Source organism: Cornus florida, unplaced genomic scaffold (genome assembly GCF_030987335.1).
Source record: "Cornus florida cultivar Cherokee Brave unplaced genomic scaffold, ASM3098733v1 CherokeeBrave_3.0.0_Hap2_Chr04, whole genome shotgun sequence".
NCBI classification, from domain to species: domain Eukaryota; kingdom Viridiplantae; phylum Streptophyta; class Magnoliopsida; order Cornales; family Cornaceae; genus Cornus; species Cornus florida.
In genome coordinates, this window is record NW_026775574.1 from 89,883,248 (window position 1) to 90,027,426 (window position 144,179).

The following is a 144,179-nucleotide window of genomic DNA, read 5'->3' on the forward strand; positions in this document are numbered from 1 at the left end:
CTTTGCTATGGTCTTGGCTTGGGTTATGGGGAATACTATATGAAAAGAGATTAATAATTAATATAATCTTCTGATGGCACATGTGAATTTAACTGGACAAGTTCTCGAGTAGTTCTTAACTAGCTGTCCATTTTTGGAACAATTGTCTGTGCAAGACACTGACTCGTAAATCTGAAAGTTCCTGATGTATCACTCAAATTGAAGCACTTGGAGATAACTAACTGCTTCAATGTTGAAAATATTGAGATTTCTGCAATGAATCTCTGTCACTTAAGTAATTCGGACCAAAAATAAACCTGCCATTTAAGAACATACAGAAGCTTGTTGCACTGTATATCGAGGGTTAGTTTTGCAAATCTCTAATTTTAACTTTTTTGGGGATTTTAAGTAATCTTTCTGAGCTAGAGAGCCTTATATTGCACAGGACCTCCATTGAGGTTATTAAGTGGAACTAATTCATTTTATCTCCTCCCCCTTTAATTTTATTTTATTCAATCTGTGCTGATTTTTTACTTTTTCTTTGGTTTATTCAGAATAGTATTGGGTTTGCTAAATTTCCTATATTTAATAAGCTCAAGTAACTGGAGTTGGGAATTGGTGCAAGTGATGATGAAGACATTATTGTTTTTGCTCCCCTGAGGCATGTACTTTCTTGTATAAATTTGTGTTGGAGGTAATACTTCTTACTTTACAACCTGCATTTCTAAACTGTCACGTTTATTGCTTTCGTAATTGAATTTCCAAATGGAAATTTTGATTCATTTGGACTTCGGCTTAAAAGCTTTCAATTTTCCCGAGCAATTACTTCCTTCTTTATGGCTATTACAAATTACAATATTATCAGTAATAGGAAAAATGATCTTATACTGTTTAGCTTGATCTATTCTCCTGCTTGATTTTGTAAATGAATATATATCATTTTGTTGTTCCCATGTTGATTTAATATTTATTGCCTGAGACTTTAACATGGCCGTTTACTATCTTACGTCTTCTTAGATTGCTTTATTCTTGTGATTTTTTCAAGTATCTTTGCAATTGATACTAAATTACTAATTAATTGCTCACGACTCCTCCCAGAATAGGAACTCTTGGACTGTTGCCTTATTCTGTTAGATTTAGTCATTATTGCTCTTCAGAACAGTGTGAATTCATCTCTAATGCAGTGTTTCTTTTTTCTTTCCCCTTTCTCTCTTCCAACCATGCTAGTATCGAGGATTCTTTGCTCTCATTATAAGTTTAATTCGAAAATGGTTACTTTAATCAGATTGCTGAGTGATGCTCAGCGTTATAGTCCATTTTTGCTTTTTCATGTTGTCTCTGAGTTGTTTTGGTGTAAAGGCAAAAACATCCATTTAGATCAATGATCAAGGATATGACTGATTCCATATTATTTAGGCCCAAGTATACATGCTTAGAATGGACCCACCAATCTATTAGTTCAACTCTTAGAAAGGTGTCACGGTCTGCTGTCCATTACAAGGTAACTTTGATATCTTTTCTCTTTCCTTATAATTCTATTGGTAAGGGAACAATGTTGTGAAGAAGGAGAAATTGATATTGCAGTGGGGAGGAGGAACAGAGGTTATTCAATAAATTAAAAGTTGCGGGCAATTAAAGACTAAAACAAACTAAGAAACCCCGGTAAAAATTTACCACATAATTAGAAGATGAAAAATGCTGAAGAATGCCATTCAAAAAACACAATAGGAATCATTCCCTTTGTTCTACTTCCCGAGAGTACCCTACAGTAGCAGACGTTTAATTTATCTTTCAGGATATTTAGTTATTAATTGTGGGCACTCTGGCGTGTTACTACTGAAAGTTAATCCATCTTTTGTCATTCCTAAGCATTTAACTTGTCTTGATTTTATTTCTTAAATGCTTGAGTATTTTTTCTGTGGATCAATTAAAGGTCTTCTAAATTGCATGTCCACTCAATCTTATGTCTAAAGCAGAATAATATTTATGCGTGCACAATAAGCAGAATGACTAGTGCCATAAAAGAATTTCTTTTTTTATTTTTTATCTTGCTGAGTCATATGATAACAACATGGCATTCAATCTCCATGGATCATGTGGAACATTTCGTTTTGGCTATTCTATTGAATCTAGCTGTGTCATGATTCTAACTTGCCCTGAGCAATTATGATTTGATGCTTGGTATTTTGGTTTTGTATGCTAATGGTCTACTTAAATGTATAAAGCACCGTATGACTCCATTCCTCCTTGTTACAGCTGCAATGGTCCAAGTCCAATCTGAGAAGAAAACAGCTAAGGGTTACATCTTGGCCCCATCAGAACCTTAAGGTGGTGGAATACATTGGGTTTGTTGGGCTTCCCATTAATGTTAAGCTTGCAATGTATCTAATAAAGAGTGTTGTCTTGCTTGAGAAGATTGCTTTTGATCCTTGCTATCCACTTCTTATAGGAAGTCCTTGGGAGTTCATGGAGACCAAGGAGAAAAAAGCAGCGAGAAAGCGTACCAAGTACCTTGGAACCGGACTTCCTGCTGGAGCAGCTTCAGTAATCCTTTTATTCTATAATTATATGTTATATGATTTTTCTTGTCCATCCTTCTGCAATTGCTTGTACATCCTTCTCCTTTTAATTTATTTGGTATTATATATAGGGTAGTTCAATGTTGGGAATGGCTTAAGAGGAAGTATTAATTGCAAAAGGAAGTAGATAGATTTTTTATTTATTTATTTTATCTTGGCAAGAAACTCACACTCTTGTGCCCTTATGAGAACTTGGACCCTGACTTTCCACTTCGGGAGGTAGGGGATACAACTAGGCTACTGGCCTTGGTGGTAAAGTAGAGAGATTACTGACCGAGAAAGATGGATGGGCAGCCGTGTATATAATTTTTTGCAACTGGACATGAAATGTCTTTTTCTTTTTTCTCTCTCCCAAATGACAGAGAGAGGTGTCTCTAACATATATACTCATCAGAACTGAAAATTTTAGATGGTAACTTAGTGCTTGTCAATGAGTCCCAAACTTGGTCCACAAACATAAGCTCTAGCATTTCAATTTCTTCAGTTGCAATTCTTCTTGATGATGGTAATTTTATTTTGGTAGATGGGCCAAATTCAACCCAACCAATTTGGCAGAGTTTTGATCACCCAGCCCATACATGGTTGCCCGGTAGTAAGATACATATACTTGTACCTTCACTAGAACATGCTGAATAAAAGAAGCAATGTTGCTACGAGATTGGGTTTGAAAAATAGCCTGAATTTTAGATTCATCCTCGTGCCATTGCCCACTGAGATCTTCAATTCCAGAAATGTTGTTTCTCCTCCTTCGGCAGATTGTAGGAGGATGAAAAAACTTTGAGTTTCGATCACCAAATTTCATCCATTGGATCTGAGATTTCTGGCCCCAATAAATTTCCTCGTCGCGTCAATAATTCTGGTGGTGCTTTTCTGTTTGGAGAAAGTTGTTAGTGGTTGTAGTTCTGAGAGTCTTCCTTGAGCTGCTTAAGACAAGCCTCAGAGACCTAAATATTTCTTCGTGAATTACAAGACCGAGAGAGTGCCCAGTGCAATAAAGCTAATTTGCAGGCTTTAATTTTTTCAGACCATTTGAACATCTGAGACCCCCTGAATAGCACCTTGCCGGGCAGTACGGATAATATCCGCACATCGCTCGTCCAAAACCCAACGAGCATCAAAATAGAATTGACGATGTTTCTTGCTGAAATTAGGATATAAATTCAATAGAAGAGCGCAATGATCAGAACCTAGAACAGTAAGATGGGTAACTCCACCCGGAAAATATGCTGCCATTCTCCACTAGCCAATGCTCTATCCAATCGTTCCTGGATATATTAGCAGGGATTTTCCTCTGGTATCCAAACCTCCTCTCCCCTCTCTCTCTTTCTTTCTTCTCGGTTGGCATTAATAAATCATTAAAGTCACCTATAATGGGCCATCAATGATTCCAATTATGCTCTCTGTTGTAGATAATCCCGTTGGGCTACCCTAATACAGTCATCAGTGCTTGCATAAATGATAATGAGAACCCAATTACCTTTTTTGGATTGAACAAAATTCAAGTGTAACCTGGAAGTCACATTGATCAATTATACGGAATACGCCATCTTCCTGCCAAAAAAGACCAATACCCCCTGCAGTGCCCATTGGGTCGATACTCCAACTGTTGCTGAGATTCAGTTGACGAATGTGTTGTGGTTGCTTCATGTGTAGTCTTCGCATGGCCCTTAGGCCTTTTACATTGTTAGAGATTGGCATTTGAAGGAGTGAGGTCTATTTAAGTAGCTAGTTGATGTGATTTAATATCATCTAGTATTTAATAATCAATTGGTACATTATTGTCTGTCTAAAATTTGGTGCGCATGAGACATAACTATAGTAAGTATTTTGAGTGGCTGGAGTTGTGGTTTCTTTGCCTTGTATCTACTTTTATGTCACTGGTTTTTTCATTAGAAGAATTACACCTGATAATCCCTTCTTAGGAGGCCCTCTGATGATTAAAAAAATGGATATTTGAATGATGAAGTTTGCATCTTTTGAGACCATTGTGGAGATGCCCTACAAGTATGCTATCCCAACTCCAAAAGACCAGTGCAGCAAAAGCTTGCAGCTTGGGGTGAGCTTTGCTGGTGGATATGTGGCTGGCGTATTCTGTGCGATCGTATCACATCTTGCTGATAATCTGGATGTGAGTTAAAGATGCACATAATATGTAATTTCTATATATATATATATTATCCTGGCAAACTAGGGTGAGGAGGGATTCGAACACGGGCACACCCGCTTGGAGAGCTGGGCTCTCTACTAACTAGGCCACTGAGTAATGCTAATGCCCTTCTATTTTCTTTCTTTAGAGTCACTGTGTATGTTATACTTATTTATATGTGCATGTTACAGGCTGTAGAGAAGCTAAGCTTGTGGGGTTTGTTTACCTGTGGCCTTCCTCTTCGTATTGTCATGATCGGAACCCTTACTGGAGTGCAGTGGGGTATCTATGATGCTTTCAAAGTTTTTGTTGGGTTGTAAGTTTATTCTGTTTAAGTTATGATTTTCGCTGTGCAAATTTATATAATACTTATATGTCCTTATTATCTAATTTTAAACTACATATATGGAGGTTCTTGTTTTCAGCTAGTTCTCAACAGTTTAGTATACTTCTTTACCTTGAAATAACGAGGTTTTGTTTCTCCTTTTAGGCCAACTACTGGTGGCACTGCTGCGATTATGATTGACAAATACAATGTCCTTCGCCTGTAAGACTTTGAGAAAGTGGTACTCTTTTTTTGTTGGATCAATAATGTAGGATTTCCGAAGCCTGGTACGATTGATATTTGATGCTTGCAGGGATTGTATTCGATCCAAGACGTATTAGTATCTGTTTGCATTCTTCATAATTTTTCAGTTTACCCTCTGATTATTTAGAGGATTGTTTTGATTTCATCCTCTCGTCTCTGCTGAGAAAATATCAACTTGATATGATGGATTAATGGTTTCGCCATTTGGAGGAATCTTGTGCCGATAATAATGTGGCAAATTCAGGTTCTTTTGCAGTCTGCCATGTACCATATTGTTTTGATGATAGTTGATGCTTTAAATCAGTTAATGTGACAAATTCCTGTTGATCAAATTTGTTCTAAAATTTCCATGTTGACACGGCATCATTATTGCTAACTATGGGACTAAAAATTTCGGTTTAGTTTTCAGTTTCGTTTCTTCCTACTTCCATTGAATGAAATACTCCTGGTTGTAGGTCATGGAACTATCTGCTACTAATTGTTCCAGCATAAGAACTATTTGCTTCATTATTACAGTTGATTGACAGTGTTTTTTTCAATTGGGCGATGATACTTGGACTCTGCTTTATGCTGTTGCATATTCTATGCTTCCTTTTTTTTTTTTTTTTTTTTTTTTTTGTAGAAAATGAAATGACAATTGTTCGTCAAATGCAGTCACACTGTAGAATTATTTTGATACGATATCGTGTAATGTGAATATCTCATTCCTTCTGATTTTGCTTCCAGATGCATGCAACTAATATTCTGGACTAGTTGAAGTAGAATTAAAAAGAATCATGAGTTTGGTATATATCCAAGTAAATGACAGACAACATTGAAGCCAAAATCATAGCATATAGCATGTAACTAGTAGCATATCAAAGAAAGTAGCAGACAAACCGCGTTCCGGGCGCCGGGCGCATCAAAGCGCAGCTTTGGCGCCTTACATGAACCCAGGCGAGCCCCTTTGCATAGCCGCGCCTCCTTTGCTGAAGGCGATAGGCCCAAGGCGCATGTGGGGCATGCCTCTTTGAAGTACTTTGTTTTTATGTTATTTAAAGAGTTATGTTGGTTTAACTTTTCGTATAATTGGTACGTATATGTTAAGTGGTGAAGCATACCACTTATTATAAATTATATAAAACCAACAAGGTAAAGCAAATAAAAAAATAGGGCTCTGCTGCTTCTTCTTTTTGTTTTTTTTGTTTTTTCAATGCTGCTGCTTCTTTATTTTTCTCTGCGGCATATTTTAAGTGGTGGATCCTACCACTTATTATAAGTTATATGGACAGAAGAGTAAACACAAACACGCTGCTTCTTATTTTCTCTGCTTCTGCATATGTTAAGTGGTGGACCCTATCAATTTTTTTCTTTGTTCTTCTAGACCGCTACTGCTGCATCTTTTCACTTCTCTTTCTCCATCTCTTCTTCTTCTGTCTTTTTCCTCCTCCTATTCTCACTTCTCTCTTCTTCTTTTTTTTCTTTTTTTTTAACTATGAAAAATGAAAATGCATGTTATGTTAACTATTAAAATGCTTGTTATGTTAACTATTAAAATGTTTTTTTTTTTTTAATTATTTTTTTCTCAACTTGTGCTTCACTTCAGTCTGGCGTGCGCCTTAGGCTCCGAGAGGCCTTAGCGCTTTAGTACGCTGTGAGCCTTTAACAATTATGTGTGCTGAACTTCCTTTAGGTTTTCTAGAGCCAACATATCCTCGTCAATGTTACAAGAACTTTAAATACACAATTGAGTTCGTTTTGTATAATCTTAATTTCTACTCTTCTGTTGTAGGTAACCCGCCCCGCCTCTAATGGGACGGGTTTGGAATCATCATAATCGGGTTAGGGGCGGGTTTGGGAAGACAGTTTAAAACTCGCAAATTCCTCCCGATTAATAATTAAATATTCATTTATTAGCTATAATTTTTATTTTTCTTTATTTCTTAGAATGATTTTAGATTTTAACAACTTTTTGTTATTATCATTATTAAATATTTGATTATACTACTAAAAAAATTATAAAATATAAGTTTGAATTGTTTTTCTTAAAATATATGTATATTGGGACGTCTTGACTCAGATGCAGGCAATCGGGTTTGAAAAAAATATTTTCTTGGTGTGGGACGAGTTTGGAAAAGGGGTGCCCTTCTTATTACATAGGGACGGAGCCAGGAAATTGTGTGAGAGGGGGCGATAGTGTAATTTTTTAGTAATTTTAGTGGGGGGCGGTTGTGTAATTTCATAAGTACATATATCGAAATAAATAAAATAGTAGGTGTAATAAATATGTGTTTGTGTGTGTGTGTGTAGAGTAATATTAAATGAGAATAGCTTTTAGAGAGAAAGAGAGGGAATGAAAATAGAGAAAAATGAAAGTAACTTTTCATTCTAGCGTATCAAAGCAGTACATCCATATTGCCTTTTATAGGCTTAGAATCTAGCTTCCCTTGTAAGTTACAAAGGTAGTCTTCCCTTGTACGCCACAAATATGGTCTTGTTCTTCACGCAATATGTGATCTCATTGATGACTTAAACCATTTGGGGAACCCACACAATTATATATATATATAACACTACTCCTTGGAGTCCACAATACTACTCTAAGAATATTCCTCGTTAAAACATTGCTAAGGAAAACCCAGTGGGACAAAATCCTAGTGAAGGAAAAAGAGTACAGTATTCTTATGTATCTGAAAATGGTATTGCATAGATTAAAAACTGCCTCATTAAAACATTGCTAGGAAAACCCAATGGGATAAAACCTAGACGAAGGAAAAAGAGTACAGTTTGCCAATACCTCTTCGATTAATTGCTCACCCTCATTAGTTCAACCCTGAAGATCATTTAGTTGACGCATTCCAATGTTATGCACCAGCTTATTAATTATTGTAGTTGGAAGTGTTTTAGTGAATAGATTTACTAGATTTTCACATGAACGTATATTCTAAATATTAATATCACCCTTTTTTCTGGTGTTCATGTGCATAAAAGAATTTTGGTGAGATGTGCTTGGTCCTGTCACTTTTAATATACCCTTCTTTCATCTGTGCAATGCATGCCGCATATAATACTTTTGGGTTATCTTTTATTGATGAGAGACCACATGTTATTCAAATATGTTGAATTATTGACCTCAACCTAATGTATTTCCTACTTGGCTCATGAATTGCGAGTATCTCAGAATGATTTGAAGAAGTTGCAATCATTTTCTGTTTCATATATCGCCATGATATAGCAGTGCTGCCATAGGTAAATACATATCCTATTTGTGAATAAGCTTTATGTGGGTCAGAGAGATAGCCGGCATCTGCATATCCAATTAATTGAGAATTTGGTGCTTTTAAATAAAACAATCCCATATCAGTTGTGCCATGAAGATATCGAAATATATGTTTGATTCCATTCCAATGTCTGCGAGTTGGTACAAAACCGTACCTTGTTAATAAATTGACTGGAAAAATTATGTCAGGTCTTGTCTAATTTGCAAGATACGAAAGAGCACCAATCGCACTAAGATAGGGCACTTCAGGACTAAGGAGTTCTTCATCATCCTCTCGAGAACGAAAATGATTTTTCTTGATGTCAAGTGATCGGACAACCATTGGAGAGCTCAATGGATGGGCTTTATCCATATGAAAACGTTTCAGAATCTTTTCTATATATATTGATTGATGGATGAGAATACCGCTTGAAAAATGTTCAACCTGCAGCCCAAGGCAGAATTTTGTCTTTCCGAGATCTTTCATTTTGAATTCTTTCTTTAAATAAGTGGCCGTTTTTTCAATACCGTCCAATGTTCCCACAAGATTCAGATCATCAACATATACTGCAACAATAACAAAACCAAATTCTGATTTGTTAATAAAAATGCATGGACAAATATGATTGTTCACATACCCTTCTTTGATTAAGTAATCGCTGAGGCGATTGTACCACATTCGTCCAGATTGCTTCAATCTATATAAGGATCGTTGTAATTTTATCGAGTACATATTACGTGGTTTTGTTTTAGGCATTTTAAATCCTTCTGGAATTTTTATATAAATATCACTATCTAGTGATCCATATAAATATGTTGTAACCACATTCATTAGATGCATATGCAATCTTTCAGTGACTGCCAAATGTATTATGAATCTAAATGTGGGTGCATCAATCACAAGGGAGTATATTTCCTCATAATCAATACTAGGTCTCTGTGAGAAACCTTGAGCTATTAGTCGAGCTTTGTATCTCACAATTTCATTTTTCTCATTACGCTTTCGTATAAATACCCATTTGTACCCAATAGGATTAACACCCTCAGGTGCTTGAACTACAGGTCCAAATACTTCACGTTTAGCTAATGAATTTAGCTCTGCTTGTACCGCTTCTTTCCATTTTGGCTAATCATTTCTTCGTCGACATTCTTTGATGTTTTGAGGTTCTGAATCCTCATTATCAATATCAAGAGTAACGACATATGGGAATATGTTGTCGACAACAATTTCATTTCTATTCCATCCCGTTTCATAATTTAGTGAGATCTCATCATTTTCAGGTACCTTTGCCTTATCAAAGGCATGTGCTTCATCAAGGACCATCATCATCTGTTGCCTTTGCATCATCAATATTTATTATTTCATCATTTTTAGGTACCTGGGCCTCATCAAGAGCCTCTGCCTTATCAAAGGCTATAATCTTAGATTGATCAATAATATTTGTTGCTCCTTTTGTGGCCTCTTCAAGAGTGCTAGCTTTTCTTTGTGATTTCCTCTTACGAGGAACAATATCTTTTGCGCTGACTGGTCTGCCATGCTTCAGGCATGTTTTAAACGCATTTGCTACACTACTGACAGTAGGTCCCTCAGGGACAACAATTAGTGCTGGAATATTTGCAGCTGGTATATGTGATTTTATTACTTTCTTTGTATCAGTAAATGCATTAGGCAATTGATTTGCAACATTTTGCAAGTGAATGATCCTCTGGATTTCTCATTTACATTGATTTGTGCGAGGATCAAAATGAGACAATTCCAGGGCATTCCAAGTTAGATCACGTTGGTGTTGTGCCTTTTCTCCACCTAATGGTGGGAAAACAGTCTCATCAAAATGATAGTCAGCAAATCGTGCTTTAAAGACATCACCTGTCAGAGGTTCACAATTTCTAATAATTGACGGAGAATCAAAACCAACATAAATTCCAAGTCTACGTTGAGTACCTATTTTAATGCGTTTGGGTAACGCAATTGGAACATATACAACACAACAAAAAACTCGTATGTGAGAGATATTTGGTTGTTGACCAAAAACAAGTTACAATAGTGAGTACTTATGATAAGCAGTTGGTCGTATACGAACTAACAATGTAGCATGTAATATGGCATGTCTCTAGGCAGAAACAGGTAATTTTGTTCGCATAAGGAAATGACGACCAATTAACTGAAGTCTTTTAATAAAAGATTCGGCCATACCATTTTGAGTATGAGTGTGTGAAACAGGATGTTCAACATTAATTCCAACTGACATGTAATAATCATCAAAAGCTTGAGAAGAAAATTCAGAGGCATTATCAAAACGGATTGTCTTAATTGGGTAATCAGGAAAGTATTTGAGCAAGAAGTCTAGCAAATGCAACATTACGAGTAGAAAACAGATAAACATGTGACCATTGTGTTGAGACATCAATTAAGACCATAAAATAACGAAATGGTCCACAAGGTGGATGAATTGGTCCACATATATCCCCGTGAATTCGTTATAAAAATGGGGGAGATTTAATAATGACTTTTGAAGGGGATGGTCTAATAATCAACTTACCTTGTGAGCAAGCGGTGCATATATGATTATTTGGTAAGATGATTTTTTGATCCTTTAGTGGGTGTCCATGTGAATTTTCAATAATTCGACGCATCATTGTACTCTCCGGGTGACCAAGTCGATCATGTTAAAGTATAAAAAGTTCTGGGTCACAAAATTTTTTATGTGTCACAACATTTGACTCAATTGTCCTAATGGTTGTATAGTATAACCCAGAAGAGAAAATATGGAGTTTTTCTAATATCCGCTTCTTGCATGAGATAATGGAAATAATATAGAGATATTCCACATTTTTTTCATTTGCGGTCTCAATATGATACCCATTACGACATAAGTCTTTAAAATTTAATAGATTTCTCCGAGATCTTGTAGAATATAAGGCATCATTGATTTGTAATCTTGTTCCACGTGGTAAAATGATGTTGGCTCGTCCAGAGCTTTCAATCAAGTCGGTGGGACCTGATATTGTACTGACACTAGCGTATGTCAAAGTTATGTGAGAAAAATATTTTTGATCTCGAAGGATTGTGTGTGTCATTCCACTATCTGCAAAACATATATCTTCACCATTTATTTTGGAATTAGTTAAATCTATTCCTATTCATGCAAATTTCTTTATTAGAAAAGAAACATTTATAACAAAAGAAACTTTAATACAAACTAGAAAATAAAAACTTTAATACAAGGAAAATAAAAACTTGTTGAAGATAACATAGTAGACAGAACATGAAATGAAAATAAGATTAAATTGTGTGGACATTTCCATCACCAATTAGAAAGTCTATCTTTTCATCACGGTCCTCAAAAAAATTTGATACATCTAGATTTGTGATGTCAACTGGCTCATCATGATCATTGAAATTCATTTCTTTTTGTTTCCCCTTTTATTTCATTGAGGCTTGGTAAAGTTCAGCCAGATGCTTAGGTGTATGACAAATGCTTTGCCAATGTCTTATCATTCCACACTGATAACAAGTATTCTCATATGCCTTGAGAGGTTGAGCCACATCCTTCACTTTTACTTGTTTCATTTCATTATAATATCTTCTCTGGGGATATGGTGTGAATCTCTGATTGCGAAAATTTGAGAATTGATATTCTTCACGGTAATAGGAGTGATTTCTACCACGACCATATTCATTATTGTGGTAGTTATTTTTACCATGACCATATTCATTATTATAGCCATTTCTACCACCACGACCACGTTCACGTCCACGTCCAAGTCCAAGTCCACGACCACGGAATGAGGCAACATATGTTTCAGGGATCGGTGTCGATCTAGTTGGACAAGACTGGTGGTTTCTTAACAAAAGCTCGTTATTTTGCTCTACCACAAGTAAACATGATATCAGCTCTGAATATTTTTCAAATCTACGGTCTCGATATTTTTATTGTAGGAGTACATTCGAGGCGTGAAATGTGATGAATGTTTTTTCCAACAAAAGTTCATCAGTGATGGTATCATCACACAATTTCAATGTAGAGCTAATTTTAAATAAGGCAGAGTTATATTTAGCCACAGTTTTAAAATCTTGCAACCGCAGTTGCTTCCAATCAGCCTGAGCCTTTGGGAGGATAACTGTTTTTTGATAATCATATCTTTCTTTCAAATTTTTCCACAAACACAGTGGATCTCTTTCAGTGAGGTATTTAGTTTTTAGCTCCTCACTAATATGGTGCCGAAGGAAAATCATGGTCTTCGTTTTATCTTGTAATGATGCATCATTCTCTTCTTTAATTATCTTTCCGAGGCCCATGGCATCTAAATGGATCTGAGCATCCAGAATTCAAGATAAATAATTTTTGTCAGAAATGTCCAAGGCCACGAATTTCAGCTTTGTCAAGTCTGACATTTAAAGAATAACTAGATGTGACAACAATATAAAAATACAATTTAGCATAGTATATAAATAAATAAAATGGCATTAAGTGAAATAATAACATAATATGAATTATTTAAATAATAAAGGTGGTAAAACCAACCATAGTAAATAAATTATTAAACAATAAATGAGGTAAAATTGGTCATAAATTATTAGATAATAATGGTGGTAGAACCGATCATAATGTAAGCACATATATCATTTAAGTGAATAAATTTATTTTATGAACAATAATTAATAATTAAAATTTTCTTACCCTTTGGAGTCAGAAATACAATTTTCTTCGATAAAGTAAACAAACCCAATAATCTATCAAAACTAATATCACAAAAGAGATATATAATTGAGATAGAAAGAGAGAGAGAAAGCTTCTCTTTCAAATCTGAGATGGATAGAACTCATACTGATAACATATAATAAATATATATGTGTGTGTGTGTCTATATATATATATATAGTGTAATATTAAATGAGAATAGCTTTCAGAGAGAGAGAGAGAAATGAAAGTAGCTTTTCATTCCAGCGTATCAAAGCAGTGCATCCATATTGTCTTTTGTAGGCTTAGAATCTAGCTTCCCTTGTAAGCCACAAAGGTAGTCTTCCCATGTAAACCACAAATGTAGTCTTGTTCTTCACGCAATATGTGATCTCATTGATGACTTAAATCATTTGGGGACCTCACACAATTTTATATATATATATATATATATATATATATATTACAGTAGGGTATATTCTAAAACTAAAAAAATTCAGTGGGGGCAATTGCCCCACTGACTTGTACATAGATCCGTCCCTGCTTACTGATCAGCAACATGCTACATATTTCAGCCCAATTAGGACCAGCCCAACAATGTAGGTCCCTTATTAATTTCGACATGGGTTTACAAAATTGAGATTGAAAATTTGATTATGAGAAAACTCGACTACAACCGATTATTTTGATTCCAATGGGCAAGTGGACCACACAACAAACAACATAGTCCATCAAAAGAAAGTATAAAAATTGTAATATCTGTTAAATAAATGTATTTTTTTATATATTATAAAATATAATTTGTTGATTACACCAATAACGTATCACATGATAGTCTTTCTCAAAAGGGCTTTTACGAAGATAGAGGGAATTATTCACATGTAACTCGAGGCAACCTTTATAAATGTAAATTGTCATACGTGCAAAATAAGTAATTTTAAAAGTTTAAATAGTTTTAAAATAAATATTTTATTAAATAATAAATAAATAAAAACCGCATAGACTTATAGTAAGTATAAATATGAATATAATTTGTTTCTATATTTATATGTATTTCAACATTTAAAATAATCTGGTTGAGCTTTAAAAGAATTATGTGACTTGTATTTCCATGTGTATCCACACAAATCTGATTTGGGCCCAAATCGGATTTGTGAGAACACGAGCTTTCCAAATTACATTTGTTGTTTTGGGGCGGGTTGATTATAGAAACCTAAATTAGGCCCAACCCTGCATATCAGAATGACATATTACAATAAACATCTTTTCACTCTTAAATGGCCCAATATATTATGTTATTTTCATATTGGACATTTGGAGCATTGTGGATTGGTTTGGGTTGATAATGAGCACCATTACAAAAAAAAAATAATAAAGGCCCAATCATGGACCCTTTTAGGTTCAAGTCCATATTTTCTGTTGTTTATAAGACACATTGTGGTGGTGTTAAAGTTGCTCTTCAAATATAGGTCTATGTAGCAGTAGGTATCCTCACGTCCCATGCCAACAAATTTTATCTCCATTGCCTTTACAATATTGCAATTGAAAGACACAAGATTTACTGCAAATTCTTGATCAATTGTCTTAGACACATGAAGATGTAAGTGGATGGGATGGTGAACTCTCCATTTAGTGATTCCGAGGTATAGAGGCGGAAGAGCAGAGAAAATACCTAGGAAAATGACTCACAGTACAAGAAGTCCAGCTGTTTTCCCAAGGGACAACTGGACAAGATGGATTTTCATATAAGATGATAATGCTGAGAAGCCTGTTCAGTTTTGATGGGTTAGGATGTACAGTGGTGCAGGATTTACTACAGTAACTTTTGGTTGGGGTTTGTGTGATGATTGGTAAAACACTTACTATAGAACTTTTAATCACGTCTATCAGCGCTGGCACTGTGCAATAGCGAGGGCCGAGGCAGTAGTGAAAAAAGAAAAGAAAAAAAAAATAGTATTCCGTAAGTAATTCACTATTTTACCGTTTGATTCAGCTTTTTCTTTGCATGACTTGCGATACATGTGAGGGTCTGACTTTTGATTTACAATTATGCAAAAATAACTTTCTTTTTTAAATGGGAGTACTAATTTTTTTTAAATAAATCCTCAAAACGTCATAGTCTAATGAAAAAAGGTAATCTTTGATTGTATTACAATTTGGACAAGACGTGCCTATTCATCGTTACAAATTGTCTAATTATATATTTATATGTGCTAGAAATATGCACGTGCATTTTACGTGTGTGAAATTTAAAAGGTTTCCTATACGATTGAGCAAAAGATTGAGAAAGTTGAAGAGTATATCTATTGGGCCTGTGTTAAATGGCCTCGAAATATTTCTACCTAAGAATATGAAAACAATGGTTGTTTGCACATGTAAAAAAAAAAAAAAAATTGTTAACAGGTTAGAACAATGCACAGAGTGGGAAAAAACAAAACCCACACCTTCAAGCTGCTTAGATAGATAAACTCAAATATATAGGTTTTGAACTGTTGATTCTTGTAGATTTTGTAGTTTGCAGTTGCAAAGAGAGAGGGGGGTAAGTTCAAAGTTGAGAACGAGAATAAAGAAGGAGGCTGAAATGATTTGCCCTAAAAATATATTTAGTATGCATGTGTGGGGAGTAAAAGTGAATCGTATGGTTGAAAATGGTTATCCGTGTACTTTTCAGGAACAATATTGAACAGTTAAAGATTTGTCTAGTTATATTTTTTTAACTGGTGTGAATGGCTAGGATTGACTCTGGGGGTTATGAGTCGGATTGTGAGGCTTGAATGTTCAATTCTTATTGGTCCAAAATGTTACCATTGTTTATATGTTATTATAGTGCTTTTGTGAAGTTACCATGATTGAGTTATCAATAGATATTATAAAAGTTTGAAGTTAGTAAATATTATATATATCATATTACAAATTACAGCATTATTTAATATATTAACGGATTATTGAATTAAATGTCCCAATTCAAATTCTACGGAATATATGAGACTATAGTAAACTCATTTTTGAGATTTTGCACAAGGTTCAGACATTTTTTATTTTTTATTTTTTATAGTATCACATTATAGAGAGAATCATTTACCTGTAACTCAAGACAACCTTTATGAATGTGAACCCTCATGCAGTGCAAAATAAGTAGTATTTTAAAAGTTAAAATAGTGTAAAAATAAACATTTTATTGAATAAAAATAAAATAAAATTTTCATAGACTTATATCAAATATAAATATAGATATAGATTTGTTTCTATATTCATATGTACTTTAGCATTTGAAATAACCTGGTTGAGCTTTAAAACAATTATGTGACTTATATTCCCATGTGCATATAAAAATTTGGAAGGCTAGCTGTAATATCCCGATATTTTAAAGGATTTATTAATTGAAATTAATTACTTTTATTTTATTTTTAAATGATTTTTATGATTTATTTGAGTTTAATTGATTTTATTTTTATTTTTTAAATAATTTGTTTTATTTAATTAAGTGCTAGATTAATTGTCTTATTTAATTAGGTTATATTTTATGATTATATATGATGATTGATTGTTTGTGTACTTAATTATTGTTTGAATTGTTGGCGTATTGATTTTATTGGTATGGTGTGACTTAGTTATAAATTCTTGTTTATTTATATGTTTTATGTAATTATTTATTTTAATTTAAATATTTATTTAATTATTTTATTTATTTAAATTAATTGGACTGGGCTTAAGGAAAGTTGGACCAAAGGATATGGTATTGGGCTTGAATGAAGCTTTATTAGGTTAATTAATAAAGCCCATGGTTTTGTGATTATTTAAATAATCATTTTTATATAATTATAAGTATATAATTAATTATATATTTAATAAGTGTTATGGAATGACATATATATATATATGTATATATGATTTAATTAACTAATGGGTTAATTATGGAAGGTATATATATATTTTTGTAATATAATATATGTTTAGAGATATATATTATTTAAAGTTTATTATTTTATTTGAGAATCCCAATTGGAATAGGATTTAGATTTTTAATGTGTATAAATATACACATAAGGCTTTAGGGTTAAAAGTTTACACGTTAGAAAATAAGAGAGACATAGAGGAAGAGGAAGGGCTGACAAGGAGAAGGCCGAATCTGAGAATGAGGAAACCGGAGTTAGAAGAGACAATCAAAGATTGAAGCGTCGGTTTCATTTCGAAATCTTTAGGCAAGTTCTTTTCTAATTTTTATCTTAGGACCCAGAAGTTATCACCTTGAGTATCAGAATTTTAGACTAAATTTATTAATTAAATCATGGTTAGATCGGAATAATTAAAATTATAAGTTAATATATTTAATTTTTGGATTATTGGAATTTAATTGATATATATATATATGTGTTACATATATTTTTTAAAAATCAATCTATAAGTAGATCTGTGACCCAAGAGGGTTAATTAGCATTTATAGAATTTTTAGTAATATTCTGGAATTTTTCTAGAATTTTTGGAATTTTCCTGGATTGTTTTATATTTTTCTGATATTTTTTTTTTATAATTACATATATAGTTATTTATGTGTGTGTGTGTATATATATATATATATATACTATACACGAATTGGTGGATGCTGTATATCGGCGCATCAAATTGGGAGTGTAATCCAATGCGACACGGCTTAGAGTAGGATGGTGTGGATGCGCATCTGGGCCACTGATGTATAGAGATGATGATTAGAACCGATCAGGTATGGCGCGGCGTACACATGTTATGGAGCACACGGATCTGGACCATTGAAGATGGTGGATTGATTCAGTGCAGCGCACCCACAGGGACGTGGTGCAACCGGCCAATGGGAGCAAACCGCGTCACTAAGAAGGGTAACCAGCGCATGTGGCAGCGCGTGCGAGCGCGTAGTAGCACGTCCTAGCGCGTGTGTACGTGTGCTCATTCTCCAGCGCGTGGGAGCGTGGAAAAGTGTGTGAAAGCGCGTGCAGTGTGTGTAGGAGAGTGTGGAGGCGCGTGGGGGCTCGTGAGACACTGTTTGGGGTTCTGAAAAGTTCTTGTGGGGTCCGGTGATGTCCCATAATTAGTTTCAAACTTGTTAATGTTTAAATTAATCATTAGATGATGCATTTTAGGTGTTTGAGGGCTGTAGTATGTTACTATGATATTTAGTTACATTTAATTGGCTTAATTATAATTAATTAATAAATTGGTTATGAAAAGAAGTGTATATATATGTATATATGTGTGTGTGTGTGTGTGTGTGTGTGTGTGTGTGTGTGTGTGATTTTAAATAATCAAGGATTATTATGGAAGATGTTGTACATATATTTATATTAAATAATATATGTGGATATATATATCATTTAAGATAATTAATATTATAAATTTTATTTGGTATATCATGGTTGATAGAAAGTGTGATTGATTTAATCATAATAGGCTGGATATTAAATTAATGTTATGCTTTTAGTATGCATGGGATGTCTATGTATAATTTAGTTTATTGTTAAATTTAAAGTTGGTACATGTTTAAATTGTAGGCATGGATGAGTTGCCAAAGGTATAAATATATGGCCTAAATATTTGTATGAATGAAATACGTACATAGCAAACATGGATAAGTTGTTAGTTTAATAGTATAAATTTATATATATATATATATACACTTGTGGAGGCATGGTTGAGTTGGTAATGTATAAATAAATATATTTGTGGAGGCATGGTTGAATTGCCAATGTATAGATAAATATACTTAAAGGAGGCATGGTTGAATTGCCAATATATATATAAATATATTTATAATGGAATGATTTATTTGCCAACGCGTAATTAAATTACTATGTGTTAGATGATTAAAATATCATCTATGGTTATTGTATGTATAGATTGATTAGGGTTAGATATTCTTAAATTAGAATAGTTTAGTACTTACAGGTTAGTGTATTATTTTATACATATTAATAAAATAATACTGATGGAGACATGGATGATTTGTCAAAGCTTGGATTTTGGAAATATGATTTAAATGATTTAAATTCACTATTGGCTTTTGGATTAAATGTAATTTTTCTTTGAATTATATTTTATTATTCAAAGGATTAAATAATTATTTAAAATGGAGTTAAGGTTAAAGGGGTTTCTCTTTAAAAGAGAAGGAGTTTTGAGTTGGTTTAGGTGTGATTATGTTTGATCATAGTTTAATGGTTTTGAAAATTAATGAAACTATTAATGGAAGGGAAGGTTATACTATATACAAGTATTTATGTAATGACCCGTCTTTTCTTCCTTTTCCCTTTTCAGCGATTTTCTTTTTTTGTCTTTTCCCTATTTCGTCTTTTTCCCGTTTTTTATTTTTCCTTGCATAATCTCACTTGTTGTGCTCGGATTTGATTCCAGTTTTGCATGCATTCATGATATTTGATTTTCATGATATTTGTATTTTTACTTTTGTAGAAAATACATTCTAGTTGCTTCCTTTTTCATAAAGGGCATGGATGCATTTATTATTGTAATTATTCATTATTTTTGGGGTTTTGGTGTAATTATGTAAAATAATTATTTTTCATCTTAGGGACCTTTTTGCAATTTAATTTGTAAGATATTTTGAAAAATGATCTTTTTGCAATTTTTTTGAAAAATGTGGCAAGTGTTACATTCTCATGGTGCCACTTGTTGGCAATGGGGTGGAGTGATTTGGATGTGTAATCTTTTGACATTTGGAGGGTGGAGATTCACCCACATGTTGGCCTAAGATTGGTGCACTTGTTGGCTTAGATGGTTGACAAGTGTAGGCTTAAGATTGAGCTTAGGAAGGAGCATTGAATTTATGACAAGTGTAGGATCATGATTTAGTCTTGCATTGTGTGTGTGTGAGAGGTAGTGTAAGAACACATAGTGAGTGGAGGATTTCTAACCCTTCCACTCACCATTTCACACTTTATCTTTTTCATTTCACATGTTCTTCAAAAACCCTAGCCTAGCCACCATTAAAGAAAAGCTTAGTTCATAACTTTGACTTCATTTTTGGCTTCCTTTCATTCACCCTAGACTTAGAACCTTGGAACACAATAGTTTCCCCTCCCTCTCCTCTTCATTTACCCTAAACTTGTTTTCCATTTTGAGCTTGGTTACTTAGATTATAGAGATTCAATTCTCTATTGAGGTAGGGGTGGTAGTATGTTTATATTTTAAGTATTTTATAATCATTGGGGTTTAATATATATTGTATAAATGCTTTTAATATGATAGTCTTGCATATTATAAGAAACCCTCACTTCTTGACTTAGGGTTTATGGATTTAAGCATGCATGATATGTATAAACCTATGTATGATATGTATAAATCATGTGTAGAAGGATTATATAATTTAGTAGTATGTTAAATTCATGTATTTTCACATGTGTTGTGATATAGAACTCTTGTGGAATTATTAATGTTATATGCAATTTCCATTGACTCGAATTGCTATATTTGTTGAGATAATAATTCTATATTCTTATGGATTACAAATTGTAATTATCATAGAAGCTTATTGCTTTAAATGTTGATATTTAGTGTATAAAATTTATTGTTAAGGCATGATTGAAATTGATAAGTTGGTAGTATTGTGTTGTACTTAATATCACGATGATGACTTGTCATTTTGTGTGCCATTCTAGATTTGGAACCCTAAGACATGATTTGTGTGGTTTCAAGTACTTGTGCTTGTAAGGTAGTATATATGCGTTAATATTATGTATAAGTTTTGAACTTGATGTATTTTGGATTCTCTTGGGACATGGTTACAATTGATATGGCTAGAGTTTGGCTCTAGTGCTGGAGGTATGAGTTCTCCCCAATTGAGATAGTGCGCACTTAAAGTGGTTTTCCCTGCGGGTTAATGCCCGGAATAACCGTTGAGGTCCGAGCTTAGGTGTCCAAGGATTCTACTTTTGATTTCGCATTCAATTCCAAGTTGACAATCAATGTTTAAGTTGTAACTTGTAATTTTAGTTTCATGCGATTTGATGTTGTTAAGTACATCTATTTTGCTATTGTGTTGCTAGATTTATTTAAGTTAGCTTAAGATGATCCCTTAGAACACCTTGAACATAGATGTTAAGTGGAATGCTCCCTTGTATTCGTCTATATTGATCTTGCAATGATATTGAAACTTTAGGGTATACGCATATGCTTCTTCTTACGAGTAACTTGATTACTCACCCTAGTGGTTTGGGTTGTTTTTCAGGTAAGGAGACTATGTTCTTGGATGTTCATCATCCTTAGAGGCTAATGAGCAATTTGGAATATTTTTGTATATTAACATGCAAGTGTTTAGCATGCTTAACTTTTGATGTCATATTTTGTATACCATGGGTGTATGGTACTTTAGAAGCGTATGTAGCTTTCTTGACATGTAATGATACTTAAGTAGTCACTTTTGACATTATAAACATGTACGTATGGAGGCCAAGGGCCAAGCATAATTACTTTTGTACTTATACTCTTTTGGTATCAAACTTTTGTTTCAAAAATATATTTTTAACCATTTTGGAGGTTTGCCACATGAATTTCTTGTAAATGATATGTTCATATGTTCAATCTTCCTTAAAATGAATCAATTTTTTATCTATGCATGTGGGTAGAATGAATCCCATAGGTTCCATTGCAATTTCACATGTTTGGAGGAGCTTTCAGCAGCATTTCGAGGACCGAAACTCTAAGTCGGTTAACCGATCCCTTTTTGAAACCAAATGAACAGTAAAAACCATCCTTAAAAAAACATTCTGTGAGTTCAGGTCGACCGAAACTCTAAGTCGATCAACCGATCCCTTTTGTGACCAGTTTCGGTCGACCAAAACTCTAAGTCGGTCGACCGAAATAGCCCCGATTCATTAACACTTCCATATTTCAATACAGCACTGATGGTCCAACTTCGAAAGGCCATAACTTCTTCGTTCCTTATCCAAATGGGGGGATTCTTGAGCCTAAACTCAAGGATTTTGAGTCAGCTTTCCAATGGTACCTATGCCATTCTTAGATTCCAAACACAGTCAGAGATATTCATGTTTTAGTGAAGTAGTGTCAGTTTTCGCTTCAACCGGAATAGGGTATTTGGTAGGATTCTTAGTCAGTGTTCTTGAAACCTCTTAGAATGTCCTGAAATAATTAGATTAGGTTGTGTTAACCTTCTTTGACTTGTTTAGAGTCAAGTTTCTCTCTTTAATTGTGAATTGACCGTTTTGCCCCTTTGATAACGAATTTTGTCCTTTTTGACTTTTGTTTCCGCTTTTACTCTCTTTAGGTCCCGTGATCTCATGAAAGGTCACATTTGTATCTTAGGAGTGATTCCTATCTCTTAAGACCTTGGTTTATCATTTGCTTCCTCATTTCAGATCCGTTTTCAGATTAATTTTCGGTTCATCACTGACGCACCGGGTTGAAAAACTTAGGTCGTCATAATTTACACAAATGCGTATCATTGTTAATTAAACTTAAAACATTGTTAGGTTTGGTTTTGATCAGAGATGATTCACTTATTGGTTTTCAGATGTCTGGTAAAGAGAACTTGCTCATAGGGTTTAACCCATGATTTATTTTTCAGGTTATTAGAGGTTCCAGTCTCGAGGTTGAGGATTCGCAGCTGGGAGACTGTCATTCATCTATTTATCTTATATACTTTTAAGTAGTATTAGATTATTGGATAATGTTTTAAGGGGTCCTTGAGTTATGGGATGCCCAAATTCTAATTATTGGAGAATTATTAATTAATATTTATTTATCTTCAGCGGTTTATTTATTCTTTATTATTCATCTTTGTATTCTGTGCTTGTTTAAATACTTTAATTGTTTCGATATCCCTTAATTTTGTGCGCGGATTTGATCAACCCGTGTTCCGAAATTAAGGGGTATCACACTAGCGTCCGCGCAAAGACCACCAGCCTTCCAAATTACAATTATTGTTTTGCGTCGGGCTGATCACAGAAACCTAAATTAGGCCCGACTCTTCGTATCAGTATTACTTATTGTAACAAACGTCTTTTCACTCTTGAGTAGCCCAATCTACTTTGCTATTTTCAGATTGGACATTTGGGGCATTGGGGATTGGATTGGGTTGATAATGAGCACCATTGCAAAAAAAAATAAAGGCCCAATCATGGACCCTCCTGGGCTCAAGTCCATATTTTTGGAATGTTATGCTTAAATTCTACGTCCCAAGACACACTGTGGTGGTGTTCTTTGTCACTGCTTATTGATATTTAAAACTTCTTGAAATCACAAACCATAAAAACAATTTTAAAAAACAATAGGGTATATATATATATATTAGAAATATGCACGTGCATTGCACGTGCGTGAAATTATCAGCCCCTTCAACTTAAAAAAAAAAAAAAAAAACTCATTCTCGAATTTAATTATGTACGAGTATGAACAAAATTTTATACCATTTGAAACTTGATCTTGAGACTTGGTAAACTTGTTGAGTCATGATAGTAAAATATTCAAGCTTGGAAAATAGCATGGTCTGTACATGATTATTCTAATTTATGGGCATAAAGTTGCTCTTCAAATATGAGTTTATGTAGCAGTAGGTATCCTCTCGTCCCATGCCAACAAATTTTATCTCCATTGTCTTTACAATATTGCATTTGAAAGGCACAAGATTTACTGCAAATTCTTGATCAATTGCCTTAGACACATGAAGATGTAAGTTGACGGGACGGTGAACTCTCCATTTAGTGATTCTGAGGTATGCAGGCGGAAGAGCAGAGGAAATACCTAGGAAAATGACCCACAATATAAGAAGTCCAACTATTTTCCCAATGGACAACTAGACAAGGATTTTCATATAAGATGATCATGCTGAGACGCCTGTTCAGTTCTGATGGGTTAGGATGTACAGTAGTGCAGGATTTGCTATAGTAACTTTTGATTGGGATTTGTGTGTGTCAATCTATGACTGGTGAAACACTTACTATAGAACTTTTAATCATGTCAATCAGTGCTGGCACTGTGCAATAACGAGGGCAAAGACAGTAGTGAAAAAAGAAAAGAAAAGAAAAAGTAGTATTCCGTAAGTAATTCATTATTTTACCCTTTGATTCAGTTTTTTCATTGCACGACTTGCGACACATGTGAGGGTCTGACTTTTGATTTACAGTTATACAAAAATAACTTTCTTTTTGAAATGGGAGTACTAATTTTTTTAAATAAATCCTCAAAACATCATAGTCTAATGAAAAAAGATAATCTTTGATGGTATTACAATTCAGACAAAACGTGTCTATTCATCGTTACAAATTGACTAATTATATATTCATATGTACTAGAAATATGCACATACATTTCATGTGCGTGAAATTTAAAAGGTTTCTTTACGATTGAGCGAAAGATTGAGAAAATTGAAGAGTATATCTATTGGGCCAGTGTTACACGGCCTCGAAACATTTCTACCTAAGAATATGAAAATAATGGTTGTTTGTACATCGGAAAAAGAAAAATTCGATAACAGGCTAGAACAATGCACAGAGTGGGAAAAAACAAAACCCACCTCTTCAAGATGCTTAGATAGATAAACTCAAATATATGGGTTTTGAACTGCTGATTCTTATATATTTTTTAGTTTGCAGTTACAAAGAAAGAGGGGGGGCAAGTTCAGAGTTGAGAACGAGAATAGAGATGGAGGCGATTGGGGAGGCTAAAATAATTTGCCCTAAAAACATATTTAGCATACATGTGTGAAGAGTAAAAGTGAATCATATGGTTGAAAATGGTTATCCGTGTACTTTTTAGGAAAAGTATTGAACAGTTGAAGATCTGTCTAGTTGTGTTTTTTTAACTGGTGTGAATGGCTAAGATTGACTCTGGGGGTTATGAGTCGGATTGTGAGGCTTGAATGTTCAATTCTTATTGGTCCAAAATGTTACTATTGTTTATATGTTATTATGGTACTTTTGTGAAGTTAAAACTATGATTGAGTAATCAATAGATATTATAAAAGTTTGAAATTAGTAAATATTATATATATCATATTACAAATTACAGCATTATTTAATATATTAACGGATTATTGAATTAAATGTCCCAATTCAAATTCTACAAAATATGTTAGACTATAGTAAACTCATTTTTGAGATTTTGAACAAGGCTCAGACAATTTTTATTTTTTAGTTTTTATAGTATCACAATATAGAGAGAATCATTTACCTGTAACTCGAGACAACCTTTATGAATGTGAACCCTCATGCAGTGCAAAATAAGTAGTATTTTAAAAGTTAAAATAGTGTAAAAATAAACATTTTATTAAATAAAAATAAAATAAAATTTTTACAGACTTATAGCAAGTATAAATATAGATATAAATTTATTTCTATATTCATATGTACTTCAACATTTGAAATAACCTGGTTGAGCTTTAAAAGAATTATGTGACTTATATTCCCATATGCATATAAAAATTTGGAAGGCTAGTGTCCTCGCAAAGACCACCAGCCTTCCAAATTACAATTGTTGTTTTGGGTTGGGCTGATTACAGAAACCTAAATTAGGCCTAACTCTTCGTATCAGTATTACTTATTGTAACAAACGTCTTTTCACTCCTGAGTAGCCCAATCTACTCTGTTATTTTGGACATTTGGGACATTGTGGATTGGATTGGGTTAATAATGAACACTATTACAAAAAAAAAAAATAATAATAAAGGCCTTATCATGGACCCTTCTGGGCTCAAGTCCATATTTTCGGAAGGTTAGGCTCAAATCCTACTTTCCAAGACACATTGTGGTGGTGTTCTTTGTCACTTCTTATTGACATTTAAAATATCTTGAAATCATACACCATAAAAACAATTTTAAAAAATAATAGGGTATATGTGTATATATATATATATTAGAAATATGCACGTGCATGAAAATTAAAAGGTTTTTTTACGATTGAGCGAAAGATTGAGAAAGTTGAAGAGTATATCTATTGTGCCTATATTAAACGGCCTTGAAACATTTCTACCTAAGAATATGAAAACAATGGTTGTTTGTACATCGAAAAAAGAAAAATTCGATGACAGGGTAGAACAATGCACAGAGTGGGAAAAAACAAAAACCAACTCTTCAAGCTGCTTAGATAGATAAACTCAAGTATATGGGTTTTGAACTATTGATTCTTGTATATTTTGTAGTTTACAGTTGCAGAGAGAGAGGGGGGCAAGTTCAGAGTTGAGAATGAGAATAAAGATGGAGGCGATTAGGGAGGCTAAAATAATTTGCCCTAAAAACATATTTAGCATGCATGTGTGAGGAATAAAAGTGAATCGTATGGTTGAAAATGGCTATCCGTATACTTTTCAGGAAGAGTATTGAACAGTTGAAGATCTGTTTAGTTGTGTTTTTTTAACTGGTGTGAGTGGCTAGGATTGACTCTGGGGGTTATAAGTCAAATTGTGAGGCTTGAATATTCAATTCTTATTAGTCTAAAATGTAACCATTGTCTATATGGTATTATGGGGCTTTTGTAAAGTTAAAACCATGATTGAGTAATCAATAAATATTATAAAAGTTTAAAGTTAGTAAATATTATAAGGCAAACTACAATGACCTCCCCTGAGGTTTGGCCTAATTACAATTAAACCTAAGATTTGTCATTTCTTTGCAATGTGTCCCGCTGAGGTTTACCCAAATTTGCAAAGACCTCCCCTTTGTACAAAAAGTTCATAAATTTAGTTTGAAGTGACCAAAATACACATAATATTATTAAATAACAAAAAAAAATATAATAATAGACCAAAGTACCCTTTATATCTTTCATTTTTCCATTCTACTTCATCTTTCTCATCATTAAGGATCCATCCACGATCAACCCCTAAGCCCAACCTCCACTCTCAATCTCTCCATCAGCGTCCCTGACCTTTCTGTTCTTCTCTTCCGTGGTATAGTGGGTGTCCAATTCTGCCGGTGGGGTGTGATACCAGGTTCAAGATTCTTCTCCGGCCACGGTTTGTTAGTCTCTGTTTTGCATCGCTTGCGGGTTCGGTGCTGGAATTGTGTTCTTCTCCAGCCGTGGGTTATTGCGCCGTCGACTGTGGGTGCGGTTGTCATCTTATTTTCCTCTGGTGAAGTGGGTGTCAAAATTCGGCGAGTGAGAGGGGAAAATATGCTGGGGAGATCTCCGGGTTGCAGGCGGCCACAAGAGTTTGTTCAAGCTTTGTGGGTCGCGGTCAAATTCCGGCACCATGGTTTGAGTTCGATTCCGGTTGGGATTTGTCTCCGGCGGGGTTTGTTGGGTCTTGCTGGTCTCGGGAAGCAAGAAGGTTTGCAAGCCGAAAAGTTACTGAACTGGTGGGTAATCTGCACATGCGAGTTGCAGTGGTAGGTTTTAGTGGTGGTGGTGAATCAATCATCAAGGGTTTCTTCGAAGAAATCTCACCGGAGGAAGGTTGATCGACAATCGGTGGTTCATTGTGAATAACCAGAGGTCGCGATAGAGACGATCGGGGTTTTTATTATTATTATTATTATTTTCAATTCTGGGTTTGCGTTTATGTTCTTCTATATTCTTTTGGTTAGGATTTGTGTTCCTAATTCTCTGAAGAGTGGTTTGGGTTGTGGTGGTGGTCGTACGATGAACAGTGGTTTGGGTGTATTTCTCTTGGTGGTGGCATTCTTTCTTGTCGTTGATGCTTCTTCCTTGAGAGCTCTGACCAATGGTTTGATCACTCCAGATAATAATATGAGCTATTTGTTATCATTTACAATTGTAGTAACACTGTAGGTCGCCGTCTTGGGTGTCATCGATGGAATTGGGCAGCCACTTGCACCATTCATGAATACCGTTTCGGTGGCCTGTTCATCCTCGCCGTTTAAATAGGTTTTTCACCTGCGAATTTTGGTTTTTTTTCTCAATTTTATTCTTAAAATTGGGGTTTATTTATTTATTTTATTTCATTTAGGGTTTTATCAATTTCAAGTATTGTTTACATCAATGGATTTCGACCATGCACAAAAGAGAACCCAACAAAAGGGTGGGTAGACAATTGTAAAAATATTTAACACCCCACCCAATTTTCACACACACATAAACACACATGCGTATGTGTATATATATAGCTTGTGATAATGAGAGGCACGTGGACTCTCAAGTATTATGGGGTTGCAAGTGTAGGGGGAAAAATAGCCATTTGACATTCCAAGATGTTTTGATATTTTTAATTATACAATAATGAGGGTAGATAAGTAAAATCACAGCAAATTCTGACATAGGGGAGGTCTTTGTAAAAAAATGGCAAACCTCAGGTTTAGTTGCAATTAGGCCAAACCTCAGGAGAGGTCATTATAGTTTGCCCAATATTATATTTATCATATTACAAATTACAGCATTATTTAATATATTAACGGATTATTGAATTAAATGTCCCAATTCAAATTCTATAGAATATGTGAGACTATAGTAAACTCATTTTTGAGATTTTGCATAATGTTCAGACATTTTTTATTTTTTATAGTATCACATTATAGAGAGAATCATTTACCTGTAACTCGAGACAACCTTTATGAACGTGAACCCTCATGCAGTGCAAAATAAGTAGTATTTTAAAAGTTAAAATAGTATAAAAATAAACATTTTATTAAATAAAAATAAAATAAAATTTTGATAGACTTATAGCAAGTATAATTATAGATATAAATTTATTTCTATATTCATATGTACTTCAGCATTTGAAATATCCTTGTCGAGTTTTAAAAGAATTATGTGACTTATATTCCCATATGCATATAAATATTTGGAAGGCTAGTGTCCTCGCAAAGACCACCAGCCTTCCAAATTACAATTGTTGTTTTAGGTCGAGCTGATTACAGAAACCTAAATTAGACTCGATTCTTCATATCAGTATTACTTATTGTAACAAACGTCTTTTCACTCTTGAGTAGCCCAATCTACTCCGTTATTTTCATATTGGACATTTGGGGCATTGTGGATTGGATTGGTTAATAATGAGCACCATTGCAAAAAAATAAAGGCCTAATTACGGACCCTTTTAGGCTCAAGTCCATATTTTCGGAAGGTTAGGCTCAAATCCTACGTCCCAGGACACACTATGGTGGTATTCTTTGTCACTACTTATTGACATTTAAAACTTCTTGAAATCATAAACCATAAAAATAATTTTAAAAAACAATAGGGTTTATGTATATGTGTGTATATATATATATATATATATATATATACTAGAAATACGCCTGTGCATTGCACGTGCGTGAAATTATCAGTCCCTTTTACTTAAAAAAAAATTATAAAATAAAAATAAAATAAAATAAAATAAAATAACTCATTCTCTAGTTTAATTATGTAAGAGTATGAACAAAATTTTATACCACTTGAAACTTGATCTTGAGACTTGGTAAACTTGTTGAGTCATGGTAGCAAAATATTCAAGCTTGGAAAATAGCATGGTCTGTACATGATCATTCTAATTTACGAGAATAAAGTTGCTCTTCAAATATGGGTCTATGTAGCAGTAGGTACCCAAACGTCCCATGCCAACAAATTTTATTTCCATTGTCTTTACAATATTGCAATTGAAAGACACAAGATTTACTGCAAATTCTTGATCTATTGTCTTGGACACATGAAGATGTAAGTTGATGGGACGTTGAACTCTCCATTTAGTGATTCCGAGGTATGCAGGTGGAAGAGCAGAGGAAATACCTAGGAAAATGACCCACAGTACAAGAAGTCTAGCTATTTTCCTAAGGGACAACTGGACAAGATGGATTTTCATATAAGATGATAATGCTGAGACACCTGTTCAGTTTTGATGGGTTAGGATGTACAGTGGTGCAGGATTTGTTACAGTAACTTTTGGTTGGGGTTTGTGTGTGTCAATCTATGACTGGTGAAACACTTACTATAGAACTTTTAATCACGTCTATCAGTGCTGGCACTGTGCAATAACAAAGGCCGAGACAGTAGTGAAAAAAAAAAAGAAAAAAAAAAGTAGTAATTCATTATTTTACCTTTTGATTCAATTTTTTCTTTACACGACTTGCGACACATGTGAGGGTCTGACTTTTGATTTACAGTTATGCAAAAATAACTTTCTTTTTTAAATGGGAGTACTAATTTTTTAAAATAAATCCTCAAAACGTCATAGTCTAATGAAAAAAGATAATCTTTGATGGTATTACAATTCGGACAAAAGGTGCCTATTCATCGTTTCAAATTGTCTAATTATATATTTATATGTACTAGAAATATGCACGTGCATTTCACGTGCGTGAAATTTAAAACGTTTTCTTTATGATTGAGCGAAAGATTGAGAAAGTTGAAGAGTATATCTATTTGGCCTGTGTTAAACGACCTCAAAATATTTTTACCTAAGATTATGAAAACAATGGTTGTTTGTACACCGGAAAAAGAAAAATTCGATGACTGGCTAGGACAATGCACAGAGTGGGAAAAAACAAAACCCACCTCTTCAAACTGCTTAGATAGATAAACACAAATATATGGGTTTTGAACTGTTGATTCTTGTATATTTTGTAGTTTGCAGATGCAGAGAGAAACCGGGGGGGTGGGGGGGCAAGTTCGGAGTTGAGAACGAGAATATAGATGGAGGCGATTGAGGAGGCTGAAATAGTTTGCCCTAAAAACATATTTAGCATGCATGTGTGAGGAGTAAAAGTGAATCGTATGGTTGAAAATGGCTATCCGTATACTTTTCAGGAATAGTATTAAACAGTTGAAGATCTGTCTAGTTGTGTTTTTTTAACTGGTGTGAATGACTAGGATTGACTCTGGGGGTTATGAGTCGGATTGTGAGGCTTGAATGCTCAATTCTTGTTAGTCCAAAATGTTACCATTGTTTATATGTTATTGTGGCGCTTTTATGAAGTTAAAACCATGATTGAGTAATCAATAGATATTATAAAAGTTTGAAGTTAGTAAATATTATATATATCATATTACAAATTACAGCATTATTTAATATATTGTCGGATTATTGAATTAAATGTCCCAATTCAAATTCTACAGAATATGTGAGACTATAGTAAACTCATTTTTAAGATTTTGCACAAGGTTCAGACATTTTTTATTATTTCTATTTTTTATAGTTTCACATTATAAAGAGAATCATTTACCTGTAACTCGAGACAACCTTTATGAATGTGAACTCTCATGCAGTGCAAAACAAGTAGTATTTTAAAAGTTAAAATAGTGTAAAAATAAACATTTTATTAAATAAAAATAAAATAAAATTTTTACAGACTTATAGAAAGTATAAATATAGATATAAATTTGTTTCTATATTCATATGTACTTCAGCATTTGAAATAACCTGATCGAACTTTAAAAGAATTATGTGACTTATATACCCATGTGCATATATAAATTTGAAAGGCCAATGTCCTCGCAAAGACCACCAGCCTTCCAAATTACAGTTGTAGTTTTGTGTCGGGTTGATTACAGAAACCTAAATTAGGCCGACTCTTCGTATCAGTATTAATTATTGTAACAAACGTCTTTTCACTCTTGAGTAGCCCAATCTACTCTGTTATTTTCAGATTGGACATTTGGGCATTGTGGATTGGATTGGGTTAATAATGAGCACCATTGCAAAAAAAAATATAAATGCCCAATCATGGACCCTTCTAGGCTCAAGTCGATCTTTTCGAAAGGTTAGGCTCAAATCCTACGTCCCAAGACACACTGTAGTAGTGTTCTTTGTCACTGCTTATTGACATTTAAAACTTCTTTAAATCACAAATCATAAAAATAATTTTAAAAAACAATAGGGTATATGTATATATATATATACTAGAAATACGCACGTGCATTGCACGTGCGTGAAATTATCAGTTCCTTCTACTTAAAAAAAAAACTCATTCTCGAGTTTAATCATGTACGAGTATGTACAAAATTTTATACCACTTGAAACTTGATCTTGAGACTTGGTAAACTTGTTAAGTCATGGTAACAAAATATTCAAGTTTGAAAAATAGCATGGTTTGTACATGATCATTCTAATTTACGGGCATAAAGTTGTTCTTCAAATATGGGTCTATGTAGCAGTAGGTATCCTCACGTCCCATGCCAACAAATTTCATCTCCATTGTCTTTACAATATTGTAATTAAAAGACACAAGATTTACTGCAAATTATTGATCAATTGTCTTAGACACATGAAGATGTAAGTTGATGGGACGATGAACTCTCCATTTAGTGATTCCGAGGTATGCATGCGAAAGAGCAAAGGAAATACCTAGGAAAATGACCCAGAGTACAAGAAGTCCAGCTATTTTCCCAAGGGACAACTGGACAAAATGGATTTTCAAATAAGATGATAATGCTGAGACGCCTGTTCAGTTCTGATGGGTTAGGATGTACAGTGGTGCGGGATTTGGTACAGTAACTTTTGGTTAGGGTTTTTGTCCGATGAAACACTTACTATAGAACTTTTAATCACGTCTATCAGCGTTGGCACTGTGCAATAACGAGGGCCGAGGCAGTAGTGAAAAAAGAAAAGAAAAAAAAAAGTAGTATTCCGAAAGTAATTCATTATTTTATCCTTTGATTCAGTTTTTTCTTTGCTCGACTTGCGATACATGTGAGGATCTGACTTTCGATTTACAATTATGCAAAAATAACTTTCTTTTTGAAATGGGAGTACTAATTTTTTTAAATAAATCATCAAAACGTCATAGTCTAATGAAAAAAGATAATCTTTGATGTTATTACAATTCGGACAAAACGTGTCTATTCATCGTTACAAATTATTTAATTATATATTTATATGTACTGAAAATATGCACGTGTATTTCACGTGCGTGAAATTTAAAACGTTTTCTTTACGATTGAGCGAAAGATTGAGAAAGTTGAAGAGTATATCTATTGGGCCTGTGTTAAACGGCCTCGAAACATTTCTACCTAAGAATGTGAAAACAATGGTTGTTTGTACATCGGAAAAAGAAAAATTCGATGACAGGCTAGAACAATGCACAGAGTGGGACAAAACAAAACCCACCTCTTCAAGCTGCTTAGATAAATAAACTCAAATATATGGGTTTTGAACTGTTGATTCTTGTATATTTTGTAGTTTGCAGTTGCAGAGAGAAGGGGGGACAAGTTCAGAGTTTAGAACGAGAATAAAGATGGAGGCGATTGGGGAGGCTAAAATAATTTGCCCTAAAAACATAATTAGCATGCATGTGTGAGGAGTAAAAGTGAATCGTATGGTTGAAAATGGCTATCTGCGTACTTTTAAGGAAGAGTATTGAATAGTTGAAGATCTGTCTAGTTGTGTTTTTTTAACTGGTGTGAATGGCTAGAATTGACTTTGGGGGTTATGAGTCGGATTGTGAGGTTTGAATGTTCAATTCTTATTGGTCCAAAATGTTACCATTGTTTATATGTTATTGTGGTGTTTTTGTGAAGTTAAAACCATGATTGAGTAATCAATACATAATTTAAAAGTTTGAAGTTAGTAAATATTATATATATCAAATTACAAATTACAGCATTATTTAATATATTAACGGATTATTGAATTAAATGTCCCAATTCAAATTCTACAGAATATGTGAGACTATAGTAAACTCATTTTTGAGATTTTGCACAAGGTTCAGAGATTGTTTATTTTTTATTTTTTAATGTTTCACATTATATTGAGAATCATTTACCTGTAACTCGGGACAACCTTTATGAATGTGAACCCTCATGCAGTGCAAAATAAGTAGTATTTTAAAAGTTAAAATAATGTAAAAATAGACATTTTATTAAATAAAAATAAAATAAAATTTTCATAGACTTATATCAAGTATAAATATAAATATAAATTTGTTTCTATATTCATATGTACTTCAGCATTTGAAATAACACGGTCAAGCTTTAAAAGAATTATGTGACTTATATTCCCATGTGCATATAAAAATTTGGAAGGCTAGTGTCCTTGCTAAAACCACCAGCCTTCCAAATTACAATTGTTGTTTTGGGTCGGGCTGATTATAGAAACCTAAATTAGGCCCGACTCTTCGTATCAGTATTACTTATTGTAATGAACTTCTTTTCACACTTGAGTAACCCAATCTACTCTGTTATTTTCAGATTGGACATTTGGGGCATTGTGGATTGGATTGGGTTAATAATGAGCACCGTTGCAATAAAAATAAAGGCCCAATCACGGACCCTTCTGGGCTCAAGTCCATATTTTCGGAAGGTTAGGCTCAAATCCTACGTCGCAAGACACACTGTGGTGGTGTTCTTTGTCACTGCTTATTGACATTTAAAACTTCTTAAAATCACAAACCATAAAAACAATTTTTAAAAACAATAGGGTATATATATATATATACACACACACACACACTAGAAATACGCACGTGCATTGCACGTGTGTGAAATTATCAGTCCCTTTTACTTAAAAAAAAAAAAATCTCATTTTTGAGTTTAATCATGTACGAGTATGAACAAAATTTTATACCACTTGAAACTTGATCTTGAGACTTGGTAAACTTGTTGAGTCATGGTAGCAAAATATTCAAGCTTGGAAAATAACATGGTCTGTACATGATCATTCTAATTTATGGGCATAAAGTTGCTCTTCAAATATGGGTCTATGTAGCAGTAGGTATCCTCACGTCCCATGCCAACAAATTTTATCTCCATTGTCTTTACAATATTGCAATTGAAAGATACAAGATTTACTGCAAATTCTTAATCAATTGTCTTAGACACATGAAGATATAAGTTGATGGGACAGTGAACTCTCCATTTAGTGATTCCAATGTTTGCAGGCGGAAGAGCAGAGGAAATACCTAGAAAAATGACCCACAGTACAAGAAGTCCAGCTATTTTCCCAAGGGACAATTGGATAAGATGGATTTTCATATAAGATGATGATAGTGGTATAGGATTTGCTACAGTAACTTTTGGTTGGGGTTTGTGTGTGTCAATCTATGACTGGTGAAACACTTACTATAGAACTTTTAATCACGTCTATCAGCGCTAGCACTGTGCAATAACGAGGGCCGAGGCAGTAGTGAAAAAAGAAAAGAAAAAAAAAATGTAGTATTCCGTAAGTAATTCATTATTTTACCCTTTGATTCAGTTTTTTCTTTGCACGACTTGCGACACATGTGAGGGTCTGACTTTTGATTTACAGTTATGCAAAAATAACTTTCTTTTTGAAATGGGAGTACTAATTTTTTTAAATAAATCCTCAAAACGTCATAGTCTAATGAAAAAAGGTAATCTTTGATGGTATGACAATTCAGACAAAACGTGCTTATTCATCGTTACAAATCATCTAATTATATATTTATATGTACTAGAAATATGCATGTGCATTTCACGTGTGTGAAATTTAAAAGGTTTTCTTTACGATTGAGCAAAAGATTGAGAAAGTTGAAGTGTATATCTATTGGGCCTGTGTTAAATGGCCTCGAAACAATTTTACCTAAGAATATGAAAACAATGGTTGTTTGTACATCGAAAGAAGAAAAATTTGATGACAGGCTAGAACAATGCATAGAGTGGGAAAAAACAAAAGCCACCTCTTCAAACTGCTTAGATAGATAAACTAAAATATATAGGTTTTGAACTGTTGATTCTTGTATGTTTTGTAGTTTGCAGTTAACGAGAGAGAGAGGGGGGCAAGTTCAGAGTTGAGAACGAGAATAAAGATGGAGGCGATTAGGGAGGCTGAAATAATTTGCCCTAAAAACATATTTAGCATGCATTTGTGAGGAGTAAAAGTGAATCGTATGGTTGAAAATGGCTATCCGTGTACTTTTCAGGAAGAGTTTGAACAGTTGAATATTTGTCTAGTTGTATTTTTTTAACTGGTGTGAATGGCTATGATTGACTCTGGGGGTTATGAGTTGGATTGTGAAGCTTGAATGTTCAATTCTTATTAGTCCAAAATGTTACCATTGTTTATATGTTATTGTGGTGCTTTTGTGAAGTTAAAACCTTGATTGAGTAATCAATAGATATTATAAAAAGTTTGAAGTTAGTAAATATTATATATATCATATTACAAATTACAGCATTATTTAATATATTAATGTATTCAATTAAATGTCCCAATTTAAATTCTACAGAATATGTGAAACTATAATAAACTCATTTTTGAGATTTTGCACAAGGTTCAGACATTTTTTATTTTTTATAGTATCACATTACAAAGAGAATCATTTACCTGTAACTCGAGACAACCTTTATGAATGTGAACCCTCATGCAGTGCAAAATAAGTAATATTTTAAAAGTTAAAGTGGTGTAAAAATAAACATTTTATTAAATAAAAATAAAATAAAATTTTCAGAGACTTATAGCAAGTATAAATATAGATATAGATTTGATTCTATATTCATATATACTTCAGTATTTGAAATAACCTAGTCGAGCTTTAAAAGAATTGTTTGACTAATATTCCCATGCGCATATAAAAATTTGGAAGGCTAATGTCCTCGCAAAGACCACCAGCCTTCCAAATTACAATTGTTGTTTTGGGTCGGGCTGGTTACAGAAACCTAAATTAGGCCCGACTCTTCGTATCAGTATTAGTTATTGTAATAAATGTCTTTTCACTCTTGAGTAGCCCAATCTGCTCTGTTATTTTCAGATTGGACATTTGGGGCATTGTGGATTGGATTGGGTTGATAATAAGCACCATTGCAAAAAAAATAAAGGCCCAATCACGGACCTTCTTGTGCTCAAGTCCATATTTTCGGAATGTTAGACTCAAATCTTACGTCCCAAGACACACTGTGGTGGTATTCTTTGCCACTGTTTATTGACATTTATAATTTTTTGAAATCACAAACCATACAAACAATTTTAAAAAAACAATAGGGTATATATATATATATATATATATATATATATTAACTAATTATTACTATCCTAGAGTTCTTGACTGTTTAACCCAGAGGAAAAATAAAATTTTAAAATAATATTGCTAACAAAGTGTGGAATTTTCAGGGGCATGCATGTAGGTCCGTCCTAGTCTGTTATGATCTCGCCTTCTCAAAGTGTAGTTGAATGTTTAAGTCTCGTTAGGAATAATATTGCTAGTGTGTACAAAATTAAAATAAAATTAAATAAAAATACAAGTCAAAAGAAGAATATGATTTACCAAGTAATTTCTCTCGGGTTTTGTGGTTAACAAAGTCAAATTTTGAGAAATGGGCTTTGCTATTTTAGCGTATTCAGATTCAGCGATACTCATAGTGGCATTAGTAAATTTTTTGTAAATATTTCTAGGTCTAAACTTCACTAGTAAACTTTTCTTTTTCTTCTTTCTTTTTTTTTTTTTTTTAAAAAAAAATTTTTAATTCCAATTTTTCTGTTTCTTTTTTAATTACATTTAATACCCTTTCTTATTAGAACAAATTATGAAAAAAAAATTCATACTAAATTTGGTGGTTCTTATCACCTAAGTCGCACAATTCTTCTAAACGAGTGTTGTTCTCGCTTTCGTACTCTGCACGCGCTCTCGCTTTCGTACTCTGCACGCGCTCTCGCTCCCGTTCTCATTATGTATGACTTAGATTTTATCACTTTTACGCTTTCGTACTCGTACTCGTACTTGCACTCCCCTCCTACACCCACTTTATATGACTTAGCTTATAACTAAATGCCCCCATTTTTTTTTTAATGGTATTAATTATTAAAGCTGTGTAAAAGTATAATTAATATTTAAATATAAAAAAGAAAATAAAGATAATTCAATAAAAAGTAAAACTAATTTGTCTTTTATATCAAAATCACTTTTCTTAAGATGTTAAGATGGAGAACTAAACATAAATATTTGTTTGAAAGGTCTAGAGTCCGGAAACACTCGCAGATAAGGATGGCAACGGGGCGGAGTTAGCTAAACCCTACTCTGCCCCGTTAAAAAATCTATCATACCAACTCCGCTCCAATTTCGGGACGGGTTTATAATTGGTATACTATCCCCACCTCTCTTCTGGTAGACAAAATATAGACTCCGCCCCCCATACTCCGTTTAATTACGGTAAAGTTGAAACTGTTGAATTAATTATTGGACTTGGGATAGAATACTAAGATCTTAAATCCTTGATTGATTCTTGAAGATTGAATCACGTGCAAAATTGTGAAATTTTAGTAAGTAGTGATTCTAGCGAATATTTAGTCAAAATATATTAATGGACACTTAACTTATATATATATATATATATAATCGGGGGCTGGGCGAGGCGGGGGCATCACTAAATCCGCCCACGTTCCAAACCCGTTTCGGGTTTTCAATTCTTTAACATATCTGCCCCAAACCCATTTATGGAACTACCAAATCTGTCCCATTAGGAGCGGAGCAGGGCGGAAACCCAGCGAGTTGGAGGAAATTGCCATCCCTACTCACAGATGGAGTTTTAAAAAAATTATATTACCTCCGTCCTATATTAATTGTTCATTTCAAAAACTTTGATTTACAATTTTTGTCAGTCAAAGTTACTAAAGTAGACATCTAATATGTGATAAGTAGTATATAAGTATATAAAAGGAATATGACTTAAAAATAAAAGATGGTAATGAGTTAAATTTTTCAAAATGGATGACTCATTCGCTCTATTTAAAATTATAACCTAAGTCAAATCACAAATGTGAGTTGAGTTTTATTTAAAAACAATCCACTAACAAATTTTTAATTTGATTGAACTTATGTACCATCTGATGACCCGTTGGACTTAGAGGTCCTTTATAATTTAGTCGTTCCCATTGATTTGTTTTCAGGTCCAACATGCAAAAGTCCTATAATGACATTATCTTAAGCATACATCTTCTTTCTGTTATTATTATGGATGGCAACGGGGGGGCGGGTTTGGGCGGGTGTACCTTCCCCCACCCCCGCAACCGTTTAAAAATTCCGTCCCTGTCCCTGCCCAAAATCGCAAAAACGAGGGAACTTTTCATTCCATCCCCGTAACCGTTTAACATTTTTATCCCTGCGGGTACCCGCCCCGCCCCATTTAAGACCATAATTTATTTATTGTTGAAATAGAATTTTTTTCTTTTTTTTTTCTTCAATTCTTTACAATTGCAACTCTCATTTTAATCAAATTCATTTATTAATTTAATATTGTTATATGGGGTACTTAATATACAATGGTAAATATATATACTAATGAATAAGGGTAATTATGTAATTTGCCTATCTAAACGGGGCGGGGTGGTGCGGGGCGACCTTCCCCCGCCCTCGCACCAAACCCGCGAAACCTGCACGGGTTTTTATTATATCAAACCATCCTCGCCCAAATAAGCAAAACAGTCCCCCAAAACCGCCAAAAATGTGTTTTTATTATATCAAACAATCCCCGCCTAAATAAGCAAAATGGTCCCCCAAAATCGCAAAAAATGGGTTTTTATTATATCAAACCATCATCGCCCAAATAAGCAAAACGGTCCTCCAACTCCGCCAAAAATGGGACGGGGCGGGATGGGTAACCGCGTGGACAGGTCAAGTTGCCATCCCTAGTTATATATATATATATATATATATATATATATATATATATATATAACATTATCTTTGTAATTTGAATTTGTGATGTTATATTGTGTAATTTGAATTTGTTACACAAATTACCAAATAAAACCCAAAAAACACTTCAGAATATTATTTTGACTAAGATTTGTGTACTCAACTGTGTCATCACACATGCGTCATAACATTTCTCAATTAAATAATTAGGGCTATACTGTTGTTTTTAGTTTCTGATTGTTTGATAAAACTTGAAAAAAAAAAATAATAATAAAGGAATGCTACAATATCAAGATTGTTGTCTTCCCCATTTCTTAGCCACCGAACATTTGAACAGCTCTCTCGAATCTGAACATAGACTTCTTTTCAAACGGCGACGTACTTGTTTCGTATGGAAAAATTATTTCTTTTTATTTCTTTATTGATTATTTTTCTATTTTTGAATTCCTCCTCTTTTGTACCACCGAATTATATATATATATATACTTTTTACAAAACACACCCAACACACCCAGGGAAGGACCGAAAAATAAAGATGAGGTGGGCAATAATGAATTTTTTACTAATTTCCGGGGACAATAGTAATATTTTATAGGTGTATAATTGAAAAAACCAAATTAACAAAGAGTAAATTACTATAAAAAAATAAAAAAAACACATCAGGGAACACAATTGTCCCCTTAACTACATGTAGGTCCGTCCTTGAGCGCACGGTTTCAACAGTTGACTTTCTATTTTAGAAGAGAAAAATGCCATTGAAATTTCAAAAAATTATTAGATATTCTTGGAACATTTAATATTTAGTGGACTAGTATTTAATTGGTTGAAAAAAAAAAGAACATTACCATGATGCATTGTGTTAGTTATTATTATTACTTTTTCTGCTAATCCCAAATTAAAAAAGAGTAATGTTGCACTGAAAGACTAAAACAGTGATGAAAGGTGTTGACAAAGGAGGAAGGCATATCCAAAAATTTTGAAAATTTTGAAATTTTGGGATATACCATAGGTTTCAATAGTTATTTTGCAAATAAGTTCAGTTTTTGTTCCAAAATTCATAAAAAATTTCAATTGGCCTCCCATTTTTAATTTTTATAACATTTATTGTTGTCTAAATAAATATTGAGTTTCGAGATAGATATAATACGTAATTTTTAAAACTCATAGAAAATTTAACTTTAACCTTTTTAGTCTTTACTTTTGAAGTTGGATCTTATGAAACAAAAATTAAAGCTCCATATTATGGCAGGCCTTAATGTATTACTACATTTAATTAGGTAAAGTGCAAAAATACTCACATGCTATATAAAAAATGTACAAGAAACACCTTTACTTTTTAAAAATTGCATATAAATCTCTATATTTTAAAATTTTGTAACAAAGTGTCCCCGGTCAACAATTTTGACCAAATTTTTTTTAAAAAAATCCCAAAATAACTTTAAGGGATTTTAGGGATTTTTTTTAGTAAATAAAAAATAGAAAAATAAATAAAACAATAAATATATAATTTTTGGGGGGTTTTTATATATTTTTGTAAAATGCCCTTATATATTTAGTATTTTATTTATTTATTTATATTTTTTGTTTATTTTTTGAAATTTAAAGTTTTTAAAATTATTATTATTATTATTATTTTTATATTTTGCCTTAAGGACATTTTAAAAATTTCAGTCTTCATATAGAAGATTTGTCCTTATTTAATATTTACTCAATTTGAAAAATATAAGGTAATTTTTTAAACAAAAAAGATATTTACACATTCTCTGTATAACAAATTTTTTTTTTTTTGCACTTTATCCTTTTTATTTTATTTTACTATTATTTTCTCTGTTGCCTTTTGTTTCTCAGAAAAGTGGGCGACCAGCAACTGCGTACGTTTTCTGCTTCTTCTTCTTTTATTTTTTTTTCTTTTTCTTTTTCTTCTTCTTCTTTTTTTTTTTTTTGGCAGAAAAAAAAAAAATCCTAAACCTAGTAAGACACGAAGAGTACAAACCTTACTCAACCCGGAGTATGAATGTGATGTTGTTTTATAGGCAAAATTGCTACTTTTTTCACTGCGTGGAACAAAGCAAGCAAGTCTCTAATCTGTTCATCTTCTCCTAGCAATCTCTCGAATCTTCAGCTGTTTGTGTTGGATTTTGGACAAAATCAAATCCCATGGAGAAAACCAGGTAAAAATTCAAACCATCTTTTCACTAATGTATGGATTTGTATATCTCTATTTATTTTATTTTTCGATGAACAACTTATGTTACAAAAATTGAGCATTTTTGTGTTGTTTTTGTTATCACAATTTCTTAATAATTTTTATTTTTTTTTTTGTTTATAAAAAAAATGCAATAGTGAGAAGGTTGATAAAGGAGGGTTGTGTTTGGAGGATCACATTAGTGGACTTCCTGATGTTGTCATTGTTTCCATCTTATCACTATTGACAATGAAAGAAGCTGGAAGAACTAGTCTCCTATCAAAGAGATGGAGGTATATGTGGACACACATTACTGGTTTGAACTTTGATGCTTTACATGTTATATATGAAGTGCTACTGGGAAATAAGGAACTTGAAGTAGAAAGGCCTTTGTATTTGAGTTGGGTAAATCAAGTCTTGAAATTGTACAATGGTCCAAGTATAGATCAATTCAGAGTTCAATTTGATCTTGATGAAAGTTGTAGATTTGATATTGACAATTGGGTTAATTTTGCAATAGAAAAGAGAGTTAAAAGGCTTGAGTTAGACTTCCCAGTAAGTTGGGGAAGTACGGGCTACAATTTTCCTGACACGGGTCGGATTACAAATCACTTGCATTCATTGTCTCTTGGGTTTACTATCTGCAACTCCCTAACCAATCTCCTGCTGGCACATGTGAATGTAACTGGACAAGTTCTCGAGTACTTCTTAACTAACTGTCCATTTCTGGAACAATTGTCTGTAGAAGCCTCTGACTGTCTAGTAAATCTGAAAGTTCCTAATGTATCAATCAAATTGAAGTGCTTGGAGATAATTTATTGCCACTACGTGGAAAGTATTGAGATTTCTGCAATGAATCTTGTGTCTTTTAAATACTTCGGACCAAAAATAGGCCTGCCATTTAAGAACCTCCAGGAGCCTGTTGAAATGTATATCGGGGGTGAGTATTGCAAATATCTTATTTATAACTTTTTGGGGATTTCAAGCTATCTTTCCCAGCTAGAGAGCCTTACGTTGCACATGAACTCCATCAAGGTTAGTGAGTGTAACAAATTCATTTGATCTCCCCCCCTTAATTTTTATTTATGTTCTTTTTTACCATAATTAATAATCTATGCTGATTTAGTTTTTCCTTGGTTTATTCAGAATAGTATTGGTTTAGCCAAATTTCCTGTATTTAATAAGCTCAAGCAACTGGAGTTGAGAATTAGTGCAATTGAAAATGAAGACCTTATGGTTTTTGCTCCCCTAATAGAGGCATGTCCTTTCTTGTATAAATTTGTGTTGGAGGTAATGAGTTTTACTTTACAACTTGCATTTATATCATTGTGTTGTTCCCATGTTGATTTAATATTTACTACCTAATAGTTTTACATGGTCATGTAATATGTTACACATTCTAAGATTGCTTTATTCTCATGATTATTCAAGTACCTTTGCCATGGATACTAATGAATTGCTCAAGAACTTCTCCGAGAGTAGGTCCTCTTGAGGTTGTATCCTTATTTGGTTAGATTCAATCTTGTTGCCCTTCAGAACCGTGTGAATTCATCTCTAACACAGTTTTTCTTCTTCTATTTTTGTTTCCCTCTTTTAACCATGCTAGTATCGAGGATTCTTTGCTCTCACAAGTGTAATTCGAATATGGTTTACTTTTGAGTGATTGCTCAGTGTTATAGTCCATTTTTGGTTTATCTTGTTGTGTCTGAGTTGTTTTGGTTTAAAGGCAAAAACATCCATATAGATCAATAATTGAGGATGTGACTGATTCAGTGATTCCATGTTATTTAGGCCCAAGCATGCATGCTTAGAATGAACCCACCAATCTATTAGTTCATCAACTCTTAGAAAGGTGTTAAGAGAACAATGTTGTGAAAAAGGAGTAATTGATATTGCACTAGGGAGAACTGAGAAGGAACAGAGATCCTTCAATAAATTAAAAGGCACAGACAATTAAAGAACAAAACAAACTAAGAAACCCCTTTCAGAAATTTGATCCCATGATTGGAAGATGAAAAATGCAAACCAACGACACAATGGGAATCATCCTCTTTCTGTTACTACTGATAGTTAATCCATTGGTTGTCATTCCTAAGCTTTTAAACTTGTCTTGATTTTATTTCTTGAGTGCTTGAGTAATTTTTTTATGGATCAATTAAAGGTTTTTTAAATTGCCAGAATAATTATTTATGGTTGCAACAATACGCACAGTGAAATCAAAATAGGCGATAACTAGGGAAAAAAAAAACAATAAGCAGAGTGACTAATGTCATAAAAGAAATTTTGTTAATCTTGATTAGTCATATTGGTGTTCAATCTCCATGGAACGTGTGGATCATTTCGTTTTGGCTCTTCCATTGAGTCTAGCAATGTCATGATTCTAACTTGCTCTCAGCAATTAAAATTTAGTGCTTGGTATTTTGGTTTTGTATGTTAATGGTTTACTTAAATGTTTAAAGCACCGTATGACTCCATGCCTCCTTGTTACAGCTGCAATTGTCAAAATTTGTGAGAAGAAAACGGCGACGGTTTACATCTCGGCCCCATCAGTACCTTAAGGTGGTGGAATTCATTGGGTTTGCTGGGCTTGCAATTGATGTTGAGCTTGCAATGTATTTAATTAAGAGTGCTGTCATGCTTGAGAAGATTACTTTTGATCCTCGCAATCCACTTCTTATAGGAAGTCCATGGGAGTTTATGGAGACCAAGGAGAAAAAAACAGCGAGAAAGCGTGCCAAATACCTTGGAACCAAACTTCCTGCTGGAGTAGCTTTAGTAATCCTTTAATACTTTGATTATATGTTATAAGCTATTGCTTGTACATCTTACTCTTGTAAATATATTGGATAGTTCAATGTTGGGAAAAGGCTTAAGTGGAATTATTAATTGCAAAAGGAAGTTGAGAGATTTTTATTTATTTTATTTTACCTTGGCAAAATACTCACACTCTTTTACCCCTATGAAAACTTAAACCCTAACTTTCCACTTTGGGGGGTAGGAGATACCATGTTTGGATGGGCAGCTATGTATATTATTTTTGGCTGGCTACACATGAAATCTGTGTGTGTGTGTGTGTGTGTGTGTCTGAGTTGAATTAGTTATACACGGGGTCATGTTTTTCCATGAAAATTGAGCATGATTAAAGGTCATACACATTTTATTTGGTACAAAAAAAATGATATTTCACACTAATATTTATAATAGGTACAAACATTACAATGCTTAATTTTCACAACACGAGACACAAACTTGGAATATTCATATTATCGTTCTTTCTTTTATCTCATATGAACAAAGTCTTTCATATGAAGTTTTTTATTACTTTTGTTATCAACCATGTACTCTAAAAGCTTAAATTTTTAGAGAGGGTATAACTTTAATGTTTAACTTTCACACTTAAACAACACGTGTTTTAATTTTAATTATGAGGGTGACGGTGAAGTTTGAACACAGAGTTTGCCTGCTCCGATACCATGTTAACAACCATCTACTCTAAAAGCTTAAGTTGTTAGAGAGGTTGTAGCTTTAATATTTAAATCCTTCAACAATTTTAGCTTTCAAATCAATGACTATATCCCTACATCCATTGTTAGCATATATGAAGATACCCAAGACAAGATGGGATAAATAGAGGAGTGCATCTAGTCTATTTTGTGATAGGCGTATCCCCTTAAGATTGAAAGGGAAGTTCTATCGAACCACTATTAGGGTACCCATACTTTATGGCACATAGTGTTGGGCAACTAGGAAACAATATTGGCATAAATTGTTGGGAAACAATATAGGCATAAATTGAGTGTGGCGGAAATATAAATGTTGAGATGGAGTTGCGGTAAGACTAGGAAGGATAGAATTAGAAATGATCACGTTCGGAAGATGGTTGGAATAGCACAAATCAGAGATAAAATGAGAGGAAATCAGTTAAGATGGTTTAGACGTGTGCAAATAAGACCTTAGAAGTGCTAGTTAGGAAGAGTGACATAGTCCACATACTAGGGGAAGAGGAAGATCTAAGTTAATGTAGGTAGAGTTAGTAAAGAAGGATATGATAGCATATGCTTGATTGAGTCTATGACCTTAGATAGAGCGGTATGGAAACATAGGATTCATGTAGCCGTCCCCAAGTAGTTGGGAAAAAGGCTTGGTAGTGGTGGTCGTTGTTTATACAATTTTCACCTTTTTTTAAAACCTTAAAATATGGAATTTGAAGAGGGTGTTTGATATGATATTTGAAGAGGCACACCAAGTGATCTTCCCAATACAATATTTCAGTTTTTATTCATTTGGTAAAGATGACAGATTAAGTGACCTTCCTAATCATTATACTAGTTGTTGCTTGTTTATCCAAATTTCAATTATATTTGAAAAATTAATTAGTTTATTATACCAATTCATGTCCTAAATTTGGCTTCAATCTACCTTCTCACTCTTTCTTTTAGGGCTAAAGTCCATCATACTTCACACTGTAGCTTTTCATCTTTTAAGACTGTTACAACTCTGTGCAACAAGCAAGTTCGAAGGTGACTAAGAAAGTTGATTACTTCAATTTAGGTACTTGATGGTCTCAATCTTGTTTTCGGCTTTCATTTTGTTTTCACAAATTAATTCCTTGAGAGTGTTTTCTCTCATTGATTGTTTGTTTCACAGAAGAAATCTTTATGGGAATGAAGGCAATAGGAATATGCAGATGAGTGCTCTAGAAGAACATAGCAATAGCTTGCTTCATAAAGATGCTCTTCGTTTCCAGATGCTTCAAAAGACAGGATTATTGTTAATAATCCTGTTTACGTAAAAGGTTAGTTTAACAATATGTTTTGTTCTTGTTGTACTTGCATGGAAGCTTTTATATGCTTTAATCAATGGATTCTGCAGTTGCGTTAAACTGCTGTAGAATTGTTTGTTGTGGTCAGAAAATTAATTATAGCTTCTTTCAAGTAAAGAAAGAAGGATTATTATTTACATATCAGTTTTACATTTTGTATTTATACCCAGTCTATTCCTCTTGGTACCCTCCACTAGGGATTTCTTGTATATTTACTGTTATAAAGAAAGAAAGAAATAATTTTTTAGGACCAAAGTCAGGTTAACTCAGTTTTCCTTCAACAAGAGCTGAAGCAGATCTTGTCTTATATATTTACTGCCATATATTTCACTTGGGATTTCTTCTCTAGTTCTTTTTAGTGCTTTGTTTTTATAGGTACGAGGAAGCAAATTTGTTTATATGACAAACTCTATAATGAAAAAATTATCATTCTACTCATCGGTTATTTGGCTGCCTCATATTGCTTCCCTTGGACCACCTGAAAGTGAAATGATTTGTATTGGTCATGATCACATTGGAATCTTTCTTATGAAAATATAACTAAAAGAAACTTAACGAAGCTATATCTATACTTTTGCAGCCACTTTCATAGAACAATCACTATAGTTTTCTTTTCTGATGTAAAAGTTACCATATTTTCCAAGTGTTACTGCGTTTTTAGCGTTTCTGTTATGCCAGAGAATGGAATAAGTAGAGACTTTTTGAGCGTAGCTTTAGATATTCCTTAGCAACCTAATGGGAGGTTAAGTACTTAAGTTTATTTATTATTTTATGGTTGCTAATCCTAATTTTTCCTGGGGTAACTAAATCCTAATTTTTCCTTTGCGTTTTTAGTGGTTCTGTTATGCCATAGAATGGAATAAGTAGAGACTTTTTGAACGTAGCTTTAGATATTCCTTAGTGACCTAATGGGAGGTTAAGTACTTAAGTTTATTTATTACTTTATGGTTGCTAAGCTTATTTATTATTTTATGGTTGCTAATCCTAATTTTTCCTGGGGTAACTAAATCCTAATTTTTCCTTTGCGTTTTTAGTGGTTCTGTTATGCCATAGAATGGAATAAGTAGAGACTTTTTGAACGTAGCTTTAGATATTCCTTAGTGACCTAATGGGAGGTTAAGTACTTAAGTTTATTTATTACTTTATGGTTGCTAAGCCTAATTTTTCCTTGGGTCACTAAATCCTAATTTTTCCTTTTAGACATGTTTCCATGAAAAAAGGATGATTATTTTCTTTTATACTTTCTCACAATGTGAAAATATTGCATTTCCTTCTGTTAATGCAGTCATGCTGAAGTCATATACTTGCTTCAAATGTAGTCGTGATTGCGTATATACTTGTGTACATAAAAGGAATTCGGCCTTGCACATAGGTACCCTCACCTAGGACTTATTATTGAGGCAAACTGTCTTGCGGGATGGTAGCATTGTGGTTTATCTCGAGTTTTCTGGATAGCCGTGAATGACAAGGCAAATGACCCATAGAATATTTACAGAAAGGATGTGGGATAAGATAACTACCAGACCAAGGCGGAATTTTCTCTGATTCACGTGATTATAGGACATACCTCCTTATCTGAATAATGTTCTATAGAAACAAGTTAAGTTTCCGATCATTTCTGAGTAAAATATACAAAAAAGTAGAAAACTTGATAATTTTAAATGTTATCATATATACTGGTCTATATGCGAATGTGAATACATGGTCTTATAGTTGTTCCTTCACTGTGTACTAAAATGTTGTCCAAAATGAGTATGATGATGATGGAAATAAAAAATAGGTTGTTAAACAAAGAAAGGAAGCCTCGTCAGGAGAAGTGAAAGAACTGAGCACCATGAAAGCTAAAGACAATGCTAGGATCCCACTGTGGTGCTAAATTTATAATAAAGACAGTATAGACTATACTTTTAGGGATTGGTGTTTTTGTTATCTCACTTTCTTAATTATTATTTTTTATTTTTCTTTAATTGCAATAATGAGAAGGTTGATAAAGGAGGGTTGTGTTTGGAGAATCACATTAGTGGACTTCTTGATGGAGTCCTTGTTTCAATCTTTTCACTTTTGACAATGAAAGAAGCGGCAAGAACTAGTCTGTTTTTTTTTTGATAAGTAAGAATGGTATAAAAAATGTTCAAAAGGGGAGCGCATTCCAAAGGAACCACAAAAGGCAAAAAACCTCTAAGCCTTCAAAGAGGCCAAAAAAATGACAATGTCCTCAATGGATCTATAATCTCTACCCGAAACCCAACAAAAAAGAGTGGAAACAATGGAGAACTTAAGACAAGAAATAGGCAACTCCTTTCCATCAAATACAAAGAGGCGTAGCCCTCCAAGCATCCCGGATGAGAGCCCCCACAGGACAACCTTTCCAAGCATCCCGGATGTGAGCCCCCATAGAACTAGTCTGTTATCAAAGGAGGTATAGTTTGGTTTGACTTTGATGCCTCACATATAATAAATGAACTAATACTGGGAGATAAGCTACTTGAAGTAGAAAAGCCTTTGTATTTCATCATCATCGTCACGATCCTTGCCTTAATCCCATATGAATGCGGTTGGCCACATGAATTCTCTCTCTCCAAGCTTTTCTATAACATGTTAATTCACCTACTATATTTAACTTTTTAAAATCATTTTTAATAACCTCATCCCATGTAATTTTTGGCCGCCTTCTCCGTCTCTTACCTTCTATTACAACCGCCATGTCACTAGGTCTCCAATGCATATGTCCAAACCATCTATGTCTACTCTCTCGAATTTTCTCACCAATGGGTGCTACACCTAATTTTCCTCTCACACTTTCATTAGTGCCCCTATCTCTTCTAATCACTCCACTCACCCATCTTAACATTCTCAGTTCCGTTACATGAAGGCGTTGTTCTTGTTTTTGTTTTAGGGACAACAGTCCGCTCCATAAAACATAGTAGGTGTAACAAGTAATAACGGTCCTATGGAAATTTTCTTTTAGCCTATATGTTATTCTTTTACCACATAAAATCCCACTAGCTTGCCTCCATTTTGTCCAACCCACTCCAATTCTACTTCAAGTCTTGAAATCGTACAATGGTTGAAGTATAGATGAATTCAGATTTCAATTTAATCTTGATGAAAGTTGTAAATTTGATATTGACAATTGGGTTAACTTTGCAATAGAAAAGAGAATTAAAAGGATTGAGTTGGACTTTCAGAAAGTTGGGGAATGACTAATGAGTGAGGGTTACAGAAAAAATACAAGATAGAAGAAATACAAGAGAAATATGTAAAGGCTTAACTGAGAATGCTCACTCATTCACATCTCTGGTATTTATATACTAAAAGAGCACATGTTAAATATTACATAAAAGGGAAACCAAATAAAATCACAGTAGAGTTTATGCCTAAATATATGCGTAAATAAAGTCAAATTCCATGATACTAGGCTATCATATCTCGGCTAATATAGTAAGTCACATCTCATGATTCTAGGCTATCATATCTTGGCTAACAGTTAAAATTTTCCTGGGTCATATTACAAATCACTTGCATTCATTGTCTCTTAGCTTTACTAGCTGGAACTCCCTAATCATCTCCTGCTAGCACACGTGAATGTAATTTGACAAGTACTCGAGTACTTCTTAACTAACTGTCCATTTTTGGAACAATTGTTTGTGCAAAAATCTGATTGTCTTGTAAATCTGAAAGTTCCCAATCTATCACTCAAATTGAAGGGCTTGGAGACATCTCGCTGCTTTTATGTGGAAAGTGTTGAGATTTCTGCTGTGAATCTCATGTCATTTAAGTACTTCGTACCAAAATAAGCCTGCCATTTAAGAACATCCAGGGGCCTGTTGAAATGTATATTGGGGTGAGTATTGCAATTATCTAATTTATAACTTTTTGGGGATTTCAAGCTATCTTTCTCAGCTAGTAAGCCTTACATTGGACATGACCTCCATCAAGGTTAGAAAGTTCAACTAATTCATTTTATCTCCTCCCTTAATTTTGAATTGGATTGTTACTTGTGTTTCATTTGTCAGATTTTCGGTGCTAGTTAATGGCTCCCCTTCGGGGTTTTTTGGTAGCTCTCGTGGTTTGAGGCAAGGGGACCCCCTCTCCCCCTTCTTGTTTATTATTGTTATGGAGGCTCTTAGCAGGATGATGAGGAGGGCTGTTTCCTTGGGGCTTATTCGGGGTTTCAAGATTGGTCCAGAGGCAGTTCATCAGTTGGAGATTTCTCACTTGCTGTTTGCGGATGATACGTTGGTTTTTTGTGAGGCAGAGGAGTCCCAATTGCGTTACCTGAGATGTGTCCTGGTTTGTTTTCAGGCTATTTCTGGTTTGAGAATTAACGTGGGAAAAAGTGTGCTTGTTCCTGTGGGGGAGGTTCAGGAGCTGAACTCCCTGCAGCTGTCCTTGGATGTAAGACGAGTTCCTTCCCTATTTCTTATCTCGATTTGCCCTTGGGGGTCTCCTCAAGAAGGGTGGGTTGTTAGTACCCAGTTGTTGAGCGCTTCGAGAGAAGGTTGGCTGGATGGAAAAAACAATATTTTTCGAAGGGAGGAAAAGTTACGCTGGTGAAGAGTGTCTTGTCCAGCCTCCCAATTTATTTCCTTTCTCTGTTCCAGATTCCCTCCTCTGTTGTCAGGAGACTTGAGAAGTTTAAGTATCATCCAGATTCAATGTAATTTCCTTTGGGGCGGTAGGGGGGAGAAGTTTAAGTATCATCTTGTTCGGTGGGAGCAGGTCTGTAAGCCTCTTAAGTCAGGAGGCCTTGGGATTCGGAGGTTGGCCCCCTTCAACAGGGCCCTTCTTGGCAAATGGCTTTGGAGGTTTGGCAGTGAAAGACATAGACTTTGGAGGAAGATCGTTGCTTGTCGGTTTGGGGAGGATAGAGGGGGTTGGTCTGCTCGACAAGCTAGATCTGCTATTGGTGTGGGTGTGTGGCAGTCCATTGGGAAGGGTTGTGATGAGTTTTCTAAGTATATTAGATTCAGAGTCTGGGAAGGTCGGAGTGTCTGGTTTTGGGAGGATCCTTGGTGCGAGGAGCGTCCATTGTGTCGTCAGTTTCCAAGGTTGTTCAGGATTGCTGTGGATTGCCATGCTTTGGTTGTTGACTGCTATCGCCTTGATAGTGGTAGGTTTTCATGGGATGTTCGGTTCCGGCGAGCTTTTCAGGATTGGGAGCTGGATGATGACACTGCCTTTTTGGACCTTTTGTATCGATATGAGGTGGCTGGTACTGGGGCGGACCTTTTGACTTGGGTGCCTTCTTCGCAAGGGACTTTTCAGGTCCGGTCTTTTTTCTTTTGTCTGTCGGTTTTCAGACCCCCTCTTATCCATGGAAGACGGTTTGGCATTCGAAGGCTCCTCTTAGGGTGGCTTTTTTTGCTTGGACTGCTGCTCGGGGCAAGATCCTAACTCTGGACAATTTGAGGAAGAGAAGACATGTCATTGTTAATCGGTGTTGTCTGTGTAAGACTGATGGAGAGTGTGTGGATCACCTTCTCTTGCACTGCCCAGTGGCCTATGACTGTTGGAGTCTTATGTTGGGTCTTTTTGGCGTCCAGTGGGTTATGCCTCGGACTTCACGGGGTCTTATTGATATCTGGAGGGGACAAAGGGTGGGGGCTTGAGTTCGCGATTTTTGGAGGGCGACTCCCCTTTGCATTTGGTGGTGTCTCTGGAAAGAACGCAATAGAAGATCTTTTGTTGGGGAGGAGTTATCCATTGGGGCTCTTAAATATTCTATTATTTGTTCTCTTTTTAGTTGGGGTATGGGGAGAGATTGTTCCTCTGTTGAGGAGCTTTTGGACTTTTTGGGATCTTTGGATCCTTAAGCTTTCTTTTTTTTGTTCTTGGTTCTTGTACAGCTCTTGGGATGCGTTCCCCTCTTGAACGCTTTCTAATACATTTTACTTATCAAAAAAAAAAAAAACTTATATGAAAAATACTCTTACAGTATTTAGTTTGCTCTACTCTCCCAATTGTTCAAGTATTTTGTGAATGTATATATATCCAACTGTTTTTCTCATGTTGATTTAATATTTACTGCCTAAGAGTTTTACGTGGTCGATTGATATTTACACGTGCATAGATTGCTTTATGCTTGTGATTGTTCAAGTACCTGCAATTGATACTAATTAATTGCTCAACAAATCCTCCCAGAGTAGGAACTCTTGGAGTCTGTTACCTTATTATGTTAGATTTAGTCTTATTGATCTTCAGAATAATGTGAATTCATCTCTAACACATTCTTTTCTTCTTTTATTTTCTTCTTCTTTTTTTTTTTTTTTTCCTTCTTTTTTCCTTAACTTTTACACGTGCATAGATTGCTTTATTCTTGTGATTGTTCAAGTACCCGCAATTGATACTAATTAATTGCTCCAAGAGTAGGAACTCTTGGAGTCTGTTACCTTATTATGTTAGATTTAGTCTTATTGATCTTCAGAATAGTGTGAATTCATCTCTAACACATTCTTTTCTTCCTTTCTTTTTTCCTTAACTTTTTCAACCATGCTAGTATTGAGGATTCTTTGCTCTCATTGTATGTTTAATTCAAATATGGTTACTTTAATCAGATTGTTGAGTGATTGCTCAGCGCTATAGTCCATTTTTGCCTTTTGTGTTGTATCGGAGTGATTTTGGTTTAAAGGCAAAACCATCCATTTAGATCAATGATCGAGGATGTGACTGATTCCATGTTATTTAGGCCCAAACATAAATGCTTAGAATGAACCCACCAATCTATTAGTTCATCAACTCTTAGAAATGTGTTAAGGTATGCTGTCCATTAGAAGGCAACTTTGGTATCTTTTCTTTTCCTTATAATTCTATTGGTAAGAGAACAACTTTGTGAAAAAGGAGAAATTGAGATTGCAGTAGGGAGAAGTAACAGAGATTGTTCAACAGGCAATTAAAGACAAACAAATTAAGAGGCCCCCAGTTATAAAATTGACCCCATGATTGGATGATGTGAAGTGCTGAATAATGCAATTGATGTTTGTTGGGCATACAATTGATGTTGAGCTTGCGAATATTTAATTAGGAGTGCTGTAATGCTTGAGAAGATTACTTTTGATCCTCACAATGCACTTCTTATAGGAAGTCCACGGGAGTTAATGGAGACGAAGGATAAAAAAACAGCGAGAAAGCGTGCCAAGTACCTTGGAACCAAACTTCCTGCTGGAGCAGCTTTAGTAATCATCTACTTCTTTGATTATATGTTATATGCTATTGATTGTACATCCTTTTCCTATAAATAATTTGGTACTATATATATTTTTTCCCCGAATATTTGGTATTATATATTGGATAGTTCAATGTTGGGAAAAGGCTTAAGAGGAAGTATTAATTCCAAAACGAATTTTTTTTTTGTATTTTTTTTTACCTCGGCAAGAAAGTCACACTCTTTTGCAAAAGGAAGTAGAGAGAACCCCAACTTTCCACTTTGGGAGTTAGGAAATACAACTAGGCTACTGCCCTTGGTGGTGAAGTAGAGAGAAATTACTGACTGTAAAAGATGGATGGGCAGCTGTGTATATGATTTTTGGCTGACTACACATGAAATGTCTTTTATTATTATTATTATTATTATTATTATTATTATTTGTTGAATTAGTTGCGCATAGGGTCAATTTTGTAGATGAAAATTGAGTATGATTAAAGGTCATACACATTCTTATTGGTACAAAAAATGATTTTTCACACTATCATTTATTATAGGTAGGATTACAATGCTTAACTTTTCACACTTATACGACTGCGACAGAATTTAGAATATTCATATCATCATTCTTTCCTTCATCTCTTTTTTTTCATGAATGGTTGTTTTATAAAGCCAAAGATATGCAAAGAGTACAAGGCTTAATAGAGAGGGCATTCCCTCTCACTTACAAATAATGAACAATGGAATACATCCATTTCCAATAACTAAGAACATAAAAAGCAGTAGAATAAAACAGAACTGGAAAAACAGCAAAATAATCTGAAGCACATTGTGGGCGCATCATGAACTGAAAGATGCACAATCCATGACTTTGCAAAAGATCTCTCTGGCTAACTGAGCAGCAGATTTCTTCACATCAGAGTGAACTCGAGCATTCCTTTCTTATAGAAATGCCCCATATAATGGTGGAGAATATCTGATAATAAAACTTTGCTCTCGAGAAATTATTCCAACATAGACTAACGAACCATCTGGCTTACTGATTGAGAGAGTTGTGCACAGGTTTAGACCAATGAATAGAAGACTCAAACCTGTCCTAAATCTAAGAGGCAAAGCTACATGAAGTAAACAAGTGTTTGATCTGATCTGAGTAAGAATATCAATTGTGCAGATAGAGTTAGGCCTCTATTCTGTAATATGGTGAATGTAGGCAACAATAGATGCATGGCAAGAGTAGCAGTAAAAGAACACCTGGGGATCCCCGAATTCCAAACCAGTCTATTCCAAAAATTTTCCTCTTTCCTTTCTCTGCACAGATTCCAAACTGATTTAAAACAGAAGTACCATGTTTCTATATCATTCTATCAGCATCATATCCCACCATGACATCAGAAATGGCTTGCTTAGCATAATTAGGATAACACTAAGCTGCCAATTCATGTTATACAGAATCTGATGCACCTTGGCATTATTTGCAAGACCCATTTCCCTCAAAATTCTGGCTCCCTATTTCTGAAACAAAGATTTTCCACGACACCAAGGATCATGGAGTAAAAGAAAATTACTACCCTCTCCAACCTCAGACACCATATACTGCTGCATGAAAGATCTTGTGTCTGCTTTATGTTTCCAAATAGTAGAAGCATTGAAGTGGATACCACATCTCCAAATATTGACCTTTGAAAAATATTTCTTCTCAAACTGCTTGAACTAAGAAGCACAGACACTTCTAGAAGGTGTCATGTCCGCGTCAGACACTGACACTTTTGGACATTTGTCCGACATTTCATGGCTGTGTCCATAATTTAAAAAGTAATTTTTATTATTTCGGACACTGGGCCGACACATCTTGGATACTTGGTTAAAACATACCGAACACTCGACCAACACATCCTACACTCTTTGTCTTATATAAACAAACAAGATAGTGCTGGAAACAACACTGTGATGACAAGATAGGCGACTAATATCCTATATAATATTATATGTTCTCTTTGATGTCTGAATAGCATCATTTTCTAACTTGTGTAACTTTAGTGTAGTAATTACCAATTAGTTAAACCTCTATAATTTCTTACTCAATAGATATATAAATAGTTTTTTTATTTATCTTGGCCGTGTCCTACTTTTTTAGAATTTGACGTGTTAGCGTATCAATGTCATATCATGTCCATGTCCCACGCTTACTAGCACTTGACCTATATCCTATATTTTTCTATGGAGAATATCTCAAAATACTTCATATATAGCCCAAAATAAAATTCTTTAATTTCGTTTCAATCTGAGTTCTCACAGCAACAGGAATGTCATACTGCTGTCCACAATAGATGGTAGCATAGATAGTAGACCTCGCCATCTCCACTCTGCCAGCTTGAGACAATTGATATTTACTCGAGTGATTTATTCTGGTAGTAATCTTGTCAAGGAGAGAACTACAAGCAGCCTTGGTTAAACCTTGTTGAAGGATTTATATATTTAAGTTACACCCTCTCTAACAGCTTAAGCTTTTGGAGTAAATGGTTGTTAACATGGTATTAGAGCCAAAGGTCTCGAGTTCAAACCTCACCGTCACCCTAATTAAAATATTGAAAAACATGTGTTGGACCAAAAAAAGGCCACACGTGAGGGGGCGTGTTGAAGGATTTATATATTTAAGTTACACCACCCTCTCTAACAGCTCAAGCTTTTGGAGTAGATGGTTGTTAACAAATCTCTATCCTGCAAAGCCAGGCCAAGATAAGTGATAGGAAACGACCCTCTTCTAAAGGATAAACTACGCATAATTCTTCTACATTTTCTGAAAGATAATATAAAAAAATAAACCACTGAACTCTTCTCCTGATTTGCTTTCAGCCCAGAAACCCTCTGAAACTCAGTTAACACCTGAGAAATGGCTGTAGTAGTCTTTAAATCAGCATTGGATATCAAGAACAAATCATCTGCAAACATAAGATGTGAAACATTTAAATTTAACTTGTTAGCAGTGCTGCAAAGCTTAATTTGACTGCTTGAAGTAGCTTTCTCCATCTGATTAGAGAAATATTCCATCACCAAAGCAAAGAGTAGAGGGGACAAGGGGCATCCCTGCCTCTGCCAATTTTCAGAACTATAAAAGCCACATTGGACCGCATTCACCATAACAGAAAATTTAACTGAAGAAATAATTCTTCTATCCATTTGATCCATCTGTCCCCAATTCGAAGAGACTGCAGCAGAGTTGAAAGAAATTTCCAAGAAACACTGTCATAAGCTTTGTGGTGATCTATTTTTAGGGAAATTGAAGGATTAGTAATCCTCCAGTTGAAACCTATGATTAACTTTTGGGCAAGAATCGAATTATCTAGAATTAATCTACCGGTGATAAAAGCAGATTGTTCTAGCCCAATGCTGTTGGGCCTGCTTTCCTGTGGAAGGCTGTTTGGCGCACTAAGGCACCCCTTAATGTGGCCTTTTTTGTTTGGACAGCTGTTGAGAGGAGGATTCTAACGCTGGTCAATTTGAGGAGGAGGAGACAAATTGTTGTTCACCGTGCTGTATCTGCAAAAGTGATGAAGAGTCGGTAGATCACCTCTTGCTGCATTGTCCAGTGGCTCAGGATAGTTGGGGTATGCTTTTGGGGTTGTTTGGGGTTCAGTGGGTTATGCCTCAGTACGCTAGAGGCATGATAGAGGCTGTACGGTGGGTTCCCAAACATGTGACTTTTGGAGGGTGGCACCCTTGTACATTTAGTGGTGTTTGTGGAAGGAACTGAATAGGAGATCTTTTGATAGCGAGGAGACTCCTATTGGAGCGCTGAAGTTCTCCATCATTAGTTCTCTTTTTTGTTGTCGGGTCATTGGGAGGAATTGTAAATCAATGGGGGAGATAGTAGATTTCTTGGATACATTGAGAGTTCAGGGCCTAATACAATCTTACTTATAATAGTAAAATAAAATATTTGTTATTGCCCAACAAACTTCTGTAACACCTTAGATAATCTCTTTGTTTCATGGACTCTTCAGAAGTAGTGAAGTACCTGTGTTGGACACATATCCCTCAGACATGGGTATGGGATATGTGTCCGACACTTTTAGTTAAACGTGTACTTAAAAAACATATCCAATCATTCAACTACATTATATTATTACTTTAAAAAGAGTTAATGCCTATATTGAATATTATATTAGATAAAAACATTACTTTACTCTAGAAAATAAAATAAAATAATTAATACAATGAATATTTAGCCGTGTCCGTGTTTGGAGATTTGACACGTCTGACACGTGGATACATACCCATGTCCGACACCCTTACCCAAGTCCATGTAACATAGGGTAATCTGTTTGCAAGAACCTTTGAAAATGATTTTGTACAAAACATTGAAAGGGCAATAGGCCTAAAATCAGGAGGCTTGATACTCTGATTTTTATTGGGAATAAGAGTAAAATAGTACTATTCAACCCTTGAGGCAACTTGGAATTGTTGAAAAAGAATTTCACAGCATCCACCACATCTATTTCCACTATGTGCCAGTAGTTTTGAAAGAATCTACCCGTAAAACCATCAGGCCTTGGAGCCTTGCATTGAAATTTATAACCCCTTTTATCTCTTCCATTGAGATCTCTACTTCTAAAGCATCAGCCTCTTCACCTGATAAGACACTTCTGGGAGCCATAAGATTTAACTGTTGAGTTTAGTCAGAAGAATTAGTGAACAAAGATTTGAAATAATCCACCAAACATTCCCTAACTTTCTTCTGATCATCAGTCCAAACTCCAGTAGCATCCTCCAAAGCTGTAATAGTGCTGATATTCCAATGATGAGCCACCTTAGAATAAAAGAAGCTGGTATTCCTGTCATTATCCTTTAGCCATTGCATCCTTGACTTTTGAGCCATGAGTATTTCTGCATTTCTCAGAGCACTTTCAAGAGAAATTACAGCCTTCTGTTCCTTGTCAATACCAACCTGATCCATAGGATTTACCAATAAATCAGCCTGAGCGTCCTCCAGAGCTTCATCAGCTTCCTTAATCTTATCAGATATACTTCCAAATTTGGTCTTATTCCACTTATTAACTTCTTTAATAATTCTGAACTTTTTCATTTTTATGAATTGTATTCCCTGTCACCTCAGCATTCCAAGCAGCAGCTATAATAGCTTCCAGGGGCGGAGCCAGAAGTTTTGATCTGGGGGCCGACCTAGTACTATGTAATTAAAAAATTTAAATTAATACATCAATTATGATATAATTTTATTTATAATATAAGTCTTAGTATAAATATATCTATAATACAAAAAATGAGAAAAATGCAACCTAAATAAATAGAGATGAAAAAATATATGAGAAGGTCAAAAAACATAGAGAAGAGGAAACAATGAGTTAAATATAAAATTAGAAGTGGTAAAGGAAAAGAAAAATGATTGGGTGACCGAAAACTAACACCCGAATGGGGAGTCGAACGCTCCCCATTTACTTGATTGTTGAAATGGGACCTATGTTTCGGTCCCATTTCAACCATCAAATAAATGGAGCGTTCGTTCCACACTCAGGTGTTAGTTTTTGTAGAGCATATCACTGCTCAAAGAAAAAACATTGTTAAAGAATTAATTTCTCTTCAATAATTATTTCAATTTAAGTAAGTTAGTTCCAGTTGGGAATAATATATCTTTATTACCTTGATTGAAACTTAAGAAGAAAAAAAATCACCATTTTAACTAAATGAAATAGTGGAAGTAACAAAACATGATTATTAGGAACAAAAAAACTTATACAAGGAGTAAATATAGAACTTGTTATTCAACAAGTGAGAACTAAAAATCTTAGCATTTATGATATAATTGTTGCTGTTGGCATTCTTGTCATTTTGGTTTCATCACTTTAGTTTTTCCTCCTTCCTAGTCTCCTAAGACTAGCCGATGTAGATTAACATATAATTTTATGTATTTTTCTTGTAAACACCATCTTACAAAAATGTCTAACAAAGGTTCATGTTTTTTTTATTAAAAATGACGAGACATTAGTGTAATTTTCCTTCTCTCTATCTCTTGACCTCGTATAATGGAGATTATACATGGGCCGATTTATCAGATTCTGATATTATTGACCGGTTTGGTCATATATGCAGAAATCTCTCATTATTATAGCGGATCCTCGAAAAAAAGAAAAAGAAAAAGAGGTTGTATTGAATAAAGTATATACTTCGACTTTCTTGTGATAGAACTTTAGCTCGTAAACACAAAAGTACTGTACGTGCTTTTTGAAAAAATTAGGCTCCGTAGCAACCCAACAAGTGGGACGAGAAAGAGGAGAGCTAGGGAGACCTTGGAGGTGGATGTCCTCAGCAGAAATTTCCTGGAATTCATAGAACTTCATCAAAGCTCAATCAGCAGTGTCCTTAGGATCCCATCTAATACCATGTATTACCAATCATTGCGACGTTTACATATCTGCTAACAAATGAATGGTCCAAGACTCATATAATCTTTCCCATTAGGGAATTGCTATAGGCAGAGAATGGACGAAGAATGAGTGTTTGGGTTCTTTCAAAAGACATTTTGTTGAAAAGATGACTTCAAGGGCTTCATGGGTGGCCCACTCTCCTGACATGTATTGGGTGAAATTATAGGAGGAACGAAGTACTTAGTTGAAGTAGCTCAGTTCTCTTTTCAACCCATACTTCTGATTGTGGGTCGAGTATAGGGGCGACTTCCATAGTCCCTGTCATGCCTTCCATAGGAACGAGATGCCCCCCTAAAGGAATGATCTCTCCGGGCTACGCTTCTTGGCGGAAGTTCGATACTACATTATTTTTGTCTTATTTGACGTACAAGTGAGCTTTTCTATTTCATAGGAAGATTCTACTCGTCTTTGTTTCTGTCTCGGCCTTGCCTTCTTAGTACGCAAGGCTTTGTATTGGCTTAAGCTAGCCCCACATTCTCGATTCCCCACCACTTGCCCTTTAGCAGTCTTTCAGGGGTATATTTATGCACTTGCTGATGATCATGGTTGACTTTCTGTGTAGGCCCACGTCTTTCTTTCTATACGAAATAAGCTGAATGACCAAAGCAATGGTGACTTCCACTTGTGGCCTTCTTCACTATAAGCCTATAATCCATGGAGCCTTTCCAGCTGTATCACTTCTTTTGCCTCAGGCATTTTCTTAGCTTTGGAAAACATTCCCGTCAGGCCCTCTCAATGACTTTGCGCCACAGCGATGATCTTTATCCCATCTTGGCGCTTATGATAATCAATATTCATTATAAATGTAAACGGAGTAATGACTAATGATATGCTACAGTAAGGAATATTATTTCACAAGATTTAGACTTTAAAAGTAAGGCTAAAAACACTATTTCTATTTTTTTTTTTTTTTATGACTTTCAGTAAGGAATATTGTTTCACTAGCTGTAATATTTTTTTTGAGTTTCAAGGGAACTTTTAAAGATTTCCATACACTATTTATGGGGCAAATGACTTATCAAAAAAAAAAAAAATTATGGGGCAAATGAATAAGTGTTTGAAATTTTTGTTTGGGGGTGGGGGTGGGAATTGAAATTTTTTACTCCCTCCGTCCCATTTTAAATGTCCCTTTTTGGGAACCTAACCTTTAAGATGTGGCTTTTAAGATGTAGGTTCACAGAGATGTGATGATATTTTATTTTCACGAGTACAATGCAAGAAGATTGAGAAAGTTTTAAAATATAGTACATAGACTTGTGAATTGGGTAAATTGTTTTGGGACAGCTAAATATGGAAAGGCGGACGTTTATTTTGGGATGGAGGGACTAAGGGAGTAAAAGTTTTGGGGACTGCAATATAGATATGTTTATAAAAAAACTTTTTTGGGGGAGGGGTATAAGCAAAAGTTTTCAAGGCGGGCCTCTCCCTCTGCCCCTGCCCCTGATAACTTTTTAAATTTGGAAATGTTCTCAGCCAACCATCATTCATCATCAATCCTCTATCCAGTTTTGTGCATGTTCTTCTGTGACATCTGCCCAATACTCCATGTCCAGTTACCATTGATAGGGAAAAATAAACCTAACCTACCTTGACCAGCCACCAAACCTCTTCGACATATTTCGTTATCAAAGATAACAATTTCCATGGGATAAGAATGATGACATTTCTTATCCAGGATAATGAAAGACGACGTGGTTCAACAGGGTAAGGATAACCTTGGCACAATTTGAGAAAGTCAACGGAGTAAATCATATCCCCTACAAATCTGGCAATAAACGGATCTTCTCTGATCTCGCACAAGCGGATGATAAGGGAGACCTCAACCATCGACATAGGCAGACCAATTGGTTCCAATCGATAGCCATAAATAGGACACCAAGCCATTAAAGAAGGTACGAGAAAAAACCCCTAAACAGAATATACATAATTATTATGTGATACAATTACAAGTACTAACTTGATCGTCGGAGGGTCCTCGGCTGGCACCCCACCGGTGCCATTCGAGGTGACGTCCTTTTGTTTTGCAAGTAAACACCGTCGGTCCGAGTCGCAAGGATTTTAGCATCAACAGTTGGCGCCGTCTGTGGGAACAATTAGTTCTTTGAAGAAATAATAATTCTGATGCGACTCGGCTCGGACGGCAAGACGAAAGTTTCTGATCATGGAAATCGTCCCAAAGTCATCAGTTGATAACGGGTTTCTATTTTCTTATATAAGGACGGGTTTCTACTGATTACCCGCCCATCATATTGGGCACAAACCGGTGGGTTGCGTGATGCCACCCAGTGTACGATGACAATAATCAAAATTTGGCACGTCGACCCAGGCAGTCCAATGTGGTGTTTTCCATCTAGCGATGCTTGGTCCCCTCACTACTGAGGTTTGGTCGTCTAAGACCAAACTCTGTCTCATATCTGGCAGCAGCCAACTACCAAGGCCTGATCGTTGAAGACTAAGGCCTAGTCCTTCTGCGCCTACATAAATGAGTAGGTCTCCACCCATCAAGAAGATCACTACCAACAAGGGGGTCTTTACCTACTAGTAAAGCCTCCGCCTACCAAACGACAGTCGTCACCTCTCTTCCTTTGCAGGAATTGCCTATCGACTTCAGATTATGCAGAATTTTGGATTGATCATCCATTGCAGGTTAATTCTCAGTAATCATTTCTAACACAATCTAATATTTTTAGACAACCGCAAATTGTTGTAGCACCAGGCACTCCGTCCGCTGTATAAACGTCTATAGAATGGGTCATCCCCCAAGATCCCACCATCGGGGGCAGAATAGTGGATCACATGATATCAATTGTCGATCTACATATGATGACAAGGTTTAGACGATTGACGCACCAACCTTGGTACATTGAGCTAACCGGGTTTCTAATCTCTCTCCTTTAGCGATTCCTCGAGGGCACTAGTCATCCAAGACCGGTGCCCGATCCTCTGAAACCATAACCTGTCACATGCACTTCAAATGTGATGGGTCACTACCACCATAGCCACAAAGCGAGGCAAGCATAAAAGATAAGTCCACGAAAGTGAAAAACTTTGACTCCCTTATTAAAGGGCAAGCATATAAGAGATCGTTCTTCAGCCAAAGCGATAGGACATATCGTGAGGATGACTCAGATAAGTATATCGACTAACAATTGTCTTACAGTTGGAATTAGCCTTATTCAAAATAAAGACTGGGGGCATCTCAGTTCATCATTTTACATGGAGGGGACAAGAAGCCGACCACTCCTTCTACACAGAAGGGTGAGATAATTAAAGCTTCCTTCAGAGACGAGACGACTACCTCTCGTATTAAAGGGGTCACCCTCTTTCAGACTACACCTCTTTCCCCCATAAAGGAACGAAGGGTCAACTTCATCTTCTTCCCTCGGTAAAGAGACGAAGAGTTAACTACTCCCTATTAAAGGGAGAGCTTGCAAAGCTCGAGTAACTCTACTTCCCTTATTAAAAGGGGCAAGAAAGTAATCATCAAACATGCTTAGCTCAGTAGGACTTGGCATTCCCGACGCTTGACAAAAATCTAATTCCCTTACTAAAGGGATACAAGGGATGATAATGAGTGTCCTGTATTAAAAGGATCCGGGCTGAATGAATCCTGTAATCAATATCCCCGTACTATAAGGGATAGTAAATAAATGTCCTGTACTAAAAGGACCCGGGATGAATGAATCCCTTAATCAATATCGCCGTACTATAAGAGATAGTAAATAAATGTCTTGTACTAAAAGGACCCCGGTTGAATGAATCCCGTAATCAATATCCTCATACTATAAGGGATAGTAAACATAATTCCCTTACTAAAGGGACGAGCTGAGTGAAGCTCATAAAGCCTACTTCCCTTACTAAAGGGACGAGTTGAGTAAAGCTCGTAAAATTTAATTCCCTTATTAAAGAAGTGACGAACTGAGTGAAGCTCGTACAATTTATTCCCTTATCAAGGGAAGATTACCCAAGTTTACCAAAAAGAGTACCCAAGGACAATAGTACCCAAGGGAAGATTACCCAAGGGTACCAAAAATAGTACCCAAGGGAAGATTATCTAAGGGTACCAAAAAGAGTACCCAAGGGTACTAACAATAGTACCAAAGGAAAAATTACCCAATGGTACCAAAAAGAGTACCCTTGACAATAGTACCCAAGGGAATATTATTCAAGGGTACCAAAAATAGTACCCAAGGGAAGATTACCCAAAGGTACCAAAAATAGTACCCAAGGGAAGATCACCTAAGGGACCACTACCCAAGGGAAGAGTACCCACGGGAAAAACTACCTAAGGGAAGATTACCCAACGGAACAGTAAAAAAAAATAATAATAATACTGCTCACATGAACAGTACCCGCGGGCATTGTTACAGTGCCCAGGGAAAAATAAAAATTTATTGTTCACATGAACAGTACCTGCGGGCATTGTGCCTAGGGCAAAAAAAAAAAAAATTCATTCCCAAAGCTAGACGAGCAAGCTTGGGAATGGGGGGCAACTGATAGGGAAAAATAAACCTAACCTACTTTAACCAGCCGCCAGACCTCTTTGACATATTTCGTTATCAAAGATAACAATTTTCATCAGATAAGAAAGATGACATTTCTTATCCAGGATAATGAAAGACGACGTGGTTCAACAGGGTGAGGATAACCTTGGCACAATTTGAGAAAGTCAACGGAGTAAATCATATCCTTTACAAATCTGGCAATAAACGGATCTCCTCTGATCTTGCACAAGTGGATGATAAGGGAGACCTCAACCTTCGACATCGGCGGGACCAATTTGGTTCCAATCGACAGCCATAAATAGGGCACCAAGTTATTAAAGAAGGTACGAGAAAAAACCCCTAAACTGAATATACATAATTATTATGTGATACGATTACAAGTACTAACTTGATCGTCGGAGGGTCCTTGGCTGGCACCCCACCGGTGCCATTCGAGGTGACGTCGCTTTGTTTTTCATGCGAACGCCGTCGTTCCGAGTCGCGAGGATTTTAGCATCAACACCATTACAGGTAGAAATGTCAGAAAGACCAATAGTATTCAACACACCATCAAAAAGATCAAGCATCTTTTGAGGCACCCTTTTTTCACCTATATTATCCCCATGACCTCTTATAGAGTTCCAGTCCCCGATTACAATCCAAGGACCATCCACTATAGAAGCAAATAGGCCCAGTTTCTCCCACAATTTTTCCCTCTCCTTAGCAGTGTTTGCTGCATAAATAGGAGAAGCATTAAAGGTTCGTTGCAATTGAAGATGTTTTATCCTCTAAAACATACATTGGTCAGCAACATCCATTATCTGAACATCCACATCAACTGGGTTCTCCAACCAACCCAAATTCTACCCAACTCACATGTGCTATAATTGTTCCTCCAATTCCATGAGCAATTTATGTTCTTAGACATTCTGCAAAAATGAGCTTCTCTGACCCTTGTTTCTAAAAGAAAGGCTAAGGAGATAGAAGTTGCCTTCATCAATTTTTGTACCTGCCTCTGCATTCTATGCCTATTTAGGCCTCTTACATTCCAGCTCCCTAACGTTTGGAGCTGGAAGAATGAGCCCTTGCTTGTGACCCTTTGAGTCACACTCATATCAGGTTTCTTCTGCTTTTGTTTTTTCACTCAGAACCTTTAGTCTCAATACGATAGTGAATTCTCCACATTAGCAGTGTCTCCATCTATAAGTTTTCCTCATTTCTTCTGTTTTAGATTCCTCTCCCAAACGCACACACCCCTACTGAGTAGCTTCCCCAGCAGAAGCTGTTTTAGCCCTTTTCAACTCTTCATTTCTAACAACTGAGACATCCAAATTACTCCTCTGAATATTAGCAATTTGTTCCATATCAAATAGAGAACCAGCATCCAATACTCCAAATCTATCCCCACATACTGAATTTCTCTCTCATGCTGTGAACTTTGCACCTCTTCCTCCACTGAATGATCATTTCCTCCTTCAACGTGAACATCCTGTTGAACTAAATTAAGCCTTGAACCTCATTCAGTTTTTTGGATTGCCTCTTATTCCTCTTTATCTTGCAAAAAAGCAAATGCATTACCATCCACCAGCCCAGTCTGTTTATCTACTATGGTAATTTGATAATCTTGCTGTTTATCAACACCTTCTTGTACTGGAACCAATCTCCTTGTATTTTGATCACCCATCGAGTAGATATAACAGGTTTTGCCTTGGGCATACTCTTCCTTGGACATTTAGTCACACTATGATCAATACCATGACATATGCTACATAGTTGTGGTTTCCATTCATACTAACTCCACAGAGCAATCTTTACCATGAATGCAAATATGCAATAATTCAGGTAGTTCCTCATGGACATCTACCACCACCATAACTCTCACATACTCTCCTCGTTCTCTCATCATCGATTCATCAAGATATAAAGGTCTCAAAAACTTGGAGCATACCTTTGAAACAACACTTCTATTAGAACAATGGATTAGAAGTCCATGAATATTCAACCACACTGGGATCGACCCCAGTACATCCCCTTTGAGATCAACACATTTATTCCACTTCTTCACTATAATCGACCGACCCTCAAACATATGGACCCTTTGCAATGTTCTGTGAACATCTTGAAAATAATCAAACATTTGTTGGTACAGAACAAGAGGGAACTGTTAGATAGTGATGCTTGTTATCCTTTAGTGCAGGTCAGGTATGATAGCTTCTTTTTTCTTTTACTTTTATCTTATATTTATTTATTGGTAGATCATATCAAGCAAACAAGGCACATCCAAATATTATATGGTAATGTTGCACCAGAAGCTTCTATAGCAAAGGTTACAGAAAAAGAAGGTTCTCTGCACATGTTTGCTACAATAGTGGCAATTTTAAAACAAGTGATTCGTTATGATTAAAGAAGATTGAAAAATTATACAAATCAGGGACACGAGAGATAGAGAGCTACACTGCATTCCTATTTTTTAAATCACGCTTATTATTTTTTTCAGTGGATTTTGCTCTCAAATACATAACAAGTATACTACTATTCAAGCCAGTTTAATTTGTCATGTTAAAACCATTGATCAACACACAAGTTTGACAAGTAATGGCATGTCCACGGTTTAGCATCAATCTCTTCCAACAAATAATAAGATCATTGATAGATTCCATCAAGCAAGCATGAGTTGCATGAAAAGGTTCTGAGTTTACTGGAAAATATGGGCTATACTTCTCTGGTGTTGTCTTCCATTCCACCCTTTTTACTCTTATGACTTTTTTCTTATTATATGCTTCGCATTGTTTTACTCCTTTTTTTTTATCATTCTGAATATTTGACGTATTGAAGAGCTAATGATTCTAAATTATTATACACTAGGTCCTGTTCTTTTCATTGAAGGAGAGAAATTTATGATTGCAACTACCATGAATGAGCCTTTGATTTTTAAGGTATGTTCCCTTCCTTTGAATTGTATTATGTTCCTCCTCTCTTTTTTTTTTTTCATGAGAATACCTTATAGTTTCATACTAAATTCAGTAAATGACACTGTTATTATAACTTGATGTTCTACCTGTCATTTTGAGAATTAATGACTATTCTACATGTTATTATAAATTGATATTCTGTATTGTTAAAATTTCCTTTTTTGTTTGTTTTCTGTAGATTTAGTAGATATTGGAGATGGATTTTCTTTTATGTTTGTTCTCTTTTTCAATTCAGTTTATAATATCATGCATTGTAGGAAGTATTCCCAAAGATATCTATGCTGCTTACCTACCCCTATTTTCTCTCTAATTATGTTTATGCATATGTGAGTGTAATTTAGTATAACAATCTGAAAAGATATATTTTCTTGTTAAACAAAATTTTGCTCTATTTGAAAGCTAAAATATTGGGCAATGTATTGGTGAATTAAAAATGGTTGAGATTTCTGACTTGAGTGTGGGTGCGCCAGAAATTGAATAACTCTCTTCTTTCGGTTTTTTCTGCCTTGTAACAAGGACTTTAACAGTGAAGGAATGTATGGCAGAAAATATAAAACATTTTGAAAATCTGAGATTTCATTGACTTGAAATCTGAGTACAAAGTAGAAGATTACACTAGACTACTGCAGAAAGTGAAATCTGAGATTTTATATTTTGTGGCGTTTTCAGGGTTGATTTTATTGTGAAAGTATGTTTGTGTTATGTTTGAGTACATTTATGCTATTTCAGGTGCATTCATGCTATGGTATCGCGATGTTTGTCTAGTGTAAGTAGGTGTATGTTCTCATTATGGTGTTGTGATATTTGTTTTGTATTGTGACATTTGCTCATTACATGTGCGGGTATATTTGCACTATTACATCATGATTTCATTTTAGGGCATGTGTGAAGTCTGTGCAAAAAATGCACGGCATGCATGAATTTCAAAGGATACGTCTTCTTCTGATGTTGCTCTCTAAGATTGGTGCACTTACATAGCTCCTTCACAAGGAATTATCTAAGTTTTTGAGAGTCTTTCGCGATTTATTTAAACTTCATCAATGCTCTAAGGAATCTTCTCAAACCTTTCTAGGTCGACATAGAGCCTTTCTTCTTGCTGAAAAGCTGCGGTTGATTTATGAACCCAATTGATGAAATGACCATCCGAGTTTATGTATGAACCTGTTCTTTTATTTAGAATCCAAATTTCAATGAATTTTAAGACATTCAAGTCTTAATATTTGGGTCCTAATCACTCGAGCATATGACCTCAGATTCAATTATTCGAGGCTTAATATTCCTGGGAAGTTAAATTTTATGAATTTTAAGATGTTCAAGTCTTAATGTTTTGATTTGCATGCCCGGGACATATTTTCCAGACTTATTTAAATGTTTTATATATTATTTTATATATATGTGAGGGTGTATGTGGAATTTTACATGGTTGTGGCATTGTGGGGTTCTAACCATTCAGGCTTAGTTCCAAAATTATTATTATTATTATTATTATTATTATTATTTTTTGGTGAAATTTAAGATAGTTGAATCTTGAAGTTTGGATTCTAATCATTCAAGCCAAGAAGCTAGATTTACACATTTCAAGACGTTCAGGCCTCTTAATGTTTGAGCTCTAACCATTCGAGTTTAGAACCAATTCTTTTATGAATATTAAGATATTCGAATCTTAATGGTTGGATTCTACTTGTTCGAGCTTAGAACCTAAAATTCTGTGAATTTTAGTACGTCTGAGTCTTGGTGTTTGGGTCCTACCGTTCGAGCCTAAAACCTATAACTCTATAAATTTCAAGATGTTTGGGTCTTAACGTCCGGGTTTAACTTTCTGAACTTAGAACCAAAATTTTGTGAAGTTTTAGACATTTGAGTCTTAATTTTTGGGTTCTAACATTCTGAGTTTAGAACCGAAATTTTTTGGATTTGAAGAAATTTGAGTCTTAATGTTTGGTTTCTAATTTTCCGAGCTTAGAACTATTTTTTTGTGGATTTTTGGACATTTGTGGAACCTAACTTTTGTGATCTTTAAAATATTCGAATCCCAATAAATGATTTATTAAGTTTTTGAAGATATCTGAGTCTTAATTTTTATGTTCTAACCATTTGAGCTTAGGACCTAAATTTTGTGACTTTTGAGATGTTCCAATATTAATAGGTGAATTTTTAAGATATCCACAATTTTGAATTTTGGTCCCTACCATTCGAGCTTAGAACCAAAATTTTGTGAGTTCTTGGATATCCAAGTCTTAATATTTGGGTTTTAACCATTTGGGCTTAGAACCAAATTTTTGCAACTTCTATGATTTTCGAATCTTAATGTGTGAATTTTAAGATATTTGAATCTTAATGCTTAGGGTTCTAGCTTTCTGAGTTTTGAACCAGAATTCTTTGAATTTTAAGACATTTGAGTCCTAATGTTTGAGGTTCTAGCTTTCTGAGCTTAGAATCAGAAAATTGTGAATTTTAAGACATTCAAGTTCTAATGTTTTGGGTTCTAACTTTCTGACTTAGAACCAAACTTTGTGAATTATTAGACATTTGAGTCTTGATGTTTGGGGTTCTAGATTTTCAAGCTTAGAACTAAGATTCTGCAAATTTTCAGACATTGGAGTCATAATGTTTGGGGTTCTAGCCTTCCGAGCTTAGAACCTGAATTTTGTGATTTCGAGACATTCAAATCCTAATGTTTTGGGTTCTAACGTTCTGAGCTTAGAACCTTCGTGAATTCTCAAGACATTTGAGTCTTTACGTTCGGGGTTCTAGCTTTTCGAGCTTAGGAACAAAATTCTGCAGATTTTCAAACATTCGAGTCCTAATGTTTGGGGTTCTACTGGCTTTCTGAGCTTAGAACCAGAACAAAATTCTGCAGATTTTCAAACATTCGAGTCCTAAAATTCTGCAGATTTTCAAACAATTGAGTCCTAATGTTTGATGTTCAGGTTCTAGCTTTCAGAGCTTAGAACCAAAGTTTTGCAAATTCTTGAATTTTCGAGTCTTGATGTTTAGGTTCTAGCTTTTCGAGATTAGAACCAAAAGTTTGAATTCTTAGCTTTCGAGTCCTAATGTCAAGGTTCCAACTTTCTGACTTAAGAACCAAAATTTTGTGAATTGTTAGCCTTTCAAATTTTAATATTCAGTTTCTAGCTAAGATAATCAATGAAATGGAGTAGGCATAGTAGTAGATCACTACGCGAGGGATAAAGTTGTAAAAGTTAGTAGACAAGGAGATTAGCCTAATAACGATTTTTAATTGTCCTAGACTAATAAGAATGAATATATACCTTAAATATATCTGAGGGCAAGCCTGTCTCAGTCCCTTTTGAGGCTTGAAGAAACCGGCAGGAGAACCATGCACTAGTACTGAAAATCAAGCTGAGCCAAGACGTTCACCCTCCTATTTCATTTCATCCAAAGATGTTATAACGCAACAAGAAACAACCCTTTAACCACTCTGTTTCTGGGATGTCTGCCCTTTATGGACTGATAACACCAATCTGCCAAAGCAGTTACAGAAACCTGTACAGGAATGTCCACCTTCAAAACTTCAGCCCACCAATTACATAAGCCATTAGTAAGATACCAATTCTTCCTCCTCCTTGGACTAAACAACCATTTCAGCCCTTCCTTTTCTCTGACTCTATCCTTGCCCTCTTCCCTCTCCTTAACTCCACCAAATCTCTCTCTATACTAACAAACAACCACCTGAAACGAGCCCCCTTCACCTATACAATCCAAGATTACATAAGTGCACAATTTAAGTGGTGCACTGTCAAAGCAATACATTTAAAGGATAGTTGTACATTAGACAAATAGGTTTGAAGCCCCCAATTAAAATTGAGGAAATTTAAACCATCACGAGGTCAATTGCTGTCGATAAGAGAGTAAACAACTGATAGTAAAAGCAGTGCTACAGATGATTTAGAAATTCCTAACAAATTTGTAGTTGTGATGTAATATATCAATTCCTCGTTCAGCATTTACATGTTCACAATTCAACCAAGAAGCCCATTTATAGGAACAATGCTATGTATCTAACACTAGTAATCAGTGGTTCCTAATTCAGGGGGGAAAATGAATACAAGAATTTGGTTAAACACCTAAACAGAATTCTATTAATCAATGGTTCCTAAACATCAGTTGATCTCATAAACTTTCAGCTGAACCAGCTTTTGCTTCAACGTTCTCTTAACCCATCTTTGTGTTGTTTCATGTATCATTACGCGCCCATGCCACCGATGGTTCTCTACCAGATAAGTTATTACGTCCAGCTCTTCCACATCAGCTATGGTAATTGTTGTTTTAGCCCAGAGAGAGTGAAGTTCTCTCTCAAAATCAGTCTGCAGCAGGGAATTTTGCTCTTTCATTCTCTTCAACTCTAGCGTAATTTCTTTCAGCTTATTTGGTGGTAAATTTCTTGATTTGGCAACTTGAAGTTCCATCCTTGTTTGGTCGTTTTCAGCTCTTTGGAGTTGTTTACGTATTTCTATGAACCGTTGCAGACGTTCACATCTCCCCGCCATTCTGCAGAAAGAGAAGTTAAGGCAAACAAGGAAATTACAATAATGTGCAGAAATTGAAAGTTGACGCAGAAACAAAAATTATAGAAGTGCAGAAACTGAAAGTTTACACTGAAATGGAAATTACAGGAAATAAACATAAAGGACGTGAATTTCTGCATTTATGAGAATGTTTAGTTTGACTGATCACTAGCTGCCATATAACATTTCATATTCAATATGAAACACACATATTTTTCAAGCATCTCCTATAATGATAGCATCTTATTTGACATTCAACTAAGCATCGTTTGCTTGGCAGCTCAGAGTCTCTTAGATGGCCCAATATGGGAATGTACAGAGTAGATGTAGCATCATTTATGTCATTGGCTTTGTCGAGTTGCGGGTAATGGAATTTAAGTATTAAGAGCATGGTCTAGTTCTTGATAAAGATGAAGTTACATGTCCCTAACCTAGTGTGGATGGCATAACAGCTTAAAGTTGTGTGGTTGGTGAGGAGCATACCATTTTTATTATCGTCACTATATCATTACCATAGCAAAACAGGGAGCTGCGCTCTACCCTTCCAGTGCTTTTCCGGGGAGGTCCAGAGTCTACCCAAGGAAGAAAGAAGGTTATTTTATTTCTTAGCCAACTAAATGCTTACAACATTGAAGACTATTTAACCGTAGCATTGTTTTATACCCTTCGTGATAGAAGAATGCAGATAGTAGACGCACTAAAACTGCAAATGGATGTCCAGAGGCGCATATGAACAACTAAAGGTTTGGGACTGGTTAACTCCTTTTATCACAAAGTCATTTACATCATATTATTGCAGACCTCAACAGTTCTCTCTTTTATTTCTTTCAATCAGGGTCAAAGAATTGTGCAATTGCAGATTGAAGAACAGGGAAACAACTTAACAAGAGTACAAAATAAACACAAATATACTTCTATTGATGATGCCAAAGATGCTGAACAATTGAATTCTTCGGAATCATTGTACAAATGTGAATTTATCCAAGGACACTACTCCAAGCATGACTGGTGTGGCTTTATCCCATAATTTCACACAGTAAAAAGTAGAAAAGACATTTTTTTGCTCGAGTCTTAAATTTTGCAATCAGAGAAAATGAACATTGAAAGCTAAATGAAGGCATGTGTAGATGCCATATTTATCTGTGTTTTTTAAGATTCAGGGAGAGAGAGAATGGCCAGACTTGAAACTCCAATATATGAAATTCATACATTTTAATTATTTTGAACTGTTCTACTACAAGATTTCTACTTAATTAAAGGCCTGTGAAGTGCACTGGTTTACAACATTCATAATTTCATTCAAGAATTAGTCCCCAAGGCAATAAATCATCGTAATGATTAGTCAAGTCATTTAATATACCGAAGGATTTTCAAACCCACAAAATCTTTAAACAAATTGAAATGAAAACTGTTGAAAGAAGTCTACGTTTTGGATTTATGAAGTGAAAGCTTACTTTTTCTGGCAGTTGAACTCTCGGATTGATCAAAATCTATGCCTATGAGAGATGTGCCTATGAGAGAGAGAGAGAGATGTCAATTGGGTAATCAAGAAAAAGCGAACAAAATGAAGATCATTCGAGAACAATTCTAGAGAGAGAGAGAGAGACAAATCGGGTAATACAGAGGAAACCAAAATGAAGAAATTGTGTAATGATTACTTACCCAAAATGAAATCTCTGTAATGGTATCTTGACTTCAACGCACTTGACTTCAACACAGACAACTACAATTCTAGAGAGAGAGAGAGAGAGAAATCAGAAATGAAGAAACAAACAAATTCAATATACAATTCTAGAGAGAGAAAAGAAAGCAGAATGAAGACACAGATTGCTTACTCGAATGGTATCTTGAAAATCCCCAGAGCTCTGCAAGATAGACTGCGACTGACGGACAAAGAGAGGTAGAGAGAGGGGTCTGGAGAGAGAGGATATTTAAGATCAAATGGTATTAGAGAGGAGTATCCATTCAGACGTTATTAAAACTGTTTTTACCAAAACTGTTTTTCCCGCCAAAACGAATCTGTTACATACACACACACACACACATATATAATAAGAAAGATGATGTATAAATTCGCGCTCTCTCTTATCTTTTTCTCAGTCTAAATGACAAATTTGCCCCCCTACTTGTAAGCCAGAGACACTTATGTCTTTTTACTCTAAATGACAAATATGCCCCCCTACTCCGCCCCGTTAAAAATATGTCATACCAACTCCGTTCCTACTCTGGAACGTATTTATAATTGTTATACCATCCCCGCCCCTACTCCGGTAGACAAAATATCGACTCCACCCCATGAACTTCGTTTAATTGCGGGGTCCAACGGGGCAGGTTGGGTTATGCCACTTTTATTATGTAAAAAAAAAAAAAAACTCAATGTGCTAAAATGGGGCTGATAAATAAGATGACCCAACTTTTAAATTACTAAGTAGTGAATATTAATATATTAACAGATACTTTCAGCAAAGTAACAAGAGTTTTAAAAATATAAAATATATATTTTATATATAAAAAAAATTAAAGGGTACATATTTAATCGGGGCGGGGTCATCACTAAATTCGTCCCCATCTTAAACCCGTTTCAGGTTTTCAATTATTTTATCATACTTGTCCCAAACCCATTTAAGGGCCACTAAATGTACCCCATTAGGGGGCGAGGGTAAGGTGGAAACCCGTAGGGTTGGAGGAAACTGTCATCCCTAACCACTACCTTCCACCACAACCACCACCGATTTTCACCATCACCAACACCTCCTTGTCTTCCACCACCATCACTGCCACTGCTACCATAGTTGCCACCTTTAACCAACACACCGCCGCCACTTCCACTGCCTTTAGCCACCGCTACCTCAACAGTGGTTGCCACCACCACTGCCACTGCCTTTGATCACTACCACCTTCGACCACTACCTTCCACCACCACCACCGCCACCATCGTCAGCGTCACCATTACCACCACCACTCATGCCACCTTCTACCACCATTGCTGCCACCACCATTGTTGCCTTCCACCACCATCACACCGTCGTCGTGTGACGTCCCGGATTTTTCGGTATTTTTCTAATTTTTTATTTTCATTATTTTTTGGCACCTCGATTTGCGTGTTATGCACTGGTTTGTGCGCTATGTGGGTTCTGAGAGTCTTTTCGAGTATTTCTTTGATTTTAGAACTCCTGAGATTCTTTCCGATCTATTTCTGTGTGGGTCCGGGGTGACCTAAATGCACGGGAATGGCGAGGGCCTAAGTGAAAGTCATTAGAGGGTGTTATTATCATATTTTTAGTGAGTTGTTACCTTAGGGCAATTTCATGAAAGTTGCTTGGAGGAAGGGAGTAATTAGTTATAGAATTTTGGGGTTAAGTGGCATAATTAGAGGAAAGCTATGAGGAGAGTATATATATAAGAAGTTTGCCTAACTCCCTCCACTATTTATCATCTTCCTCTTAAATGGACGAACTAAATAGGTCTCATGGATTACTTGAATAGAAAACTTAGATGGGTAAGGATTATGGCCCATGAGTGCATTTAATTATAATGTTAAATATGTAAATTAACCTAAGAAACAAAAAAGTACAAAAAAAAAAAAAAAAAAAAAAAAAAAAATGCAAAACTGTGATACGCAAATCATTGTGATAAAAAAGGATTAAAAAAACAAATAATATATATATTTTTAAGTACAGGTTTTTATTGGTTTAATAAAATAAAATAAAAAGGAAAATTAAATGAATTCAAGCAGAGTTTTATGATATGTATCAATTAGTTCGGTCCATGCCCCGAGTTAACGAAAATCTGCTATGTATCTAGCGTTCAATTGCCATGCAGTAAATATTGGAGGGACTCAATTGATGTCGGATATTTGATAAAGAGTGCAATTAGAGTTGCTTATTGGTTAAGGGAGATCAGATTAGAACAGAAAAGGTATTCTGTGTGACTGGTGCACCGAATATATCAGAGTTGTTCGTGCACAATATCTGTGGATGAATGTACACGAAAAAGAACGATTCAAATTACTCGATACACGGTTCACTAAGCATACTGAATATATTCTCTCTTCCCCGTATGTTGAAAGAGTCTATGAAAATCAAGACTGTAGCGAAAATTTCAGTTCGTTTTATGGCATTAAAGGATAACAAAAGTGAAACGGGGTGGCAGATCTGGCCTATATGGCTTGAGGATGATGTGTGATTGGATTGTAATCATTTGGCTTTGTAAACTCGGATCTGCCATTTTCATTATATGATGTGTGTTGCGCCCTAGGAGCAAGGGGAACTTGAACACTTGTATTCAGAAAGTTGCGTGCTTTATCAATTAAGTCACTGAAGTAATGCCGATGGACTTCGATTTGAATAAAAATCTTCATTTATACTCCAGCAACATGTTATCTATTTATTTTTGTGCATTGGGTTACCTTCAGCCCAATTAGGACCAGTCCAACAATTAATTAGGTCCATTAGTAATTTGGACATCGGTTTACAAAATTGAGATTTTGAAAAATTCATTCTGAGAAAGCTCATGGGTTTACAACCCATTATATTGAGTAGGACCAGCCCAACAATAAATTAGGTCCACTATTAATCTGGGACATTAGTTTACAAAATGGAGATTGAAAAATTCATTTAGAGAAAGCTTATGGGTTTACAACCGATTATATCAATTCGATGGACCCAAAATTTAATGGGCCAGTAAACTAAACATTATAGGACATGCTATATACGTTTTGGCACTAAAAAAACATGGTTGGTTGTATTAGTCGATACGCGACCATTTTTCATGTTCGATACGCGATCTGTATTAATCAATTAAGTTTTATTTTGTTCAAGTCCGTTATACCATGATCACGACCGCTACCGTTACTTCGACCTATGAAAGGAAATGTCACAGTAAACCTCACAAGCATGAATTGATATAGATCACAATACCATTGGGTGGAAGAAAGTACCACAATCAACAACATAGTCCATCAATTTGTAATCCTGTGCTTGTTAGACAGACACAGAACAGAAAGTATAAAAATTGTTAATCCTCCTTGATGAAGAAGTATCACCAATTAATTAAATGCTGTCACGATAGGAACTACTAAATATGAACGTGCAGTTTAGAGCTAAATATAAGTAGCAATATTTTAAAATTTAAAATAGTGTAAAAATAAATATTTTATAAAATAAATAAAAATTGCATAGACTTTTAATAACAAGTATAAAATAAATATAGATTTGTTTCTATATACATATACACTTCTGCCCCATTTAAAAAAATTATGTGACTTGTATTCATTCATGCATATGCATTTTCAAAAAATAAGTGTCATGATGCATTCCTTTTCAGTGACCTTATCCATTGCGATTGAGGTCAACAAGCCTTCCAAATTACAATTGTTGCTTTGGGTTGGGCTAATTACAAAAACCTAAATTAAGTTACAAAATTATTTTCAACATGCATTATTATCACGTTTCGTACACTTCTTCTCCGACTATGATTAAGTTTTACTATTTTAACGCTTTTACTTTATGTGACTTAAATTAAAATCTATTTTACTATTGGCAATTTGGCATTAGGTGGGTCATCGACCTCATTGACATCAAGCCTCAAAGTATTGCAAGTGCACTCTTATTGATGGCAGATTTTTGTTAGAGTGCATAAGAGTTGCTTTGAATATTTTATCAGTCTATGAAAATCAAGACAGTTGCGAAAATTTCAGTTCATTTTATGACAAAAGTAATATAGTGTGGCAGATCTGGCCTTTATGGCTAAATTTGTTATGGTTTAGTGAACTCGGATTTCCTCCCGCGTCATTTTCATTGTTACACCATTTACGTACCAACTTCATTTCATATAACAATTTCTTTATATATATATATATATATTTATTTATTTATTTATCGCAATACAATGTAATGAAATACATTACAGCGTTACCCAACAGCTTTCATCCCTTATATATTTGACACGAGATTCTTAGCTGTGTTTTGTCTCCCATTCGACCGAAAATTTAAAAGGCATGCTCGCCAGATATTTATTTTGCCATTATTTTACAATTACCATGCTTTTTTGAACCGTTCATAACATATCCAAATTTCAATTTTGACCCAAATATATATATATATATATATATATATATATATACATTTTACGATAGCTCTCAGAAATTTAGTTTAGATCTAATAAAAAAAAACGATTGAGTGTCTCAGGGTCAAGTCGCAAATTCGAGTATTTTGAGTTTGATTCTCACAAGGTACAAAAACATTCGGATTTAAATAATATGTATGATTTGTGAGTGATTATACATATTCGAAATTTACCTTTCAACCTCGTGTCCCAAAGATGACCAAGTTAAAAAGGGTAATTAATTTCGAGTCTGTCAAGTTCCGTGGGGGTGGGGGATTATTGACTAAATTATTTTAATAAATTTTTGTCAATTCTTATTAAGATATAACAATTAAAAGTAGGTTTTAATTTGATTAATAATAATATTTCACTCCTCATACTCCCAGTTTTGAAATTTGAACTCTTACGAATCTCTAATTATTATAAATTAACCTTATTAAAAAAAAAAAAAAGGGTTTTAAGTACTAATAAGAGAAATGATATTTACATTCCACATTCATACTGGCTACTGCTACATTAAATGTTGAGACACTTCTAGAATGCGAGAGTATTTTTTAGGGATTATTTTTCATCATTTTTTTTAATTTAATTTTTTTTTTTTTTAGCGAAATGTCCTACTAAATTTCTTTTTATGTATGACCGGTAAAAAGATATAGATCGAACCAAATAACTCTCACTGGAAAATTAAAAAATAAAATAAAATAAATTTTGGAGCATTAAATAATTATGAGAGAAATTTTAAGAGAACTTAAATGTTATACTAGTTGTAGTTTAATGCATTCTTTTTAAGTCTTTAATTCGGATATATTAAGTAAATTTTTTGAAAAGAAGTAATTCGAAATTGACAATATTACCATAACGATTAAGAGACGGGGTGTGTGAAATGATGGATTGTACGTACACTCTTCTTAAAGACAAATTGTAGCATTGCTAAAAGAAAAAGAAAAAAACTACATGCACTTACAGTTGTTTGTATCTAGAAGTTATTCGTTTCAAAAAAAAGAAAATTCAAACGAATATATGACATTGCAAGTACTTGCTTAAATAACCAACCACTTTTGCCACAATTTTTAATTCGAAAAAGCAGTTAGTGCAAGGACATGTGTATTTAAGGCCCCCAACCGCTTTATGACATTTCCCTCCAAATTCAATAAATCCCACCTCCCTTATTTACACAAGTGGTTGGCTGTTTAAGTAATCTTGAATATCAATGTGGGCCTGCATTCACATCTACCGGCGCAAAGGTTAGTTGAATGAGATTGTTAACCATCTCAAAATATAATAATAATTACACATTAAATATAAATAGAGTTTTTATTAACATTTCATTTTTACGTGATTAAAAAGCACTTGTCAAGAATATTAATGACATCATGACTATATTAACTCTATTCACATAAATCAGTTAGAGTTGTCTAACGAATTCTAGCGCCATCTCAGTTTCTACTGAACGAAATAATTGCACAGCAAGGTCCACCTCATTGTTCAGCGAGCCTTGTTTTGAAATTGAACAAAATTTACTTCAAATTTGAATTAAATTTAGTCAAACTTTAGTTCCAAATTGCAAAATAGATACTCTCGAATATAGCATTTATGATATTGTCTTTGACTTAATGGCAACTTCAAAGATATTATACAATGGACTTCAAAAGAGCCAAAAATACCAAAAGAAAGAAAGAAAGCACTTCAAAAGGTAAAAATGCTTACTTAGTACATGAAGCTAATGAATTACATCCATATATGGACAAAACCCTAACTAATTGCACTTAAATGAAGATAGTAAATGACATATTTGCTCATTGTGAGTAAATGGTTGGATTTATATAAGCCACAAGGAACATGGTAAAGCTAAGGCCTTGAGAAAAAAAAATGGCTTCTTCCCATGTTCACCTCATGATCACACTGACCTCCATTTTCATCCTCACCTCTCTTTTGGCTTCTGCCTCGGCTGCTGCAACTGGAAATCCTCCACGTCCCTTCAAGCAGATCTATGCATTCGGGGACTCGTATACTGACACCGGCAACACGGGTTCAGCCACCGGCCCAAGTTCTTTCTCCTACGTATCAAACCTTCCTTATGGCTGCACATTCTTTCACCGCCCCACCAACCGGTACTCTGATGGACGGCTTGTGATCGACTTTGTATCACAAGCACTGTCCTTGCCATACTTGCCTCCTTACCGTGACCAAAAGGCAGACACATCAAACGGTGTGAACTTTGCGTTTGCAGGGTCTACGGCCATACGACATAGTTTCTTTGTCAGGAACAACCTTAGTCTTGACATCACTCCTGTGTCACTTCAAACCCAGCTCAATTGGTTCAACAAGTTCCTGGAGGCTCAAGGATGTACAGGGAACACCCCCACTCCCAAGTGCAGGGCAGCTTTTGACAATGCATTGGTCTGGGTTGGTGAGATCGGAGCCAATGACTACGCGTATACCCTTGGATCTACCGTGTCAGACACTACCATCCAACGGCTTGCCATGAGGAGCATTACCGGCTTTTTACGGGTAATCACTGCACTCAATTGTCTTCTCTTTTATCAGCAATGTCTTCTCTAATGGGGCAAATGGGCACTTTCCACACAATTCTATATGTATCTATGAGATCGTGTATGGAATTCTGTTTACTTACTTTAAATTGAGTATCTGTTTCCCTCCTTTTCCTGTTAGGATTGGAAATCCTGTATTTTACTTATCCATACGATTGAGTCCTTGGGTTTCAGAAGTAGTGTAAAAAGAAGTGCTTCGAATCATTGCTATTTGACCCGGACCTGTTCTAAAAGAGTCTGCGATTTACCCAAACAAATAAGTTATCTTGTCTTTCCCGCCAATGCAGATCCACATTCTAAGTCAACTATGAATTCATGACATATCAAGTGTATTTGTATTGATTGATTCACAGGTATTGTTGGCAAAGGGTGCAAAGTATGTTGTTGTCCAAGGTCTGCCAACAACAGGGTGTCTACCGCTTGCCATGGTACTAGCTCCTCCAGATGACAGAGACGAGATTGGGTGCGTGGGGAGCGCAAACAGGCAGAGTTCCAGCCACAACAGCATCCTCCAATCCAAGTTGCAAGAACTCAGGAAACAGTTTCCTCATGCTGTAATCGTCTATGCTGATTACTGGAACGTCTACCACACGATCATGAAGAATCCAGGAAGATTTGGTTTCCAAGAGCTCTTCAAAGCTTGCTGTGGATCTGGTGGCGGGCCGTACAATTTTGATGTGTTTGCTGCGTGTGGCTCACCGGCCTCGAGCTCCTGCGAGAACCCTTCTCAGTACATCAATTGGGATGGAGTTCACCTCACTGAAGCAATGTACAAGGCGGTTTCTGACTCATTTCTCAATGGATCATTCACTCACCCTCCATTCAGTTACTTGTTAAGCAGGAAACAGCAATCGGGATGAACTGATAACCATCATATTACATATGGAGTGTTAGTTGTTGTCACCATTATCTCAACAACAGAGCTAGTAGTTGGATAAATGTAGCAACTCAGTTGATATATATATATATATATATATTATTATTATTATAATACAAGCTCTCCTTGAATTTCTCAAATTAGGAGGTTTCACTTTTATTAAAGCGAGTATGCTATAAAAATGTGAGAAAAATGAGTTCGAAATATATATGAACTCCCTTTGATGGACATGCTATATTAGAAGCTTTCTTTCAATTTCTCTTATGTAAAAGTTGGAGCATATATGAACTCATACATTATATACCATGGTAGATCTAGATATATAATTTTAACACTTGAAATTTATGAAAAATGGATGGAAATTTTTTAGATTCATACGACCAGAACTTAGATTAGAAGGTTCAATTATTTATCAAACTGATAAACATATTGAAGAATCAGAAAATTGACTTAAACTTTTCTCATTTGACCAAAAAAATTGGAACAATCTACAAGGGTATGAAGCACAGAACGCTTCATAAAGAGGTAGAGATTGATCAATAGAAAAAAACTAGTGTCTCTAAAGACAAAGATATAAGCTTATTTAACAACAAAAATATATCAGCATGAACAAAAGGAATTATTGTATCAAGCAAGTCCTAAAATCCCAGTATTAGAGCATTTTCTTATTTCCTCCGTTGGTTTCAACAAGGCATTCCAGATTCCATCTAAATAGTTAGACGCAAGAGAGAGTCTTTCATGAGGGTGCCCTCAGTAGGCTTGTGCTCTCGTCACTAGAACTCGTGCCTGACGTCAACTAATGGTGATGAGGGTGCGAGTTCACTAAGGGTGCTCTCGAAACAAGATAAAAAACTACAGAGATGGAAGCAGAAGTTTACAGCTAATAAAGAGAAACGGATTAAATGACCTATGGTTATTGAAAATAGGGCTGTTAAACCAAACACAAGAAGAGCTCCTGGATAACCACCCCAGAATTGGAACTCTTCTAACTAGAATGCACATGGTTCGTTATTTTGTATGTCCTCACTATTGTGCTAAGATGTAATTTCATTAAGCTAGTTAAATGTCAAGGCAAGCGGTTATCAGAAAAACTCAAATCTGAAATCAACTCATTGTCTGATGGAACATTGTCGTCTATGTTAATTTGAATAATTTCAAAACAATAGCAAACGTTGTCAGTAGATTGACAGTCAATAAAATTTTCCTGACAGAGTGGTTGTAGTCATCACAGAATCGCCAAATATAGCAAGAAAATGAAAAGTGATCATTTCATCAAAGCTTTTCTGGATGTATATAGGGCAAATAAATATATGCAAAAGAAACCTTGCCACAATAGCTCACGATGTGAATCATTCTATGTTCAATTTATTTGATGCATCAAGGGATGAGATCCTAGGAAAGTACGATTCATGGAATTGCGTCAGCTGACAAGATCCTATTTTGCATCAGCAGACAAGGTTTAAGATTGATCTCAAATGGCTATTTCGGTGAAAAATAAGGACATTCATTAGCAGACTGGTAATACCCCATATGGTTCAGTTAAATGAATTCTAACCACAAACAGAGGCACGCCAACACGACGGCATACTAGAACCTAGAAAGCTTTATATAGTCTAGTAGTCAACCACAAACTCATTGCATTTATATTCTTTTCATTAAACCGGGTTTGAAAATTCTCTAAAAAAAAAAAAACGAAACAAAGAAAAAGATCTTTTAGGTACATGTTCAAATAAAATAATGAATAGAGGTACTATTTGCCACCTACCCAATGAAGTCCTCCTTTAGGTTAGGATATACCAAGTAATCTAAGTTCTAACAAAAGACTTCGACCAGAATAGCCAAAGCACCAGTCAGTAAGGACCCAGACTCTAATTAATTCAAGTTAAATGATCCCCTGTTAGCTTCAAGGTAAAAACAACATGTGGCTTCTAAAGAACGAGTAATGATGGAGCTATCACACAACACAACGGGGCAATAGATATAATGATAGGCGGAGAGACAAACTCAAGGACTGAGGGGTGGCAGTTTGAGGATTACTGAACCATGACAAAGACCACCCATCTTCAGACACATTAATGAGGGTTCTTTAACATACTCCGTCTTGCCGTCGATGTTCATAGGATGATCTTATGAATGTGTTATAGGATGGTCATTCCTTAACCATCGGTCCTCTGATTCTTCAAGCTATTCAAGTTCAACCACCTTTGCTCACAAGTGGTTGAGCAGAGGTGAAACGATTAATATGCATGGTTGGCATTAAAGTGGTTGTTGGTGAGTCAACCTCTACTTTCTAAGGTCTTAGATCTCTTCCATAGTACATGATTGATTACTCTCTTTACTTGAGTATGTTTAAGGCATCTCATGGGAGCACCTTAATGAGCTTTGTTTGTCAGCCACTAATCCAAAACCTACCTAGTATTTCTCATAGGACTCAAAGGATGTTAAGTCCTGCCTCCAACTTAATGTGCTACCGCTCTGCCATCCCGAGTATTTCATAGGACTTGGTATTCCCTTGAGTATGTTTAAGGCATCTGGTGGGAGCACCTTAATGAAGTGGGATACATTAGCTGAAAATGCTCTTTATGAAGTGGGATACATTAGCTGAAAATGTAAGTTCTCTGAGTATGTCAAATACTTAATACAGCATCAAATTCACCAATAATATTAGCTTGTCAACAATCACATTCTCTAAGACAAAACAGCAACAAATTTCTCATGTTTGCTCATTGCACTAATTTAATAGTAAAATAACAGATCCTTGACACATTAAAGCTTCACTGCCTTGTTGTCAATACAGAGACACTTTCAGTTTACCATTCTTTAACTCACTTATTGAGCAGCAAGGGATGCGATATTGCGTCACCTTCAGCACTCATAAGTCAAAGATGCGTTGGCTAAAATGTGGAATGGCCATTGTGTTGGTATTAAATTTTCATAATGAAAAGCAGGGGGTTGATAGGGCAATCATCCTAGGAAACCTAATGGTCCTAATCTCTAGTACAAGATTATAAATTCCATTCCAATGCATGGATTAGAGTATTGATACAAGAATCCCCACACAGAGACATACTTTACAATTACTAAGCACAGAGTAGACCTCAATTAATGTATTTTCACATCAAATCGCAAATCTGCACCTTCAGAAAATACGCCAAAAATTGTACAAAGCCAATCAGTTAATAAAGGAAAAGCAACAAAAGCTACAATTCCACTGATTTACTGAAGCAGTTGCTGTGAGAATGCATGAGAAGTATGGATTTTATAAATTGGATTAGACATTTCTTCATCATAACGCTGCAAAACTATGCCCTAATGACTATTAGCAATAAATGCAGTGTCATGTATTCAAGTACCAGCTTCAGGAAGTCAATTAAACATGCTGTTGCCCAAGAATGGACTCTAGAGGGGGGGTGAATAGAGTCCTTGTCCAACTAAAGCAAGTTTAAAGATTTGAAAAAGTATTCTTAGAATAACTACTTAAGCTGATATGCAATAGTGAGATAACAGAATCAAGTCAGATAAATCAGCATATAAATGTAAGCAGTAATGTAAAGGGGAGAGATAGAGATATTGCAAACATAGACACAGCGATTTTAGCGAGGTTTGGAAGCTCCTACTCCTCGGCTCAAGACCCCTCTTGAGACTTTCCAATCCAATATGGCTCCTCCTTACGGGTGGAGAGCAAACCTTGAAAGAAACAGTTTCTTGGCTGAGAGATTCTCTCTCAAAGTCTTAGGGGCCAAACCAGCCCTTACAGTAATTGGACTAAGAAAATTTCTTCTCCTAATCTTACAATGAAATGAATAAGTGTGTTACAACAATCTTTCTCTCACAGTAGTTCACTCTTTCTAGAGAATCCAATGATACAAATGAAGCTCACTCTCTCTAAATGAAGTATGTGTGAAAGAAGAATCTGAAGTTTAGCTTTGAGGATTAAAGAGTGGAGGGTAACCAAACTTTCTTTCTCAGTAAGATGATATGAATCACTTGTTGAAAATGAGGCTCAGAGACTTATCTTTTGCAGCTTGCTTCTCATAACATTTACAGAGCTCTTTCATAGACCATAACCGTTGTAAGCCCTTGACTTAGCCGTTGAAAGTCCTTTTCTTGATTAAGACTTGTCATGGCACATTTGGTAGAGAAGCTTCCCATGACAGAGATTCCTTGTTTGACAGAAGTGTTTAGTGCATAGGGCAGATAAGATTTGAAATCATGTGTATGATCCTTTAATAGATAAAATGGCTGTTGACATCAAGACAAGAGCTAGAAGACACACAATATGTCAGTGAACCCATGTGAGTCAAACTGCAAAAGCATAAAGAGAAGCACGGGTTGAAATATGGAGGATTTCAATGCAGATCTGGTTGACCATCAACTAAGTCGACTCAATTGTGAATTGAGTCGGCTGGGTTCAAGAACAAGTCGACTTGGTTAATAACCAAGTCGGCTAAGTTGGATAGATTCAAGATTTTCAAAATGCATAGCCTTAGCCTAATTAAGTCGACTGAATTTTCAAACTGAGTCGGCTCAGTTGTGAACTGAGCCGGCTGATTTGTTAATTGAGCCGACTGAGTTACCTTCCTGAATTTGTTGAGTCTCGGCCTAATCCAGTCGGCTGGATTGCTGACTGAGTTGGTTGAGTTCAATCTTAACCTATTTGATTGCTGCTGTGTGATGCCTCAAGATTTAGATACTTAGTGTTAATGATTGGAACTATGATATGCATGAGTGTGATGATCTGAAGTGTGTGAGAGATGAATGATCTTACAAAGAGCTTCAGATGATCTCATAGATTCTTTACATTTAGTTCCTAAGTCATTCACCAACCTTTCTACCTTATAGATAGGCTTTTATGATCTTTGAAGTTACGTACACTTCCTTGAGCCGGTTGTATCTTGATGAATGTTCCAGTGTGATTTTAGCTTCAGTGAGTTGGATACTTCCTTCCTGTCCTTATAATGTTCCTTTTGATCTGGAATTGAACTTCAATGAAAACATTAGTCCATTGAACATCATTAATGGTTTGTTATCATCAAAAGTACCGAATTGCCCTTAGGAGAAATCCGTAGGGTCAACACATGCAATAGGAAAAATTGAAACTCATGCTTATACTACTTTGAAATGAGCTCAATATATCATCCATACTACAAGTTGAAATTGGACGGCTGAAGCAGGATGGTACATATATAGAAAATATTTCGAAATTTCACTTGAGTGAGCATTTTCAGGAAACTGTTCTCTAGGAACAGGGTAAAAAAAATATATAATTTTAGAGAACACTCTTTTTCTGCTCTCTGAGAATTATTTTACGTTTCCTGTTCTTGAAAACTGCTTTTATAGCTCAAAATCAAAGAGGGGCTCACATTCTTGTCTATATTCTCCTAATTTTGTCATCACGTAAAGGTTATTATAATATCAGTAAACTCGTATGCTTCATGACTGGTTGACGACAATATAATACTGATGCAATTCCATGTATTAGGTGGTATGAGAAGTTGTATAAGCCAGGGCAGTATATATCAGAAAAATCAGAAAACATTTAACACCACAATGAAGATAAAGAGCAAAGGATCTTCCAAAAGAATGTATTTAGTTTCTTTGTTAATATAATTCGACTCTCAGGTGCTCTTAAAAGAAGTTGGTTCATTGTTTTTTGGGTTAACCGCAAACAAGCTTGCCATTGTAAGTCTTAACAAGCAATACAAAGTCTTGCACTACAAAGAAAGAAATAAAGAAAGAAAGAAAGAAAGAAAGAGATTTACTTTTACCAATCACAGTTGCAATTGGTGCACATTGCTTGATAGCCGTTTGGCAAAACCATTTTGGTGCAAGGCTCCAAGCAGATCCCACATTCATCTTCTTTCTACAATCACCATCTAAATGCTTCCTCTTCCCATCTAATATCTTCTTGGGGATCATCTCCAAGCTCTGACCTTAATCTTTGGCAATATCCAGCTCTGATGAATTACCACGGAGATGCTGAAGAGAAAGGTAAAATCACAGCTGTAACATTGCTTCCAATAGTTTATGCAGAAATAAGGAAAGACAAAAAAAATATATAATTCATTCAAATCTGTTTATATAATGAGATGAGGCATACCATGAAATAAGCTAAATAAACATGCTCAATGAATCAACCTACATTCATTCAAATGCACAAAATCGATGATTTCATGTCTGTGTAATGTTGAATTTCCCCGATAGAAGGGGATTGTGTGGCTAGGGGAACTAATATTTTAAGAGCTTTAAGCCACCGTCTTATGTGGTTTGCCGGAAGGAGAGGAATAGGCATATTTACAATCTGTGTTTATTTTTGGCTTATTGGTTCATTCTGAATTCTTTAGGTTCTTTTGTAAATTCTATAGGTGATAGGTATGACTTCTTCCTATAAAGCTTAATTTTTTGGGAGATCTGGTGTACATGTACTATGCTGCACCCTATTTGCTGGCTTCCAGAATAGTTATGCTAATAAAGAATAAACAAAAAATAAATACATAACATATGAAATTACGGTAAAAAAAGCCAAAGTCGAGAGGGAACGCTATATCTACCCAAACCAAATGATTGCTAAGTGCCATGGATTCAAAGAGACAGCCGGCCAGAGCACTTGCCATTCATTGGAACTTTGAGTTCGTAATCGTGTGTGGAACAGTAGTGCTAGAGAGAGTAGGCCAAGGTAGCTTGCTAACTCCAAGATGGTTTGCATACATAGAACCTTAATGGTTGTTTTCCTCCTGTGTGAACAGCTAATCGGCTTCCCATCCGCACACACCTGAAGAATAGAAGACATCAACCACGGACCAAAGTTATTGTCTCTTCATTTGAAACATATGATAATCTCACCTCCCAAAAGAGAACAAAAACTAGAAGTTAAAAGTGCTTGTTTAAAAAAAAAACACTAGTATGCAAGTAGCGAACTGACATTGTAAACAACTATTTGGAAGAGACTTAAATAATTTGGAAGTGACATATACACAAGCAATCCGTTCATCGGAGCCAAATAATAAATAAATAAAGAGTGCAAAGTGATTATAGACGGATTTCATTTGAAGACTTATTCAAATAGAAGCTGCCATGCAAACATAATGCAAACCAATCAGCAATAAGATATCACTTTAGATGCTGTTTATGTTAGACTCTCTTGCAGCTGAGGCGGCGACATTGCGGCAAGCTTTGATCTCGGTTCTTGACTGGGGCTTTGAATCTATTATTTTTTAATGTGATTCTGGCACTTTGGTTAAGGCAATTAATGGTCAAGTTTGTGCTTTTTGGACCATGCAAATTATTGTGGAAGAAATCTTAGACATCCTTAGAGCTATTCTGAATAGTAGGCTTGATTATGTTCCCAGGGAATTTAATTTTGCAGCCCATTTGTTCGCTGCTCATGTTAGATCTAATTTTCTGGTTTGTTCTGATTTGTTGGAGGTCCATAAGGATCGTTCTCGTTCTTCAAGTTTTTTATGAGATTCTTTAATTTTCCCCCAAAGAAAACAAAAAATCAAATTAAATTCCCAAGAGTACTTACCGGGAAAAAAAAATCCCAAGAACCATATACCATTTTGAATTTTCAGAGAAACTCACTAAGATAACATTATCATACAGCCTCAATCTCAGTCGCATAACTAAGACAAACAACAATTCAACAAAGAAAGAAACCGACTAAATTACCAAAAAAAGTAGAAAACAGAAAACCAATTATATTAGATGATGAAAACTAAATTCCCAAGAATAATTAACAAAAAAAAAAAAAAAAAACAATCCCAATAACACTGTTTTGAATGTTCATAGAAACCCACTTAAATAACAGTATCACACAGTCTCAATCACATAACTATGACAGCAATTCAACAAAGTGACAAAAAATAATAATAAAAATATAAAATAAAATAGAGTAAACGAATTTAGGGAACCACAGAACAGAAACTCACAATTGGCATGCATATGAGTCAGTCTCAAGGACCTCGAGCGAATGTTGGGAGGAAGGCAACCCCACTCTCTCTCTCTCTCTCTATATATATATATATATGTGTGTGTGTGTGTGTATATATCTCTCTCGCCTGGGTTCAACAGTAAATAGTTGAGGCCACTCTTTGAAATACAGTATTTAATTTTTTTTTTGTGTGTGTTGTCCCTCATTTGGACTCTTGTTACAGTATTCTACCACCCAAATTGTGTAGAACAAAAAAATAATAAAGCTAATCTCCTCCGCATCCATATATTTTTCATGTTGTCCCTCATTTTGACTCTCATTCCAACTTGATTCAAGCATATCTTTGCATACATACACACACATATATATCCAATAAAATCTATTCAAAAATCCTTGAAAGAAGCAGAAGGTGGCAGTAGACATCCATCAAATGGAAGAAACAGTAAAAACGAGTTTTTCTGATTGATACGAATAAATTAACTAACAATTCTCAAATTTTATCGATTTTTTGAAATGGTGTGAATTTTTTCTTTCGGTTTCGAGTTACGAAGCAATATCTACAGGTATATATACACACAGTGTATGTGATTGAGTAGGGATATAAAGAGTCAATAGCTAAAAGATTAATTAGGAAAAAATGAATTGAATTCTGAAAATTTGCGTACCAGCGAAGGAGACAAGTGCTTTAAACTCTTTCTTCCTCCCACGGCTCGGATGCCCTTAGTACTCTCTCTCTCTCTCTCTCTCTCGACCATACACGGAACAGGCTCAGCCCCACGGTGCAAAGTTTTTCACCTCAATGCTGGGACGTCGGGAGTTCGAATCGCCTTATGGGCATTCTACGAAATGTTTTCGGAATTGTCCCATGCACGTGAATGTTCACCTAATGCTAGGATGTCTGGAGTTCAAATCGAGGTGGGGCAGTTTACGAAAAAAATTCGTAATTGCCCCGTGCACTTGGAATGATGGAATGAGAGAGATTGCAAGTAGATTATTATTGGGTTGGGTGTTCTAAGAGATCCAATACCGTTATAATTTCTTTTTTTTAAAAAAAAATGATACAATTTGGATTCGACTGAAAAATACTCCAAACAAACATAAGCTAGGTAAAAATCGATCTGAACCTTTAAAATACTTGGTTCAACAATTATCATATCAATCTGTCAAAAATGATACGAACTTTTATATTTTTTAAAACATAAAATGTGTAAGTTAGAATAAAATATCAAAATAATATGTTGTCGGTCAATATATTTATGGAACTTTGTTTGAGATTAATTTTATGAGTTCCAGTGCAATCTTACCAATTTTGTTACTTACTTGTAATTGAGATTAATTTCAACTCAGAATCAGTTCAAATGCAGAATCGCAAATAATCTTAAAAATACTTTAACCGTTCAATGAGGTTGTTTCAATTATGAAAGCACAAAATACATTATTAAAATAAATTTGAACAATCGAAATCGAGTTTCGCAACATTTTTTCTTTTTGGTTGAATATGGTTTAAGTTTAATGGAAAACAATAAACATGTCCAATTAAGATTTTTTTTTTTTTTTTTTTTTCTTTTTTTGGGTTAAGGGCAAAGAACTCCCTCATTATATACAAGATGTGCAAAAAAAACCCTATTATTTTAATTTGTGCAGATGAAGACATTATGTCAATTTAACAATTGAAATGTCTAAACTAGTCACCATAAAAGAATAAAAATAAATAAACAAATTGTTTTTGCCCATAGTGGATTGAGTCTTGAATATCATTGAAGTGGTAACCAACTTCTAAACCGAAGGGAAGCTCGTTAGAGGTTATAGCTTCAGTTTAAGATCTCTAATGCTTCGTTTGGATTGAGGGATTTAGAGGAATTTGGAGAAAAAAGAAAAAAGAAATATAGTGTTAAGTGTGTTTTGATGGAGAGAATAGAAGAGAAATAAAGGACTGGGAAGGATTTGGAGGGATGGCCCTCAAATTCCCTCCAACTAAATCCTTCCACTTTTGAAAAGATTTGAGGAGAAAGGAAATACTTTAAGTAAATTTTTCATTAAAGGCAAAATTAGCCTTCAACATTCACACCTAGTTTTAACACAAATCTACAAATGATGACATCATTTAATAATGAAAAGATTCACATCATTTCTTAAAAAAAACCTTCAAACAATTACTTTTACAATTTTTTTTATTGGCCAAGGTGGTTCATTTTGAATTTTATATTTATGTAAAATATCATGTGTCAAGTTCTTATTAATTTAAATTACGATAATGTATAGAGTAGTTAACTTAGAGGATCATTATAAAAAATAAAAAAAATTTACATTCAAAAAATAAATAATCTGAAATCTTATGTTAAATACAAAATTATCTTTATTATTGAGAGAATTGTGTAAAGTTTAGAAACAATGTTTATTTGATTGACATTCTTAAATATAAGTTTTAAAGATTTGAATAAAACATTTGAAAAAAGGATTTCGATTTGTAATTTTTTAAACCAGAATGGAGAGGTACTCAGCCCAAAAATTTGTCCCGTTGTCATTGGGCCACTAGCAGTGGTGAGCACTCTGGTTTAATTTCTAATTGGGCCTTATTCTATCAGGCCCAATAAGAACGACGTCGTATACCTAAATTTACAAAGCCCCACCACCAAAATCCGAGTCTTGGTTGGTACGTACCTTGACCACTTCAAGACTCCGATGACGCAATGACAAAGACTGCTTCCCTCGGTAGAGAGAGATTCTCTAGAGAGAGAAACAGAGAAGCACAGAGAGCTTAATTTGTTCTCGAGAGAGGTATTCCGTATTCAACGAAGAGGGAAAAACCTACGCACAGTACACACAGATAGGGCTTTGCAAAGGTTCTCAGTATGTGAGCTCTTTTCTCGCACTTTTAACTCCTACTTTTTCTTCATATATATACACGTGTGTTATGCTTTTGCTTTTTATTAGAGTCATCTTAAAATTATCTAATTAGGGTTCTAGTGACCTTGATTGGGATCATAGGTGTGCATGCACACTATGCCTGTAATCTTGAATGATCAAACTTTTTGTGTTGTCGATTTCGAGTTCTTTCCCTGTCAGTTCCTATATTGTAATTTTCACACACACACACACACACACACACACACACACACACACACACATATATAAGTGGAGCATGCACAAGCACACTATGAAGTAAATACCAAAGGGGACTCAAGTTAAATCGCCAATATAGGTGGATGAGGAGGTACAATTTGAGCTGAAAACTAGGTGGCGTGCTTTCAAGTTTCAAGTTTCGTGAGTGGTAATGGGAGGCACTTTTTCATATTTTTAAAAAATTTTAATTATTATTTGTTAAGTATATATCATTGAAAGAGCCTCACGAGGGCATCCCGAAGCAACTGCACAAAAGCCAAAAGAGAATAATGGGAGGCACTTCATTGCATATGTTGAGCAATAGCTGACCCAGCTTTACCAATTTCATACATTAGGCATTGTTAGACTTGTTTGTATATTTTGTATTGTTGTCTCATAAGTCAGATTTTCTTTCTTTGCTTCTTTTCCTTTTCATTAATTTTGCTTCACACAAAATATGTTTAAAATTTGCAAGGGTTTGCTGCAGAGACGAGATGGGTTGCAACTTAGAAGCATGTGCAGAGTGCACCGAGAATTGTCTATTGATTCATGGGAAGAAGAATGACCCGTCACCCACCATTACCTCGTTTTTTAAAGTCATGATTGGCGATGATTTTTCTAAAGTTATGGTATAACTTCACATCTCCTTTTTTTTTTTCTCTCTCTCTCTTTTAGTTAATTTAATTAATATGTTGCTTTATATGATTTTAATGTTGCTTCTCTGTTATTTTTCTTCCTCTTACTTATTACACATGGATTCACCAATTTCTTCTTTCTATATATCCACTATTTTTTTGATCTTACACTTCTTTTAACAGGCTCTTTTTATCATTTTTTTGCTGGTTAAATTTATATCTCAAAGTATATGTTTGTTTACTTTTGACCTTTGGTATTGATTTTTATTTTACTATTTATTGCATAATCTAATGCCTTTCAATGTTTAATTTTGAATTTGTTCTATGGCTACATGAAATGGAAAATTTTAGTTTTCGTTAAATGGTGGATCTCCCTTTCATAATTGCCATTTTTTTAGGAAAGAAGGTATTTTGTGTGTTGCACATGCTTATTTGGGCCTGGAAATCAGCATTGGATTTGATCATTATTTAGCTTGATTTGTTGTATGCTAAAATCTTTGGCACGGTAAACAATCTTGTTGTAAGATTGAGACCACAACTGGTTTTGCCGCATCATATGATGTCAATTTGTCGCATCAACAATTGTGGTTGGACAAGTTTGAATTTGTGGTATCGAGATACTATTAACTATTGGATGTTGCGTGCCATTAAGTAAAGCATATTGTGTTGAACACTTTGAATTACTAAACAGAATCTAACGTTGGTATTGTATATAGTTAAATTTATTTTTCATCCTTTTTTATACAAGTTTTGAATATATTATTGAAAGAAGGAAATAGTTGAGGATGAGAGAGGGGGAAGGAAACAGTTCTGAACTGGCTTGAACTTTCTTTCTATCAAAGATTCTTGGCGTGCGATGCATATGCTGTGTTTTCTTTGTCTTTTCATACTAGAGAGATGGGTCCTATGAACTCTGTGGGAGGTTCTTTAATGTACTGTGATAGGAGAGGAGTTTTCTGGTTACGATTTACGAATAATTGATTACTAATTATTATCAAAGTCAAATTACACAAGCCAAACGAAATAGTGGGAATCAAATGAATGCCTAGTCAGTCTGTGAAGTTGCAATTTATAAAAATGTTACTACATTTGTTTGACACGGAGATATATTCCAGTTCAAACTAAGGACTTGTTTATCTGAGAAGCTAAGTGGATTGATTGTTAATTATTTTATGGGTTAAATACAGTGACCTTCTGTGTGAGGTTTTTCCAATTGCACGTGGATGAAACTTTTGAAAAATCTTGCAATTACCTCTCCTCTGATGAATAGTGGCTTACTGACGTCAACTTTTTGGGTGATTTTACTTTTTATACCCTGAATATTTTAACGTTAAATTTGGAAAAATATCCTATCTCGTGTAGTGGCAACTTTGTCCACACTTATAAAAGCAACACTTGGGCTTTTCTGTTCACACTCTACCCCCAACGGTTTCAACCTCCTCCTGCCGTCGCCACCACCACAACCATCTCTCTCCTCTCTCCCTTCTTTAGAAAACTAGTTTCTGACTCCCATTTTTTCATAGGTTTGTACAACAAAATGGGATCCTGTGATGTAATACTAAGAAACCTCCAACTTCCAGATCATGGTCCAATGAGAAAGCATGCCATCCCTGCTGGAACACAATGGAGCCATTAATATTGGATATTGTTACTATCCACCATTGCCCAATTTATCCTCAAGATGGGTTTTCTGACCAACTAATTCTGATTTTCAAATCCCAGTTCATAATTTAACCCAATCATCTCTCTCTCCTCTCTCCACTCCCTCTCTCTCCTCTCCACCTCATCCCACCATACTCAACATCTTTGTCCATCCCTCCAATGAGAAATTTCTGAATTACAGCTCATTTCGGCCGACCCACGATAGTAGAAACTCGCTCGGAATAACGTTGACTGAACAAGAAGTTAACAACAGGTGCGTCACATTCCGGTAATTCATGGCCCAAGTTTTGATTTTCGAAACCCAGTTCATAGTTTTGATCATGTCTAGAGTTTTCTTCATTTTTTTTTTTTGTTTTTTTGAGAGGTCATGTCAAAAATTTTCAATATAACTCAGATATTGATTGTGTAAAACATAATAATTTTAGTTCTAATTATGGGGTTGTTCAAGATGTAGCTGAGTCTGATTCCATGAATGAATTGAAATTATAAAATTTGGGTGAATATGTTCTGTGGAACAAATTTGAAGGTTGGGTTGATCAGTATGAGAAGGATTTAGAGTATTGTGGCATTGGGTTTTTACCTATATTTACTAATTTTCAAGATTCAGATGGTAATGTCAAAAGGGCTGTTGTTAATGAGGAAGAAATCTTAAGAAGTGGAATTGAGCCTTCGTTGTATAACCAGAGTGAATTTGAGGACTTAACAGGAGTGAAATCAAAGATCTCTCATGCAAAAATTTTAGCTAGAGAAATAGAGAGTGGGAGTTGCATGTTTCAAAGAATGAATTTTTTGGGCAAAGAAATTAGATGATAAATTGACATCACGCGGATATTCTAGTACTTTGGCTACAAAATCCATGAATTTCTTTAATAAAGTTCGGGAAATCAGAGCAATGGAAAGGTATGCACATGAGATCCTTTTTCCAAGTGACAACAATGAAGATGATCTAACTGTGTGGCCTAGGAAAAAAATTGTCTAACTGTGTATGTAAATATGGGTTTATATATCTTGTTCTCTTCAGTTCAGTAATTCATTGTTCTTGCTCAAATCGGGTGTAGGTGCATGGCTTACCAAGAACAATTATATATATGGTAATAGAGTCATTTCAGATGAAGGGATGCGCATTTTGGTCAGACCATGCAATGTTTTGGACGAAACTAACGGTTTTTGGACAGAGGGAGGTATTTGTAATAATGAGCCAAAGTTGAGGGGAACATGGTGCAAATTTTTTCAAAAGTTTCATCCATGTGTTATTAGGGCAATCCTCAAGGGTGGTCATCGGTCAATGTATTTAACCCTTTTTTATTTGGACTAAAGTATATTCTTTTCCTTCAACACAGTTGCACTTGTTTAGTTGGGTTTTTCTGTTGACTGCATCAATGTTAAATAATATTCTAGATTTTGTTACGAGTATCTGGATGTGCATGAGCTGAATCAGTATGAGATGGATGAAGTCACTTCTCTGTTTTTGCATTGGAAAGGACCTTAATGGCAATGATGTACATACAGGCATTTTCAGTTCTGGAGCTTTTCTTTACTATCCATAAATCTTTTCTAAATTGTGCCATTCTTTTGCAGTTCTTGCCTCCTAAATTTGCTCGAACTGTGTCAGCTTTGGTTGGTCAGAAAACTCATCTCGAGGATGCAATTGGGCGGCGTTGGATAGTAACAGTATCCAAGATTAATGGCTCCATTGCCTTTCAGAAGGGATGGCATGGTTTTTCATTGGACCATGATCTGGAAGTTGGGGATTTCTTAGTATTCAATTACATCAAAGGATCCCATTTTGTTGTTCAAATATATGGGAAAACTGGGTGTCACAAACCAGTTTTCTCTGAAAAGAGCCATGGACGTAATGGTCCAGCGGCTGAAGCAATTGATATTGGTGTGGCTGAAGCAGTTGAAAGTCGGGTAGCATCTTCTGAAACATCACACTTTTCAATGAATTCAAGAAATGATGATTCTGCGAGAATGGATAAAATAATATTCATGTCTAGAAAAGATTCTGGCAGTGGAAATACCTCTGGACATCTCCTGGATACATCTGCTGCAGAAGCTGCAAGAAATAGAAATAGCCATACTGAGATGTCGAATATGGTTATAAAAGAATGCCAGAATGCTAAGAAGAAGAGAGTTGCACGATCAAGTTAGTTACTTTATTAATTATGTGTGATCTTAGAAGTCCTATGTGTGTGTGTGTGTGTGTATATATATATACATATATATATATTTGTTTTATCATTTCCTGTATCATCATTATATATATATATATATATTTTTTATTTTTATTTTTATTTTTTATTTCCCTCACATTAAAAATGCTGAATCATTAGCAGGCAGTCATGGAGTGTTTCAGAAGGAAGGTACTTCCCTCATGGAAGGTAGTCCAAGTGTCCTGCAGAAATATACTGGATCTTCAGAGTTCTGTGACCTTCCAGTCTCTATTGCAATGCAGAATTGTCAATTTGGTTCGTGTTCCGTCCTTGTTACCAATTTGCATGGTGGTTTGTTGGAGCAGGATTCTGCTGTTTCAAAAGCTTCAAATAATCAAATTTTATTTCATAAATATTGTATTTGATCTTTATCCAATAAATACGAATTAATGGCTATATTAAACAGGTAAAAGGATGCAAGTGGTTGAAAAAGAGAGAGAAATGTGCAGTCATGAGGAGACGAGACATGGTATCATTTTGCTTTTACATTTTTATTTCGTTTAGCACACAAATGTGCACACCTTAAGTTTTCCATCTCAGTATCAAATACTTGAATGAAATACAGGGAGGCAACCAAAGGTCATCAATGAGTGCGGGCAAGGTTCAAGTTCAGCTATAAAAGATAATAATAAAGGAGACAAAGTGTTGAAAACTGAACCTGTTGATTCGATTGTTTTTTCCTCACTGGGTGCCACCAGTTCGGTGGTGGGAGATGGTCAATCATTTCTTGTATGTTACTCATTTACTCATTCTGCTCAATGTGTTTGCCTTTGTGCTCTGTTTTTCTTGCATTTTTTTTTTCTTTTTCTATATTCAAAACTATATAGCTGAGTCAAGAATAGGTTTCCAGCACAAAGTTATTCTTTGCTGGCATATTATTTTTTTTATTTTTCTTTTGTTAATCATATCATTTGGTAATAATTGTTCTTTGAGTTATGTTGTTCCCTTATTTATGTTATTTGTGAGGAATAATCTGCCTTAATTCAATCCTTGTATGTTGATTACCTTTATTTTCTTGAACAAGCACGGTAAAGAAGTTAGTCTAAGATTGTAGGCTTAGATTGAAAACCTTGGATTAGAGGAACATTGACAGGTAAAGGGATGAAGTTAGTAGACTCTACCACTAGAAGAAAGTTCATATAGTTTGTTTACAGTAGACTAAGAAGGTATGAGAGAAAGAGAATTCAAAATCCATGATATAAACTTTATTGCATTGGAAAAGATAGAGAAAAATGGTGTAGGGATAGTCTTAGATAAGAATTTAAAAGACAATGTTGTTAGAATTATTAAAAACGCGAATATGATGATATTTGTAAAACATATTGAAGCATTATTTTTTTTATAAATATATTAAATCAGAATCTTGGGAACATATTGATGAATTAATTCATAAAATACTTGAAAGATATATCCTTTATTATGGAAGACTTTATTGGTCATGTGGGAAAAGATCTTGGAGTATATGAAATAATACATAGGATAACATCATATACCCTAAAGGGGAACATCATTTACGTGGTTGCATATAATCTTATGGTAGCAAGAATGACACTTAGGCCTCTAAAGGCGGATAAAAATGTGTTAGATTATTCTTTTCTAAGTAGAAAAGGAGATGCAAAGATTGTAATATCACTCTAGACGGGAGTTTAACATCACTACATTGGTTGATGGTCTTACATGTGTATTAAAGGAATATCAATGAAGAGAATAGGATATTAAAAGAAATGACATGGAATTTAGAATGTGAAACTAAATCATTGTTGAATAAGATGGCTGAAAGTATTAAAAGAACAGCAAAAGAGATCCCTAGGAAATTGAAAGGAAGAGGCCTTTATAAGGAAATTTCATGATGGAATGAGAACAAACCATCATAAAACAAAAAGTGAGTATTGTAAATTTTGGCCAAAATTTAGAAATGGAGAAACTTTTTCAAAATACAGATATGCATAGATATGGGTTAAAATAGTTGTGAGAGCAGCTATGTGTAGAGCGTTGGATGATATTTATTATAATCTAGGTATAAAGGACAAGAAGAAGAAAACATACACACTTGTTGAGGGAGAGGATAGATAGATAGAGATTGTATCATTATCAAGTGCATCAAAATTGAGGGTCTAAAGGTTTTAGTCAAAGATGATACTGCTAGTATTTGTGTCTCAAATTCTCTCAATAATTAGGTTTCCTTTTTTGAGTCATATTATGTATGGTACTATAATAATTTCCTGTAAGGTCTGGTCTCTAAGGAAATGTAATCCTTGGCTACTAAAAATTTGGTTTTTTGGTCTCTCTCTAGATTATTGTTGCGAGGAGTTCAAAGAGAGTTAAGTTGAGAGAGAAGAAGAATGTGTGTAGTAATCTTCATATTTGAAAAGAGAGAAAGTCATTCTTCGCTCATGAACATAAGCAATTTGTTGAAATACTGGACGAAAGGGATTCAATTCCCAACAGATAAATTAGAGAATTGTCGAAAACCTAATTTGAGAAGCTGTTGAATGAAAATCATATAGCCTACAATAGGGTTCTTAGAGACATAATATGATGGACTATCGTAAAGAAAGAAGTTTCTAATAGATATATTGATGTTCTAAAGAACGGATATGATGGGACAATGGCCAAAATTAGAACAGTTAAAGGAAAAAGAAGTGCATTCCCCATTATTATAGGTCTACATTCAAGGATCGACATTAAGATCATATCTTTTTGCCTTAGTTATGGATGAACTAACAAAACAAATTTAAGATGAGGTTTTCATGTATTTTGCTATTTGCTGATGATATTGTTTTGATTTATGAAATTAGAACAGGGAAAAGTGATAAATTAGAGGTTTGGAGAGAAGTTCTAGAATCAAGAGGATTTGAGATATGTAAGACTAAAACTGACTACATGGAACATAACCAATAAAAGTAGGGATGTAGTCTAGGGAGTCAAGAGGTACCAAAAAAGCAAACATTTTTTCACCTAGGCTCAACTATACACAGAGAGGGAAAATTGAAGATGATATTCCTTATAGGATAAAGCTAGATGGATGAAATGGAGTAGTGCTTCTGGCATCTTGACTCTTGAGTGATCGGCATATACCTCTAAAAAATTTATAAAACAATTGCTATACAAACTTTATTGGACAGAATTTTGGGTGACCAAAAAACACCATATTCATAAAATGTGTTGAAGAAATACTAATGTTAGGGATGTGTGGTAAGATAAAGAATAGAAATGAACAAGTTAGATGTTTGAAGTAGGACCGATTGGAGATGAAATGAGAGAGAATTGATTAAGATGGTTTGGCCATGTCCATGGAAGGCCAATAACTATATCGGGTAGCATATGTCTTATTTGAAGTTATGGCTTTAGATTGAGCATAATGATAAAAAAAAAACTCCGCCAATGATAATTGGTCACAGAGGTTCTGCAAATAAATAAATAATAATAATAATAAATCTGTTTTACTGTGTTAAGATAAGATGGATTACAACTTAAAGGAACCAAACACCTATTCCTTCTAACTATAACATCATATGCAGTGACGGACCCAGAGAATTGTATAAGAGGGGGAGGCCTTGAACAACAATAATATATAATGGGGTATCATCAGAAATTGGGTGGGTGCATTTTTAAGATTTTTACAAAATTATAGGTAATTTGTAAATAAATAAAAAAATTAGTGGGGGCGGCTGCCCCACCACTTAGTCCTTAATAGGTCCGTTCCTGATCGTATACCCCTTCCTATATAATTATAAACTAAAAAATTAGAGAGAGAAAAAAAAAAAGAAAAAAAAAAGAGGGTAAATTGGATGGTGAAACAGTTTAAAAGCTATCAACATTGTTCGAAAGACAGTTTTTGTGTAATCCTATTTATTCAGTTTCTCTCTCATTCTATGCTTACATGTCTTTTGCTACATGAGTATCCTTTATTTTTCTCGCCTAAGATTGGGCAATGGATGTTATCCAATTACCTCGTCTCCTTACATATCTAATATGTCTAATTTCTTTAGACCAACTAAACTGTTAACCAGCTCTTCTAACATTTTTGGATTAAAATTTTAATAAAACAAGGATTAGGAATGCAGAAAAGAAAAGAAAAGAAAAAAAGGTGTTCAGACCACCAAACAAAAGAAACTGGTTTGTTGAGACACTAAACTAACTATAGCATTAAGAATGTAGAAAAGAGAAAAAATTGGTGTCTTACAATATGTACTTGAGGATGAAATTAAATCATGGATCTCGAGTACCCAAAGTTGTGTTGGAAACGTTGAATTTCCTGGGAACCAGGTTTTGATGATTCTTTGTAAATCCTTGCTTGGTGTATGGTTCTAAAATATATTCATTTTCCTACTTCTCTGCAAACGGTTATAATACCATTAATTTATGAGGAAAGAAAAGTTGATTTAGCTATGATTCATAACCAAACACTTTCTTGGTGGGACCATTCCAAACTTTTCTATTGTCGGGAATGTTGATGACCTACACTGGAAATTGCAATTGGATGATTGTAATCATCTAGCCGTGCTACTTGATTCTCTTCTAGATGTTTCCGCTTAATGACTGGTTGTAGTCCCTATACCTATCTCACTGTTGCACCAGTGAGCACATTTTAGGGATTCTTTCTCCCTTCTAATTGATGCAATCAGATATCCTTTGATCTAGTGTTTATACTTTTTTGACATCCCTTCAATACTCTGCAGGAGTTGCCAACAAGTTTACCATCAATTTCATTCAAGGGTAGGACAGTAGTGGACAATAAGAATTTTGTATTCCTTCGAGATCCAGTTTCAAGATTGTGGACAGTTCTATACCATGAGGAATATGGTTTCAAAGTTCTGGGAAGTGGGTGGGAAGGATTTAGCAAAGCAAACAACCTTCAACCGGGAGATCAATGTGTTTTCAGTGTTGAAAATGCACTCGAGTGCATTTTCAGAGTCGGTATTCTGAGGAAGTAAGATGATTTTCAAACCCTTCAACTTCATACAGCGACGAGATTGGGAGTGTGGGGAGCGCAAACAAGCACAGCAACAGCCACAACCCCATCCTTCAATCCAAGCTGCAAGAACTCAGGAAACAGTTCCCTCGTGCTGTTATCATCTATGCTGATTACCGGAACGTCTACCAAACAATCATGAAGAATCCAAGAAAAGTTGGTTTCAATGAGCTCTTCAAAGCTTGCTGTGGATCTGGTGGTGGGACGTACAATTTTGATGTGTTTGCTGCGTGTGGTTCTCAGCCCTCCATTCAGTTACTTGTTAAGCAGGAAACAGAAATCAGGATGAACTGATTACCATCATATTAGATATGGAGTGTTGGTAGTAGTTAGAAAAATGTAGCAACGAAGTTGATATGTATATTAACTATTTAGTAGAAGGTCTTATTGATTTTCTCATATATAAAAGAATTAGAACATTCGGATAGGGAGCTTCAAACATGGGCATACTTACTTGGGGAACTGTTCTACCAACTAGGTCACTGGTAATGTCCGAACATTCAGCAACTATACGAAAGGAATATCAAGACTATAACAATTGGTACTTTGGAGACACCTACTTTTAAATTTCGAGGGTCATGTGATCGATATTATTTTGAGCATCCATTAGCTTTGCTTTACTAATACCATCTTCTAATGTTTATCTACAATGTATTTTTTCTACTATTGATGATTTTTTTTTTTTTCCTTGCTTATTACAGGTGGTTTGCTACTATCAAATATTAGAAAACCACCGTTTATACTCGGTTATAAAATTAGCTTTCTTCATATTTTTATTTTTTTTATAATATTTCTAAGAATTCTCTATACACAAAATAATTACAAAAAAAAATTTAACAATAATTTGATTGGTCTGAGACCATCACATATTCCATCTAAAAATTCAATCTCCCTACCAACACTTTTGCTCACACGCATCACACATATTTTTTTATTAGTATATTATAAAAATACTTTAATAATAGTTTGATTATAGTGTACCATAAAATATCCTATTTGCACGTATTTGGATGGTAGCTCACTCTGGCCTTAATTCAAAAAATGGTTGCTCCTCCTAATTGCTTACAGGTTGTTTGCTGCAATTAAATATTCAAGAGAAAATCGACGGTTGTCCTCCATTAGAATCTATGTTGCAATTCAGAATTTAATTTTAAATTTTTTTAATATATATATATATATATATATATATATATATATATATCAGTAAATGCATATGATTAGAGTGGACCATCAATATCCTACTGTATTTCAACTATTGAACCTTTGTCGTTGACTCGTTGGTCACTCAAAACTTAATTCCAAGGAAGACCTGCTATGCGCACATTAGTTCCTCTATTGATGGATATTTTACACCTGATTTGTAGCTCACTTTGACCTTAGGGTGAGTCTGTTAGAATGGAAATGAAAGGTCAAAAAAAAAATAATAATAAAAGAAAAAAAAAAAAAAAAAAGCGTTTTATAGGAAATATTAGATGGAAAGGAAAATGAAAGATTTGAAGGGATGGAATGAGGCATGAATAATAATTTTTATTATCCTCTAAAATTAAGAATAAATGAAGGGAAAAATTAATATTTTTAATAAAATTTTATGAATACCAAATTTGCCTTTTTTTATAAAAGAAAAATTATATGAAAAAAGGTATGGTTGTAAATTCATTACAATATTTTTTATTCCTTTCGTTTTTCAAACATAATTACTATTATTTACTCTCTTTCTTTCTTTTTCTTTTTTTTTTTTTTTTTTTTTTGTGTTCCACTATACCAAACATAGCATTAATTCCAAAGATGCTTGTCCTCTTAATTACAAAGATGTATATTATTTATTTAAATAAATATATAGATACAATTCTACTCCTACAAATTCTATATTAACAACTAATAAAATCCCAAACTCTATAGGACTACTGTTAAGAAAAATTCTGTAGATAAAGTTATTCATATATTTTTTATTCCTTGATAATTTAATTAAAAAATTCAAATATTATTTGTTAAGTTGAAAACTTGTACATGAAATATATATTTTTAATTATACATACATTCGGATGTTATATGTGTATAATTTGCAATTTTTGCTACTTATGCTCCTCCTCTTCTCACATGCTCCGTATTTGATTAGAGAATGTACGATTATTTACTTATGTAATTGCTTTGAAAGCTACAAAAAAAAATTGTCATATCATATTTTCCTTTAAAATTTTTATTTTCCATTTATCTATATTGTAATGGTATGTGTCATTTTATTTTTTTGTGTTCTAGCATCAAGACAATGATTTCAGTTATGCCCCTATAAAAAAGTATATTTTAATTTTATATTCTATTAATTTTCACCTCGTTAACCAATTAAATTTACCTTATGAATAGTTGAATATATGATTTAATTTCTATTTTGACCTAATTCTATAATTCCATCGAAAAACGACACCGTATAAGTATATTTGAATATTATATCAAAAACCACGTGGAGCCTTCAGAGACTTCGGAGACTCCAGACTGATGATGTCATGGTATAAAAGCACAGTTTCGCTTTCATAGGACAGACAGAGATTCTCTAGAGAGAGAAACAAGGAAATTAATCTGCTCTACACCATAGGATAGGAGAGAGAGGGGTACTCAACGAAGATAGAAAAATTACACTGCGCGGCTTGATCTTATATCTATATACTAAAGACTTGCAAAGGTAAGCTTTTTTATCACTCAATTCTTCTTCCTTTTTTTTTTATTTTTTTATTTTTTTTTATTTTTTTACTCGATTACTCGTATATATTTGTAGTTGTGTGCGTTGTGCATTTAAATGAGTCAGAAACTATAAATCTGTCCATATTTGTCGATTTTTTAATAATTATAAATGAATCATATTTAATTTGAAGGTCAAGATGGATTAAGTAATTTTTAATCACTTTGAGTCAATCATATTTATCAAATAATAAACACACAACACATATATATTCTATATTACACTCAACTCATTTACCTCTCTAAAATTTTCTCACTCACAATTCTTGTCTCTAAATTTGTCTCTCATCATTCCCCTCTCTCTAAAAATTTCTTCTGAAAAAAAAAATTAAAAATTTAAATAAATTTTTTTTTTAAAACCTTCCGAAAAAATATAATTTAAAAATAAAAATTTTTGAAAAAAAAATTAAATAAATATTTTAAATTTTAAAATTTTAAAAATATATAAAGGTTTAAAAATAAATAAAATAATTTTAAAATAAATAAATAAATTTTAAAAATAAAAAAATTTTAAAAATTAAAAAAATTTAAATATATTTTTTTTATTTTTATGATAGTTAAGCTTTATTAAGATGTCATCCCTTTTAAAGTTTCTATTCGGTAGTCCAGGTTTATTAAGATTCCATCCTTTTTTATGGAGAGAAAAAGATCAAGTTGTAAAATGGACCACAATCATTGTGTTCTTATCCCTACCAATTGATGTCATATAGCTATGTGAGGGTTGACGGTTGAAGGTTTCCAATCTTAGGATTTCTAAGATTCCACGCTGTGCTCAATTCGGGGACCTCATTTCCTCCTTTGCTTGATGAACCGGTGACGTAGCCTAATATCAAGCAGACATTAGGTTTAAAAAAATAAAAAAATTAAAAAAATTAAAAATAATAATTAATGAATTCACGGGTCATAACTGGTTGACTCACTCATTTTTAACCCGTTCTGAACGGGTTGAATATGGATCTTGACCCATGTTGACCCGTCAATTTTCAACTCAACCCAAACCCGGCCCAACCCGTCCATTTGCCACCCTAGGTTATTGTGACGTTGATGTTCACGTGCAATGCACGTAATCTTGAATGATAAAACTTTTTGTGTCGCCGATTTCAAGTTCTTGCATGGTTGGAAATAGAGGTTGTTAGAGCTCCTGTTCTATATTTGAAATAGAGATTGTTAAAGCTCTTTTTCACATTTAGAATGTGCATGTGTATTAATGTATACATGAAAAATAGTTAGTATTTTTTTTTTTTTTTTTTTTTTTTTTTTTTTTTTTTTCAGAACCTTGCATTTTCTCAATTAATTTGTTCACTTTGAGATTTGGATGCATTTTTCCTCCAAGTGAACCAATTTTCCTTTTGTTATCCATTCCATTTTGGGATAATTTGTTGGGTTCACAAAGAAGCTTTCAAAATTTTATATATGTGTGTGCGCGCGGGCAAATGGGACTTGAGTTACTACTAAATCACCATGTGGATGATGAGATACCATTTCTTTTTCTTTTTTTCAGATTCATACTAGAGCCACTATGATTCAATAAAAACCCTATGGATCTTCCAAAGAGCAACATGACCTTTTTTTCCTATTCGAAGATGAAGATCAGCCCTTAGTCCATATATATATATATATATTTTTCGAATGGTAATTGTTTTCGAGTGTTGTCATTGGAATAGGAATGGAAGACATCTTTATTTTTATTTTATTTTTATAAGCAAAAGAGAATAGCGGGAGGCACTACATTGCATTTGCTGATAAATAGATTACTCATCTTTGCCACATCTTTCATACATTAGGAATTGTTATACTTGCTTCTATATTTTGTATTATTGTCTCACTAGTCACGGCAGAGCAGGTTTAGCAGACGAGAAGATAAGATGGATTGCAACTTTGAAGCATGTGCAGAGTGCACCCAGAATTGTCTGTTGATTCATGGGAAGAAGAAAGAACAGTCACCTGCCATTAAGTCATTTTTTGAAGTCATGATCGGCGATGATTTTTCTGAAGTTCTGGTATAACTACAAATCTCCTTTTTTTTAGTTAGTTTAATTAATATGTCGTTTTATATGATTTTAAGGTTGCTTCTGTGCTCTTTTTATTCTTCCTACTTATCATACATGGATTCACCAATTTCATCTTTTTCTGTATTTATCCACTATGTGTTCGATCTTACACTTCTTTTAACAGGCTCTTTTTAATATTTTTTTTATGGTTAAATTCATATCTCAAAGTGCATGCTTGTGCACTTTGACCTATTGTATTGTTTTTTTTTTCTATATTGAATCTGTTTAATATTGAATTTGTTTTATGGCGGCATGAAATGGAAAAATTTATTTATTTTTAAATGGTGGGTCTCCCTTTCATAATTGTCATTTTTTAGAAAAGATAGTATTATGATTTATGTGTATTGAACGTCCTTATTTGGGCATGAAAATCTGTATTGGATTTGATCATTATTTAGCTTGATTTGTTGTACGCTAAAATCCCTGACATGGTGAACAATCTTTCTGTAAGATTGAGACCTCAATTTGTTGTGGTTGGACAAGTTTGAATTGGTGCCATATATTCTTAATACGCCGTAGACAACTTCGGTTGTTTCTATAACGAACTGGTTATGCTGGATTATGTGACGTTATTTTGTTGTATCAAGATACTATTAACTGCTGGATGGTGTTTGCCATTAACTAAAGCATATTATTGTGTGGAACATTTTGAATTATTAAACATAATCTAAAGTTGCTATTGTATCTAGATTGATAGAAATTAAATATATTTTTCAACCTTTTTTATACAAGTTTTTTATATATTGTTGAAAAAAGGAAATGGTTCAGGATCAGGGGAGGGGGAAGGAAACAGTTGTCAGCTGCCTTGAACTTTCTTTCTCTCAAAGATTCTTGGTTGTGCGATGTATATGATGTGTTTTCTTTTTGTCTTTCTGTTTGTGAAGTTGCAATTTGTAAAGATGCTTCTACATTTGTTTGACATGGAATTTTATTCCAATTCAAACTAAGGACTTGTTTATCTGAGATGGTGATTGCATTGATTGTTAATTTTTTTACGGGTTAAATACAGCGGAAAATTGGATTTTTGGTGACCATAATTGGAAAATTTTCTCTAGAGTGACTTTAAAACTCTAGGAAAGATAACTAGTAACCAAACCTAAAAAAGTATTGCCAATTAGTGACCATTTAAAATTTATGTCCTCAATACCCTTCTACCACAATCCCACCATCCTCCACCGATGTCACATCTTCTAGGGTTCATCTGCTAGGGTTTTCACAGTAGAGATCGATTGAAGCATCAACATTTAGGGTTTCAAATAATTGTTCTAAAGTTGAATGAATGATGAACTCTCAAAACCAGAAGTCCAAGTAGCTAACCATTTGTCCTAACAGGTCCAATTAGTCACTTGTATGGTCAGGATCTACCAACCATGGCTGCCTTTGCAAAAGTATCTGCAGCTGCCACCTGACAAATTAATTAACACCACCAATAAGCAGATTCGTTCGGCTTCACTCTGAATTCTCATTAAAAAAAAAAGGTGAACTCGGCAAAATAGAAATTAGATGATAAATTGGCATCACATGTATATTCTAACACTTGGGGCTACAGAATCTATGGACTTCTATAATAAAGTTCAGGAATTCCAAGCAATGGCAATGCATGCACGTGAGATTGAGAGGGTAGATCCTTTGCCAAGTAATGACAATGAATATACTCTGTTCAATTCAATAATTAATTGTTCTTGTTCAAATTGGGTTTATATCTAACTCATCTTGTTTTGCTCAAATTTGTTTTTCAATTGTGTTTGTTGGTATTTGGGGTGGCTCTAGCCGATTGTTAGCCTTAATTGTACAGTTGCACCATGTGGTGATGGTGGTGGTGGAGAGAGAAGGGGCGGGGTGTTGTGGGTGGAGAGAGAGAGAGAGGGGGAAGGGAATTTATGTCGGCAATTAAATGCCATTGTAAGGGTAATAAAGTCATTTCAGATGGAGTGCTGGCCATTTTTTGTCAAATCATGCAATTTTTTGGATGGAGGGGGTATTTGTAATAATAAGCCAAAGTTGAGGGGAACACGTTGCAACATTTTTCAAAATTTCATCCACGTATAATTAGGGAAAACCTCAAGAAAGGTCAGTGTATTTGACCTTTTTCTATTTAGACCAAAAGTATATTCTTTTTCTATACATAGTTGCACTTAATAAATGAGTTCGGTTTTTCTATTGACTGAAGTATTGTAGATTTTGTTATGAGTATATGGATGTGCATGAACTGAATCAATACGAGGTAGATGAAGTCACTTATTTTTTATTGCAATGGAAAGGACCTTAATTGTTATGATGTACATACATGCATTTGCCGTTCTGTAGGATTTTCTTTACTATCCATAAATCTTTTTTAAATTGTGCCATTCTTTTGCAGTTCTTGCCTCCTAAATTTGCTCAAACTGTGTTAGCTTTGGTCGGTCAGAAAACTCAGGTTGAGGATGCAATTGGGGCAGTGTTGGATTGTAGAAGTATCCAATATTAGTGGCTCCGTTGCGTTTCAGCAGGGATGGCATACGTTCTCCTTGGACAATGAACTGGAAATAGGGGATTTCTTAGTATTCAATTGCATCAAGGAATCCCATTTTTTTGTTCAGATCTATGGCAAAACTGGTTGTCAAAAACTAGTTATATCTGAAAAGAGCCGTGGATGTAATGCTCCGACGGCTGAAGCAAAGTTAGTTGACAATGGTCCAGCGGCTGAAGCAGTTGGGAGTTCTAAAACATCTGACCATCTCCTGGACACATCTGCTGCAGAAGCTCCAAGAAATGGAAACAGCCATTCGGAGATGTCGAATATGGTTATAAAAGAATGCCAGAATGCTAAGAGAAAGAGAGATGCACCATCAAGTTAGTTACTTTATTAATTATTCATGTGAAGTTAGAAGTCCTCTATATATATATTTTTTGTTTTATCATTTCATGTATCATCATGTATAATGTTGAACCATTAGCAGACACTCATGGAGTGTTTCAGAAGGATGGATCTTCAGAGTTCTGTGGCCTTCCAGAAGAGGCAGAGCCAGGGAATCTCCATTTGGGGGGGCTAGGCGGGGGGTGGGGGTGGGGGTGGCGAAGTAGTAATATAAAATTAAATTTTAAAAATAAAATAAAATAAAATAATTGTAATGATTTTATTTTGGGTGCATTTTTAATGACGATTTTAAGAGCATATCTAGAAATAATATGAGAAAATAAATGGAGGAAGATTAGATAATTGTCCATAAATGAGTGTATTAATCGTCGAACATTCTTTTTCTTCTCTCTTAAAATTATAAAAAATACTGTAATTTATATACGTCTATATATATAAATAGAGTACCAATGTGTTGTAAAAATGTTCTAAATCCATATACACAATAAGATAGGTTATTTATTATAGTATTAGAATTTACATAACATTTTTAATATGAACGCACAAGGAACTGAGCAGAATTAAAATTGAAACAAATGCAATAAATAAAACATTCCAAGCACGATTAAATCCCATAAGAATGTCAATCTCAATATCCAACGGTAAATAAAATAATCCTCCACATGTATATTGTACATACCAAAGGATTCCCGGTCATTTTTCGGTGGACTGCGACCCCCGACTAAATTCCGAAACAGTCTCTTTCAACCGAAGATTTCTCACTCCTTCCAATTTCAACCGGTTATACATGTTCGAGCACACGCAATCCAAAGCAAAAATTTTCACAAATTCTAGTCATACCATACTTGAAACAATCTACACAAATCAGAATGCGAGCACCAATTAAAACTAGACACAACCCAAGTAAAGTTCATGTTTTCTTTCTCAATGCAAATTTGTGCTAGCCATACTGCCATTTATCATATTCTTCATGTTTTTGTTCAAATTCGAGTTCAGAAAGAACCCAACAGTTGAGATAATGAAAGATTCTTAATAAATAAATAATTAATTAAATATACTAAGAACACAAGTTTTAATTACAACACAAGTACTATAAACTTGGCCAGACTTAACCAAGGTAGAATGAAACCCTTTCTTTATTTCCCTTTTCAGTTTTCATAATCTGTGCTATATTCCAAAGAGTATGCTTTTATATAATATATTTGTACATATATTTATAACTATACAGCTTGATACATTTATATAAATCTATACACATATATTATATCTGCAGCTTTTAATCCATTTCTATCTACAAGCATATAGAAATTGAGAGAAGATCCCGTACCTTTTGTGTCAGGAAGACCTGTTTTATTGTTTTCCCCACTCGATCAACCTTGTTCCTCTTTCCTCTTTTCACTTTTTTCCTCTTTGGAAATGTAGTAGTGATTTCTATGTGACTACATAATCTCCTTTTTAAATCTTATTTTTTATAACTGACATGGGAAAGTGGAAAAGTTAATCATTTAATCTCGAACTAAATCCACCCTCGCCCCGAATTAGGGGTAGCAATTTCCTTCACCCGGCGAGTTTTTGGTCCACTTCGCCCCTAATGGGACGGATTTGGTAGGCCATTAAATGGAGTGAGGGCGGATATGATAATAAAAATAAAAACCTGTCTTGTGTTCGGGGTGAGGACAGATTTAATATTTAACTCGCCTGCCCCGAATCCGTATATACATATGTTTATTTTTCATGTTTTATATTTTTGCATCTCAATGAAGTATTAATAATAATAATAATAATAATAGAATACTAAAATTTATTCCTTCGATAATTTGAATTTGTTTCTATCTATATGCATGTATAGATTTATAAAAAATCCCCTACATATAAATTGAGAGAAGATCCCCTACCTTTTGTCTCAGGAGACATTTCTTCTTTTCCCCACTAGATGAACCTTGTTTCTATTTCACTTTTTTGATCTTTCGAAATGTAGTAGCGATTTCTATGTGACTACATAATCTCATTTTTAATCTTATTTTTTATAACTGACATGGAAAGTGGAAAAGTCAATCATTTAACCTTGAACTAAATTAGCTAATTTAACCTTTTGGTCTATGAAAAGGCACAGACTTGTTAGTTGAAGAAACCTTAGGGTCACTTCTTTAGTTAGGTTTTAACTCCTATTTGTAACTGACGCCGCCTATTAATTAAGTCAAGTCCCATTATTGTCCAACCATAATTGTCCCTTGCTGGTACCCATGTACATCTATAAGACTATATCTACACCTTATACTTGATTCATAAGGTAATAATAAAATAATAGTAATAATATTTTAATAATAATAATACTAAAAATTACAAGTTATCACATGAAAACTTTGAGACTCAGTGAATGAATAAAAGTGGTTTTGAACTTCCTTTGTAAGTGATTCACAAGATACGAAGGTATGACCTGTGAGGCCTTCCCTAGGTGTGATGTCTAATCTTATTAGTGTGATTCTAATCATTTCTGTCTACTAACATATCTTGAACCATAGCTCTATTTATATGAATTTTCATCCCAAAATCTTATTTGTTTGAACTAGTTGAGGCTACCCTTATCCTACATCACCATCATTAAACAAAAGGTGAGTATTGTAAAATTTTGGCCAAAAAAATGCAAAATACAAACATGCATAGATATAGGTTAAAAAGTTGTGAGAGAAGCTATGTGTAGAGCGTTGAATGATATTTATTATAAACTAGGTGTAAAGGACACCAAGAAGAAAACATAAAAACTTGCTGGGGGAGAGGATGGATAGAGATTGTAACATTATCAAGTGCATCAAAATTGAGGATCTAAACATTTTAGTGAAAGATGACACAGAGAATTGTTGATAACTTAGTTTGAGAATCTGTTGACTGGATTTTCAATAAGAAAGAAGTTACTAATTGATGTAGTGATGTTATAAAGAACAGGTGTGATGAGACAACGAGCATAATTAGAACTGTTAAAGCAGAAACAATTGCATTCCGCATTATTAAATAGGTTTACATCAAGGATCGACATCAAGCTCATTCATTTTGCCTTAGTTATGGATGAACTAACAAAACAATTTCGAGATCAGGTTTTCATGTAGAATGCTATTTGCTGACGATACCATTTTGATTTGTGAAATTAGAACTGGGAAAAGTGATAAATTGGAGATTCGGAGAGAAGTTCTAGAATCAAGAGGGTTTGAGATATGTAAGACTAAAACTGACTGCATGCATGGAACATAACTATAGTAAAACTAGAAATAAAAGTAGGGATGTAGTCTCAGGAGTCGAGAGGTACCAAAAGGAAAACATTGTTTCACCTAGGCTCAACTATACAGAGATATTACTTATAGTATAAAACTAGATGGATGAAATGAATAAGTGCTTCTGGCATCTTGTGTTATTGGCATATACCTCCAAAAAATTTTGGGGGACAAAAAAACTGTCATATTCATAAATTTTATTGCAGAAATGCTAATGTTGAGACGGATGTGTTGTAAGATTAAAAAATTAAAAAGGAACACGTTAAGGGTCCGTTTATTACCACTTTTACTTCATTGTTTTTACTTTCTTAAATTGAAATAGAAAAGCATATCATGTTCGATAACTTTTTCTATTTTCAATATTTTGAAAGTAAAAAATTTAAAAGTAAGTTTAGTAATTCTAATTTTAATTTTGTTTTGGGGTATCTCTCTCTCTCTCTCTAAAAAGGTTTAATTACAATGCTTACAGACCCAACAAAAAAAAAAAACCCGAAAACCTATCCAACAACCTATCAAACCTTTCCAATCAGATCTGCCGAATTCCCAGTTACCACAGGAGCAATATAAAAACCAGCTATTGAGTGCTTCAATTGTGTTTTGGGGTCATCTTTCTCTCTCTAAAAAAGTTTAATTACAGTGCTTACATAGAGTTAGAGAGAGAAGACCCAACAAAAAAAACCCAACCTTTCTAATCATTTCTGCCGAATTCACAATTACCGCAAGAGCAGTATAAAAACCAACTATTGAGTGCTTCATCGTCACAACCCAGTAGAATGTTGGGACTCAAACAAAGCTTACAATGGTTGACAGAAACAGAAAGACTCCAAGTTATAGTGGTTTAGGGAAAGAGAAAGACTCCGATTCCGGCGGTCTCAAATTCGAAGAAATTATCGATTCATATTTCTGGCTATGGTGTCCAAATTTGACTGAATACTTCAGTTTGAAAGAGAGATCGAGAGAGATTGGGGCTTCGATCCAATTTTGACTGGAGAGAGAGAGAGTGATTGGGGCTTCGATCCGATATAGAATACAAAGAAACAGAAGCTACATCGTCGGCATCGTCGTCATCGTCGTCTTTGTCGGCATCGTCGTCTTCGTCCAGATAGACAGAGAGCGATACTGATAGAGAGACAGTGTGGTGGCCGAGTGGTGTCTTCCATCGTCGTTGGTGGTTAGTGTCTTCCATTGTTGCCGGTTGGTGGGATGAGATGATGATTATAGAGAGGGAGAGGATGATGGGTGTGCTTGGCTGAGAATGGGTGATGCTCGGCTGATGGGTCATTAAATACTACAGTAACAAAAAGTATTTTCTGTGGACAGCGGAGAAAATAGAAAAAGTAACGAATCATTACTTCCTTCTTTCTTTATTAAATGTGAAAGTACTTTTTAATAGTCGAAAAGTAAAATTATATTAAAAAACATAATTTTTATTTTTATTTTATATTTTTAAAAGTTGAAAGTAGAAAAATTTCTGATAGTAAACAAGTCCTGGATGTCTGAAGTAGGTATTGATTGGAGATGAAAGGAGAGAGAATTGATTAAGATGGTTTTGCTAGTGAAGACCCATAACTACATCGGTTAGCATATGATTTACTTGAATTTAAGGCACTATATCTAGCGTAATGATGAAAAAACTCCTCCAATGTTATTTGGTCTCAAAATTTCTGCCAAAAAAAAAAAAAAAATTTAAAGAACCAAGCACCTCTTCCTTCTAACTATAACATCATATACCTTTTCCATATATAATTATATATATAGTAAATATAAGAGGAAAAAGAAAAAGAAAGAAAATTGGATGATTAAATAGTTTAAAAGCTAACTATCAACATTGTTCAAAAGAACCGTTTGTTGTAATCCTATTTATTCAGTTTCTCACTCTCATCTATGCTTACCTTTCTTTTGCCACATAAGCATCCTTTATTTTTCTGTTTCCACATCTAGTATGTCTAATCTCTCCATACCAACAAAACTGTGTTGGAAACATTGAATTTACTGAACCAGGTTTGGAGGATTCTTTCATCTCTTTATATGTAAATAAATCCTTGCCTGGTGTATGGTTCTAAAATATATCATTTTCCTACTTTTCCGTAAGCGGTTATAATAGCATTGATTTATGAGGGAAGAAAAGTTGATTTAGCTATGATTCAGAACCAAAAATTTTCTTGGTGGGACCATTCCAAATATTTCTATCGTCTTGTCTCGTGAACAGTTGGGAATGTTGATGACCTACCCTGGAAATTGCGGTTGGATGATTGTAGTCATCTAGCCGCGCTACTTTATTTCCTCTTCAAAAAAAAAAAAAAAAAAAAATTTGTGCTGCTTCATTTCCTCTTTTGGATGTTCTTGCTTAATGATTGGTTTTAGTCCCTGTACTAATCTCGCTGATTCACCAGTGAGGCACATTTTGGGATTCTTTCTCCCTTCTAGTTGATGCAATCAAATATCCTCTGCTCTTGTATTTAACCTTTTTTTCACATCCCTTCAATACTCTGCAGGAGTTGCCAACGAGGTTGACATCAATGTCATTCAAGGAGGGTAGGGCAGTAGTGGAAAATTAGAAGTTTGTATTCCTTCGAGATCCCGCTTCAAGATTGTGGCCAGTCTTCTACCATGAGAAAGAACGTTTGAAATGTCTGGCAAAAAGGTGGAAAGGATTTAGCAAAGCAAACAACCTTCAACCAGGAGATCAATGTGTTTTTACGGTTGAAAATGCACTCGAGTGCATTTACAGAGTTGGTATTCTTAGGAAGTAAGATGAATTTCAAACCTTAAAGTTCCATTTCCCATGGTACTAGCTCCTGCAGACGACAGAGACTGAGATTGGGTGTCTGGGGAGCGCAAACAAGCAGAGCTTCGGCCACAACACGATCCTCCAATCCAAGCTGCATGGACTCTAGAAGTAGTTTCCTCGTGTCATCTCTGCCGATTACTGGAATGTGATCTTGAAGAATCCTTGGTTTCAAAGACGGTATTTTGCTTATTGCGCATGCCTATTTGGGAATGGGAATCAGTATTGGATTTGATCATTATTTAGCTTGATTTGTTGTATGCTAAAATCTCTGGCACGGTGAACATTCCTGCTGTAAAATCTCTGGAAAGGTCAACTGGTTGTGCTGCATCATATTATGTCAATTTGTTTGTATCAACAATTGCAGTTGGACAAGTTTGAATTGGTGCCATATACGTCCCGTACTTGGGAATTTTCTGGCACAGCAAGCAACTTCGGTTGTTTCTGTAATGAACTGGTTGTGGATGGTGCTCGCCATTAACTAAATCATATTGTGTTGAACACTTTGAATTACTAAATAGAATCTAACGTTGGTATTGTATCTAGATTGTTAGTAGAAATTAAATATATTTTTCAGCCTTTTTTTTTTTTTTTTTTTTTTAAAAATACAAGTTTTGAGTATATTATTGAAAGAGGAGAAATAGTTTAGGACTAGTGAGGGGGGAAGGAAACAATTGTCAACTACCTTGAACACTCTCTCATTTTTTGTTGTGCAATGTATATGTTTGGCAAGGAAATTTATTCCAGTTCAAAACAAGGACTTGTTTATCTCAAAAGGTATTGTTAATTTTCTTGTGGGTTAAATATAATGACCTTTCCCGATGTTTTTCTCATTTCACACATGAAACTTTTGAAAAAATCCTGCAATGACCTCCCTCTAATTGATCGGCGGCTTCTGGGTATTTCAGGAATGGGAGATGAAATGGATGGATTTGCAGAGTCGGAGTTAATTTGATTTCATGCTGAGCATCAAGTTTGGAGGAGTCTGAGTTGTCACCTAAGTAGGTGATCCGACCGTAACGAGAGATGAGTTACCCATGTTTTAACGTGGGGTGGAGTCTGAGTTGTCACCCAGATAGGTGACCCGATCGCAACAAGAAATGAGTTACCCATATAGGTGGGTGTCACCAGCTAACCCAACCACAACGAGATGTGAGTTACTCACGTAGGTGATCCAACCGCAACTGCGGAGGACACATCAACTTTATCAATTTTTTTGGGTGATTTTATCTTTATATCCCCTTAATATTTTAACGAGAAAATGGCAAATATCTTACCTTGTGAAATGGCAACTTTGTCCACAATTATAAAACCACACTTGAGGGTTTTCTGTTCACACTGTACCCCCAACGATTTCCACCTCCTCCCGCAGTGCCACCACCGCAACCATCTCTCTCCTATCTCTTCTTCCTCTTTCTCCTCAGAGAAAAACTAATTTCTGACACCCACTTTTCCCACACACTTGAACAACAAGATATAATTGACTACTAAGAAATCTCCGACTTCCATATCATGGTCTAATGAGAAAGTGTGCCATTCTTTTGCAGTTTTTGCCTCCTAAATTTGCTCGAACTGTGTCAGCTTTGGTTGGTCAGAAAACTCATCTTGAGGATGCAATAGGGCGGGGGTGGATTGTAGAAGTATTCAATATTCGTGGCTCCATTGCGTTTCAGCAAGGATGACATGCGTTCTCGTTGGACCATGATCTGGAAGTCGAGATTTCTTGGTATTTAATTACATTGGGGGATCCCATTTTTGTTCAAATCTAAATGGAAAAAGTGGGTGTCAGAAACTAGTTTACTCCGTGGACTTGAGAAAAGAATGAGGGCATAGTTGCCAAAGATGGACCATGCTACACGGGTTCAATGATTCCAGTACTTCTGTTGTATTTCGATCAGACATTGAAATAACTGAAAGCCAATGTCATGTGATTGATGTAGAAAAAGTACCAATGGTCATGGAATATACTTTAACTTTTGATAGAGATCCAAGAATCAAGCAAAGAGAAGACAGAAGCTCTTTGTATGAATTGTCCAACTTTCAAAGGCTGATGAGCGATTTTGGTGCAGGGGGCACTAAGAAAGTTCTAGTTGGAGATGAAAGATCGCCTCATACTGATACAGTGATGAGATCTCAGGCTGAAGCACTGTTAGTTGATAATTGTCCGGCGGCCAAAGCATGGTTAGTTGATAATGGTCTGGCGGCTGTAGCAGTTGGGAGTTGGGCAGCAGCTTCTGAAACAACTCACTCTGTAATGAAAAATGATGATTCTGTGGGAATGGATAAAAGAATACTGGGTATTTCCTGGACACTATCTGGTGCAGAAGTTGCAAGCAATGGAAACAGCCATACCGAGATGTCGAATATGGTTATAAAAGAATGCCATAATGCTAAGAAAAAGTGAGATGCGCCATCAAGTGTGAAGTCTGTGTACATAATTGTGTGTGTGTGGTGTGTGATTTAAATGAAAAAGAAAAAGAGAAAAGAAATATAAATTAAAGTGGGACCCACATCACTTTTTAAGTGATTTGTGAGACCAAAATTGGTCTCTGCTGTTCTCTCTCTCTCTCCCGACTGTTCTCGGCTTCTCCTTTTTTCTTTTTTCTTTTCTTTTCACTTCAACTTCCATTGTTGATTGCTCCTTCATCTTTTGTCGGATTGAGGTGCCGTTTGAGGCAAAACGAAGCTTGTAGCGAGCTCTACGCATCCATACTATCAATTTCCAGATTTGAGTCTTCCTTGGAGCTCGAATTTGGAGGACCTATTCTAGGGATTTCGGCTTGGATTGTGAGGTAGGGACATCTTAAGTCATGAAATCTTGCTCTATAATGAATCATGCTCCTCTATGTGTGTTATATCATGTTTAATTGTTGTTGATTTTGATTAAAATGATTTAATTGACAACATGCTAGTTATGTAAATGTGTATAACATGGTTGAATGAAAAGTATGTCTATGTGATGGTTGTTTACATTTTTTTTTGAGGTTACTAACATGCTATAATGATGCCATGAGAACATGCTTATTTATTATTGTGCTAAGTTCCCATTTGTCATTATATTGAGATCATGACATGAGCCTACATCTCATTAGGTTGCATGAAAAAGGGAAGTGGTTGTCTTGAAATGAAAATGGGGATTTGGGAATGAATGTTTTGGAAAAAAATTGGTTTTGACAAACCCGGTCGCTGCGGGGTTACCAACGGGCCAGAGGTTAATATATCCTAGGGAGGACTGGGGAGAGTACCCTAGCGTGGTTGAGCTATTCAGGCCCTTTGACGGCGCCACGGGGTCACCAAGGGCCTAGGGACGGTAGCCAATCCTCCTCTCCTCGCAGCGGGGTTACCAAAGGGGGTTACATTAACTTTGAACGTGATGGTTTTGAGAATGAAAACGGGGAGTGACTTTAGCATGCATTGCATCTCACTCCATTTGCATTTGTGTGTGATTGAATTTGACTTGTACTTGTAATTATTTTTCCCCTTCAATGCATGTCCCCAATCTCCCATTGGCCTATACTTTATTTGGATTCACTAGGACACAAGAATTGTGTCTTAAGTGTCACCTGCTGAGCTATATGCTCACCCCTATATCTATATATTTTTTTTCAGGTCTTGGAAAGGAACTGGTGGATGACAACCCACCTCAAGCTTGAACGGCGTTAGAAGTTCACTTTTGTATCTTTGTATATTCCCCATTATTTTGTAAAACACTATAAGTGCAAAGATGTATAATTATTTTGTGGAACTTTGTCATGTAATATAACTAAAGTATTGATGATGTTTTGGATGGGGATTTGATAGTATGCGACTTGTTGATGAATGGATGGATAATCCTAGTTTGAAGCATTGTCTAGATTAGTTAGTTGTATCATTATCTTTTGTTGCCGTGAATTCAGAATTTGAGCCATGACAGGTTAAAAATGCAATTAAACAGGTTGTGATAGGCCTATTTTTAGGGGAGGTCATGCCGAATTTTTTTTTGTTTAGAAAGTATTAGTTTTGAGTCGTTACAAATTTGGTATCAGAGCAAAGGTTCGAAAACCTTTAGGACGACGGGTAGAGGCCTACTTAGGGTCACATGGAATGTTGTTTGTGTTGCTTACTTGACTACTTGCTACGTGATATTTTACTTAAATGAGCATGCTTAACTGCCTATGTGCTTACTGCTTACTTGTTTATGTTAAAATGTTTCTTGCATAGTCTTGCATGCTAAGTGTTGTACGGTATCAATTCTTGTTGAGTCGTCCACAGTCTTAGTGTCATGTTTCTGAATCGTTTTCTCGTTTTATAGCACGATGTCACGGCGTGAGGAACCTAGAGAAGTTGGCCCTAGGCCAACAAGGGGTGATGTTGGTGAGAGCTCCAGCTCCAATCCGAAGGAGCTAAATGATGTGAACATGCTTCTTAGGGACTTGATTCCCCCAAGAGCTGTTCCCCAAAGAAGAAAGAATGTTGAAACACCCGTACCCGTAGAAGTGGGTGAAGGTTCTGTGGCACTGGAGTTTAATCGTTTATTGCAAAATGTCGTGAGGGCAACGATTGCTGCTCAGTCGCAGTCGGCACCACAACCTACAGTTCAAGTTGAGGAGATGCCAGCTCAGAAGCGTCTCAAGATCATAAAAGGGTTTTCTTAGTTGATGCCGGTAGTGTTTGAGGGCAGTGCGGATCCAATGGTAGCAGATGACTACTTGGATCAAGTTGAAACCCAACTAACCTCAATAGATGTGACAGAGGATCACTTGAAGATCATCCTAGCAACTTACAAGTTTGCTATGGATGCCAAGGTTTGGTGGAAGTCGATCACCAACCAGTACAAGATTGAAGAGATGAGTTGGGACAGGTTCAAGGAGCTGTTTTATGAGAAGTATTTTCCGCTTTCCAAAAGATGGGAGTTACAAGACCAGTTTCATAATCTTATTCAAGGGAACATGTCAGTGGCGGAGTATGAGAACAAGTTCACCTCACTCTCCCGTTTTGCTCCAGAAGTTGTGAGAGATGAAGCTAATAAGACTCGGAAGTTTGTTTCCGGTCTTAATGATCGGATAACACCGTTGATCATGTCACAGTTCATTAAGGTTTATTTTGAAGCAGTGGAAAGGGCTTTGATGTTGGAGGCTGATAATAAAGAGAAAGATGCAAGAAGAGAACAATGGAAGCAAAAGAGGGGTGCAGGGCTATCTTCAGAGGGATCTTCTTGGAAGAAGAACAAGGGTGGTTCATCTCAGTTTCAGGGACAACAGTCTACAAGATCTGCTCCTACCACTCCTATGCCAGCTGGATCTGACAGGAGTGCAGTTGTTTGTTATCAATGTCAGCAGCCTGGGCATTACAAGTCCAGTTGTCCGATGAGATCGTCTTCAGTTTCGTCAGCTCCGAAGGCTTGTTATGGGTGTGGCCAGCAGGGTCACTTGATTCGTGATTGTCCAGGCCAGGGAGCAGGCACAGGTAGTGGCAGGGGGTCACGATAGAGGCCGTCTCAGTCGGCTACAGTTCAGTCAGGTTTCAGACCGCCACCACTACAGCCTGCCATGTCTTCACAGGGTTCACGGTCAGTTAGGAGGGATACTCCTACTATGTCAGTGCAACAGTCAGGTGTTCAGGTTGGCAGTCCTCAGGCACAGGTACCACAGGGACGTGTTTTTGCACTGGCACAGACCGATGCGTCTTCTGGACCGTCAGTTCTTCGAGGTATATTTCAAATGTTTGGTTGTTGGGCTCGTGTTTTGTTTGACTCTAGTACATCTCATTCTTTCATTTCATCATCATTTGCACTTGCATCGGGGTTGGAAGTTAGTTTCTTGGAACGGGCGTTGAGTGTTGATACGCCAGTTAGGGTTTCAGTGTCTTTGAGCCGAATTGTGCGGGAGTGTCCCATTGTGATAGTCGGGCGGACTTTCGTGTTTGACCTTATCCTCCTGGAGATGACTAGATTTGATGTCATTCTTGGGATGGATTGGTTGGCTTCATTTCATGCCACGATCGACTGTTACAGAGGAAGGGTTACAGTTTGCACTTCCAAGGGAGACTGTTTCTTTTTCGTGGGAGATCGGAGTGATTCCCACATTTCATCATTTTATGGAGTTCGTGGACGAAGTCATGGTGATTACTTCTTGGCTAGCCTTATAGCCGAAGAAGATGATGTTGGGAAAGAGGATTATCCTGCGGTTGTTTGTGATTTTCTGGACGTGTTTCCGAAGGATTTGACAGAGTTGCCTCCACACCGAGGAGTGGAGTTCTCTATTGATTTGATGCCAGGTACTGTGCCGATTTCTATGGCACCATATCGACTGGCCCCAGTTGAATTAGAAGAATTGAAGAGGCAGCTTGATGATTTGAGGATGAAAGGTTTCATCCGACCGAGTGTGTCACCGTGGGACGCACCGGTCTTATTTGCTAAGAAGAAAGATGGATCTTTGAGGTTGTGCATTGATTACCGGAAGTTGAATCATGCCACCATCAAGAACAAGTATCATTTGCCAAGGATAGATGATTTATTTGATCAGTTGAGGGGAGCCAGTTGTTTCTCGAAGATTGATTTGAGGTCTGGCTATTATCAGTTGCGGGTTAGGGATGAGGATATCCCGAAGACAGCATTCCGTACACGGTATGGACACTATGAGTTCCTTGTTATGCCTTTTGGCTTGACTAATGCGCCAGCGGTATTCATGGACTTGATGAACCGCGTCTTTCACGATTACTTGGACCAGTTTGTGGTAGTTTTCGTGGATGACATTCTTGTGTACTCACGGACTCGGGAAGATCACAAAGTCCATTTGAGTATTGTTTTACAGATTTTGCGAAAGCACCGATTGTATGCCAAATACGAGAAATGTGAGTTTTGGCTACAGGAGGTGAAGTTTTTGGGGCATGTTGTTTCAGAAGGTGGAGTATCAGTTGATCCATCAAAGGTTGAAGCAGTTTTGACTTGGGAGCGACCCAAGAATGTGTTTGAGATCCGCAGTTTTCTTAGTTTAGCGGGTTACTATCGGAGATTTGTGAAGGATTTCTCCCGTTTGGCAGCTCCTATAACCCGTTTGACCCGGAAAGGGGTCAAGTTTGTCTGGAATGAGGCCTGTGATTTATCTTTTCAGAAGTTGAAGATGAGATTGACTACAGCGCCAGTGTTGGTGATACCTGAGCGTGGCTTGGGTTATGTGATCTATTGTGATGCTTCACGTGACGGGTTGGGATGTGTGTTGATGCAGGATGGTAGAGTAGTGGCTTATGGGTCTCGACAGTTGAAGACTCACGAGTACAACTACCCTACTCATGACCTGGAGTTAGCGGCAGTTGTATTTGCCTTGAAGTGTTGGAGACATTACTTGTATGGTGAGAGATTCGAGGTATTTTCAGATCACAAAAGTCTCAAGTACCTTTTTTCCCAAAAGGACTTGAACAACAGACAGAGATGATGGGTTGAGTACTTGGAAGATTACAACTTTGATTTGCAGTATCATTCGGGCAAGGCAAATGTTGTAGCTGATGCCTTAAGCCGAAAATCTCATGGAACTTTGGCCAGTTTAGCTATTCGGAAGTGGAAGATGCTTGAAGATCTGACAGAGATGGGATTACAATGTTTTGATGATGATGGTTACAGTGAGTCGGCATTCTTATTTAGTCTTGTGGCTCAGCCTACTCTTGTTGTACGAGTGATTGAGTCACAGAGACAGGACTCGGACTTAGATGCCATCCACACTTTGATCTCTAGTGGTGAGACAGTGAAAGATTGGGCCTTGCATGCAGATGGGGGTCTACGGTTCAGGGGTTTGTTGGTGGTTCCCACAGTATGTCGTGAGGATGTCCTACGGGAGTTTCACACTTCCCGTTTTGCAGTTCATCCAGGTGATACTAAAATGTATCACAATTTGAGACGTCAGTATTGGTGGAGCGGGATGAAAAATGATGTTGCACAGTTTGTGGCTAGATGCCTTACCTGTCAGCAGGTGAAGGCCGAGCATCAAAGGCCAGCAGGTTTGTTGCAACCATTACCTGTAGCGCAATGGAAATGGGAGCATATCGCTATGGATTTTGTGACAGGTTTTCCAAGGTCACGAAGGGGCAATGAGTCCGTATGGGTCATCATTGACAAATTGACCAAGACGGCTCACTTTTTGCCTATTAAGGCAACAGACGATGCAGAGAAGCTTGGTGTATTTTATGTGAAAGAGATTATAAGGTTACATGGAGTCCCTGTAACCATTGTGTCCGATAGGGATGCTAAGTTCACTTCGAAGTTCTGGGAAGGACTTCAAGCAGCGTTTGGTTCAGCGTTGCATCTTAGTACGGCATTCCATCCACAGACAGACGGTCAGTCAGAGCGTGCTATCCAGATTTTGGAGGATATGCTTCGAGCATGTGTACTTGATTTGGGAGGTAGTTGGGAGGATCACCTCCACTTATTGAGTTTGCCTACAACAACAGTTATCAGGCGAGCATCCAGATGGCTCCATTTGAGGCGTTGTATGGTAGACCTTGTAGGTCTCCTGTTTGTTGGACTGAGGTAGGCGAGACAGCCGCCTTAGGACCCGACATTGTACTCAAGACTACTGAGAAGATTAAGTTGATAAGACAGAGGTTACTTACAGCTTAGAGCCGACAGAAGAGCTATGCGGATAAGCGGAGACGACCGTTATCCTTTGAGGTGGGAGACCACGTTTTTCTACGGGTTTCTCCACGGAAGGGGTTGATGAGATTTGGGAAGAGTGGCAAGTTATCGCCACGATTTATTGGACCATTCGAGATTTTGGATCGGGTAGGAGAGGTTGCCTACAGACTTGCTTTACCACCACAGATGGACAGAGTTCACAATTTCTTTCATGTATCGATGTTACGAAAGTACGAGCCGGATCCATCTCACATTTTGAGTTGGGTTGATGTGGATATTGATGAGGATGTTTCCTACGAGGAAGGACCAGTTCAGATCTTTGACACTTAGCAGAAGGTGTTGAGGAACAAGATGATACCAATGGTGAAAGTCCTTTGGAGACACCATGGAGTCAAGGAGGCTACTTGGGAGCTCGAACAGGAGGTTCGGTCCAAGTACCCAGCGTTGTTTTCTTCCTCAGGTATGTCTTAATTTCGAGGACGAAATTTTTTTTAAAGTTGGGGAGAATGTGAAGTCTATGTACATAATTGTGTGTGTGTGGTGTGTGATTTAAATGAAAAAGAAAAAGAGAAAATAAATATAAAATAAAGTGGGACCCACATCACTTTTTAAGTGATTTGTGAGACCAAAATTAGTCTCTGCTGCTCTCTCTCTCTCCCGACTGCTCTCGGCTTCTCCTTTTTTCTTTTTTCTTTTTTCTTTTCTTTTCACTTCAACTTCCATTGTTGATTGCTCCTTCATCTTTTGTCGGATTGAGGTGCCGTTTGAGGCAAAATGAAGCTTGTAGCGAACTCTACGCATCCATACTACTAATTTCCAGATTTGAGTCTTCCTTGGAGCTCGAATTTGGAGGACCTATTCTAGGGATTTCGGCTTGGATTGTGAGGTAGGGACATTTTAAGACATGGAATCTTGTTCTATAATGAATCATGCTCCTCTATGTGTGTTATATCATGTTTAATTGTTGTTGATTTTGATTAAAATGATTTAATTGACAACATGCTAGTTATGTAAATGTGTATAACATGGTTGAATGAAAAGTATGTCTATGTGATGGTTGTTTACATTTTTTTTTTGAGGTTGCTAACATGCTATAATGATGCCATGAGAACATGCTTATTTATTATTGTGCTAAGTTCCCATTTGTCATTATATTGAGATCATGACATGAGCTTACATCTCATTGGGTTACATGAAAAAGGGAAGTGGTTGTCTTGAAATGAAAATGGGGATTTGGGAATGAATGTTTTGGAAAAAAATTAGTTTTGACAAACCCGGTCGCTGCGGGGTTACCAACGGGCCGGAGGTTAATGTAGCCTAGGGAGGACTAGGGAGAGTACCCTAGCGTGGTTGAGCTATTCGGGCCCCTCGACGGCGCCACGGGGTCACCAAGGGCCTAGGGACGGTAGCCAATCCTCCTCTCATAGCGGCGGGGTTACCAAAGGGGGTTACATTAACTTTGAACGTGATGGTTTTGAGAATGAAAACGGGGAGTGACTTTAGCATGCATTGCATCTCACTCCATTTGCATTTGTGTGTGATTGAATTTGACTTGTACTTGTAATTATTTTTCCCCTTCAATGCATATCCCCAATCTCCCATTGGCATATGCTTTATTTGGATTCACTAGGACACAAGAATTGTGTTTTAAGTGTCACCTGCTGAGCTATATGCTCACCCCTATATCTATATTTTTTTTTTCAGGTCTTGGAAAGGAACTAGTGGATGACAACCCACCTCAAGCTTAAACGGCGTTAGAAGTTCACTTTTGTATCTTTGTATATTCCCCATTATTTTGTAAAACACTAGAAGTGCAAAGATGTATAATTATTTTGTAGAACTTTGTCATGTAATATAACTAAAGTATTGATGATGTTTTGGATGGGGATTTGATAGTATGCAACTTGTTGATGAATGGATGGATAATCCTAGTTTGAAGCATTGTCTAGATTAGTTGGTTGTATCATTATCTTTTGTTGCCGTGAATTCGGAATTTGAGCCATGACAGGTTAAAAATGCAATTAAACAGGTTGTGATAGGCCTATTTTTAGAAGAGATCATGCCGAATGTTTTTTTGTTTAAAAAGTATTAATTTTGAGTCGTTACATCAAGTTAGTGCTTTATTAATTATTTGGGTGAAGTTAGAAGTCCTATATTTCCTGTATCATCATTAGATTAAATTTTTTTTTTTTTTTTTACCTCACATTAAAAATGATGAACCTAATGTAGGCACTGATGGAGTGTCTCAGAAGGAAGGTACTTTCCTCATGGAATGTAGTCCAGCAGAAAATTACTGGATCTTCAGAGTTCTGTGACATTCCAGTACGTCTCTATTGCAATCCCGAATTGTCAGTTTAGCTTGTGTTCCTTCCCTGTTACCAATTTGCATGGTGGTTTGTTGGAGCTGCATTCTATTGTTACAAAAGCTTCATCTTTAATTTCATAAATATTGTATTTTATCGTTATCCAATAAATACAGATTAGTGGCCATATTAAACAGGCGAAATGATGCAAGTGGTTCAAAAAGAGAGAGAAATGTGCAGTCATGAAGAGACGAGACATGGTATAATTTTGCTTTTACTTCTTTTGTTTCGTTTAGCACACAAATGTGCACACCTTGTGGTTTTCCATCTCAGTATCAAATATTCAAATTCATGAATGAAATACAGGGAGGGAGCCAAGGATCATCAACGATCGGGGTCAATGTTCAAGTTCGGCTATAACAGATAATAATAAAGGCCTCAATGTGGTGAAAACTGAACCTGTCGATTCGATTAATTTTTCTTCAGTGGAACCATGGTGGGAGATGGTCAATCATATCTTGTATGTTACTCATTAACTCATTCTGTTGGTTGTTTTTGCTTTTGTGCTCTCTTTTTCTTTTTCTATAATCAAAACTAAGCAGAGTCAAGAATAGGTTTCCCAGCACAAAGTTATTCTTAGCTCGATTGATTGATTCTAAAGGAAGATAAAATATGAGTTAGATTGATTCTTTTCTGAGTAGAAAAGCAGAAAAGGAAGATAAAATATGAGTTACATATATATAATATTATATATATATATATATATATATATTTGAATTCCTGTGGTAAGGCAGTGACTATGTTTCTTCTTTTTCTTCTTCAATTTTTTTTTTAATTGTATCATATGGTAATTATTGTTGTCTTTGTGTTATGTTGTTCCCTTATTTACTCTATTTGTGAGGAATAATCTGGTTTATGTCTGGTTTATTTCGGTATTCTAATTACCTATATTTTGTTGAACGAGCATGGGAATAGATTTTGGAGTGTTTGAAATAGGCAAGATCAACGCTGGAGAGGTTATCTATGATTTTGCGGTCGCATATAATCTTATGGTAGCAAGATGAACACTTAAAACCTCTAAAGGAAGATAAAATATGAGTAAGATTGATTCTTTTGTGAGTAGAAAAGCAGATAGACACATGCACATATTGTAATTTCACTCTAGACAAGAGTTTAACATCACAAATGTGTATTAAAGGAATATCAATGAAGAGAAAGGGAATTATAAATCCAAGAACTACATGGTGGAATTTGGAAGGGAATAAGGTAGAACTATTTAAGAATAGGATATTAAAAGAAATGACACGGAATTTAGAATATGAAACTAAATCATTGTTGAATAAATTTAGGAAAAAAAAATACTGGTGAATAAGATGGCTGAGAGTATTAAAAGAATTGCGAAGAAGATCCCTAGAAAGTTGAAAGAAAGAGGCCATTATAAGGAAATTTGGTGATTGAATGGGAATGTCCAACCATCATAAAACAAAATGTGAGTATTGTAAATTTTGGAATGAAACTAAAAATGGAGGAACTTTTGCAAAATTCAGATGTGCATAGGTATAGGTTTAAAGAGTTGTGAGAGAAGCTATATGCAGAGTGTTGGATGTTATTTCTGATAAACTAGGTATAAAGGACAACGAGAAGAAAATATACAAACTTGCTGAGGGAGAGGATAGATAGACATTCTAACATTATCAAGTGAATCAAAATTGAGAATCTAAAGGTTTTAGTGAAAGATGATACATTAGAGAATTGTCGAAAACCTAATTTGAGAAGCTGTTGAATGAAAATCATATAGCCTACTCTAGGGTTCTTAGAGACATAATATGATGGATTTTCGATAAGAAAGAAGTTACTAATAGATATATTGATGTTCTAAAGAATAGGTATGACCGTATGATGAGACAACGACCAAACTAGAACAGTTAAGGAAGAAACAAGTGCATTCCTCATTATTCTAGGTTTACATCAAGGATTGACCTTAAGCTCATATCTTTTTGCCTTGGTTATGAATGAACTAACAAAACAAATTCAAGATGAGGTTTTCATGTAGTATGCTGATGATATCATTTTAATTTAAAAATTAGAACAGGGAAAAGTGATAAATTGGAGGTTTGGAGAGAAGTTATAGAATCAAGAGGGTTTGAGGTACGTAAGACTAAAACTGACTACATGGAACGTTACTATAGTAAAACTAGAAATGAAAGTAGGGATGTAGCCTCGAGAGTCAAGAGGTACCAAAAAGCAAACATTGTTTCACCTAAGCTCAACTATACACAGAGAGGGAAAAATTGAAGATGATATTATTTATAGGATAAAGCTAGATGGATGAAATGGAGGAGTGCTTGTGGCATCTTTTTTGATCTGCATATGCCTCTAAAAAATTTATAAAACAATTGCTATACAAACTTTATTGGACGGATTTTGGGTGACCAAAAAATATCATATTCATAAAATGTGTTGCAGAAATATTAATGTTGAGATGGATGTGTCGTAAGATAAAAAATAAAATGAAATGAACACATTAGATGTTTGAAGTGGTACAGATTGGGAGATGAATGAGAGAGAACTAATTAAAATGGTTTGGCCATGTCCAGTGAAGGCCAATAACTACACGGTGAGCATATTTTTATTTGATGTTATGGCTTTAGATCGAGCGTAATGATGAAAAAACTCCAATGATATTTGGTCACAGAAGTTTTGCAAATAAATAAATAATGATAATGATAATAATAATAATAATAATAATATATACCAAAATGTTAAAAAATATATATATATTAGGGTATAATACTAAAATAAAATAAAAAATCAGTTGGGGCATTGCCCCCACCGAGTTATCTATCAGTAGGTCCGTGCCTGTACCTTCTACTATAACATCATATACCTTTTCCATATATAATTATAAATTAAAATAGGAGTAAAAAAAAAAGAAAAGTAAATTGGATGATTAAACAGTTTAAAAGCCAACTATCAACATTATTCAAATGACAGTTTTTGTGTAATCCTATTTTATTCAGTGTCTCTCTCTCATTTTATACTTTTCTTTTGCCACACCAGCATCCTTTATTTTTCTCTCTCCATATCTAATATGCCCAATCTCTTCAGAGCAACTGTGTGTGTGTATATATATATATATATATTTGGTGTCTTAACTATATCTACTTCAATCATGGATATTAAGAACCAAAAATTGTTTTGGAAACATTGAATTTACTGGGAACCTCGTTTTGAGGATTCTTTCATCTCTTTATATGTAAATAAATCCTTGCTTCTTGTATTGTTCTAAAATATATCCATTTTCCTAGTTTTCTGCAAACGTTTATATTACCATTGATTATTAAGGGAAGAAAAGTTGATTTAGCTTTGATTTGGAACCAAACACTTTCTTGGTGGGACCACTCCAATCTTTTCTATCGTCTTGTCTTCTGAACAGTTGGGAATGTTGATGACCTACCCTGGAATTGCATTTGGATGATTGTAATCATTTAGCGGTATTAGTTCATTAATGACTGGTTGTAGTCCCTGCATGTCTCTCACTGGTGCACCAGTGAGCTCATTTTCAGGATACTTCCTTCTAGTTGATGCAATCAGATATCCTTTGCTCTTGTATTTAACCTTTTTTCACATCCCTTTAATACTCTGCAGGACTTGCCAACAAGCTTGCCATCAATTTAAATCAAGGGTAGGAAAAAGAATGGATACAAAGATTGTACTCTTTCGAGATCCAGTTTCAAGATTGTGGCCAGTCCTCTGCCATGAGAAATATGGTGTCGAAGTTCTGGCATGCGGGTGGGTAGGATTTAGCAAAGCAAACAACATTCAACCGGGTGATCAATGTACTCGAGTGCAGTCGGTATTGTTAGGAAGTAAGATGAATTTTAATCCCGTCAAATTTCATTTCCCATTTAGTATATCAGTATTTCAGTATTTTGGACAAAAAGAAACGAGAATGTAAAACCGAAATCTATATGAAGATGGCGCTCATGTCATGAGAGTTTTGTAGCCAGAATGGATCCGTTTTACTTTGTGGGCCCAATTTTCAAATTTTGTGTTTTCTATTCATGTCTTTATTATCTTCACTTCCCTCTGATCAGTGACTGGAATTACTCATGTTCCTCAGGTGTATTCATTCTTCTTCCATCACATATGTACGTTAACAAAGTGTCCCTTTTATCTGCTTCTGTAGATTATAAACTGTTGAGAAAATAATTTTTTAACTCATACCACCAGACAACATTGTTTGATCTCAAACGAGCATTGCTTTCATTGATTTTTCTTACCATCTTTTTTGTCAGATTGTAAAGCACGCATTGTATCACTCAGTTCTCGCGGAAGGCTTTCTTACCCTTTCAAGGTACAAATTTATGTGTCTTTGCTAGAGCTCAAGTCCGGATCTCTCTCCTCCTAAACCTTAATCAATTAGGTTCTTGAAAATTACACGGTGGGCTGGTGGGCGATCCCTGCCATTCCAAGTGCACCAGAAAGCACCAGTGCAGTGTACAGAATCCTTTTATGGTTCAAAAAAACACTTTTTTGAACGATATGAATCATTCTGGCCACGGTCATTTTGTTATTCATCTTTGATTTTCTTAGTGTCACAATGACACCAAACTGATGGTTGGTGTTAGAATCTTGTTATATTGAGGAGGAGATTTAACTGAGGAGGAGGTGTTTTGAGGGATGGTGTTTAATTTGATTGATTTTTTGTCTCAAAGAGTAGGGGCACTTTGCCTACAGAATTTTTCCAACAACATAGTGCACACACATACAATGATAGAAATGTGTGTGGGGATGAAATGTGCTGCCTTCGGCTAGGTGGTTTTAACTCTCATAGTAGCTGGTGCAACCATTGCCATTGCATCAAACATACAACATTTTGAACAACACCTTGAGCCTGTTTGTGCACATCCTGAAATTTAGAAATAAAAATTTTAAAAATCCACATCCTGTGCTTGAATCCGGGTGAAATATCCCGACCTTCCCTGAAGTTTGTCCAAATTTCTTTAACCACTCTTGACGTTAGTCAGAGTTGACCTCAAGCCAGGAGTGTCGGGTTAGTCAAGAGTTAAGCTCAAGTCAAAAGTGTCAAGTTATTTTGATAATAGTTTAAGCACCAACTCAAGTCAAGAGTGTCAGGTTATTTTGATAATAAATTAAGTACGAAGATATTTGGACAAATCTTAGATGTCGGGTATTTCACTAAAATTTTAATGTGCCAACAACCTAAGCCTGGCCCCTTGAGGCCCAGCCCAGCACGGAGTGGGTATGTTTTGCATCATCACCCATAGGAAGCTTTGCGTAATTCATACGAACTTCATGGTTATTTGCCCGGGTAAAATTTTTTTAAAAATATTGAGTACGGTAAAAAAAAATTTGTTATATGTAATTACAGTCAATATACTGGTATTCACATACATTATTTCAAATATATAAGCTAAATGGATTAATATAACAAGTAATTTTGAGAATAACTTTAAAATTAGATAACTCCGGTTTTTTCTTTTTAATAGTCAACACGTAGTATGTGCTTAAAAAAAAAAAAAACACGTGCTATCAAGTTTTAATAAGACCATTAGGTGTACTTTTTTTTTTCCCCCATAAATGTTCATATTCTAGTTTCAAATCTCCCACTTTTCCCTTTATAATTTGTAATTATAGATTTTCATTTTGTCGCATACTTGTAGTCAATTTTAATTTTCTCTAAAAAGTTTTAATTTATTCTTTAAGATAGATATGTTAACTTTTATTTAAAAATATTTGAATAAATTTCTTTCACTTTTATTTAAAAACATTATTAACTTCTCTGTTAACTAAGGAAATGAAATGATTAGGTGAATCACCAGTTATCTTATTATAATTGCAAAACTTTTTTAAATTTTAAATTTCGTAATTTTAGTATTATCTTCTTATATAAAAGGCGTTTATTTTATTTTAAAAAATAATTTTCTGTGCAACAAGCCAAGCACTTAAAGTAGACTTAGGTGACAGGCTTGCAATGGCTCCAGTAGGTGAACAACAGGATTTATTTACTTAACTTTTGTAATTTATTGAAGGGAATTTGATGCCTTCTTATTAAGTTAAGACATACTCTCCGTACAAGTTTTATTTATTTCTTTTTGTCATCACGTGCATTAATTAAGTCAATGGCTGGTGGGAATTTGGGAATGGTGGAGGAGAGAGAGAGGTGTTTGGTTTTCAGATTATTTGATCTTCAATGGATGCCTTCGGTTGGGTCTTCAATGGGAATCCGTCTCTCAGTTGGTTGGAGGCAGTAAGAGGAGGAAGAGAGAGAACGAAGAAAGGACAGATGAGAGAGAGAGGAATTGGAGGAAGAAAAAAGAGAAAAAAAAATGTTGAATTGACTCCGTTTGAAGACAGCGTTAGTGTTTTTGGGTCTTATTTTTAAATGATGATGTGGCAGCTCTTCAACCGTTGGATGGAATACTCACGGATGCTCTGAGAGGGTTTTTAACTGAGAGGAGCCGGATCCCACTGCCCAATGCTTGCCCACCCGTAACCTTTTGCGTAACGGTTCATTGCAAAACGTCTTTTATGCTTTCCACGGACGAAGACTGAAAAAGCCAAACTTTACTCTTTGATACACGCGTCTCTACTCCATCACTTTCGGCGATTCTCCCTCATCCCTATTTTACCCACATCAACTATCAAACCCTATCTTATATTGATTTCTCCATATAGATCTGCCTCCATCTTCATCTTCTTCCTCCATATTCAGAAGAACAGAAGTACTTATGAACGCCCTAAATCAATCCAATCTCCCCTTGGGTCAAAGAGTTCAAATTCTCAAGCGCAGCTCCAGTAAGTGTGGCCCTTTCTCAAGTTACTGCTGATCAAAGAGTTGAACCAAGCAATGATAATGATTATATCAAAAGCCCTAATACCAATTGTTTCTTCATTATCACCGCCTTTCTTCAAGCAAAAATCATCAACTTTTGTTTCCATACTTTTTCGATTTGTGATTGAAATTTGGACTCTTTTGAACCAAGGATGATTGGATTGATTTTGGGTTTTCGTAAGGAGATGAAAAAGAACTCTGAAAATAGTGCACAACATCATTTTCTTAAGGTTATGTATACTTTTGTTTTTATATAGTCTTTCTTTTATTATTATTATTATTATTATTATTATTATTATTATTATTTTCTATTTCCCACTATCATTTTTATTTTACAAAACAAAATGAAAATTGTAACGTTATTTATTATCAGAGTGGATGTCTGTGATCATGTGCATGTTAATGCTTTATTGTTTTGTTTAGGGAGGATGTATGTGATCATTTGCATATAATGTTTTATTCTATTGTTTACTTTTTATGTTCTTTAAAGAAAAAATAGCATCAAATGCTTAAGAAGATTTTGTCAATAGGTTTATACCATCTATGGAATTCCTGTCAGTCAGGAGAGCCAGTTGTGAGGCTTAAAGGATTTTAAAAATCATATAGAACTTGAGCTACAGACATGTTTGTTTGAATTCGAATGCCCGTGTAGGAAAGGTTTTGCAGGCTCCAAATCATGAAGAAGTGGATAGGAAATTTGTTTATCTGACTCCAATGTCATTGCATTGCACTTGGATTGTTGTTGCTGGTGCTGGCTTACTAACAAACAAAGGTGTGGTTCCTATATTAGGTGAATTAAATGACTTAATATAGAAATCTTAAATTTTTTTTATTCGATTCATTATGTTTTATTTGTTCCTACTGTTGTTAATACTACTTTCTATCTATTTTCTGGTCTTCGTTTTACTCTCTCATTCACAACTCCATTGAATTTTTGCATCATCACAATTTATTAGAGACTTAGATATTAGGATGCTACTAGAAGAAGACCAAAATTATAGTATTATTATATAATTATCTCAAAACTGTATGATTTGAATTGTTGGACCTTGATATTAATTTCTGGGCCCTTTCACGAAAAGTTTTTGCTTTTGGAGTAATTGGTGGTATCAAAGCATTGGTTCTGAGAGGTCTTAGGTTCAAGTCTTCATCTCTGCATTTCTGGGAGCTTAATATACATTTTTGCGCTCAATCTCTTACAGCTTAAGCCTTAGAAGTAATTGGCAGTTTAGTAGAAATATTTTTCCAAGAATGAGATAATTTATCCCATTCATTGGGTAACTGATAATTATCAACACTGAGAAAACCATTCAGGCAGCATGTTAATAATGGTAAGGAGTGCATCAGCTCTCTTAAAGTAGCAAAATTACTAGTTTATGATGATGTAGGAATCCAAACAACAATTAGTTATGCCTTCCATGAATATTTGAAATTTCTCGTCTTGAGGCATAATTATATTCGAGTTCCTCTAGGCAAATCATGGTACTTTAGCCATTAACCTCGTTTTCATTATCCTTTTTTGAACTGAAACAGACCCTAAAGTTGATTGTTTTGATTAGGTATTGTTCAGACCCCAATTTCAAGGCGCCAAGGTTGATATCTGGTCTGCTGGGGTCACCTTACTCTACCTGATGGTTGAAGAATGCCCTTTGTTGGCAACCCCGAACAGTGAGGACACTTGCTCTTTACTGAAGTACATTTGATGCACCATGATTTTATTCTTGCTATCCATCTTGCCAACCTTGTTACTGTTGTTGGCAGGAACATAAAGGAAATTGCATAGTTGCAAGGCAGTGAAGATCTTTGGGAAGTGGCCAAGCTACGTAACTGTGAATCCTCATCACCTTTTGCTGGAGAGTACTGTTTTGTCACAGGACCTCTTTGATATACGAACCAAACACTAAAAGGCCAGATTTCCTTAAGGCTGTACCAAGACCACTCTTCCTTCTAAGCGTGTGCTCTTAACCGTGGATTAAACAAATTCTTTGCTGGAGGTCGTAACCCCTTTTAACTGAAATTATAAAATAAATAAATAAATTCTGAATTTGATTAAAGAGAACGTGCAAAGATTCAAAAGATAATACATCTAGCGTACACTGCGATATCATGTTGCTCTATGCCTCTATACTGTCATATAAAGTCTTAACATGGCTGGTCTTTCATGTAAAATAGAATGATATTTCTTCTTATCATTGGATATAATGCATACCTACTACATATACATACATACTTATATATCCTTTTGTCTCACTATTTCTGTGATTAGTATTGTTCAACATTATCAAACGGAGAATGGCGATGCATGTGGCTAATAAACTATTACAGATATAGTACCACTTGCTTTTTTTATTATTATTATATGCTTCTGTATATATATATATATGTATGTATATATTTGGTACTAATAGCTTGGTCATGTGGTTGTAGATCAGAGTATATCAACAATAAGAATAGAACTCGTGACTTCACGACATTTTGACAATATAATTTGTGCATTTTGGAGGTATGTAATTTTGTTTTTGATATTATTAAAGCTGCCTACTAGCTGCTTGTATATATATATATATATATATTTGGTACTAATAGCTTGGTCATGTGGCTGTAGATGAGAGTATATCAACAATAAGAATAGAGCTCGTGACTTCACGACATTTTTACAATATAATTTGTGCATTTTGGAGGTATGTAATTTTGTTTTTGAAATTATTAAAGCTGCCTACTAGCTAGCTTTGGTCTACTTTAGAGAACTCAGAAAATAGTGCACAGTAGCATTTTCTTATGGTTTTATATGCTTGTTTGTTTTTATAGAATCTATTTTTCTTTTTCTTTTTCTTTTTTTTGTCACCCTATTATATTCTTTACAAAACAAAGCGAAAATTGTGAAGTGTATTATAATCAGAGAGGATGTATGTGATCATTTGCATGCTAATGTTTTATTGCATTGTTTAGGGGGTATTTATGTGATCATTTTCATACTAATGTTTAATTTTATCGTTTACTTTTATGTTCTTTAAAGAAAAAATAGTGAGAAATAAGAAAGAGAAAATCATCCAGCAACTTATACTGTTGGTTCTGATTCTGCATCAAATGTTTAAATACATTTTGTCAATAGGTTTTATACCATCTATGGAGTTCCTTTCAGTCAGGAGAGCCAGTTGTGAGACAAAAGGATTTTAAAAATCGTGCAGTACTTGAGCTACAAACATGTTTGTTTGAATTTAAATACTGGTGCAGGAAAGGTTTTGCAGGCTCCAAATCATGAAGCAGTGAGTCGTCCAGTTTCTAAGAGAGAACACTTCCCCTCTTGAAAAGTGGATAGAAAATTTGTTTATTGCTGTTGCTGGTGCTGGCTTACTAACAAACAAAGTTGTGTTTCCTATATTAGGGTGAATTAAATGACTTCATATAAAAAACTTAATTTTTTTTTTTTATTTATCATTTTTTTTTTTGCTCCTAGGGGATGGAAAGCACAGGAAATTAAGAAGCTCCGTGTGTTGGAAACAAGGGCTTCCAAGCTCCAGAGGTAAGAAATTGTAATCGTTTTCACTTCAGTTGAAATACTATTTCCTATCTATTCTCAGGTCTTCATTTTTTTTTTTTACTCTCATTCAGAACTCCATCGAGTTGTTGCTTCATCATTTTTTGAAGGCTCAGGTATTAAGATGTTACTAGAAGAACGACAATATTATATTTAGATGGAGCATAATGATGAAAAAAACTCCTACAATGATATTTGGTCACAGAAGTTCTGCAAATCAATATTAAAATAATTAGAATACATCCATTTTACTCTGTTAAGTTAAGATGGATTACAATTTAAAGGAACCAAACACCTATACCTTCTAACTATAAACATCATATACCCTTTCCATTAATAATTATAAACTATAATATAAGAGTAAAAAAATAAATTGGATGATTAAACATTTTAAAAGCCAACTATCAACATTGTTCAAAAGACAGTTTTTGGGTAATCCTATTTATTCAGATTCTCTCCTCATTCTATACTTACCTATCTTTTTGTCACATCAGCATCTTATTTTTCTCTCTCCACGTCTAATATGTCTAATCTCTTCAAACCAACTAAACTCTTAACCATCTCTTCTAACGTTTTTAGATTGAAAAATAATTTATATATACATTTGTAAGTAAAACAAGAATTAAGAATGTAGAAAAGAAAAAAAAAAAAAAAAATGGAGTTGGACCACACACACAAAAAAAAAAAAAAAAAAAAAAAAGGATTCTTGAGACACTAAACTAACCATAACATTTTTTTTTTGATAAGTAACCATAACATTAAGAATGCAGAAAAGAGAAAAAAAAATAAAAATAAAAAATTTGGTGTCTTAACGATATCTACTGGAGGATGAAATTAAATCCTGTGGTTTCTTTATCCACATGATAAATCATGATGGTACGATCCTCATGGATCCACACCCAAAATTGTGTTGGAAACTTTAAATTTACTGGGAACCAGGTTTTGTGAATTCTTTAATCTCCTTATATGTAAATAAATCCTTGCTTGGTGTATGGTTCTAAAATATATTCATTTTCCTACTTTTCTGCAAATGGTTATAATACCGTCGAGTTATGAGGGAAGAAAAGTTGATTTAGCTATGATTTAGAACCAAGCAATTTCTTGGTCGGACCACTCCAATCTTTTCTATTGTCTTGTCTCCTGAACAGTTGGGAATGTTGATGACCTACCCTGGAAATCACAGTTGAATGATTGTAATCATCTTGCCGTGCTACTTCATTTCCTCTTGTAGAAGTTCTTGCTTAAAGACTGGTTGTAGTCCCTGTATATATCTTGCTGTTGCACCACTGACCACTGGCACATTTTGGGGATTCTTTCTTCCTTCTAGTTGATGCAATCGGATATCCCTTGTTTTTGTATTAAACCTTTTTCACATCCCTGTAACACTCTGCAGGAGTTGCCAACAAGCTTGCCATCAGTTTCATTCAAGGGTAGGACAAGAACGGATAGGAAGCTTGTACTCCTTCGCGATCCAGCTTCAAGATTGTGGCCAGTCGTCTACCATGAGATACTTAGCAAAGCAAACGACCATCAACCAGGAGATCAATGTGTTTTTGCGGTTAGTATACCAGTAGTTCAGTATTTTGGACAAAATGTATTGAGAATGAAAAACCAGAATTGTATATTGTTTGTGACCAGAGTTTTGTGGCCTTTTCGGGAATGAATCCTTTTACATGTGTGCAAGTATATTATTATGTTGCCTTTCATTAGCTATCTGCTACGCGTAATCTCAATTTTAGACTTTTTTCTCCTAAAATGGTATGACTTTGTCTGCCCTTCTGCTTGTGTTGGGAGGATAGAAAATCCTGCTATTAAGTCCAGAAAGTTCCAGAAACTAAGATGAGGAGAGATGGGACAAAATGGTTTGTTCATTTTCTATAAAAACTTGCCTGCCATTTTTCCGTTGGAAGAACGGAACCAGATCATCAGGTGTTATTCAGTTCAAAACCCTTCAACCGCCAGTCGGTTCACTGTCCCCAGGGCTTCGCATTCCTAACCAGAGGGCCACACAGTCCCATTTTCATGGGATGAAGTTTCGAATCCACGATTAACTGCCTGGTGAGTGAACTGGGGATAAAGGTGGCCGATCGAGTTGGCTTCTGCAAATAGGATTTTGGTTGATCTTTTGAGTTATTGTTTGGACCATGAGATGGAAGATCAAGGTCATAATCAGTTAACTTTAACTGATGTTTGGTGTTAGAATCTTGATAGATTGAGGAGGAGAATAATTCATTGTGAATCTGTGATGATAAGATTCGTTTATTTGATGTTTGGTTTGTGGGGGGCGTAGGTGGAGAAAGATTGGGTTTAAAATGTCTAAAGGATAGTGTGTGTGTGTGTGTGTGTGTGTGTGTTTTTTTTCCTTCTAAAAAGATTAAAGGGTACTTTGTCTACATAATTTTTCAACCAAGATAATGTGCTTTATTTGTCTCCTAAAAGACAATCAATATGACTCAAGATTTAAAGAGGATAATTTTATTCTAACCGGTTTTTCAAGCCCGTGTCGTGTGGGGTTTTTTACCCCTTTGATACCGTGGATGATAGGATTATACTCACCGACTTGATAAATAGGTCTAAACAGAATTATTCATTTTTAAAATGTCTAGTTGAGATTTGATCCATTACCAATAGTTCCACAAGTGGCCAGAAGGGGCATACGTGCACACACACCTCTGTGTGTGTGTGTGTCTGTATGGAATATGCTAACTCTCATGGTAGCTGGTGCATCTATTTCCATTACATCAAACATACGACATTCTGAACAAAAAGGAGTTCTAGTTACATTATAACAGCACCTACTGAACTCTACATAGATACTCAAATTATTTCAACAATTTGTTCTGGAGCTGCTGTAGCTGACACTTGATTTTGTTTCCCAACCATTTTTTTCATCTTGATCAGCCACCCCACAACATAATCACACAAACCAAGTGCAATGTAGAGCCCTATCCCACCGATGATTCCGTTCGATATCGAATAAGTCAGTGGCATGAGAAGCATTGTAACAAAACCAGGCACTGCCTCCTTCATATTGCTCCATTCTATATCCTTGACCACCTTCATCATCATCACCCCAACCATGACTAGAGATGGGCCTATGGCCCATGGTGGCACACTAGTCAGCAGAGGAGTGAAAAACAGTGACAAAAAGAAATATGCACCGACGATCACAGCCGTTAATCCTGTCCGGCCCCCTTCCCTGATCCCCGCCGTTGATTCGATGTACGTGGCGATCGGTGAAACCCCGAGCGCGGACCCCACAACCGTAGAGGATGCATCCACCATGTAGGCTACATATTCCCCTTCGAAACCTCCTTGGTCATTCACAAACCCTCCAATTTCTGCCATGGTGTACAATGTGCCTGTGGTAGCTAACACATCAACATATAGCAAGGTCACTAGGGCCACCCAAACCTCACTTCTATTGAAGTTAGTGAAGCTGATAGCCCCAGCAGTGGACTTGATTTTGTGGAAATCTACCACTTTCTTGAAATACTTGTAGTTTGTGTCACCAAGTGGAGTGTTAGGAAATGAGGTCACAGCAGTGCCCCTAATCCATGAAATTAATGTCACAAAAACCATACCATATATCATACTACCCTTGATCTCTTTCATTAGCCCATAACTCATAATTAGGAATCCGACCGAGCCGAGCCAAAACGTCGGGCTTTCCATCTTCCTGCCGTGGCACTCTCCGGTGACCGGATCGGTACTCGCACAAGCCGTGACGGTCACCAACGTGGCCGGATCAGGGCCCACTAGGCCTAGACCTTGGTGGGCCTGCAGGCCCACGAAGGCTATGAAAAGCCCGATACCGGCAGCACAAGCCAGCCGGACCGAATTAGGTATGAGCCTAGCCAGCTTTGCACGAAGCCCGAAAACGGCGATTGCAAGGAAAGCACAGCCTTCTACCAAGACCACGGCTAGAGCCGTCTGGTACGACATGGGCCCAGACCCATGGAAGCCCACTAAGTTGTAGGCCAAGTAAGCATTTGGGCCCATACCGGGGGCCAATGCCAAAGGCAAATTGGCCAAAATACCCATAGCAAATGACCCAATCATAGACGACAAGGCAGTGGCCACAATGAGGTCACTCTTGATTTTGGAGAGGCAGTTCTGGTACCCGGCATTAGGTTTCAGCATGCAGTCTGGACCTGCTGCCGTCTGGTTAGCCGGCACCGAGCAGTCGGACACCGAGCACGTCCCACCGGAGTCCGCCAAGATGGTGGCGTTGACGGTGATGATGTAGGCCATGGTCAGAAATGTGGCCGTGCCGGCACGGAGTTCCCTAGTGAAACAGCTCTTCCTTGCTTCCAACTTGAAATACTTGCCAACCAGGCTCTTCGACACCGCTTCGTTTAAGCTTCCCTCCATCTTCTTCCACAGCTTGCCTGGTCTTGTGCACAACCCAGTTCCCATTCTCGCACAGAGCTCACCTGCCATCTATCTCGATCTCTCTATGTGTGTGTGGATGTGTGTGTGTTTCAGAGCTGGCTTTATATGCATTAATGAATGGAGTTGTTTGGTGCTTTTGTGGATAAATGTGCTTTCATGCGGACTGACGACAGACTCAATATTTAGGTGTTACAAAACAAAAAGTGTTTCTTTTATGTTTAATTAATGAAAATTTGTTAGTGTTGGGGTGGGAGGGTATGAATGTATTGATTATAGCAATCTTGGAATTGATAAAGAGGCCACCTCCTTATCTGGCTTACCATATACGTATGTGTATGCAATACTATGTATAACATATAATAAGATTATGTTTGGCTACTCACATTGGAAGACTTGTTCCTTACAAGTCAAATAATAATTTGACACCTTATGCGATATCTTCTTTATCTTTTAAAATAGATGGTTGAGACGATGAACAAATAAATAAAATAAAAAATAATATTAATAATAATTTGACACCTTATGCGATATCTTGTCTATCTTTTAAAATAGATGGTTGAGATGAAGAAAAAATAAATAAAATAAAAAATAATATTAATAATAATTTGACACCTTATGCGATATTTTCTCTATCTTTTAAAATAGATGGTTGAGGCGAAAATTTAAGACCAGACCTTACAAAAAAATGTAATTGAGGTATATATATATATATTTTTCACCGTAGTAAAAAAGAAAAAAAAAAATCAGCATTGAAAAATCTTAAGACCCCATGTAACAGTAAAATAAAGTTTGGTGAAAAAATCATATTAGCCATATATGTTGGTGAAAAAGCCATATTATTCATATTGTTTTGACTTTTAATGTGGACTAGTTTTTCAATTCTGTACTCATGACAAATTTAGTACTCCTTGCTTAAATTGACCTTTTGTGTGGATCCATTGTGAAATCCGTTTTACTCAAAAAAATAATAATAATAAAATAAAAAATAAAAAATAAAATAAAAGAAAAAAAGAAAAAGAAAAAAAAGACGTATGATGGTAATAAGGTTATTATGACTGTTAAATCATTTTCTAGAAATAATTCTGTAAATAAAAACTCACTTCTTCAATGAGTTTACATAGTTGTTCATGTATCAAATATAATGGGACCTATTTTAAAATATAAAGTATATAATTAGGAGTATATAAAAAAATAGCACGTCTCTTTTCTTCAAGAGCAATGATAGAAAGTCTGACAGTTAGATACATTCCACTAATTTTATGTGAATAAGGGTTGATTTTATCATAACATCATCAACATTTACTCACATAAATAAGTCGGACTTGTTTGACTTTTGGACTCCAAATCATTATCATTTCTCCAAATAAGAGTCAAAGTTCGCATCAAAATCTATGATTTTTAGGGGTATCTTTGTTGGCTCTTAAAATTCCAATCTATGTATATATATAAAGTCATATATATCAAATTATGTATTTATATATATATATATATATATATCAAGAGACACAATCTGATTTATATATATATCATAAATACATAATTTGATATATATGACTTTATATATATACATAGATTGGAATTATATATATATGTCTACTTTAATAAGCATTTGTTAATTGGTATAATGATCAAAGCCAACAATTTGTCTTGAACTCTGTAAACATTGCATAACACTGCAGGATTAGGGTTTAGAAATTAATGAACCAGGTGGCACAAGAGGTTTGATTAGGAGGAGATTTAGGGATGTGAGAGAAATTGCTACGGTTGAGAAAGAGAGACAGATGAGAGAATTTGTGCGGGAGAGAGTTGCAGATAAGGAAAGAGACATACAGAGCAGAGAAATTGTTGCAACAAGAAATAGAAGTCATGTCATCCATAGGTTGAGAGTCCATAAATAAAAGTCTTCAATAATATCATTTTCTAAACATAAAAATGGATTAATTAATAACACGAACGCAAAAATAAAAGATAGATATATTGAAGTAGATTTCACATAATCACACGGTAACAGGGTCTTTTCCACCTCTTTGAAGTGCATTTTAGTCGGTTCAACTAAATTTTCTAACCAAAAGTGCCAATTTTTGTATGCAAAAAGCCAAAAAGGGGCAAACCTCAGTGGGACACGTTGCAAAAAAAGTGCAAGTCTTAGGTTTATCTGCAATTACATCAAACACAGGGTTGGTTATTGTAGTTTATCCTAATAATTTTCTTTCATGTTATTAAGTTGGTTCACGAGGTTGATCTTGATACAATGATAAAATAATATTGTGATTTGAAAATCACAAGTTCAAAATCGAAAACAATTTTAATATTTTATTATTATTATTATTATGTCGGTTAATATTGTAGTACTTTGTGGTTGGTTGGTTTTTTTTTTAATTTATTTTTTTAAGAATAAATTAATTTTAACTCAAGAGTGGGGGGATCTTTTATTTTTTTTTTCAATGAGTTGGTATACGTCATTGTAAATGAACCTTTGACTCGTTGTAAA

General features: G+C 35.2%; 5 protein-coding genes and 3 long non-coding RNA genes across 31 annotated transcripts in view; 6 read left to right on the top strand and 2 right to left on the bottom strand.

The window, feature by feature from the left end:
- The window catches only part of LOC132303846 (mitochondrial phosphate carrier protein 3, mitochondrial-like), a 22,610-nt gene extending 16,973 nt beyond the window's left edge, over positions 1–5,637 (top strand). For 5 of the 11 annotated variants that reach the window (XR_009481368.1, XR_009481366.1, XR_009481367.1 and 2 more), the window contains 5 exons: positions 1–673; positions 2,236–2,307; positions 2,429–2,523; positions 4,896–5,020; positions 5,195–5,210. The exon at positions 1–673 is cut by the window's left edge and continues 983 nt beyond it. Coding sequence is in view for 1 of the 11 variants with exons in the window: in XM_059801290.1 (XP_059657273.1) it covers positions 4,516–4,686; positions 4,896–5,020; positions 5,195–5,255 (357 nt within the window). In the remaining 10 variants the exon portion in view is untranslated. The other 6 variants (XR_009481369.1, XR_009481373.1, XR_009481374.1 and 3 more) reach the window with 5 other exon arrangements.
- Positions 5,638–41,497: 35,860 nt separating this feature from the next.
- Positions 41,498–73,428, top strand: LOC132303847 (F-box/LRR-repeat protein 13-like). 7 transcript variants are annotated; one of them, XM_059801297.1, is made up of 11 exons: positions 41,502–41,837; positions 42,010–42,886; positions 42,998–43,141; positions 44,342–44,626; positions 46,291–46,402; positions 46,499–46,646; positions 53,754–53,848; positions 67,607–67,677; positions 72,523–72,834; positions 72,921–72,985; positions 73,078–73,428. In XM_059801297.1, exons 1-5 carry the CDS (start codon positions 41,824–41,826, stop codon positions 46,294–46,296), a joined length of 1,326 nt encoding a protein of 441 aa, XP_059657280.1. In that variant the 5' UTR covers positions 41,502–41,823; the 3' UTR covers positions 46,297–46,402; positions 46,499–46,646; positions 53,754–53,848; positions 67,607–67,677; positions 72,523–72,834; positions 72,921–72,985; positions 73,078–73,428. The 7 variants fall into 7 exon arrangements, with proteins under 7 accessions (XP_059657281.1, XP_059657280.1, XP_059657278.1 ...); XM_059801295.1 differs by having other exon boundaries at positions 72,523–72,606; positions 72,695–72,985; XM_059801293.1 differs by having other exon boundaries at positions 72,523–72,985.
- A 6,746-nt stretch (positions 73,429–80,174) lies between these two features.
- On the top strand, positions 80,175–82,082 carry LOC132303849 (GDSL esterase/lipase At3g48460). The gene is made up of 2 exons (XM_059801299.1): positions 80,175–80,858; positions 81,253–82,082. Exons 1-2 carry the CDS (start codon positions 80,217–80,219, stop codon positions 81,757–81,759), a joined length of 1,149 nt encoding a protein of 382 aa, XP_059657282.1. The 5' UTR covers positions 80,175–80,216; the 3' UTR covers positions 81,760–82,082.
- A 3,036-nt stretch (positions 82,083–85,118) lies between these two features.
- LOC132303850 (uncharacterized) lies at positions 85,119–90,537 on the bottom strand. 3 transcript variants are annotated; one of them, XR_009481377.1, is made up of 4 exons: positions 90,372–90,537; positions 88,328–88,548; positions 87,539–87,755; positions 85,119–86,759 (listed from the first exon to the last, which is right to left on the bottom strand). It is a non-coding gene; the product is annotated as an uncharacterized LOC132303850 (long non-coding RNA). The 3 variants fall into 3 exon arrangements; XR_009481378.1 differs by having other exon boundaries at positions 85,119–86,748; positions 90,372–90,536; XR_009481376.1 differs by having other exon boundaries at positions 85,119–87,755.
- Positions 90,538–92,451: 1,914 nt separating this feature from the next.
- Positions 92,452–103,203, top strand: LOC132303851 (B3 domain-containing protein Os01g0905400-like). The gene is made up of 7 exons (XM_059801300.1): positions 92,452–92,556; positions 93,284–93,437; positions 96,684–97,251; positions 97,439–97,573; positions 97,725–97,787; positions 97,884–98,047; positions 102,001–103,203. The coding sequence occupies exons 2-7, from the start codon at positions 93,303–93,305 to the stop codon at positions 102,253–102,255; spliced, it is 1,320 nt and encodes a 439-aa protein (XP_059657283.1). The 5' UTR covers positions 92,452–92,556; positions 93,284–93,302; the 3' UTR covers positions 102,256–103,203.
- A 15,136-nt stretch (positions 103,204–118,339) lies between these two features.
- LOC132302313 (uncharacterized) lies at positions 118,340–119,791 on the top strand. The gene is made up of 2 exons (XR_009480808.1): positions 118,340–118,780; positions 119,598–119,791. It is a non-coding gene; the product is annotated as an uncharacterized LOC132302313 (long non-coding RNA).
- A 13,364-nt stretch (positions 119,792–133,155) lies between these two features.
- LOC132303853 (uncharacterized) lies at positions 133,156–139,006 on the top strand. 6 transcript variants are annotated; one of them, XR_009481384.1, is made up of 4 exons: positions 133,167–134,527; positions 135,315–135,423; positions 135,517–136,436; positions 137,213–139,006. It is a non-coding gene; the product is annotated as an uncharacterized LOC132303853 (long non-coding RNA). The 6 variants fall into 6 exon arrangements; XR_009481381.1 differs by having other exon boundaries at positions 133,181–134,527; positions 135,517–136,258; positions 136,361–139,006; XR_009481379.1 differs by having other exon boundaries at positions 133,196–134,527; positions 135,517–137,278; positions 138,687–139,006.
- Positions 139,007–139,972: 966 nt separating this feature from the next.
- LOC132303852 (adenine/guanine permease AZG2) lies at positions 139,973–141,736 on the bottom strand. Its single transcript, XM_059801301.1, has one exon. It carries the CDS (start codon positions 141,734–141,736, stop codon positions 140,111–140,113), a length of 1,626 nt encoding a protein of 541 aa, XP_059657284.1. The 3' UTR covers positions 139,973–140,110.
- Positions 141,737–144,179: the final 2,443 nt, after the last annotated feature.

Excerpts from the sequence above, each read along its gene's own strand:
- LOC132303849 (XM_059801299.1), top strand. The coding sequence starts at position 80,217 with ATGGCTTCTTCCCATGTTCACCTCATGATCACACTGACCTCCATTTTC. Across the intron at positions 80,859-81,252 it reads GCATTACCGGCTTTTTACGG|GTATTGTTGGCAAAGGGTGC; the intron begins GTAATCACTGCA and ends ATTGATTCACAG.
- LOC132303852 (XM_059801301.1), bottom strand. The coding sequence starts at position 141,736 with ATGGCAGGTGAGCTCTGTGCGAGAATGGGAACTGGGTTGTGCACAAGA.
- LOC132303847 (XM_059801292.1), top strand. Across the intron at positions 42,887-42,997 it reads TGCACATGAACTCCATCAAG|AATAGTATTGGTTTAGCCAA; the intron begins GTTAGTGAGTGT and ends TGGTTTATTCAG. Across the intron at positions 43,142-44,341 it reads TGTATAAATTTGTGTTGGAG|CTGCAATTGTCAAAATTTGT; the intron begins GTAATGAGTTTT and ends TCCTTGTTACAG.
- LOC132303851 (XM_059801300.1), top strand. The coding sequence starts at position 93,303 with ATGGGTTGCAACTTAGAAGCATGTGCAGAGTGCACCGAGAATTGTCTA. Across the intron at positions 93,438-96,683 it reads ATGATTTTTCTAAAGTTATG|TTCTTGCCTCCTAAATTTGC; the intron begins GTATAACTTCAC and ends ATTCTTTTGCAG. Across the intron at positions 97,252-97,438 it reads GAAGAGAGTTGCACGATCAA|CAGGCAGTCATGGAGTGTTT; the intron begins GTTAGTTACTTT and ends CTGAATCATTAG.